Below are 114,718 nucleotides of genomic sequence, written 5' to 3' on the forward strand. Positions count from 1 at the left end.
TGAGTTTAGGGCTTGAGCTGTTTACTAAGCATCCCTTAAATTGTTGGCTTGAGAAATCTGTGGAGTCACACTTTTAAACTCAGGCACATTACCTCTGCACAGCTCCAAAACTGTTAGATCAGTTAGACTGTGAACCTGCCATGTCACTGCAGCAAATATAGAACACGAGCATCTGTTCACTCACATTAAGGTCTTGCTGATTATTAATTTTTTTTTGGAAGGCTGTGTGTTTCTCTGTGTGCCTGCAAATATCTTGCAGCAGTTTAAATAAGACTGAATCATCTGACAGTAAATGAAGGCAAGCCCATTAGATCCAAGGTGAATATCTGATCTATATTTGAAAGGTCATTTATAATGGATGATCAGCTCTAACAATAATTTTCATGAGTCCGCCACCCAGTTTGCATGCATTTCTCCTCTTGCATTGCTGCAACACTTACTTAATTTCAATGTAATCTCTTAATCTGGTCAGCTAATCCAGAGCAGGCACGCTGAACTTCTTTACCCCGCTCTGTTGCTCCTCCTCAGTAGGCGGCCGGTTCAAGGTTTATTCATTTCTCATTTTGTTCACCACATTCACATTACACTTTGTTTAGTTTGAATCACATCACAACAAATAAAAGTGTTCCGCTTCACTGGCTAATTGGACACTCTTGTTTCACTCACGCATGTGAAGATGACTTCTTCAACCAAAGATCTACATGACAGTTAAAATTGAATTCCCACTTGTCTGACACATCCTCAGCAGTAGATCTGAGTAAGGATCCCATGCAGAGATACTGTAGGATCCAGCTGGAGGGCTAAATACCTTGTGATAATGAAAAGGCCTCCTCTTATATAATAAAAATACGCACAAAGGAACATGGTTCACCACGACATAACAGTGCCTCCTGGTGGACAGACAGTGTTGCTCCCCCAGTGTCACAGAATGTTATTTCCTGTTATCTCCATTTATCCGCTTTTTATTCCTGTGATAATTTGGAAATGTCTTTGAAAAGCAATATATTTATTTCTTGTGTGGCTATATGAATATTTACAGGAAAGGTTGTAACGCAATCAGAGCGACGTGCATCAGAAACAGTAAGGAACAAAAGGGAAAGACTGCATATATGCCAGTGTGTGTTATTATGATGATGGAACCATTAAAAAAAAGAATTGTTTTGTTTATAAAAGAGTATTTTGTTGTAAAGATGAGAGAATGCATTAGCCTGGAATATATCATGTGATAGGACGTACTAGATAGATTTTCAGAATTGTATTCAAGGAAACTTGAATAGATATGGATTTGAGTTTGTTTTTTTTTCTTTGAATGTTTTTGTCATTTGAGTTTGTTTTACTGTTTTAAAAAAACCTATAATCAAAGCTTTCTGTCAGAGTTCTGACAACACTTTATCCACTGCAAAGGTTGAAGAAAGCCAACTGTTGGTTTTTAAGTAGAGATAACTACATGAATAAGTAACAAAAAATCTCATTGCCCCATAATGTTAAGCTGTATTATTGCTTAAGACTGGTATTATAAGCCAACAAGAAGGAAATTCAGTGAATTTGTTCAAATACTCTCTCCCTAACAGATGATAAATATTCTGGATCTTTATTTTCTGCTCTAACTGTATGTATATTTTTGCTCATGTTTACTGCAAACCAAGATAGAGAAATGAATAAATGTTATTTAAGGGAACTCAAACTTCCTTTCGTGCCTGCTTCTCAGTCATCTTTCTGCTACTCTTTGCCAGTTTCATGGGCGGAGGGATTGATGTATTACTCATGATCAGACATGTTCTAGAAACTAGGTGGAATAGCAGTGACCAGCGTGTAGTCAAATATAGCATCACTTTCACAGTTGACAATAAAAGAAGCCAGCTAGTGTTAAAAGTAGTTTTCGGTGAATGTAACTAATGAAACTAATATAATCTCATTCTCCATAATCCTCACAGGCAACCATATATTACTGTTTAAAACAGTAATATATGGTATATATAATATATGATGATTATATACAAAATAAACTTGATTTTCACAAAATGATTATGCCATCCATGTCACAGGTCACTTTGACTGTAGATAGGAAAAAAAATGTGGATGCTTTATAAGTTGTACTTTTCCCCCCCTGTGGCAGTTGCTTTAAATAGTCTGCCACCAAGTGGTTGACAGGATTAAAGGTGAAGTGTACTTCTGCTTCCTGACCTTTACCCAGCTCCTGTCTCCTCTGCACTCCGTGACTTTAACCCCATTTTCTCCACCGTCGCCCACGCAGAAAGAAAGCGTTTCATAAAAATGGAGACCGAGCCAGCGTTGGAGGTACTGCTGGGTTTAAAACAGTCTAATCAACACCAGCAGTGCAGATGAGTCATACACATGCTATTCTCTCTGTTACACGTGTACTCTGTAATATAATACTGAATATTCTTTGATATTCTTCACTTGAAGGCTTTTCTAAACAGTAATACCAAACGTATTCTGACAGGAAAAGCCTTTGCATTTGGATTCAGACAAAAAGTGCAGAGTGTGTATAGGTAAGAGTGCCACATAGACCAGATTATATTCACTGTGATGTGACTTCAAGCAGGGCACTGGAACCTCTGCTGGTTGGTTGGTGCACAACATAAAGAAGATTTTATTGCCATTTAAATGTTTTTCCATTGCTGGATCACACGATGAGTAGAAATAATCAAATGGATTGTCTTCTTTTTTTTAATTAATCATTAACATGATACAAAAAAAATGACATAGATGTAAAAATAACAAATTCATGCTCTACACACAGCATCACTGTGAAGCAGTAACTTTCTAATCCATTTGGTCGTGTGGAGATTTCAGACCAACACGATAGTTACGAGGTAATTTACCAGAGGAATAACACTGTAAAAGAGCAGTTCTTTTTAATATAGCAATTACCAATTTTCAATTTTAGTTACACATGCGCTATTTAAAAAAAATCAATTCTATTTTTGTAAATAATGCACAGTCTAAACCATAATCATCAGCAACAAAGTTTGAGATAGTACCCCATAAAATCTGATGAGAAACATCAAAGTAAAGCTGAATGTCACATGTTGATTGTTGACTCAGCACTTTGGTCCGTAGAAGAAAAAAAAGCTGAGGTCTGGATGAAAAACAAGTCAATTCTTCAAAAAAAGTTTGCATCTTATTTGTATCTAAATCCAATATATGACGCCAAGGATACAGAGCAGAAGCACAACCCAAAGAAGGGTAAAACAGCAGCAGTGCCCCTGTGTCCAGTCTGATTATCTCATTTTTTTATGGCAAGTCCAGCATGCCATGTTCCTCCAGAGCTTTCTGTGTCCGGTCATAAACCTCTCCGATGGCCCGAGACACCCTGTGTAGCACTTTGCTCAGCTCCTCCTGGTTCTGCACGCACACCAGCCTGAAAAAGAAGCCCCGCTCTGGCAGGGCAATGAAGGCCAGCTCAGCGGCCTTGCGGACGTACCATGCATGGTGTTGAGCAAGGGTGCTCTTGTAGGCCTCACGACACAGGTCAGAAGGACTCCTGAGCCGTCCCTCCACTGGTGTCTCAGCCAGCTTCTCCAGGAAGAGCTTCAGCCAAAGCAGAGCGCGATGCAGGCGCAGTAGAGTCCGGCTTCCAGAGTCTGTCTGGTGGTGGAAACTCACCAGGCCTTGATTCAGCTCCATCGAGATCATAGCGCGCACAGAGTGATAAGCACTGGTGTGCACCGACGCCTTATTCTTTGTCCCACCACCCTGTGAGTTTACAGAGTTTATGGAATGTAGATCGGGGTCTACCTCTGCTTCAGGGTTCCCGTCTGCCGTCAGGGCCAGCTGGCGAATTATAGAAGTCTTACTTTCTATCTCTTTAGATATCAGTCCCACCATTGGCCCCAGAGAGTCCATGAACCTAGAAGAGTAACACAGAACAGGATAAAGCAGCTTTCAGATAATCAACAAACAACAAATAACTTTTCTTCCTGATGGCTGTAAACAAATCTTTATCTGAAAATCCTACTTGACAAGCTCGTCCCAGCTGGACAGATATGGCTGCAGCAGCACGTCAGAGTTGTGAGTTGGGGCATCCAGCAGGTGGGAGAGCAGAAGTGACACCTGGAAGGTCTGACCGGGGCACAGCTCAAGCTGGCTCTCAGCTCCATCGACCACACTGCTGTTGGACAGCTGGTGAAGCTAATGGTGGGGGGGATGGGCAGCGCATGAATGTGGGGGCAATCGGCAGGGGGCAAAGGAAGAAAGAAAGCACAACATTTATTTAAAAAAAACAAAGAAATCCACTTCATAGTCTGCAAGCTATTTAATACGGGGTGGCTGTAGCTCAGGTGGCAGAGCAGGTCAGCCACTAATCAGAAGGTCGGTGGTTCGATCCCACGCTGCCTCCTGGCTGCATGCCAAATATCCTTGGGCAAGATACTAACCCCATGTTTGCCTACTGTTGGTGGTCAGAGGGCCCGGTGGCGCCTGTGTCCGGCAGCCTCGCCTCTGTCAGTGCGCCCCAGGGCAGCTGTGGCTACAATGTAGCTTACCATCGCCAGTGTGTGAATGGGTGAATGACTGAATGTAGTGTAAAGTGCTTTGGGGTCCTTAAGGACTAGAAAAGCGCTATACAAATGCAGGCCATTTATATCAGATTCAGGATGTACTCTTACCTTATTTAACTGATTATAACCTTTTACACAAGAATCCCAGTGGTAATCCAACCCCCCGTCTGAAGTGGACCATTGAAAAGAGAAAAAAGACCAAGGGTTACAGTTAGTTTTGGTTCACAGAGCAATATTGATATTGTTATCATTTAATTTTTCAGATAGTCACACAGCTTTAGCTTGGTTTATCTTTGCATGTCGACAAACCCGTGAACTAAATAACTGTCTCTTCGTGGCTCATGCTATTTTCAGCTAGTGTTTGTCTGCAGTTTCATGGTGAGCTACTACAATATGGTCGAGCTTTCAGTGCTTTCTTTTAAAAAAAGAAGAAGAAGAAGAATCAAAGTTGTGAGAGTGAACTAAAAGGATAAACCAATGAGCTGAAACCCACTTCGCAACTGTAAGAGGAGCTGCTGGTGCAGGCAGTGATATTATGTAGGTTCATTAAACAATCCTTCTCACGCTGTCACTGTTTAAAATATTTTCTATTGTTATTGATATTTTGATTATAGCTGGCTGAAATGTAACATTCATGAAGCACTGTTATCTAACAGTTATGTTATCTCATGGAAATGATTGTAAGGTGTCCTTGTATGCTGTACACGTCATATTACGTCATATTGTATATCTCTGTATGTAAAGACCAACTTATCTACCTGCCTATCATCTTAACTGATGTGCAAGTTGCTAATGAAAGTTTGGCACTGTTCAGTTTATTTACAACAAGACCCTTACAGACACATTGTTGCCAGTGACAGTGGCAACAGCTGTGTTGAGCATGCTGAGTGCTGCTGAGTGTTTGGTGTTTTTTAAGGGAGCTGTGAGGTTACTGCAAATCACAGAATCAGCAGCAGAAACATTCACCGGTTCATCCTCCAAACTGACCCATAAACATTCAGGTTATCGAGCTTCTGGTCAAAATACTGAAAACTAGCAAACAAGCAAATTCCATGAGTTCAGATTAAACACAGCACAGATTTACCTGCAACAGCGGAAATAACTCGACTATGAATTATTGTAAATGGTCTCCATCCTGACTATAACAACGCAGAAGTGACATTTCATGCTTTCAACTAAAAACCGGGGCCAATATTCTGAATTATAAATACAAACTAGACAAAGACAGATCACATGGACTGAGTTTGAACATTTTTTAGAAAGATCAGTAAGTGGCTCCTTAGCCCTTTAAAAGGTCACAGTGGAGCCACTTACTGATTTCCTTTGACAATGAATCACTTTTACTTCTTTTTAATGAGGCAAAACGCAGTGACATTTTTAAGGCTTACAGATTATTCTTGGAGGGTTACTTACATAACCCTCCAAGAATCTTTACCAGTAAAAGATTATTTGTGAAGTAGCTTATTTGAAAAATAAGGGTAATATTTCATTACCATAAATAAATGTGTAATATTAAATGTATTTTGTACATCAAGGCTGCTTGGTATCATGTGACATTGTTGATCCGGAGCAAACAACACACTGATTGTTTAGACTAAGTAGTACAGCATGAGAATCAAAGACACACACAGAGAGAAACTCACGTAGCCACAGCGAGCCAAGGAACAGCAGCAGGATAAGGATAGCTGCAGCAGCCTTGCTCTTTACACCCATACTGAAGTCCAGTGTGGGGCCGTCCAGTCTGCCTCTTGTCCCTTTTTCTTTCCTTTATCTTTTAATTCCTCTTTTCACATGAGTTCTAGTCCCCTGGCACTGGCTGTCACTGAAATTACTTTCTTCTGGACCACTGCCTCTGACCCCCCCCACCCTCCTCTCCAATCCTTCATACTCCTCCCCAAAACCTCAAACAAAACCTCCTGTCCACCACTATGGCCCCTATCAATCTTTAACTCTATTCTTGCTCTATTTTGAAACTGCCCTTTTCCCTCGTCACCTCCTCAAGCCCGAGGTTGCAATTTCTATCCAGCTTTTTCTGTGACTTTGTTTAAAATCTGTGTGGCTTCCCGTCCTGCCTTCGTGATTTCAGAGCTGCCTGTCTCTCGCGTTGCTCAACCCCAGGGTCCAGAGATCAGCTGAGTGTGGCCAGTAGCTGATAAAGCAGAGCCAACACAGGGTGTCCTCCTGTAACCTCCCGCTATATGTGCACTATATTCCTGGTCAGCTTGAGGAAACACTTGCTCCCTTGCCTCTCCTCCAATGACCACCACTTTCCCTCCTCCCTCTTCTCTCCTCTCGCTCTCTCTATAACTAATTCATACACTCCATGACAGTATATCAATCATTAGGCAGTGTGTTAAAGTCACCTATCTTATGTATTTAATTTTGGTGGCTAACAGACATGTTAATAAATAATAATCCAAACTTGCACTGGTCGAGATGCCAAAAGGAACAAAGATTTCCACACATGAAACTCTATTTGTAGAAAGATGTGACTCAAAAGGGAAGTGAATCTTTTGTTTTTATTAAAGAAGCTATTTCCTCTTTCCTGTCATCATATTTTGCACAAAACCTAAATCATACAAATATTATTTTGGTCTACTACATGCAAATGATTAAACTTTTTGTTTAAATTAGTGATGTCTGAGCCATATTAGTAAAACATTGCGGACTGATGTGACTCATAAAAGGTGTTCTCATCCTTATTGCCTCTGATAATGATAATTGTTGGAAGCTCAGAGGTTGGTCCTGCTATCACACAAGGAGGTACAGACATTGAACGCCACACTCAAGCCTGGCCGGCTGTGCTCCTAAAGAGGGACTCAACAATGGTATTTCTTCTGCGGATGAGCGGGAAAAAAGTGAAAGCAGGGGCATTCATTCCTAGTTTGGGGCGGGGGCTGGTCACAGAGCTTTTATTCTCCGCAACCAATGGCTGATCTTGTCCAAGATAGGCAGCAACTGAGAAGGGGAGGCTAAATCCCTGGGAAACCTTGGGACACATTCAGAAACCATTTGATACCACACAGAACAGAAAACAGAGAATACCTTTATTGTCACTGTAGCATATTAGGTGTACAATAAAATTAAGTGCAGTCTCAACAGTGCGAAGATCACTCACAGCAGTCATAAAAAAGTATGCAAAAACCATAAACTATACAAAACTATATAACAGATTGTTTTAAAAACAGACAAAAGCAACCTTTCTTCACTCTCCCAGATTGCGAAACACTTTATCACACAGAGCACATTCATGTGGAAATTGCTACATTATGCAGCTCTGGGATAAAAAGTCTTTTCAGTCTATTTGCTCCTTTTTTAAATTATTTTTTTTGTAATCTCTGCTATGGCGCGGTGGTGTCCAGGTGTGAGATGGATCTAATATGATATTATATGGTATTAAATGAAAGAAAAAAAACAGCTTGTATTTCCTATTAAACACTGAGATGCAATAACAGACATTACAAAAGCATATAGCCAGCTGGTGATGTGAACATGAAGCGATTCAGATTCAAACTGTGTTTCTCACACTGTTTTTTATACTCCAAGGTTACAGGAAAGGCAAAGATAAAACCACACTGGATTTTCCAGTAAAGTTGCTGCACAGCACTACTGCACTACTGAAAACCCCATCTGGATAATCCAAACATTTAACCACAGTGCTGGGATTACTCATGCTATCAAGTTTGGTGTTTGTTGAAATCGTTCCAAAGTTCCCAAACAAATTTCCCATTTCAACAGAGCAAAAAGATCCCGAGCTGGGTGAGAAAATATAATAACAGCAGTGTAGTCATTTAAAAGCATAAAAAGTTGTATTTATTGATTATTGGAGGATTGACCCCTAATGACTTGTAGGCTGAAGTTTCAGACTTCTCTGTTGTCTTCTCTGCAACAAGGTTTCAGAGTTTTATTTGAATTCCAAAACAAAAGTTCCAATTCTGGAAGTGATTGAATATCTATGATTTGTTTCAGGCACTGCCTGTGTCATTTCATTTTCAGATTAACCCAACAATATTTTGATCCCCCAGGTCCCTTGTGGTAGTTATATTTGAAACTCTAGTTGTAGTTGTTGGCTGTAGCTATAAAAACAGTTACACACACGTGTCTCACATGTCGCACTAACTGGCCTCCATGTGAGTTATTTTCTGATGCTAATCGGGTGGGCTTGAGAGTATAATGCTGTACTTTAGCAGTAGAGAAGAGGGTAACAAATATAAACACAGCACATTGCTCAGAGTGGTTGTAATGTGGAAACATTAACCTAAACAGAACATAGCTAAAAAGATAAAGCAGACCATCTACTAATGTGAAGATTACTGGTTTGATTCCTGCCTACTCCAGTCTGCATGACAAAGTATCCTTGATCAAGGTACTGATCCCAAAGTTGCTCATGTCAGTGTGAATGTGTTTATATGTTAGATAGAAAGCACTTAGAAAGAAAGGTGCTTGTGTGAATGGGTGAATGAGGCATGTAGAGTATAAAAGCAGAAGGTTTATTACAATGAGGGAAAATAACAGCGTTTTGTTATTAATGTATAATGCATATATATAGACAGGTGGAAAAAATGCAGGAAACCCACCATAAGTAATCTTAGTTAGGACACCTTAAGTGTTCTATGGCATAGATTTTACATAGTACGGGGCTCATAGCATATAATTCATCATCATCAAGTCACTCACTGAGCCCTGATGTCCTCTGGACAGGCCTCCCCTCGAACAGAAAGCTCCCATCAGGACAGAAAGATCACTCTGAACTTTGTATTGATTTGCTGTGACCCTTCCCTTTGACAGGACGAGTTGACTCCCACACAGTATAACAGAACCGCTAGTAGGGTTCAAAGGTTTAATGTTTTTTTCCTTTAATTTGACACCTGTTTGGATATAAAACAACTCTGCTCTCCGGAATTTGAAGGCCCACAGCTCGAGCCTTTCTGCCTCTGAGCTCTGAGTGCGAGACACACAATCTGCCTTCTGGAGGCTCCAGTTACCTTAAAGAAGCTCAACTCTGTTTCCCCAATTGTATATTTAGAAGTACATCACATACTGTGCAACTCACATGGCACATTCCAAAAATCAGTCTGTTGCCCTTGCCACTGCAAAGAGACACTCCTTAGATTAATCACAGCCTTTATTATGACAACAAATCTAGTCTCTGCATTTTAAATGAATAGCTAAAACAACCTGACAGATCAGACTCTTGGGCTCCCTGGTTTCATGAGGTTTATGTGAAGCCCTCTAACCCCATTATTCTGCAGACACTATCTCACCGCTGAGGTCCTGCAAGGTTTACTGTAAGAATCAATACTCTGGGCACGCATAGGAGGTGTGCACCACCAGTCACCTGTTCACCCTGCTGTAACCTGTGGGATTTCGCCATTTCCTGCAGAGATCTTTAACACTGACACCACAATGTTAAAGTTCTATGCGGGTCTAGTGGATACAAAGGTGAGTGACAGATCAAAGAGGAAACACCAACCACTAATCCTGTCAGTGACACTGGCCCAGTGCTGTGCACTGACCATACATCGATCTGACAACTGAAATTTTCTATCCTGATGACGCGAGTACTCCTGCTGTATAAGGTCTCGCTTACAGGTCTCATTGCTACCTTCAGAAATATCTGGAATATCCTGGACACTCCTAGTTTTTCTCTAATGTTGTAGTTGCTATCTAATGATGATGATGATTATTATTGTGGGTGCCTGGAGAGTGACTGGAAGTCCTGGTTTAGTGCTTTCAGCTGGTGTGTAATCTGAACCCCGGATAGTGACAGCCGTGGTGGGTGACAGTCAGGACGTTTGGTAGGGGGATTTAGAGCTCTTCATCTGCCTTCAGTCTCGCTGTCTTTCTGTATCTCACTTTATATTTCAATATAGTGCAGCACAGCACAGTACAGTGCAGAGCAGCAGATACGATGGCAGTGCATAGTCTTTGGATAGCTTTCGGAGTTGTAACTATTCTTGGGACTTTAGCGGGACTGGGTAAGTGACGCACTTGCAAACTTTTGGCACATCCTCGCTGACTGGCAGGAAAGTAATGTCTGTATTGACTGCGGCATGTCATGTGCACAGAGATAACCAGCTCTTCTTGTGGTGACTGGCAAGGTACAGAAAACCTGCTGTACTTTAGACCTCATGAAAACATGTAAAAAGTTGTAGAGGCAAACTAACACAGCTGTAAACTTGCATATATTGTTTTAAACTGGAAGCAGTAATTTTTCTTCTGTTGATATCATATCTGCAACTTCTCTAACAAGGATTTTGTAGACTGTCTAATTTGGCTTTTTTTTGGTGCACACTAGTGAATTAGAATATTTGCTTCCTTTATACTGTTGCACTGTGTTTTTGTGCATGGTATAAAACAGTGGTCCCCAACCCCCGGGCCACGGTCCGTGAGTCGTTTGGTACCGGGCCGCAAGAGTTGAGGCTCGGGTGTGAAATGTATGGTTTTCGGGGTTTTTATCGATTTTCAACGTTATGTTTACTCGGTTTTTCTGGGTCGTTTCACGTGTGTTATGAATAAATCTTCTTTTTTCGGTACCATTACTAGTTTTATTTTCAGCGAAAATATTGTCGGGCATAAACCGGTCCGTGGTGCAAAAAAGGTTGGGGGCCGCTGGAGGTTAACAACATACAAAGTATGACCGTCTATTCCATAACCATCAAGTATAATTGATACAATTAAATAAAAACATAGTCAGTTAACAAATCAGAAGGAAAGCGTAACTTCCTCTATTATTTTTTCATGACAGCAACAGTATGAGAGTGTGTAAGCTGTTCTTAATGGTCCAGATCATTCTTATCCCACAGCACAACTTTACCCCAGGGTTTTTACACTGTTTTTTTTTTTTAACTAGTTGGTTGATTTTCATTTTATCATGTTGCTGTATGTTTTGCAGTTAGGTTTTTGTAGGCCTGTGATGTAAATGTATTAACCTGGAAAGCACTTTAGGCCAACTACTGTTGTTTATTGCTATATAAATAAAATGACATGACAATATGAGGTAAGAGGATGTCATAAAGCTGCAATGAAAGCCAGGAGATGATGGGAAATTGAAAAACAAATACTTGTGATTGCTTATGTCATTATTGAAATCCATTTGTAAATTCAGGATCTAAAGTTATGGTGGTTTGTTCTTGTATTTGAGGGGGGAAAGGTTTCTTGAATCCAGCTATTTGGTGGATATCACATTCATTACCAAATTCCTCTCAGACCAAGTACAGGTATGTGTAAGTGTCAAGCTGAAATATGGACTCTCAGTTTTTGTATTGATACATTAAAGGAATAGAAATCAAAGATTAAAATGCTGGAAATATGACTTGTGACTGTGGAACATCACAGAATAATGATAGAATCTCTTCATGCCTTGCACTTCAATAGAGGACTGTAGGAATTTTGAGATTAAATTGACACTGTTGTTACGATTCGATAGCAGATAACCAGATGAATTTATGATCTTGGTATGAGGTCAAATGTAATCCAAGTGTGATATCAGGAATCTCTGCTCCACCTCGGGTGTTAGTGTTTGTCTTCAGAACACGATGCGCTGGAATCCTCTTAGGAAGGTACCGGACACTTCTTCTTGTTTCTCTTCTTTTCTAAATCACATTAAAAGATAACGCACACATGCACATGAGGAATTACTGTCAAAATGTCATTTTTTGTGTCTAAAAAAATAAATTACATTTTGACAGTAAACAGAATTTTGAATGTTGCTCATAGGACAGGAAGACACTATCAAGAGACATTAAGAACAGTATAGTGACTAAAATTCCTTGTACTGTTTTACTGTATGAATAATGAAGGAGCTTTCTCACCCTAAATTTCAGAAAACCATGTGGGCCTTTTTATATAGATGGTAAATGGTAAATGGTCTGTATTTATATAGCGCTTTACTAGTCCCTAAGGACCCCAAAGCGCTTTACATATCCAGTCATCCACCCATTCACACACACATTCACACACTGGTGATGGCAAGCTACATTGTAGCCACAGCCACCCTGGGGCGCACTGACAGAGGCGATATAGCCACAGGATTAATGAGCCATTGTCTGTCCTCGGCCACAAAATAAAATCTGAATCTCAGACGATGTTTTCCTTGGCCAGGCAGCACAGGAACTATAACCTGGTATGGCTAATGAAGCCTGGCTGCTATCAACACATCCCCACACGCTTCCTGAATGAAAATCGGCAGGTTTTCTCATGTGTAGGGATTTTCCATAATAAACCTTCCTACGCCACACTGAGAAAATATCCAAAGAAGGGGAAATATGTAGGCCAAAAAAGCGTGTGAGGCAGTCACTGAATGAGGCAGAAACCAAAGCTGCCTGATTGAAACAAACATTCCCAGAGATAAAAAAAGATACCATGACTGCCCCTGCATAGTTTCTTTTATACTCCCCTTAGAGCTCAGGCAGCATGTTAATGTGTATTAACTCATCAATTGCTACACAATGTCTGTCTTCCCTGCATTCATTCCTTGTATTGTATTTGTGTGTTGCACAAATCAGATCAGACAGAAATTGTCACTGAAGTCTTCTTTATCGCCCTCTCCGTATTTTATTTTGTTCTGCATGCTTGATAATAATAATAATGGATTGGATTTATATAGTGCTTTTCAAGGCACCCAAAGCGCTTTACAATGCCATTATTCATTCACTCGTGGAGGCAAGCTACAGTTGTAGCCACAGCTGCCCTGGGGCAGACTGACATAAGCGAGGCTGCCACATCGGCCCCTCTGGCCAACACCAGTAGGGTAGTGTCTTGCCCAAGGACACAATGACAGAGAGCCCGGGGATTGAACCGGTGACCTTCCGGTTACAGATGCGCTTCCCAACTCCCTGAGCCACGGTCGCTCATCATATTGTCATCAGCTCTCAGATTTCTATCAGGATATTCCAGGTTAGGATGCATTGCTCAGGAGTTCTTGCAGAAAAAAATGATCTCATTTTTAGGGACGTGGTGATTCTTACTGGTTTCACTATAATTTGATGGCTTTTTGTTTACATGTGAGAACTCTGGTGAGCTTAGAGTTTGGATCATTATGGCCCTGAAGTATTGTTTGAAACTGTTTGCTGGCTCTTGCATATACTATGGCTTTGTTATATCACTCAGCAAATAATTACTTGTAAAATCCATCTGCCAGTTCAAAAAGCACTTAGTGGTTTGACTCTCATCAACATCTCTGACTTGCTCAGTGTCTGTAACCCAACTAGACCTCCCAGGTCATCAGCTGCAGATCTTTTCCCAGAATAAGATAGAATAAGATCCAAGTATGCTGACGGTGTTTTTACTTACTGTGGTCCTGTTCTTTGGAACAAAACTACCTGCACCAACTATGTCTACATTTAAAAATGAACATTAAAACCGTTTTATTCTCACATACTTACAGTGTTTGAGTGTTAATTTGTATTCTATATCTTGTAAAGTTTTGGTTTTATTACCTCAAAACATAGTAGATCTACATACATTTTTAGCTTTTTTTTTTATCAGTAAGCACATTGTGTTTATGTGGAATGAAATGTGCTATATAAAATGAAAATAATAATAAAATAATAAAACTGACACAGTTTGGAAAAAGTAGTGTGTTAGCATTCAGCAAAATCTTTAACAGGGATATTGTAATGTTTACTTAGCTTCTTACTGACCTTCTCTGCCATCATCATAAATCATGAAGTAATAAAATATATATATATATAAATATACATATTGACCACTTTGATCAAATATCCCTTCAATGGTTGCCTGCAGGCTCTGCCTCTAATTTCCAAACATCACTCTCCCGTCCCTCTGTCTGAGCTAACCTATTGTAGTGTCAACAGGAAATGATGAGGTCAAAAACTTGACACCATATATTTAACTCACCCTTTGACTGACTGATATTTAGAAATATACTGCATGCTGTGCAGCTCACGAGGCACACTTAAAAGTCCGACAACGTATAACTTCTGAAGCCATCCATTTACTCAGTACAGACACACTATGTTCTGCTTACTGTACCCAGAATGAGTTCTTGTACCTAAAACTAAGCAAGATCATCATAGTGTCTTTGCAGCTATCCATCATTAACAAAGCTTGTGATTAATAACCTGGCATAATATACAGCATAAGGAATATCAAAATACCAGTTTTTGTTTTAATCAATGATGAAATTAGAGGGAAAATTGCTTAGAAAGTCAAATGTTCAAACACAAATTGCTGTATATCACATCTCATATTTCACTGTTACTTTTATTCATTCATCCTTCTTATATCCAGAGTCATCTATTAACCAAGCTCAATAAGAAGAAATTGACCAAGCCTTAAGAAAACAAAATCATATGGGTAAATTACTGTTCAAACTAAGTGACATATTTGTGCCTGACTGGGGCACCTTGACCCAGGATCTCATGGGAAATGACATATTTTCTGCTTTGTATTACTGTCACCATTTTTGCCAAAGGATAACACTGATGATTATTGTAGATGACCCGAGTTTGACTTAAAGTCCCACTTGAGAGTTTTTGATAGGCCACTATGTAATGTGAGCTATGGATAGTGACAGCTGGGACAGAAGAAGCAAGAGGTCGGAAATAACCTCCATTTAGTCTCTCCTAGTCTCTCTTGACCTTTGTTTGGGTATATGGTCAGGAGCAGTAGTAGTACTCAAGGAGTACAATGTAAAGGCAATGACGGCGATTTTTAGCATAATCTTTGAACTCTGGAATCATAGATTGGCTAATCTCTAGAGTTTGTAGCCCAGCTGACATAAGCTGAGAGATTGCCATTCTATCGTAGAGCTATAAACATAATATCTTCAGTTACAATAAAATAATATTTGTCCTTGTTAATATTATTGGAGAGTACTGATATGCAGATATCCAAACTTATGGAACTGTATTGCATGGACATCGCAATGTAACAACAATACAAACAGAAATATTATAAAGTACGAAACCTTTTGCACAACAGTATCTTGTGTAATAATAACCAGATATATTCTTATGTAATTTTGATACTTTTCTTCATGCAGTGCAATGTAATCAGGAGACAGAGCTGATCGGGGACTTGTTCAAAAACTACAACAAGAATATACGTCCAGTATTACATCCTGAAGACAAAGTGGGGGTTCAGATCAAGCTGACCCTCACTAATCTTATTTCCCTGGTAAAAAGCTTCATTTTGCTACTTTAGCAATAATTCTTTTCCACATATTAAGAATGTATGAGCATTACTTAAGGGTGGAAACATATTCAAAAGCACTACGGTTAAAAAATGCGATTAATAATAATCTCTCTGGTGTGCATTTATCACAGCCACTATCACATGAGCTACACAGCTCAATCGATCTCTTCTCTCATTCCTACAGAATGAAAAGGAGGAGACTCTTACAACCAATGTGTGGATTGAGATTGTGAGTTGTATCTCTCTTCTTGGTTGTCATTTTCCTTTCTTTGTTGAGAGTTTTGGTAGAAGGTATTTCTCCCTCGTCTTTGTCCAGCTTTAAATATCACTGCTGATCTTTTTCTCAAACCACAGCAATGGAAGGATTACCCGCCTTGCCTGGAATGCATCTCAGTATTATGGCATTAAAGGTTATTCGTGGTCCCGTGCAAAACTGTCTGGCTTCCCGATATAGTTCTTGAAAACAAGTAAGGCAGTAACAAAAAGGAGCGCAATTCTGTCTCTTTTGTTTTTTGCGTTCTGGACAGTTTGTTTGATAACCGGTTCTGGTCTTTGTCCACAGCATTGATGGCAAATTTGATGTGGCCTACTATGCCAATGTGTTGATCAACAGTGTTGGTGAGATTTACTGGCTGCCTCCTGCTATCTATCGCAGCACATGTGCCATTGAGATCACCTACTTTCCGTTTGATTATCAAAACTGCACACTTGCATTCAGGTGGGATTTATTTATCATTTGAAATCTACGTTTATACTATATGTAAGTCTTTCTTTATGCATTTGCTTCTATTAAACTTTGGCTTGATTGCCACAACCGTAGATCCCAGACTTACAGTGCCAATGAAGTGGATCTTACCTTGGCTGTTGGAGAAACGGGGGAGATTATTGAATGGGTGGACATTGACCCTGAGGCTTTCACAGGTACTGTAAATACACCATCCATCCATCCATCCATCCATCCATACCTCAGTCCACATTAACAATCATAATATTCAAGTTTTGAAAGCTTACAATTCCACTTCAGGTTTCTGCATTTACACCCTTTAGAGAATGGTGAATGGGCCATTGTCCATCGTCCAGCCAGGAAGATGATCAACAGTCGGTATTCCCCAGATGACCTGGAGTATCAGGAGATCTTGTTCAATCTGGTCATCCAAAGGAAGCCGCTGTTCTACATCATCAATGTTATCCTGCCCTGTTCCCTTATCTCGTCTCTGGTCGTACTGGCCTACTTCCTACCTGCACAAGGTCAGTAAAGTCAATGCTTTTGCTGTTTCACTACTAAAGTTTGAAACATGCCAGATGAACACATTTGTCTCATAATTTTCTGTATCCAGATGTAAAACAAAACAATAATGAACTTGATTTGCTCTCCATAATAATTTTAAAACGATTTGGACTTAGCCTTTTTATTGTGTTTGTCACTAATTAATAAAAACTAATCACTAACTGCTAATTCAAAAGTAACTGAACCACAGAACCTAAAGGTTTGACGTGGAAAGCATTCAGCTAAAGCTCTAAGACTGATGTTACTGTAATACAGCTGACTTTTAAGTCTTAAATCATGAAATATTACAAAGCATTACTTGATGCCTGAAGTAGATGAAAGAGAAGAATGTCCTTTTTTTTTTTTTTTTGTCCAACCGGTCTAACTCTCTGCTGCTCCCTCACAGCTGGAGGACAGAAGCTGACCGTGTCCATCTCTGTTTTGCTGGCTCAGACTGTCTTCCTCTTTCTTATCGCTCAAAAGATCCCCGAGACCTCTCTGTCTGTCCCTCTAATTGGAAAGTGAGTCAGCATGTCCTCTCTGCTGACCCCTGCTGGTTTGTTTTGCTTCAATCCAAACAGTTTGAGCCTGCCCTCCAACAAAGATCTCTCTAATGTCTTCCCCAGGTACCTGATCTTCGTGATGTGTGTCACTACTCTCATTGCTACGAATCAAATTGTAGTGCTGAACTTCTCACTGCGCAGTCCCAGCACTCACAGTATGTCCCAAACCCTCAAACATGTAAGTGCCCTCCACGGAGATGAGTAAACTTGTTTTTTAAAGTGACTGTTGTTAACTTCTATTGCCTGCTGCAGCTATTCTTGAAATTGGTTCCTCGCTTCTTGGGCATGTCTCCGCTGGTGGATGATAGTGAGGTGACAACAGAGGTAAATGGGGTGAGGGAGCGGCGGCGCAGCTCCTTTGGCCTCATGCAGAGAGCAGAGGAATATGTGCTCAAGCAGCCTCGCAGTGAAATGATGTTTGACAAGCAAAGAGAGAGGCATGGTCTGACGCGATCCATTGGTAAGACCGTTGATTACAAAGCAACACTCAGCACAGTCTTTAGCTCACATTTCAGCTCAAATACTTAAATATTTGAAAATCAAAGTAGAAAATGTATCTGGTTTAATTAGTGCTGATCACTGCAAATTGTCATCTAACTCAGTGTCTTCCTCCCTCTAGTGGACAGTATAGATGTCAGCAGCACAGCTAACCTATATAAGAGTTTGGCCCAAGCTGCACCTGAGATTAAGCAATGTGTGGATGCCTGCAACTTCATTGCTGACAGTACAAGGCAACAAAATACCATTGGCTCTGTGAGTGTTTGTTTTTTTAACTCAACTTCAGTGACGTTTTAGATGAGTAATATTTTGCAGTCAATTTTCATTTTATCCTCACTTGAACTTAAGCTTTTGTTCACCTTCTTTCCAACTCAAGGAAATTGAAAGCTGGGTCTTGATCGGGAAAATGGTCGACAAGGTGTGTTTCTGGGCTGCTATTTCTCTATTCATCATCGGCACAGTGTGGATCTTCCTAACAGGACACTTCAACCGTGCCCCAGAATTACCATTTCCAGGAGAGAGTAAAAAATATGTCCCAACTTAAAAAAGGAGAGAAAAGAAATTTGTTTCTGTTTAATGTTTTCAAGGTATATTTTGCCTCGTGCTGTTTATGATGATGAACGCAATGTTGTTCACTGATCCCATGGTTAAGATTCAGGGCTGAGTTAAGTCTGTGTTTAATAACAACAAAACCTTCTGTTTCCATGCTTGTCAAGCACCTGAGCATCAACATTCAACGTTTCTTAACTTCTAAACTAAGTTGTCAGCATTTCTATATTAAATCATCATTATTAAATCACAATTATTTTGTTAGTTTTGGGGTTGAGAATGTATGCAAGCCAGACTTACAGCTTATGGATGCATTTGAAGAAAAAATGTTAAGGGCACTGCACCACTGTGCAAAGGGATTTAATTCTATTGCAGAAAAGGACTTTTATGACTTTGTTTTGCATAACATGAAGCTACAGGCACTGTATGCTTTAACTAAAGAACCCATTTTACTTGCATGACCGTCTACAAAACACTCAGAAAACATATCCCTGCACACATGTTATGTCTTATGGTCATTATCTTTATATGTAACATGAGCCAACCAACTCTAAATCAAAGCCTTATTCTTCTTACTATGACTTATTATTTGGAATGTATTGCTTACAGTAGATGGCTCAGTGGGACACTGTTTGGCGTTAACTGTACCAGGACTTCTTTTTTAAAACAAACAAATTCTTTAGTTTATTACAAAGTGTGTGTTTTAATCTTGAACTGAATGTCTAAGTAGGTGTTTTATATGTTTATACGTCAGACAGTGTGAATCTGCAAAGTGTGGCTAAAACCTAAAACTGTGATCATATTTTTTACAGTTATTTTGAGTGGTGTTACTCAGCTGATTCAATAAATGTGACAGAAATGGGCTAGCAAACAAAAACAAGTCTAAACACGGTTGAGATTTCACACACTGAAGACTTGAATGGTCTATGGTTGTTTTTCTGTTCGTGTCCAGCTGTGTTCAAAGTTACACGGTTGGGTATTTAGGGGAGATATTCTATAATATAGTGTGTTTATGGCAAAAACAAAGGAAAGCTCACATCGAATAAGTTTGGATCTGCTATCAGGTTGTATTCATTTTATAATGTGTCTTGCTTTGCCCCAGTACTCAGAAGCTGTTCAAAGTCAGAGAGAGTCAATATGACTTAAGGGGAACAGATTTCTTTAAAAAAAAAACAAGATAAGGACAAATATAAAGCAGAGATGTGTTTCTGTTAGAGGAGTTAACCTGTAGAATAGTTATGACAGTGATTTAAAAAGGTGTAGTTCATTTTCCTTGTTTAAAAATATGTTTAAAAATAGAGTATTAGAAAAATAATATATCAAGAATGAAAAGAGCAAAAAAAAAACAAAAAACAAAAAACAGAAAAACCTCTTGATTCTTTTGCTTTGATGTAGTTACTTACTAAGGTGGTGGTGTTTTTTCTTGTTTGTTTGTTTGTTTGTTTGTTTTGTTTTTGCTTTGTTTGCCTTCTCTCACCCCAACCGGTCGCAGCAGATGGCCGCCCCTCCCTGAGCCGGGTTCTGCCGGAGGTTTCTTCCTGTTAAAAGGGAGTTTTTCCTTCCCACTGTCGCCAAGTGCTTGCTCATAGGGGGTCATATGATTGTTGGGCTTTTCTCTCTGTATCTATGAAGCGCCTTGAGGCGACATTTGTTGTGATTTGGCGCTATATAAATGAAATTGAATTGAATTGAATTTTATTATTTGCTTCGAGCCCTGTGTACAGGAGCTGCATGCTAAAAGATCTTTTGTTAAAAGGGTTGGCGTAATAAGCAAATGCTTCAGCCAATACCTTTGATTAGCCTTGTCTCATGCTTTCTTGCTTTGTGGTAAATCTTTGTTCTGTCTTCACTGAGATATTTGAATGCTAATCAATAAACATATCAATTCAAAAAAAAAAATAAATAATAATATTTAATAAAGTGGAATAAAATGTGAGATTAAACCACATAGAAAGGTTTGACTGTTGTGTCACTGATAGACTGCTGTTTAAAAATCCAGTCAGACTTGTGGTTGAACGCCTCCATGTGGTGGAAAGTTGCACTAGGGATACTTAGTTAATAGCGCCACCTAACACCAATTTTTGGAGTTGTCTTTGATTTTTCCGAAAACATCAACCTGTCACATCACTGTTTAAACCAAGATTTTAAAAAAAGAAAAGAAAAAATCTAACTCAGAAGGTATTTACCAAACCTTTCACGCCTGTGTTTTTTAATATCAAGTCCTAGAAGTATGTTTGCTTTAGATACAGCAAGTCTAAAGTTCAGCTGTTACATTGTTACTGTTTTCTCTCAGCGTGTGCAACTTCAGGTACAGGCTAGGCATGTGTGCTGTCATCTAAAACATGTACCTGTTTCGAAAACCAGTCCGGAAAGCCTTTTTAGTCATTTCAATTATTTCTCCAACCTGTCAGGCGGGGCTGTGGCTGAGGAAGCTGGTTTATGGTTATCATGCAAACAACTCTCCAGATTTCGCTCACTTTGGGCGTGAGTCATCAACTCCTTTTTTAGGTACTAGCAATATGAAAATGCCATGCCTCTGTTCGTTTAATCTAATATGGTCTAATGCACGGTTTATCTTCGAAAATAGGAATGCAGATCAAACTAGAATGAAAGTTAAATCTGGTTGATTTTAGTTGATGCTCACGTAACATGTACTTCCGGTGTCCCACTTCAACGTTAAAGTTTGTACAGTTTTATATAGAATAAAAAACTGTACAAACTCATTGTTGGTTTGTCCTAAAAACGCGTTTTAGATGTAAATTTTGGTATCTCATCGGATAAAATAAAATATATATATAATCGGAAGTCTCCTGATACCTTACGTGATTCTCATGAAAATGGCATACGTGCCGCCTACTCCTTTCTCGTGTATCTGCATTCCTGCATATATGTTTCCTGACAAGTATGAAATCGGGACTTGTTGTGTTCGTGCTTGATAATTGTGGCAGTGCACACGTCAGTAACGTGAACTAAGTCCATGTATGCGCCTGCTATGTACACAGCCGCAGATACCGGAGGGGGAGGAAGTCATTGTTTGTTTTGTGTCATAATTCCGAACAGCACCGGGCTCTATTCCATATAAGAATAAAAAGGCACATAGTAGGATTTACCTAATAACAGTGGCAAAGCAGCAGAAACTATTTCCACGTTATCTTTTCCCTCACGCTGTCCCATCGGACAGCCAGTAATAATGTGGGTGGGACTAAAGCGTGCATCACCCACGGTTAAAACTGATGAACTCTTCTCTGATACTCCGGCTGGGCTACAATGAAACATTTTTGTTACTTTGAATGACTCTTTTAGCTCTTCGCCCTGTGTGTGAAGCCGCCGTGAGCCGATCCGTGGCTTGAACTTAGCTGACAGTAAGTATTTTTCAGGCCTATGTCGGACTTCTATTTCCATCCGCTGTGTTGGAAATAGACTGACGAGTGCGGATTGTCCAGCTGCAAACTCGCAGGTATCGATAAGGATTACGGCGATCCTATTAGTGCTGCGCTTAAATCTATGTTTTGTTCCCAACAGATGTCTTTATATGGGAAGTTTTTTTTAAACTACACCGAGTCTCTTTGTGGATTGTGGCTGTAGTAGGGAAACAGGGAAAGGGTGGAGACGCCAAAACTTAGCCTTCAGCTTTTCCAGCCTGGAGTCTTAAATAGACTTTGCTGCTTATAGATGCTTTGTCTTTGGCGAAAAAAATAAAAAGTGATTTTCGTTAGTGTAGATTAGGGTGTGTGCTTAAGAAAACTCCATCAGATGCAGTTATGTTTGTTTTATTTCTCTCTTTGTCTTTCTTTAAGACGTTTTTTTAAACACTGACTTTTTGCCCTAACGCTTTAAAAACGTGATCAGACGGACTATTCTTAGCCACAGCACAGTTTTGGGGGAAAATCTTGATGGTAAGCAAGTGTTGACTCAGCGCTGTTGTTTCAGTCATCAAGTTGATGACTAACAATTGTCTTCTGTCTCTTGGTGGCACGTTTTAGAGTCGGTCCGTAGATTTCCCATACAAATTCATTTTAAAGATCACGTATGCAAAACACAACTTCCCCTTAATCAAGGGAAGACCATTTTTTTAAATGGGTCAGCTGATGTTCAGGCTGAAGAGCTGATGAATGATGTTTACAAGAAAAAGAAAATATGATGGGTATGCAAACGGCTTAAAAAAAAGGTCAGGTCGCAGGTGAAGGATTGTCAGAGGTACACTGCTGCACCTGTACTCACACCCAGCTGTGATGTCAGATTGTACATCATCATTGCAGGGTGTGCCATCCTTATCTAGTTGAGGCCATAAGTGAAAACTGCATGGAATCAAGCTGCTATGTGAAGTGTGATTGTTTTGCTGATCGTCTCCTAACATTTCCCTTGTATCAGCCAGGTGTCATTGTTTGAGATAACCACTGGGAGTCAGCAAAGTCAGGAATCTCCTTATTTATCCCTTAATCCATAGATTTTCTTCCACTTATCCATTCAATTTCTGGAAGCTGGAGCCTATTTCAGCTGTCACAGGGCAAAGGCAGGGTGCAGGTAGACAGTCTGTCACAGGGCCAGCACAGAGAGACAGACAGCCATTCGTAAACAAATTCACACATAACCGCTGTAACTGCATGCCTTTGGGCTGCGGGATGCAGCTGGAGTACCCATGGAGAACATACAAACTACACACAGAAAGGCTCCAACTAGATGGTGGATTTGAACTCACCTTTCTCCCTTTTAATTATCCAAACAAACACGTAATATGTTTTGAATTCAACACAGCACTGCTATCAGTGTGTTTGATAGCATTTGTAATTGCTCCAGAGTCGGTACTGCTGAGATATTAAAAGTCATCCATTGCACCCCACACATACACACAAACAAAGCCACATTGTTCTTGACACATAGCGTGTGTGTTTAAAGGATTGCGATCATTGGACTCTTGCTAATAGCTTACCTCTCAGCCAGTCACAGCATTCCAATTTGATTAGTCTCATGTTTTTTAAAACACAGTGTGGGTATAGTGTAGTATTTACCATGAAAGTAACCTGAGCAAACAGTGTAGGCAAAGTTTAAATCAGACTTGCAAAATGCAGGGAAATCACGTTAAGTCAACACTTAACACTTCCGTGCTTCAAAATGTAAACAGATAACAGCAGCTAGTTGGGTTTGGTACTTAATGAGAAATATCTGTTTTGGTTTAGTTTTTATCATGTTTACCTCTGTACTGTGCGTCTTGCTTGCTTAGGGGCAAGTGTGAGCAAGTCTTTCTTACGAAAGTATAACACCTAAAAGTGTGTGGAAAAACTGCTGTCTGTGTTGGAATACACCAAAGATCTCACACGTGAGTGTCTTAAAAAGATCCAGCTCCATAAGTGGAAATAACCAAAAAAAGTGGCCTTAGCGTGGAGATTTTTTTTCCACAGCAATTAAAATGTCACTTGTGCTTTCTTGGGAAGCAAAGGTGGGGAAGATCCGTCCTAATGGGAATTAAATTCTAAACCAGATTGTTGTCAAGACAAAAAAGCTTATACGAATACAACATATACACAGTGGTGATCTATATTTAAAAAAAACATGGCTGTACAGATGACACATTTGGGACACTGTGCAAATGTGCAGATCTCTTCAACATCAGTGCTTTAGATTCATTACATCAGCAAAAAGTGGAAAGAAATCTTGGCCACAAAGTGCTGATTATTAAGTTCATCTGTCACATTTCCTTTTGTTTTCCCTCTTAGTCTCCTTATTAGTAGATGCTAGTTCACGCCCGACACAGTACTTGTGACGGGATCTTCAAGTATTATTCTTCCTGAACCTGTTTTTGCAACACATGATCCTGTGTAGCTTGTAGTGGAAGTGGAAAGTCACGTTTCTGCTAAAAAGAATTTTAGAATGCAGACGCAGATCATGCTTCTTTCTTTCTTACCCTTGTTTCAAACTCTCTCTCCTTAACAGAGACAGGCTCCCTCCCTCCTTTTTCTTAAGCCTCGTTTTCCAGGAAACATTCAGCTATTCTACATTTACCAACATGCAACACAAAGAGTTTCACACACCCTTTTTATTTACACCAGTAACCTTGTCCTAAACTTCTCATATGTTTTGACATAAATGACTTGCCTAGCAGGTCGCTGCTGACAAACAAGCAAGTGATATCTAAAACAGTCTGTTTTTACAGACGTGATAATGGGGGTTGTCCTTGAATTCCCCCTGTTGAGCAATCAAGATATGTCATCATTATTGAGCATTAGATTCACTTCAAGGTCATGATCACACTGACGGATTTTGCTAAGCATCAAACACTTAAACTGCATCTCTCTGTCTGTTTTAAAGCTGACATGTTTGTGGTTACAGGACTGTATTATTGCCTTTATTACTACTTTTCCTACAGAAAATACGAAGTCAGATACTCTTGCTTTAAAATCCGATTTTGCTATGATCTATATCACGAGAAAGGCCACAGTTTCACATGTCTTCGATCTCTGGACTGTTTTCTTTTGTCTTCTCACCAGGGCATTTGATCATTTGTACAACAGAGCTATGGCCAGTCCAGAGGACGTGATCGAGCCGTTGGCAGAGAGCGCAGCTGCCCAAAGCCTTAATAGACGACGCTTCTCACACGACTGCCACGATTTGACTAAAGACGAGCTAGATGGCCTCATGTCGCGCAGTGGTGAGAAACGACGAAAATGAATTTCGTTTAAGATAGAAGCTCCCCATTGAGAAACCGTTTTTCTTGATTGCTTCAATTTCTCAAATTGCAGAAGGACGTCCTTTCATCGTGGTGCATCATCTTTCCGAAATAGAAGATAAGGGTATACCTTATTTCATCCCTGATGTTCCTGTTAAATGCAGACTGGACAACACAGAGAAGCACACTACACGCTCAAGGGTACCTCCATAAACTTACGAAATACCCTTTACATTTTTTTCTTTTTGGGATACTAATGAATCTTTATAGAAAGCTCTTGATGGGCCCAAAGTGAAAAACACACACACTTATGCTTAATAAGTAACTCTTTACAACTGTGTAACAACAAACAATCCCAGTTTCGATTTTGACTCAGGACATGCTAGGGTTAAATTTGACTACTTTGCCATGATGATGTTAAGTCATAGTGAAGCGAAAGGAGCGATAAAATTACAAAAGAAACTTTATTGCTACTGAGCAGGCTGTTTCAGGTTTTACAGTGTGCTGTCACTTTGCCATAAAGGGATCAACATGGCCAGCAGCAGCGCTCAGTGGTGCTTAAATTATGCTCACTTGGTAGTACGGGCTAAAAGTGTGACAAGAAAATACCCCCCACACCATTACACACTACCACCAGCAGCCTGAACCATGGATACAAGGCACCAGAGACAACAACCATGCCACGTTCAATAGTCATTTAATCAATTTGTGGTGAATTTTATTATGACTGTTGTTGAATGAGTCCTAAAGATAATATTTTAGCGATCTGAAACCAACCATATGACCATGAAACAGTATTCACATTCATTTCTACATAGTCATTTATATTAAAAAGCAGAAGTTCATGGGTATCTTAACAAGTACTGATCTGTAGATGCACTTCATGTCCCTTTATTTGTTAGTTAACTCCTGAGGTTTATTTGGCTGGCTCAGTCAGTTTGCATATACTTTCCATATTCTGGTATCCACATTCTCTGATTTTCTTTCTCCCACAGTCCAGAATGGTGAATGTAAGTAGAATTAGAAACTTGTTTCTACGTGTTTTAATCCAATCCACATGCTAAATGTCTTGCCTGATATCCTCCGGAAACCCAAACTTTTTTTAAAATGCATTTTTAATCTTAGCTATTTGGATTAGCTGATTATAAAAACTGTCTGCATGTGGAAACAGTGGGTTTATTTTACAGCACAGTAAAGTATTTTCATTGGGAGAAATGTTTTGTTACTCATCTAAGTGACTTCTTCACTGTCCAGATGAACAGAATCAACTTTTTGGGGTCATTCTTTTTTATTTTTTACAAAGTGTAAAACACTTTATTGAGTAGAATGAAGTAAAATGTGTGTAAAAGCCTAAATGTAATTTCTCCCATATGAGGACATAGGGTCTTAGGAGGATATGAAACAAAAAAAACCCTTTACGCTACTTCCTGGTTCATCTTTGATCTGCAGCACTTACAAAATGGCAATTAAAAAGGACTTTGGGTGTCTTTAACTCTTATCTTCCAAGTAAGTGATTTAGAGATAAATTCATCTGTCTATTCAAATTGTGGTTTTCTTTCTTACTGGGAACTACGTTAAAGCTGTGGCTGGCAAAAACACAGTCCAGTTGCTATGAAAACAAGAGCTAATAAGAAAAATTCTATTTCATTCAAATCACTCAAATTTTTGCATTTGGTGGTTCCCCTTTTTCACCACCACACTTATGTTTTTGTATGATATCAATGATGTCCCGTCCAGGTTAGTGTTGGGACCCTGTATACACTGCATCTAACACATGGCCAGTTCCACTGGACTATAAAGAGGAAGTACAAGAACTTTCAGGAGGTGCATCGCGACCTTTACAAGCACAAGATGATGCTTCATTTACTGCCTATTGGAAGGTTGGTGTGCTGATCGATTTAACTGTGCAACTTGTCCTCTCTCTCTCTTAATGCAGTTTAAATCTGAGTGATTGTTTGTTTTTGAGCTTTTTTTTATGGCAGTTCTCTCAGCGCGGAATGTTTTTGAATATTCAAATTTTCCTCAAAGATTTGCAAAGGAGAGGCAGCAGCTGAGAAATATGTCGGAGGAAATGCCCAGCCTACATGGGACTGAGCGGGCCAGAAGAACCTCCAGCAAAGTGGTATATAAATCAGTCTTCCACACACTGAACATATTTTGAAGCATCACATAATTTTAAGTATTATGTGATGTATAATAATAAGTAGCAGCTGGTAAATAAATTGTAAATATGTGCTCTTCTAATGCAGAAATACCTTGAGGAGTACCTGAATTGTCTACTGGAGAACACATTCTGTAAAAATGATAGCAGCATGGTAAGCATGGGTGAATAATATATACACTACATTGCAAAAAAAAAGGCTGATTTTTCATACATTTTCAGTCCTTGTACCTGACAATTTTTAGAGAAATGTCTTTTTGTTTGTTAAGACACTTAACGCATACCTATTCATCATTCAAGTACAAAAGATGCACCTAACCCAAGGAATGAACCAGTGTTGTCTACACTTAACAGACAACTTAACAAAGAATCGGTTTTAAATTGTGTCAGGCAGCCTGTCATAAAAACACATAATTTAATCCACTTTCATAAAATGAATCTACCAAAAATGCAAAAGATAACATAGTCTTACAAGAATGAAATTATGTTTTTGCAACAACAAAATGATTCCCAAAAAGCTATTAGTCTAAAACTTGGCACGAACACAGAAAAATTCTTTCACATTTTGATTGACCATACAATACCCATCTAGAAAGCCTCTAATTGGCAACAGGTTTATGCCAATGCAGCAAAGGATACGTGGATAGAAAAACCCACAGTGGAACCCTCTCAGTCATGAGTTGGACAAAATATGACCAAATATTGACTTTGAAGCTTGTTAGAATTGTACATTATCTGATTTTCTTGATTTTTATACTGTACTCCCATGTATGTTTAGACATTTTTAAATAAATTGTTGCACCTATTTCTAATGTTTCTAGCAAAATACAAAGAAAAGGGAAGTGGCTCAAGACCTTTCATTGTACCGTCTTGACATACAAAGTAAATCTCAAGTAAAATGACTGCATTTTGAGTTCTATTTTGTTTTGCAGCTGGAGTTCCTCTCCATCAGTCCCCTCTCCTTTGTCTCTGATCTTGGACCCAAGGGCTTGTAAGCAAAACACTGAGCTCATGTATTTTAGTGGGTTGGGAGTGAATGGCAGGTGTTCATTGCATAATATGTCTGATCTTGACTCAGGGAGGGATATATCTTGAAGAGGTCAGGGGGTCACCGAATCCTAGGCCTGAACTGTATAGGCCATCATCAGATCTGCTTCCGCTGGTCACGCCGCTGGCTGGTGGTGAAAGACTCTTTCCTGTTGTACATGAAACGAGATAGTGGCAGCATCGACTTTGTGCTGCTGTTTGATCCAGAGTTCAAAACGAAAGTGGGTCGTGCTGACACAGGCACCAAATATGGAGTGTGCTTTGAGAACTTTAATCGGTAGGTCAGCTTTATCTTTGTGTACTGTATGTACTGAGTTTTGCGTGTTTTTGCTGTGTTTGTGATGCACACATTGCCTTTGTGCTTTTAATCCTTTTAATCAGGAATTTGATTATCAAGTGCAATGGCTATAGGCAAAGTCAATGGTGGAATTCTGAAATCAAGCGTCTGGCAGAAACATGTGACTTTCTCAAAACGCACCGCTTCGAAGGATTCGCTCCACCGCGAGAGAACACGCTCACTAAATGGTCAGTTATGTAGTCTGGCTCATATTTGTAATAATTCCAATAATCTTTTAGGATTTGTCCTCAATTTACCTTTCATTATTTGAAGGTATGTGAATGGAAGTGGTTACTTCGCCGACCTGGCTGATGCTCTCGAACAAGCCAAGGAGGAGATTTTCATCACAGATTGGTGGTAGGTGTCAAAAATGTCTGGATTTGCTGATCGAAATCTTTATGTTACTATAATTTTTCAATATTTTAGTTAAACCTGGAAACGTATTCCCTGTGTGTGTGTGTGTGTGTGTTTTGTTTTTGTTTGTTTTTTTGCTTTTTTCACAGGCTCAGTCCTGAAGTCTTCCTAAAGAGACCAGCAACTAACAACTACTGGCGGCTCGATGAGATCCTCAAACGCAAAGCAGTAGGGAGTCTCTCTGTCTTGTTTTTGTTGCCATCTTGTTTTTTTTCTTCTTTTTCAAAATGTATATAATTTGTTGTTTGTTTGTTTTTAATAACATTACTTTAAATGAACCTGTTTCTGCAGGAAATGGGAGTCAAAGTGTGTGTACTGCTGTACAAAGAGGTGGAGATGGCACTTGGCATCAATAGTGAGCACAGCAAGAGGACTCTAATGAATATGCACCCAAACATCAAGGTCTTTCACTTCTCTGCACAATGTCTTGTAGAGTTGTAGGAGAGGAGGGACACAAATAACTGTCAAAAGAGCCCTGAATGTACATTTTAACACCAGTTTTACCCACTGATCCGTCAGGTGATGCGGCATCCTGACCACATGTCTTCTGTGGTGTTTCTGTGGGCTCACCATGAGAAGATGGTGGCCATTGACCAAACAGTAGCCTTTGTAGGGGGGCTTGACCTGGCTTTTGGGAGATGGGATGACAGCCAGCATCACCTAACTGACCTTGGTTGGACAGAGACGACCGACGGGGTAACTGAAGGCGAAATGAGGAACGATGTAGATGTAAGAATGTACTGTGAACCGTACAGACTGTAATGGATGACTCTGTTATCCAGGGCAATGGTATGGCTGGTGGCTCTGAAACATCTGAGCCAGATAAGCAAGGAGAGCAGGACCCACGTGATTTGACTGGTAACAGTAAAACTGTGGCTTGGCAAAGATTACAATAACTTTATCAAGAGAGACTGGGTCCAGCTGGATAGACCATTTGAAGGTACTCTATCTAAATTTCTTTCAGCAGCTCATGCACACACATACACTGACAATGCCTGAACAGAGAGAATAAAGACTTGTTTTGGGTTTTTTTTTTTTTTGCTTCCTTTCCCCCCTCTTTTATCTTGTCAGATAACATTGATCGTACTACAGTTCCTCGCAATGCCGTGGCGTGACCTGTCTGCAGCTTTTCATGGCAAAGCTGCCAGAGATGTAGCCCGCCACTTCATCCAGCGCTGGAATTTTACCTAAGGTCAGACACAAAGAAAGCTGTGTTAAACAGCAATAGTTTTAACATTGATCTTTTATATATCTATATGTTTATTGTAAACATCACTTTTTGTCTTACAAATGAGTCTATAGGTGTACAAGCTACAGGTTGGTGTTTAACATTATACTATATAAAATATCCAAGTTGTGAAACTGAAACATTGGATTGAAAATAGGCGATCTTTACTAAAACAGAGCTTAAAATAATACAGACTCCTGTATTATGATATGAACCTTGTATCCTTTTGGTGTTTATGTTATCCTGTGTGGTAATATGACTCATACAGTAAGTGCTAAAAAAACCCATCCCCAACCCTCATGTTTCCATTAGAAGTATTGCTTAAAAACCTTTAAGCAATGCTTTGGAAACATGAGTAACAGGAAAGTGACAAATCTGAAATTGATTCATTCTTTCTGTCCCTCTTCAGATCTTCAAATCAAGTACAAAGACGACTTCTACCCTTACCTTCTTCCCAAGTCTCATTCCACTGCTGACTCTCTGCCATTCACTGTGCCTGGGTCCAAGAAAGCCAAAGTGCAGGTGTGTATATTCACACACAGACTCAAGATGACGTCAACATCTGTGTAAATATACAATTTTTAAAGTTCTAGTCTTTTTGCTCTCAGAGCAAAAAGACTAGCACATAGGCCCACAGTAGCACATAGGCCCACATATGTGCTACTGTGGTCAGGGTATATTTTAGGTGCTTTAAGATTAAACAGTTCCGGGAATTCCCTGTGGGTAACTACCCACTTCCATGGCCCTCTGAGACCTATATTTTTTTCCAATTTGCTTAAATCACCAGTAGTAAACGCTAATGTGATGCGTTTAGCCAGGCTGGTAGTTTGCAGAGCTACAACAACAGCAACATGCTGGGGGACTCTGTATCTGGAGCTGTTTGCTTGTTGTGTGTTCCAGGTTGCTGACAACAGCACAGATGTGCAAATTCATATTATGCAAATTAAATGGTGAATTTTGTGGGCTTTAAAGTAAAACAACATATCACTGCAACTGACCATTTTCTTTATATGCTGTCAATTATACAAGGAGCAAGTAATCTTAAACAGGTTAGTGGCTCTAACTCTTTCACTGTGCCTCCCACAGCTGCTGATTATAGTCTCCAAAAGCATGAATAAATCAATCAATCATTAGTGCCCCTCATATTCTCATCTATTGCCAAGGATAGCACGCAGGAAAACATACTGGAACCACTTTGGTTGTTGTGGTCCTTTAACTTTGTTCTAATCCAAATTTAATTGATTATAATCACTTAATAAAGCCTAGACTTTTCAATTTGAGAGGAATGTGTTGTTTACACGGGCAGTGTTAAAATCCTTCTTTAATGACTCTGCTTATGTTTACATAGGTTTTTCAGATCTTCCTGCAGTCCAAAGAGCACCTTTTAGCCTTTTCATACATTGACGTCAAAACACTGACAGGTTAAGATGTGAGCCTTTGTGCATATGATGTGACATTAGCATGCTAGATACATTATATAATAATTTAATATTATATTATTATATAATAGTTTTATTCACCACTGCTTACATATTTGCTGCAGAACTGTAGCTGGTTGTAAAACTATCCACAGTTCTGTTTCAGCAATTCAGTCATGTGCAAAAGAAAGTGTAACCCCTTTCATTTCTAATGTTTTATGTAACAAGAGAAACCTCATCATTGCACAGTTATTAAATGCAATCTCAGATGAACTTCAAAACATGACTTATTACCCTGTCGTTATTTAGTGAACAAAAATGAAGCCAAAATGAAAAGCAGTGTGTGAAAAACTAAGTACAATCTTACTGCTTCCACAGGAATTACGAGGGTAAGTAGCAGCCAGGTGCTGCTAATCAAATGCACTTCATTAACTAATCATCAGTAAGTGTGAGCATCTCCAGTAGAGAAGCAAGTTGTTGCTGCCCATCAATCTGGGAAGGTTTTTAAGGTCATTTCCTTACAATCTGAAGTCCATGTTTGTACAGTGACAAAGATTATTTACAAGTGGAAAATATTAAAGATAACCACCAATCCTCCCAGGAGTGGATGTCCCAGCAAATTCCCTCCAGTGTCCGAGTGTGCAGACTCTACAGGCCTCTGTTAGCATGTTAAATGTTCAAGTTCTTCACAGTACAAGAAAAAAGACTGAACAAATAAAGCTTGTTTCTCTAAAAAGGCAGGTACATGGCAGCACAACTTAGATTTGCAAAGTTTCACTGTCAATTGGACAGACAAAACCAAAGTGAAGGTGTCTGGCTGCAATCCACAGCAACACATTTAGCATAAATTCTGTCTGATATGTAAAACCTTAGAACTAAAAGAGTCTGTACTTTCATTTGCACAGGACTGTAGGCTTCACGCTAGAGCTTGATAGAAACTGGGTTCTCCTGCACAGAAGGTCAACCTTGGATACGGGAAAACACAAAGACTTTGCCTCTAGCTGCCAGTGCTCATATGAAAGACTTTCTGTGTCACACAGCTCCAAGCTATAATGACATGGTGTAAAGAGAACTTTCAACATCACTGTTAAGACGGAGAAGAATTGAAAACATGTAGAGTGCACATTAATGAAACGTTGCTGTTGGTCATATGTATACTGTATTCTTATTGAATAATTATTTAAGACCTTAATTGCTGTAAACAAGCCAAGAATGAAAGACCTCTACTGACTTTTACATGAATTTATTCTTTTGTGCTGCCAGGTGAGATCTTACAGGAAATCAGATGGGTATTTCTGTGCTACAACAAAGAGACACTGTTCTAGTGTTGGAAATGCAGCTATTCAGTATTTGCTGGGGTTTTTTTTGTTTTTTTTTGTGCTATGGCAGATGGTGGAACAAAAGTAAAGCCTGTAGAACAAAACTACTTCCAACATATTTATCCTGTTTAGTAAAGCCAGAGAAAACAAATGCAATGCCAAGGACAGAGTGGGATTACAAGTGGCAGCATCTCACTTGCAACAGGCTTCATAGGATCTATGGTCCAGAGAGACACCAGCATAAGCAGCACAACTAGCAGATATCCCCTTAACAGAATAATAGAATAATAATATATTGCTAAAGATGGTGCGTTAGCAACTTTGTGAAGATGCTGGTTTTGTTAGAATAATTCAAAAACAAGATGACAATATGTTAGAACTGTATTTAATCAGTATTTTTAGCCAGTGTTACATGCTGCAGTTAAAACCGCTCATTCAGTGAGTGTCCAGTAACAGATACTTCTATTGTGGATGGTGGCCTGTAACCATAACCCTTGCTCCCCATTATGTTGTAGCTTTTCTATCAGGTTCTGTAGCTGCTTTATTCAGGTTTCAGGGTCATTGCCTCAGATTACACAATCTGTCTTCAAACTTTAAGAGGTGCGCTCCCTTTTTGTGCATCTGCTCCATTTCTTCAGTTAAGTATCCTATTAAAATTCATAGAAATGGGCGAATTTACATGCGCAAGGTAATATGATATGTAAGTGTGATTGCAATGGTAATATCCACAGTAATAGTAAAATGACACCACTGAAAAGAGATAAAAATATATGCATGATTTATAAGTATATCCAGTGCTAAGTTGAATTTTTGGGGTTTTCTCAGGTGCTGCGCTCTGCTGATCGTTGGTCAACTGGAACCTGTGAGAGCTCAATCCATAACGCCTACATCGACACCATCAACAAGAGTGAACACTACATCTACATCGAGGTAATTAAGATTAACATTGTAGCACTTTACAGATAAATGTACATCTTTAAGCGGGCAGTGTGTCATCCTGTCTAAACCATATTAAGGCTCGCTGTGCCTTAATATGGTTTAGACAGCAGTGATACAGTCAGGGCTCCCATTAGGACAAAATTGTCACCGTAATCGCAAATATGTTGCCCAAGAATAGGCTCTGATTTGGAAAAAACAAATCTGTTTACCAGCATGCCTACTGTAATGACTTTTCCTGAATCTGAGTATATCCAAAGCCCACTTCCTTCATTGCCAGCTACCTGCTAGCTTTGGCCCTCACCTCATACTGAGCCACCATCTGCCTTGCCTCTGCCCTTAGAACCAGTTCTTCATCAGCTGTTCCGACCAGAAGACTGTCCATAATGGCATTGGTGATGCAATCGTGAATCGAATTCTGCGTGCCTACAGGTATGATTTGAGTGTGTTAGTTTTCTAATATTTGTCTATTGTCTTTTGGAGGGGCTGTGTACAAAATGCATTCATTAAATATGTTTTGTACCAGATTTAGCTACTAGCTAATTTCCATCTTCAGTCCCTGGGCAGTTTAAGAAGCAGAAGTAGCTGAATTCTGTCAGCTCAGACACACATACAACAGGTTACAAGTGTTTTCTTACTTGTTGGCCAGCAGCATCCCATGAAGAGCAGTGGCCATCTTCAGCTAAAATGCTCATTTTTAACTTGTAACATGTGTGACAGCGGCTGTCAATCATTAGTGTACGCCCTGCCCATGCCCCCGCCCCCTTTACGCACGCCCACAACACAAAATCAGGGTCAAAAAATTTGACAAATGAAAGAAATTGGGGAAAAAAAGGCCCGAAACTGAAAAAAATTAATTTGACACAGAAATAAAATTTGAAGCTGAAAAAAAATTAAACTGTAAAAAAAAAAGTCATTTCCATGAAAAAAAATAATTTATTGTAATTATTTTTATATCAAAAGAATTTCAATTTCAAATCACCTTTTTGAAATGAGTAAAACTTGACCATGTATTTAGCTCCATACTTTGTAATTCAGCAGAAACTCCGCCTCAGGTCCTTCCATGCCATCAGATTTATCTTGTGGTTTTTTTCCATATTGCATTGAAATGTTTAGAAAATCTGTGGCTTTAAAGCAGCAGTTTGTGAAAGAAGTTAAGACAAGACATGTAAGAACAAATGCAAATATCACTGAGCTGGTAAACTGGGGGTAGACATTTGAAACAAAATGTTTAGTTCAAAGAAATAACAAAACCAAATCGAAGTATATATTAGACCTCATCTTTTATGTGCAGAGTACAATGTACAGTGTTGATGTTGTGTTTTTTTCAGAGAAAATAAGAAGTACAGGGTGTATGTGGTGGTGCCTCTGCTTCCTGGATTTGAAGGAGACATCAGTACAGGAGGTGGAAATGCCATTCAAGCTATTCTGCACTTCACTTACAGGTGAGAGCCTTTTCCGCCCATTAGCACTCTGCACTCAGCCCACACATCAGCAAGCACTACAACTTATGAAAGCCACAGTAAAAACAAGACTTCTCAGTTTCGTCTGGTTTAAAGACATATTTCTGATCGAGCAGAAATGTCACTGATAGAAAATGCATAAGACATGTCAATAAAACTGGTAATGGAAAGTTGGGGTAGCTACCATGCATGTAAGGTTTCTATCAATCAACTGGTCCAACTGGAATAGAGCATATCGAGTCATATTACATATTACATTGAGTGATGTTGCTTAATCAGCTTTGTCAGCATGTTGTTATTGCCAGAATGCAGCATGGCCATGTTATGGTTTCACTATCATCCATCACATTTCCAAATCTGCCTTTGATGTTATGCCCAGAAGTGTACTCTCTGTATATGCTCTAGATATTTTTGGTTTATTTTGTGAGATTCCTAAATTATTTCCCCTTATGCTGGCTGGCTTTCTTAATGTAAGGTTTTATTCTGTCATCCTAGGACCATGTGCCGAGGGGAGTTCTCCATCCTGTCGAGACTAAGCGAATGTAAGTTTTTTTGTCACTTATTTGCTTTGTTAGACCTCGGAAATCAGCCTGACATCAGCCTTTGCTGCCTCGCTAACATGCATCTTTCCTTCCCCTTGAGTTGTTCCTTTAAATTGACTCTACTGGTCTTCATTTCACATCATCTCATGTAAATAATGTGATTCTGCTCTGGCCTGCAGTGAAGGATCAGTGGACAGAGTACATCACACTGTGCGGATTGAGGACGCATGCCCAGCTCTCCGAGTCACCTGTCACAGAACTCATCTATGTTCACAGCAAGACCCTCATTGCTGATGACCGCTGCTATATCATTGGTGAGTCACCGCTGGGCATTCAAAGATGGATTATAACTCTGACCTTGAGTCATCACAGAGGTTCATGACAAAATGATGATGACAGAATGCTGCCTGCACCTGATATGATTTTTTAATGTGTTTTTGGCTTTCAGTGTAACAATAAAACTGAATCAATACATTTTATATGTAGTTTAGTAGCACCTATAACTGTAGAATACGGATATCAACGAATACAGTCATTTATATATAAAAAGATTTTTTTAAAAAATAGGGCGACTTAAAAAATGGATGAGACCATTGTATGGTGCAATGACTTTTGAATTCTTTTTTTCTTTCTTTCTTTCATTGTTTAGCCTTACACTCTTTAAGATTTTAGGCTTACTCCATATGAATATGCAGATTCACATGCAAGTCTTTGTGGGAAGAACAGAGGGATTGCATTTGCTTAAACGTGCTCTGGAACCCACTAGCTATTGATGACAGTTAGCTTTGGATTACCTTTTAAAAAGATTTATCTGAATTCTTAAAGGTACAGTGAAGTTGTTTTTTTGAGTTTGTTGAACAGAAAAACAGAATATTGTACTCAACAACATACTTATAAATATTGATTAGTGTGTAAGTACGTTTTCCAACAAACTGATGCGTTCTCATAAACGTAATCCATTAAAAATACATAGAAGCGGGCACTAATCTATGGAAGTTAACCATGTTACCCCACCCTCTTGAATACAGTGGCTCAGATGAACATCGCCATCCCGTGTAATCATGTTTTATGTATGTGGGTAGAGACAGCTACATACACAGTACGCCAAAGGTGGAGGAGAAGTGAACTCATAGGTGTGGAGACAAATGTAATTTATGTCTGCACCTTTAGACTCAAGAAGGTATGAAGGGTCATACGTTTGTTTTATCTCCTGAACTGAAGTCGGTGCTCTAACAAAAAAACATGCTTAAACAATCGTATTTAATGTCGATACTGCTGCAGTTACTTACTGTCAGCAGATCAGACATGTGATCCTGCAATATCTGGAGAGCTGACAATAAGCCAACTAAATGGCAACAACAGCTGGTTATGCTAACATTGTGCTAGCTAATGTTAGGCTCGGATGTCCTAAAGATCACTCTGATAAAGAGTCTGAATACATTTTCACACTGTATGAAAATATCAGAGGTCAAAAATGTTAGAACCACTTCAAAGAAAGTTTCACTAACAGAGGCTAACAGAGGCTAACCGCGGAAAAAAAAAATTCAGGATGTTGTCAACTAATCACCTCCGAATCTCTGTCATTAGACAGATTTGAGCTTTGGAGACTCATGCTGACATATTGAACTCCATTTCACAAAATTTTACAGCCTCCTCCAGAGTAAATAGATGTGAATGCATTGGAGATTAATCTGCTAAACATTCACAAATACAGCCAGCACTAAAATTTTTAAATATAGAACGTTTAAAGCATACATTTTTATTTGATATTTCTCACTATATTCTGCACACCTTAGAGGTTGTCGGCTATAGGTCCTATGTATTTTTTTTTTTTTTTGCACTTAATACACGAAGAAAGATAAGCAAAATGTTCTAAACAGTCCATGCACGTATTACATAAAACAGAACTAGAGAAAAAAAAGCAGCACTCATTTTAAATATAGCTAAAACCTTTGCTATATATATATATATATATATATATATATATATATATATATATATATATATATATATATATATATTTTTTTTTTTTTATTTTTTTATTTATTTATTTATTTTTTTACATGAATCATTCTTCTGAATGGACACACTGTAAATGCTTGTACTGTCTGTTTTTGCTCCAGGATCAGCCAACATTAATGATCGTAGCATGATGGGCTCCCGAGACAGTGAGTTGGCAGTATTTGTGGAAGATGAAGAGAGGGTCCCATCCATCATGGGAGGGGAGGAATACCAGGCAGGACCACTGACACTCGCTCTACGCAAAGAGTGCTTCAGGTCAGGGCAAAAGCCTCTTGATGACTTATTAGCAACAATACAAATGTGAGAGTGAGACCTCTAAGTATATGGGCTTCTTTTTACACACAGACAAGCAAAATATTTGATCCTGCATGGGAAACCTGTGCAGTTTTGTCATTACTTAACCATATTTTTTCTGTTATTTGAATATTTTTGCCCTTTTCTTTGCTGTACCAGGGTTCTTGTTGGAGCTGCTTCAGACCCCAGTATAAATATTGACGATCCAATCAGTGATGAGTTCTTCTTCTTGGTTTGGAATGACACTGCTAAAATGAATGTTAACATTTATGACAAGGTGTGAATTGACCCAAAACCTTTTTATATATATATATCTAATTGTATCAATATGTATTTTCACTTCTCTCACCGCTCTTTGTTCTTCTGGGCTCTGTGGCCCTACTGTATCACAGGTGTTCAAGTGCCAGCCCTGCAACAGTGTCCATAGCATGCAAGCCCTGAGGGACTATTTAAATGTGGCTCGTCTCTGTGACACAGACCCCGAGCAGGCCAAAGAGGAACTAAAGGCCATCCGAGGAGTGCTGGTCCATTTCCCCTTAAAGTTCCTGTGTGAGGAAAACTTGCTGCCTCCACGGAACACTAAAGAAGGCATGGCTCCTGTAGGGCTGTGGACATAAGCAGCAGCTCAGCCATGTTCAGACCACTACACGACAATGCAACAGCTGCTGTACTGCAACCATCTTTCCTGTAGTCAGCACAGTAAACAAAAGGAGTTACAGCACCAGCACTTGAATGGTGAGAGGCGGAGAGAGGTGTTACCCTTACCAAATTTATTAATGATCCACTTATGATTACTTTGTCTTTTTGATTGACAATGGGCTAATGTGACTGATGTTAGCTACTGACATGCAAATTTTACGATGTCCTGTCTATATTAGGTTGTGCTGACCAATTTGTTTGTGATGTCTGCTTTATAATAGCTTCAGTGTGATCTGATCTGCATGTCTGGCGGCGGTGCAGAGCACAGATATATGAATGTATGAGTCAGGAGAGGATTGCAAGGTTGTATTAGAAATCAAGCATCTCACATGATCTGGGAACATAGTGTACATTTATTGGTGCACGATTTTTGGGTGGGTGGGTGACTCTCTCTCTCTCTGTCTCTTTTCTCTCACTCTCTCCCTCTGAGGCTTCACCTCTCACTGCAGTGCCAGAAAATCTGTCAGAACATTTGTGGTTGTTATGGTGACGGATATAAAGAGATGACTGGATTGTAGCTGAAATAAAGACTGGATAGGGCAGAATAGGGAGAGTGCTGATAAGAGGTACAACTTACTAAATCAGGATGGTGCACTGGGAAAAAGGAAGCTAATATTCTGCTAGGGCTGCTGACCATTTCTGGATATATGATCAGGTGGGGAAACTGTGAGAGCGGAAAGAAAATCAGAACAAGATAATTAAAGGGTGTTAGGTTGATTTCCTGCTAATTGTTGCATTTTTTTAAGTCTCCATGACACCCTAGTGATTTTTTTTTTCCCACCATACTGTCGACAGTCCAGAACAGAACATTCCACTGCCCACTTGAGACCACTGAATATCTCAGCTATTTTTATGTTGGGTCCAGCATCTTTCATGTGTACCGTATGTTACATTTGCTCACAGACATAGCCGTTTGTTTAGGTCCACTATTTTTAGCCATAACGCTGACTTGAGTTATGACGTGATGTCATTTTCACGTTCTCAGTGATTGCCATTTTGGGGCATCACGGGGCTGTTTTTTTGAAATGTCATTCCCTTGAGCTGTGACCAAGCCGTGACTGCTGTTGGAAAGTCTTTAAATGTCTTCTACTGGATACATTTGTAGCATTGCTGGTGAAAATAGACAGGAAACCTTCCCTCTTTTGTGTCATTGCATTGACTGAGATATCATGTAATAATACAGCGGGTAAGGTACAGTATGTGCCTTAGAAAAACAAGAATTGGATTCTAAGGGTTGATGGAAAACCAAAGCAAGGGGAATGTACATTTTTCTGCAACTTTAGATTGTGCATTTGGCAAAACTGTAACTCATTTTTTCAATATCTGAAGCACTGGGCCAAGTTTTATTACATGCACTTTCATCACAAGTTTTTTTACAGCAACAAACAGCAGAAGGGGAGATAAAGGCCAGTCTGTAAAACTTGTGAATGAGACTCTGTTTTATATTCCTAGCCTTGTGCTTGTGTTATGACTACTGTGCATGCGTGTGTGTGTTCTGGAGGGGGGTTGAGCCCTTGCACATGTTTCTTTTAAAGAGACCAGATAAAAGATGACCTAGAACAATGCAATGACAACAAATCATAGTTAAGTGAATAAACCAGACTGTTGTATAAGCTTCTGACACACACTACTGAGGGTGAAAAACATTACCTTGGCAGTTCATTGCAAAGCTGTCTGCGAATGGGACAGGTGCCCCATGCGACCAAGTCTACATGAAGTGTCTCTCAGGATTGTTGTTCAGTTAAAGCATCTGTGTTTAGAAATATGGATGCTTATCTATGTAAGATATTAAAAGACACTATAAGCCCTTCCATATATATATTTTCTACCCTCTTTCTTGCAGCCCAAAGTGGTTGTCTTAACTGGTGTTCCTTTTAAGTTCTGCAGAAATTTCTGCGAAAAGTGACCTTATACGGTTTCTCTCATGAATTTTATTTTTAATAGACCAATAATCAGCATTCCCAAACCACTTTTATGAATTTATTACTCATTGAAATGTGTTTGTATTCACTGAGAGTCACTGTGTGAAACCTTGTCTCTGTAGATCAATGTCATTACCTTATAATTACCGATGTATAGGGTTACTAACACTCAGGGGTAGAGAGCAATGACCAATATTCTTAGTCTTGTTAGTGCAATTATGAGCAACTTGTATTTCATTCTTTTTTTTTTAACATGAACTTGTTTTTTATATCCGAATATCTACTCTGTTTGAAAAATTTACTTTTTTCAGCCTTCTCTTGTATTACTTTTGTAAACGTTAGTGCTTTTTTTTTTTTAAAAGAAAAGACTGCATTCAAACTGGATTTAATATATTAAAAAAAATAAAATTTTCAAATGTGTATCAGCATGCATTTCTATACTGTATGAAATCTTAACGCAACTAAAATGACTGTCTAGACGTGGTCTAATCACATGGCAAGAGAAACAGAAAAGGGGAAATGTTAATTGTTTATATCTAAACTACTTTTGTCACCATGGAAGCAATATCCTTTGTTAGCTGGATATCCTTTAAGCCAAACGTTACTCTAAGAGAGAGCATGTGCTTTACACAGGAAACTGGTATTCGTGGCATGAAAGCTTAATGTTCACTAAATGACTAATGCATTGTTCAGGTTATTGCCATACAGTCTTTTTTTTTTCTTTTAATAACAGTCAGGTGCTTATCTGGAAAAGCTTTGGAACTGATTCATGCAGCATTGACAAGCACTATAAAGGTGAGCTTGCTCTAATGGAAAACTGACTATAACAATCTCCAATCTGCTGGATGACGCACACATAAAACCAAGACGAGGAGAATATTTGTTAGATGTGGCACTTATTACCAAAATCTGCATTGTTTATTCAGCAGTATTTTAGCCTTAAACGTGTATCCAGTGACCCAGAAGGCCAGAGCAGGACAGGTATGCCTAGGGATGATCTTAGCTGTGCAGCTCAAACAAGACAGAGGCAGCTGCGTAGGCTGAAGTCCACTGTAATTTCGGGTAATTTGTCCCTGATGAAGCACCGTAGCCAGTCGAGAAGAGAAAACACTTCAGGAGTGTTGCGTGCAGCCAATCGTCAGTACAAACCCAACAAGACTACATCTAGGCTGCGAGTGGGAGGGAGGAGTGGACTTGGGAAGCAAAACATGGCGAAATAACAAGTTTGGCGGCTATACCGCAGTTAGAAACTGCACCGATTCTAGCAGTGGCGGACTATGACTGCAAGTTCATAAAATCTGGACGCCGGAGATCGACGGCAGAGCTCAACTTTGAAGCGTCGAGTGCTCAGGCTTACAAGTATTACGGTGGCTGCCGATAACACAGTGCCTGCTCGTCTGCCCGTGTTTTCCCCCGGAAGGTTGGCAGTGCTAGGCGCGACTGTCAACACAGAACATGGATGAAGAAGGAAAGGGAAAGTTTATTCTGGAAAACACAATTTAGCTCGCTAGCCTAGCTGCGTTAGCCAGCCGGCCAGTTAAACGTTAGATTAACCGCACACACCTGACTCGGTATTCGGATTATTTGTGCGCTCTGGACGAAACCCGGGGGGCGAATTTAACTCGCGTTAACAAGTTTGACAACTGCAGCCGCAGGGAATCGCATTTGAAACGAGGCCCTTTTTTTCCTCCCCACGCTCCTAATCTGTGACAAAATCCCGGGAGGTTTAAGGCCAGCAGTGAGAGCCTGACGGTCGGTTCTGGTGCGGTGCGGACGGACCCGGGGACGCCATCACATCAGACGTTGCGTTCTTAGTAAAACAATCACTGCGCTGCTAAACCGTAAATAATAATAATAAAAAAAATAGCATACTTTATCAGTGTAAGTAGGAATGTTTCAGTGGCACACAACACCTGTCTGGTAGTTGTTTTTCTTCTCCCCCCTCGGTGACACGCATCGGTGTATCATATGTGAGATTAGCTGGGATGTTGGAGAGCAGAGGAGAAGCGGCGTCTTGTCAAAATGAACGCAGCAAGGTGTTCAACAACAGCGGAGGTGCTCTGCATTTGAAACCTGCCAGTTGTTAGATCGATATCAAATGGGCGGCTAACAGCAACGTTGACAGCCTGTCTAAAAAAATCCTACTTTTTAAGTTGCATGCGATTTGATTAGCTGCCGCAGGCGGCATTTCTGTAAAACAAGTGCGAATAACATTTACAGCTTTTGGTCAGAGTTGACGTGAGCTAGCCAGCTGGGTGCGTCTGTCCGCTCTATCTGCGATGCATTTGCTAATCTAAGTGCTACAGCTCCTGCGTGTTGGACCGCCACTTTGCTGTATTTCCCCTGGGTTTAGGCCGTTATAAGCTCGCGTGATCGGCCGCTTAAATCCCCCTTAAGCACTTCTTGTCAAATTAGTGGCTAACTTATTAGCCAGCGTGATAAGTTTCGCCAGCTATGTCTGAAAACGCCCCCACAAGAAGCCTGGATGACATAGACCTCGCAGCTCTGAGGGTGAGTATTGTTATTACCAGATAAGTGAATTGTAAAATGATGGCAGACGGACTCATTAGATGTTATGTTATATGCCAGTTCGCCTCAGACACAAGCACGACCATTGAACACCCACGCGAAAAAGTTAAGGTGGGATAAACATCAATCGGCCTGCGTTATAGGCAGTACAGTCTGTACACAAATCCTCCAAGTATATGTTGGGATTTCTCCCTTAAAGAACCACCTTAACCTGCCCTGACAATGTTAATTTGTTGGTTTTGGGGGAAAATAAGCACCAGTATCTATAAAACACTGGGCCATTGTGTGATTACATCATGTAATGGGAAGGCTGGTTTATTTAAAGTACATTTTGTCTTCTGGTGGTATTTTTTTATGGAGGTGTATGACTCCATAAGAAAAAGGCACATCTGTGTCGTTTCAATAACTGATACCATTCTAATATTGTAATATTGTTGATATAATGTAACATCAGACTGTTCGTGAAGAAATTAGACCTGGTGTTTGTTCCTTTTGTGGTGTCCCATTAAAGTCCCCAGTTTGAAAATCCTAACTTCTGCAACATTAGAAACTCTTCAAGAGTCAAGAAATCTGTCACATCCCTTTTAACATTTCTCCCCATCACTATGGAAGCTGTCAAGAACGTGCAGAATTTGATGTGGCAGTAAATCCACTTAAGACTATATATATATATATATATATATATATATATATACACACACACAGTGGGGCAAAAAAGTATTTAGTCAGCCACCGATTGTGCAAGTTCCCCCACTTAAAATGATGACAGAGGTCAGTAATTTGCACCAGAGGTACACTTCAACTGTGAGAGACAGAATGTGAAAAAAAAATCCATGAATCCACATGGTAGGATTTGTAAAGAATTTATTCGTAAATCAGGGTGGAAAATAAGTATTTGGTCACCTCAAACAAGAAAAATCCCTGGCTCTCACAGACCTGTAACGTCTTCTGTAAGAAGCTTTTCTGTCCCCCACTCGTTACCTGTATGAATGGCACCTGTTTGACCTCATCATCTGTATAAAAGACACCTGTCCACAGCCTCAACCAGTCAGACTCCAAACCCCGCCATGGCCAAGACCAAAGAGCTTTCGAAGGACACCAGGAAAAGAATTGTAGACCTGCACCAGACTGGGAAGAGTGAATCTACAATAGGCAAGCAGCTTGGTGTGAAAAAATCAACTGTGGGAGCAATCATCAGAAAATGGAAGACATACAAGACCACTGATAATCTCCCTCGATCTGGGGCTCCACGCAAGATCTCATCCCGTGGGGTCAAAATGATCATGAGAACGGTGAGCAAAGATCCCAGAACCACACGGGGGGACCTGGTGAATGACCTGCAGAGAGCTGGGACCAAAGTAACAAAGGTCACCATCAGTAACACACTACAACGGCAGGGAATCAAATCCCGCAGTGCCAGATGTGTTCCGCTGCTGAAGCCAGTGCATGTCCAGGCCCGTCTGAAGTTTGCCAGAGAGCACATGGATGATACAGCAGAGGATTGGGAGAATGTCATGTGGTCAGATGAAACCAAAGTAGAACTTTTTGGTATAAACTCAACTCGTCGTGTTTGGAGGAAGAAGAATACTGAGTTGCATCCCAAGAACACCATACCTACTGTGAAGCATGGGGGTGGAAACGTCATGCTATGGGGCTGTTTTTCTGCCAAGTGGACAGGACGACTGATCCGTGTTAAGGACAGAATGAATGGGGCCAAGTATCGTGAGATTTTGAGCCAAAACCTCCTTCCATCAGTGAGAACTTTGAAGATGAAACGAGGCTGGGTCTTCCAACATGACAATGATCCAAAACACACCGCCCGGGCAACAAAGGAGTGGCTCCGTAAGAAGCATTTGAAAGTCCTGGAGTGGCCTAGCCAGTCTCCAGACCTCAACCCCATAGAAAATCTGTGGCGGGAGTTGAAAGTCCGTGTTGCTCGGCGACAGCCCCAAAACATCACTGCTCTTGAGAAGATCTGCATGGAGGAATGGGCCAAAATACCAGCTACTGTGTGTGCAAACCTGGTAAAGACCTATAGTAAACGTTTGACCTCTGTTATTGCCAACAAAGGTTATGTTACAAAGTATTGAGTTGTATTTTTGTTATAGACCAAATACTTATTTTCCACCCTGATTTACGAATAAATTCTTTACAAATCCTACCATGTGAATTCATGGATTTTTTTTTTTTTTCACATTCTGTCTCTCACAGTTGAAGTGTACCTCTGGTGCAAATTACTGACCTCTGTCATCATTTTAAGTGGGGGAACTTGCACAATCGGTGGCTGACTAAATACTTTTTTGCCCCACTGTAAGTGTTATAATGCATTCACTCAGTGTTTGTTTGAGAAGAATCGGTAATGTTTGACTGACTTTTGAATCCCCTTCTACAGTTAAAGTGATCAAAAGGCTACCCAATAACTCCAATTCAAACTATGTTTAAAATAATACCATCATTTTCTTGGCAAAGTAAGAGGGTTTCATAGGATTCCCTCTGAAAAAGATGAGGAATTTCTAGTATTTCAGCGTAGCTCTCACATGGTAATGTGGCTAAACAGATCAGGATATTTTACCCAAATACTGATTGTTTGGGCAGGTTTGTCCTGTTTCCCTGACCTTCTTCTGAGGTTTCACCTGGAAATTTCACCTAAGCCTTCACTAACAACACAGGCAGATGTGACCTAGTTTCTAAAAATTGTAGTAATGATTTAATCTTGCTCTTCATTTAGTAATAATTTATTGTGTATTTAAATGGTGGATCTAGTAATTTAAGTAGCAGTTTGCTTATAAGAACAGTTGGGTAGGTGCAAAAATGACCCAGGGTTTGTTGCCCACCACAGCTGAGATGTGGAAATGAATAGTCGTTTGTTTGTGATTCTATCTATGCCTGGGTATTCCACTGAAGAAAACTGACCGTGTGATGGCTGTGGCTCAGGTGATAGAGCAGGTTGTCCATTAAATGCAGGGTTGGTTGTTTGATCCCGTGCTACATTTCCTTGGGCAATACACTGACCCCAAATTGTTGCATGACAGCTCTGCTACTATTGATTAATGAGTGAAACATAACCAGTAAAGATGCATCTTAGAGAATTTATACTTAATGCTGCACTAGGGAATAGTGATTAAGCACGTCAATGACTAGACATTTATTTTGCTAAGGTTAAGTTACTGGTGTGTTTAAACAGGGTAAATAATATTAATTTACCTAATTGTTTTTCACATCTTAGAAGTTTCACCACCAAAATCTACATGATAATCCACCAGAATAAATAAGTGTCGAATTGTTTTTGTAGTTTTCTCAAATGACAGTTTAAATTTTTATTGTAAACAGATATTTTGTTTGCTGTTACTGGAACTCACCATCACTCATATATTTAAATTTATCCAAAAGGGACATTGCACTATTGTAAACATGAGCATGAGAGCCATTTAATGTAAATATGCCAGAGTTAGCTGTATAAGCTAATTTTCCTCTGCAATCCCTGGCAGGTTGATAGCACTGATCAACATTAACAGAGCCATGTAACATACTGAACAGACATTAAGTACCACTTATTGTATAAAACTCACAACAAAAAACAAAAGTAGATACATTAGGGGTGGGGGAAAAAATCGATACTGTGTAGTATCGTGATATTTTGTTTGCTAATAATGTATCGATACATGGACAGCAGAAATCGATATTTTGTTACAAAAAAAGTTTTTGTGGACTGGAACATGCTCTGACTTCAGAGCATGTTGATCCTTTTTCTGAGCAAGAATCCTGACACTCCTTCACTGTCCAAATGTGTTTAACTTTTTTTTGGCAGCAATAAACATGACAGTTTACTTATTTTAATTTAAGACATGTTTTATTTTAATTAAGTTTAAAACTTTTTTATTTAATGTAAAATTATTTTGTTTTTTTTGTTTTTTTGTTTTCATTTACTTTCAAATTCTTCAGTTGCTGAAGGGGCTGCATAGTTTTCATAAATTGCATAGTTCAGAATAGCTACAATTGTACCAGATGGTTGCATTCAATTAAGTTGGACTAGACTGTAATACAAACCGTTCAAGTTTGTCAACAATAAAACTGACTGAAATGAGAGAAAGACTGAGTGTGAGACTTTGATATTAGATAAAATGAATATTGATAAAGTTTACCTTATGTACAGAATCTGAATATCGCAAAATATTTTAAAAATTGCAATAATATCGTATCGTGCGTTAAGTATTGTGATAATATTGTATCGTGGGATGTATGGTGATTCCCACCTCTAAGATACATGCAATCACAAAAACATAGACGTATGCGTCAGATTATGACAGCATGTTTATTTATCTTGAGCTTTAACAGTCGTGTTTTCCTCCCCAATAAAGGTTTTTCAGGGTGTGTTTAATTCAATATTTTTGCGTCAGTTTTTTGCTGGCTAGCATTCTCCTCGTTACCTGCCTCGCATTACAGCATACTTCTGGTGTTACCATCACTCCTTGAAAAACGTGATAACTATTGGCAGGACAGTGAACTGCGTCATCCACATCTGCGCATATTTGTGGGTTTTGTACTTGAGGCTGCGAAAAACAAACAAAAGCGGACCTCACTCTTAGATTTTAAAAAAAGCGTTTGAAATTATTAAATGGGCTTTAAAAAAAATCAGTGGCTCAATCACAGCATTTTTCCAGAAATTTGCTACACAGTACAGAAGAGGCCCAGCATTACATAACAACAGTTCACTGCAAACAGGCATCAACAAATTATTTATGCAGAAACACTTACATTGCCAATGGACTGGTTCTTATGTAGGGCTTTTCTACTCTGCCTGAGCACTCAAAGCAATTTATATCGCTTGCCAACATTCACACAAATTCATACAAACACTTATTCTATTTTCTTTAAGTGTTTTCTATCCAACACTCACACTCTGCTGGATGCATTGGAGCGGAACTTGGGGTTAGCATCTTGGCTAAGGCACGATTTGGCATGCGGACTGGAGCAGCCAAGAATCAAACCACCAACCTTCCTCTTAGTAGATGACCTGCTCAGCCTCCTGAGCAGCAGCCACTAGCCAATATGTAGAAATTGCAAATGAAATTGAGGTATTTTGTTACATTGCTACAGTCAAAAAGTCAATCATCTTAGCCACCAACAACAATGATAATAATAAAGTTTATTTGTATAGGACTTATCGAATCCAATGTTACAGTGTGCTTCCCGAAAATGAAGAAAAGACTTTAGAACGATAACAATACAACAATAGACTAAATTAAAATAAGCCGTGCAAGACTCAATTGTCAGTTAGGTGAAAATGTGAAGGAGTAAAATAGCTGTAATATTAATAAAAGCTCTGGAATGCTTGATTTGCACTTTCTGAAAAGGTTAAAACAAATCTATAGCCATTTCCTGTAATTTTTGTTATTTGTATTTTACACACATTTGATGTACATTCCAATTTAATAACAGTAAAATTGTTCCCTGATTCTAATCGCTGAAGGCACGCGATGAGTTTTGATTTTGATGATTGCTGCAGGTCTGTAACCACATCTTTTTCTTTTCTTAGAAAGACATCCCCTCTTAGCGGTGTTGACATTGCAGGAAATAGTTTTCCTTCCTCTTTAACCATCACCACTATATTTTATAGTGCATACTTTTAAACCTAGCTTACCATCTTGACTATTTGGCCCAATTATGTGCGTTAGTCACTGAGGTTCCTCTCCTTGTACATGGGTACAGCCACATGGTTACAACCTCCCCCTTCTAGCCTAGCTTTACTGACACCTTGCTTGTTTTGCGTTCACTGCAGACACTTGAAAAGACTTTTTGCTGGTGGTGCTACTCTTTGAACATCACTGTACCCTTCCCCTTCCATCATATCTTTTCTCTCATCCCACTCTGTGCTTAAGTGGGTGAAGATGCCGTCTCTGCCTTGCCACCCACTCAAACGTTACATTGTTGCCTCCCCTCCTGTTTTGCGTTACCATTTCCCCACTTTTCTGTCCTCTATACTTAACATGTTTATCTCATCATATAACCATGTGTATTGAATCTTTGGTCATTTCCCCGACATACTGCCAAGTTTTCCCAATCATGCTGTTCTTTATCGTAATTCCTTGTCCTAAAGGAAAATCTTCTCCTCCCTGTTGAAGGCGTAAAAACCCCATCATTGGAAATGGATGAAAGCAGGATAGGTCATGGTGTACAATCTAAACCCAAAGCAGCAGTCTCACCACCCACACATCTTCTTAAAGCCATATTGAAATTGCAATGAAAGTGGAAACTGCTTGTCATTTCCCTTGTCTCTTGGGGGGGGGGGAGGGGGTTGCATAATTGAGTCAAAGCAACCTACTCATTATTAGTGTCAGTGAAATATGTGTTCGTGGTACTGAAACACAGAATGAACAGATGAAGAAAAAAGGCAGAAGTTTTATGTCAGTATTGTCAGAATCTGTCTTTGCATATCTAATCTAGTATCAATATTTAGTGTCTCTGAGTGTCTGCTTCCTCTGTGTAAAGTTTTGTGGGTGGCAGAGAACACTGAGTTTAGATCATTTGTATGGAAATATGTAATTGTGATATTGTCTCCAGTGTACACAGTAGAAGCCACTGGGATTGCTGTTATTTGTTTTTGTCTGTGGTCCCATGTGCTTTACGTGGTTTTATGACACTGTTCTTAAGGGGTACAGATCTGTAGCTACGCTTACATCTAATGATAGTACACAACTTCTGAAATTGCAGTCATAAAAAAAAAAATTACACAGATCTTTCTTTGTCTTCAGCGGGGCCTCAGCATCAGTTTTGTTTTCAGTCTCGTGTTAATTTAGCCTTCGTGCTAATATAACCGCTGGATGATTGCAGCTGTTTCAAGAACAGGTGAGGTTTAGCAGGGTGCTAGTATTTAAGGGTTAGCCTTTACCCAAGAATTATGAGCGCAGCAGCATGAAATACAACCTGCACTTGGGGTCAGCATTGAAGTGTAAATGTGGAGGATTCAAAGAAGAACAAAAGCAAGCATCACCCACTTAAAAACAAAATAAATTGGGTGAGCTTTGAGTGCAGTCATTGTAATTTTGCCTTTTCCCAAATGTTGAAAAAGAAAAGTGAATTAGGTTTGTTTTTGTTGAAATGCTTTGTCTGTCTTTAGTATGCCAAGCTGATGTGGATTAAATGATGTATCTTAATTGCTCTGCCTGTCTACTGTAAGTCATTTTAAACTGCTGCTGTCTCCACTAGGATCCAGCAGGAATCTTCGAGCTGGTCGAGGTCGTGGCAATGGCACATTATGGACAGGTGTACAAGGTGAGCCATGATGCCCTTGGACATATGGGTAATGCACGAATTCTAAGGAGAATAAAAAATTCAGTGCCTGAATTATCAATTGTGCATTGAGTGAGCATTTTGGATTGTTGCTGCACAGCCTCCTTCAGTGTCTGTTCTTTAAACGTTCTGTACATTAACTTCTTAGATTAAAGCAGATTTAGCCCACTGTCATGTCAGTGAAAATTTCAGCTATCAGCTGTTAAATTTCAGTGCAGTGACGGGAAGAATAAGGCCACTCTAGGAAAAGGAAATGTAAATTAAGAACAGGAAAATGATGTGAAGAAGCAATTAGCCACACTTAATGGACCAAATTCAAAGAGTTCCAGGAAGATAGAATCTAAGATTCCCTTTAAATATTACTGATTAGTGTTAGAAGGATTCAACTTGCTTTTTGTTCAGGGACGTCACGTGAAGACGGGCCAGCTGGCTGCCATCAAGGTGATGGATGTTACAGAGGAGGAAGAAGAGGAGATCAAAGCTGAAATAAACATGCTGAAAAAATACAGCCACCACCGCAACATAGCCACATACTACGGTGCCTTTGTCAAGAAGAGTCCGCCGGGACACGACGACCAGCTTTGGGTCTGTCTGCCACTGTGTCTGGGCTGATGGTTTAATGGATGCAAGCCTCATTAATTGTTCTAAGTGAGATGTGTTTGTTTCCTCATAGCTGGTGATGGAGTTTTGTGGGGCGGGGTCAGTGACCGACCTGGTGAAAAACACTAAGGGCAGCTCTCTAAAGGAGGACTGGATTGCTTACATCTGCAGAGAGATCCTAAGGGTGAGAAATCAAGAAGCCATGTTTAGCCACAATGCCAAAGGGTTGACAGACCACACTCCTCCACATACTAGTGAAGTTTTGTCACTTGCACAGTTGTCACTTTGTAGTGTCAAAGTCTGTCCAGAGACAGATGGACCAATAAACACTTGGGAAAGTACTTAAAATCACCTATGCGCTGGTTCCCACAGAAGTACATTCCTCCCTGACCAGATTTTTTTTGTCAAGATAAGGCACACACGTAGGCAAAGTCAAGGTGAAAACAAAGCCAGCTGTGGTAGCAGGGCAGGTGAATGCTACTAATTACAGCTTTTATACAGTACGCAGGGTTGTACTACACCATTTTACAACCTCAAATCCAACTGTTAAGCCTCATGTGTTACTGTAATTTTGCACATTTGTGATGCTATCACGTTTTTAAGAGCAGCCCAAAGATGTGTGGATAACGCAGAAAGCCGATTAAACTGCTCAACGCTGCTATTGTGTTAGTGCTTGTCAGAGCAGGTATCTACAAGGCCACATTTTGCCAGGCTGACACACACACACACACACACACACACACACACACACACACACTTGCTGTTTTTGCCACTAACGTTTTGCAGCAGAGCTTGTTACATACTGATCTTTTTTTTTTTTGTTGTTGTCTTGTTTTTATATGAACAGGGTCTGTCTCACCTCCATGCCCATAAAGTTATCCACAGAGACATCAAGGGCCAGAACGTCCTGCTAACAGAGAATGCAGAGGTCAAACTGGGTATGTTAGTTTTGATAGTGTGCATTACTAAAGCAGACCAAGTCTCGGACCCTTTTCTGTCTCTTATTTCTCGTTTCTTTATTTCACTTTCAGTCGATTTTGGGGTCAGCGCCCAGTTGGACAGGACAGTTGGGCGAAGAAATACCTTTATTGGCACACCGTACTGGATGGCACCTGAGGTCATTGCCTGCGATGAGAATCCTGACTCCACCTATGACTACAGGGTAACACCAGCCACAGTATTGTTTATGTGCAGTATGTTGTATGAACAAAGCGCAAGGCTGACCCTGGGCCCCTGTGTATTTTGCAGAGTGATATTTGGTCCTTGGGGATCACAGCTATTGAGATGGCCGAAGGAGCTCCTCGTAAGTGTCTTTGTAACCTTTGCACACTTTTTTTTTGAACCAGTTTTTGCTAAATAGTGCATATTAACATAGCAACAGACAACTCATAATTTCAAAGCCCTTTCTGCAAGACGTCATGAATGAGCCTGTCTTGCATATGCAGCCCTGTTGTCTGTATCTTCAGATGGACGGCTGACTCACTGTAATCAAGGTAGTGAAATGGTGAGCTGCCAGTTGGCTTGTGGAGGCTGCTTGTACAGATCTCTCCGGTCTGCTTAGCAGGGAGCTTTGTCTGCATGGAAATTTGGTGTTAAATGCAAAGAAGCAAAGAAAAAATCTCACTGAAGAGTAGCAGCTAAAAAGTTTGGTAAAGAAGGTGTCGAACAGTAGCTCAACACGAGTAGCTTGTAGTGCCTAGTGCGCTCCTACATTTGATAAGTGGGTGGTTGTTTTTAAACTGATATATGTGCAGAGTTTGAGAGTAGAAGACTCGAGTCATTCACTGGCTGGTGTGGTTTTGTGACACCATTCAGTATGAAGCCTACAGAAAACTGGTGTGTAAACTTGAACCCTTTAGTGAAACGTTGACATCACAACGAGTGCAGTAGTTCCTTCTTTGAGATGAACAAAATTTCTATTTTCAGAGTAGAGCCACTGCTGTCCCTTTAGACCATTCTGAAAGTTCAGAAAGCTCCTGCAGATCATGATGTTGCTGCTGTGAATGACACGCGGCACACAGACCAACTGTCAAGCTAGTGTTGTACCGTGATAAATTATGCAGCGTGTACTGACTGTATCAGGCTGATAACTGAAGTTTGGTTGCCACTAATAAAGCAATCAGCTAGCCTCTATTTTTAAAAATGGTTGCTTTTGATAGTAATGCTGAAACCATTTGTCAGTTGATTTTTATTTTATATGTATAGTTAGTGTATATTGTCAAAATACTAGAATTTCAAACTCAGTACTGATACCCAGAAAAATGCATACAGATACTTGATGCAAATTTCAAAACCACAAGTCCAAAAAAGAAGCATTTCTTTTAATGGATGTTAAAACAATGCAAATGATAAGATCAATAACACAGTGATTAAGTTGTCTGCTATAGTGTAAAAAAAATACAGGAACAACATAACTGTATATCAAATAGAGATTAAGTAGGTTAACAATTATAACTGTTTAAAACTTCAGTGTTGTTGAAACGGGACCTTTCCCGACCGCTCGATATTCCTCCTGAAATGTTGTTTGGTGCTGTGAGCGTCAGCTGCTTTAGCTGTTAGTGAGAGGAGGGGCTGTGTGCCTGCTTGTCTGCAGCAGTGCTGTGTGAAGTTTTGTATCGACTGGAGGAGGCAACGATGGCACTATTTATAGCAATACAAATGAGTATGTAATAGTAATTTTGAGTATTGATTAGTATAATTGGTGTCAATTTAATATATAAATATAATATTGCCAATCCTAAATGCGAGACAGGTTTTATGAATCTGTTAACACCTGCTTAAAAGTGTAATAAAAGCATAATAACTATGCTAAAGCCCACACTGGCCTTGGCTCTCTTTGTTATATTCTATAACAACATGATGGGCATTATAGTCAGTTATTAGTTCTGAATGTTGAATTTGCTCTTTATTACCGTAATCAATATTCTTCCAAGTAAACATTATTCTTAATTAGGTTAAATAGTCACAGTAGTAGTTAAATATCTGCACTTGGTATTTTTATTTCTGTACTGATCACATGACCTAAATTTACTGGGAATTCATCCATCATCAGCAGGGTTGGCGAGGATTCTGTATGATATTTGTCACAGTTTCACTGGGATAGCTTTATTGTGCCGGTTCTAGTAATGTGCTCACGATCCTTGCAGGGTGAATCAAAGCATTGGTTGCACAGTATGCTCACTCCTTGCTCATCTTTAGCTTTTTTTTTTTTTTTTTACCTCCTAAAGGTAATTGTTTGAGTGTTGAGCTTTTGGACTGTCTGTAGTAAAACACCGAAAGGGACAGCGGCAGGTAACCGTTTGCACAAAATAATTTCTACTCCTGGGATTTTTAGAAAATTGCCAACATCGTGTCAGTGGGTGAGCCATTTCTTTAGTGCATGTTATATGGAGCATCTTCTCACTGTGATTCCTGTGGTTTGTGCATACTTTATGCTGAAATGAAAATTTCCTCTTTCCTGCCTCAGTCACGTTGGATATGTCCTAAAGACTGTGTTACAAAAGCCTATTTACTGTGAAAGTCTAAAGCTAACCAGTCAGGTTTAGCTACCTACCTACGCTGGGAACACAATGACTCACAGTCCTTGTTCTTACATTCAGTGTAACAATAAGCCTGAGGCACTGGGAACGATTGGATAACAGCAGCTGTAACCATGTTTGAGGATGCAGAAAACATGTATAATGGTGGCATGTGTTATTCACAAACTGCCACATGTGGAAATGGATGATACTCTAACATTACCCTCATTCTGATGTGCTCTTTGTTTTGTAAATCGACTCACAGCATGGACGGAAAGATTTAACCCCAGTAATCTCCTTTATTTCTTTAGCCTTGTGTGACATGCACCCAATGAGAGCCCTCTTCCTGATCCCCAGGAACCCCCCTCCAAAACTTAAATCGAAGAAGTGGTGAGTTATCAGCCTTACCAGTGCCTTATATCAAAGTGTTTGAAAAGCCTTTTTTTTTTCTTAGCGTGTGTTGAATTGTGCATTCAATAAACAATGTTCTAGCATATTTCCCTCTGTGTAATAAACTGGTAGCATACTGCCTCACTGCAGGCTTTGTAATTGTTATCACTTTGCATTAAATTGAAAAAATAATTCAATAATTTATGAACTACAGTCAACAAATAAGCGTAGTCTATTGTGATGGCAAAGAAGTGGGTCAGTGCAGGAGGGCATGGTTTACATGTGATGTAGTAGTGTAGTCACTTTGCGTATCAGGTTACTGCTGTATGTGAATGGAAACATGTGGATGGTACAAGAAATTGAAGGACGGTGTCTAGTTTCCAAAATCTTGTGCATCAAGATAAATTGGGTGCATTTGCAATAGCTGAATCTCCCTCACATTTCAAAGCATTAAAGGTCGCGCACTTGTTCTCCTTATGAGCCAGATTTGATTGCTTGCAAGCATTTAAACTAATTTGTCATGTTTTCTCCTACCCGCTACTTTTCCTGCTAGTCGTTAATGGACCCATTTAGTAGTGGATCTACTTATGCTCACACAGGATTAAAAATGCAATGTTCTTCCACAGTTTTTATAATTGTCATGGAAAAAAAGCTGCTGCCAATGTTCTACCAATACATGAGTGTTTAAAAAAAATAAGTAGGGGACGGAGCCAGGTGCATGATCAGTTGAATACAATGGACATTAATGACCTGATGCACATACCAGTAATTACACAGTTACTATACTGTGCTGCATTGCATTATTTAACAGTGATCATATGGTTTATGGTCCTATTTTAATGAAACAAACAATCGTTAATCACATTGTTTGTTTATGTCCTTTTTTTAAACTGGTTAATCACAGCGACTAGCCCCCCCATCAGTGAAAGTAATTTTTGAAAAGGCAATAGTCACACAATGGTGCTAGCATTAACCACAAAACTTAACAGCTTAGTTCACATTTGACTAACAGAGGAACATTTCTAAAAAGGTCTTTTATTTTTCAAATACTGATAAAGATTATTCCTACCCCGCTATATGTGAAAAGATCCTCTTGAATTTCTCACTGTTGTTGAATCTGTATTCTGTGCAGTACTTGTCCAACTATCAGCTTGCCTCCTGCTCAAGTTTTCTTATCTTCTAACCTTCCTCGTCCTGCCAGGTCCAAGAAATTTATTGACTTTATAGAGAGCTGCCTTGTAAAGACATATCCCAGCCGGCCATCTACGGAGCAGCTGCTCAAGCATTCCTTCATCAGGGATCAGCCCACGGAACGCCAGGTCCGAATTCAACTCAAAGACCATATTGACCGTACACGCAAAAAAAGGGGAGAGAAGGGTAAGCAAGTGTAACACCAGCTTTGTAGAGTGTTCACAGACAGTCAGCAAAAAAAATTCACATTAGAGTGACTTGAATTAATTTTTCCTTACAGAAGAAACAGAGTACGAGTACAGTGGTAGTGATGAAGAGGAGGACAATCGTGGAGATGACAGAGAGTCAAGGTAATTTTAGCATTTCTGTCACAGGACACTTTTTGACTTGTTTGAGTTCCTCTTTTCACTCATATCTTGATTTTTGGTCTTCAGTTCAATCCTCAATGTGCCTGGTGAGTCCACCTTGCGGCGGGACTTCCAGCGTCTGCAGCAGGAGAACAAAGAGCGCTCGGAGGCTCACAAGAGGCAGCAGGCCCAACTGGCAGCTCAGCGCCGGGACCCCGAGGAGCACAAGAGGCAACTGTTGCATGACCGACAGAAACGCATCGAAGAACAGAAGGAACAGCGTCGCAGACTTGAAGAGGTAAAATTCAACCTTTTTAAAGGAACACTCTAACATTAAGAGATATATGCTCATTCGTTTCGTTGGTGGGAATTGGAATGATACCCATCTCATCTCTGTGCTAATCTGGGTGTCAAAACAGGAAGGTTGGCATAACTTAGCATATGGACAGAAAGCCTGACCTCTCTAAAAAAAAAAAAAAGATCTGTACACAGTGAAACATTTGCTCTTGTACCTCCGTGTGACTGTAGAGGGTTAGTTACAGCTCAGACCTGTCCCTAAAATAAGCTGAGACTTTATCTGTTTCAGAAGTTGGGAAATTATTGTGTCATAGCTGCCAAATCATTAAAAATAATTAAATATAACCTATAACAAAACTTGAAGAAAAAAATACAAACATGATCAAATAAAATACCCCAATGAAGTCAAAGAAACTGCTTGGTGTCACTTCTACACTTTATGTTTTGTATAGATTAGACAAAGGAGATGCTACAGCACATTCAGAATCCCTGGTAGGTGTGTTTTTGAGCATTTGCCAGTCATTATGCTAATCTGGTTAATTAGTAGCTTAAGCTTCATGCTTATCCCACAAACATGAGTCTTACAGCAAAAGAGCAGGTGGGCATTTTCGCCCAGCTGTCACTGGGGGCTGCTGGATCTGGGTTCACTGTTTTGCCGTTTTTGTAAAACTAGTCGGAATAACAAGAATTCCTGCATAGCACAGCTTGATTAATGTTTATCTTTTCGTAGCTTATTTATTCGTGCACGCCACTCTTTTAGGAAGATGGCCTTCTAAAGTGAATAAAGCAGTCATTTTGAAACAGTCAGTTGAGACAAGAATCATTTCCTGTGATTGAGAATTGAACTTTGAAATGGATTCCACCTTAAATAAGAATGAGGAAACACTGATAAGGAGGCCCGTGTTTTTACAAGTGCTCGTTCTTTTCTGAGATATTAATATTGTGTTTACCCCACATTTGCACAACCGCTTTGCTGCTTATCATCAGATTTGAGTTGTTAGTTTTGATTAATTATGGTGATAATATTTATAAAATGCAAACACGTTTTGTTCGAGATGGAACAATAGCATGTTACTTTGAGTTGCCTCCACTCTTATTCTTAGATCATTAGAAATGTGCACGTTTTACTACCAGCTCATGATACAAAAACATTATGCAATATGACAGCACATCTTAATTCAAGCAGTGAAGCTATGTAGTTCATTGTCTGTCCGTACTTGTCCTTCTCTTTTAGCCACATAACTGTCTCTGGTTGCTCCTTTTCTTGCTCTGAGCTTGATTTCAGTATGTTTGTTTGCTTTCGGCAGTGGCAAAACATTTTAGATTTACTTCCTCACGCTGTCTGAGCTAACCTTTTTGTTCCGTGTAACTGGCATGACTTACAAAAGCACATGTAAGAGTAACAATGTTTAAATAGTTTAGATGTTGAAATTGGCCAGTGAGACAGACACATCAGTACACTCACCTGTCTGTCTCGATTTCACAACCTGCATGACTAAATAACTAGTTATAAGTACTGAACTAAGCTCAGGTCACCTTGTAGACTAGAACAAGGTATTCTGAAGTGATGGAGTTTACAAAGTGTATTGTCATTATGTTTTTTTCTTCTCAATTTGAGAATCGATGATTGCTCAATTACATTAGTGATAGTGACCCAAGATCGAGTGCTCTACACTAACCTTACCTCAGCACCGAGGGCCGCTTGTGTTATTTAATAATGTAAGAAAACCATTTATGTGCGATGAGTGGAAGAGGATGAATGAATGGATTTTTTGCAGTAGAGCAAAAAAATATTAATGACCACACATTTCCAGATCTGAATCACTGGAAATGAAATACTCTTATGCTTTTTCTTTTCTTTCAGTACCTTCATTCACAATGTTTCGGCCCTGACCAGTCTTTCACTTAACATTGTATATTTTTAGAAGTACGGCATTGTACTTCTAACAGTAGCTGACATAGTGTTGATATATCCACCCCTTCAAAGCTTACAGACAATAAATTGTATGAAAATGTTGTCTTTGTTGCACGGCATCTGAACTTCCTTTGAAGCTGACACACAGTCAGGATTTGACAGGATGTTATGTTAGACATTATTAACGAAAAGGCTGAGCATGTTGCTAAATACTTTGAAAGACATGCCTGCATAACCCAGTGAATTAGAGATGGGGTGGGGGGGACTGCGAACTGTGAAATCTCTGGGGAGTTCAGTAGGATTTGATGGAGGCACGTGTTAGCGCACCTACACTGCTGTCGTTGCTGTAATTGTTGTGCAACATTGGTAAAGGGTTATAACTACAGCGAGGGTGCGCTCTAATGAACCTTCACCTCCTTGTCTATCTTATTTACTTCTTTTGTCCACCGCTAAAGTGTCAGCGATGACTGAGCGTACGAGTGCGTTTTAGTGCCGCTGCCAAGTCGCGGGGGCTCTCGTTTCCCCGCAAAGAACAAATCTTTGTGTTTCAGTCTCTGTTTAGAAAAAGGCAGATAAAAAGCGCCCCCAGTCAAAAGTGAAAAACTGTCACTTCATGTTTGAATCAAAGCAGTACACTGAAAAGATGATTAGGATGCATTAGGTGTGTGTTTGTGAGAATGACTCACAGCTTCCTTTCTCTGCCCTGTACTTCTGCAGCTCTCACCCCCCCCCCTCATATCTTTGCAGGGGAGAATTTTCTTAACAGTAGGCTAATTTCTCTGTGCAGCCACATCCTCTGTGCTCATTACTCTTTTTCCTGTCACCCTTCTCTCCCAGCAACAGAGAAAACAGGGAGAGATGGTGAGGCAGCAAGAAAAGGGTCCCCATCGGAGACTTGACGATATGAGACGGGAGGAAGATAGGAGGCTGGCAGAGAGGGAGCAGGTAACCAACCACAGGAGGAGTGGGATCGCAGTCGGCCAATCGGTGCGAAGTGTAGGCGTGTCCAGCGGCAACACTGCGCAGGTTGCTCTGGTGGTGAAATTCCAGGAGTAGGTTGCCATAGCAGCAAGGGTCTAAATTAGTGTATTTACTCAGAGATGAGTTTTCTGTGGGTGAGCTCTCTGCGCCTCTTATGCTGTTTCCAGTCTACCCAGTAAAACAAGAGTCTGGCATCATGGCACAGTCACCTTTTAGTGCCAAATACCCCCTTTTTAAAATATCAGTCTGGTGCCTTAGATCAGTCACAGTGTCCTGATAAATATTTACATTCACTGACATTCATTTAAAATCTAGACACTTCTCACGGTCTCTGTTTAGTGCTGACAGTATGTTTTAATGGTCATTTGATTAGTCTCTGTTGCAGCTTCTTAACATGGGTAGTGACTGTTTTGAGACTAAAATTGTTGATTTTAATCCATGCAACACATGGTTTCTGTTACTGGATTGACATTACATAACTCTGCTTCTATGGTCTTTCCCCTCCCCCAATCATGCTCTCATTCCTCCTTCATCACCTCAATGTTTATCTTTCCTCCCTTGTTACCTTTCCTCAGGAGTTTATCAGGCATAAGTTAGAAGAGGAGCAGCGGCAGTTAGAAATCCTCCAACAGCAGTTGCTTCAGGAGCAAGCGCTGTTAATGGTAACTAGTCCTTATTACTCCTTAATCATTTCCTCTTCAAACTGCGGAGACTTGCACATTCATCTCCTGGTTATAATATATTGTCTGAAAAGGAGGGCAGCTGATCTTTTTTCCAAACCAAACACTGCAGTGCAAGCCTGCTTGCGTTTGAGTTTAGATGCTTTCTAAAAGGAATAAAAGTCAGAGATGAGATGTTTTGTTTTTTTTTCTTTCTCAATCAGAATATAAAAGCTCAGCTTGAGTTTGTAAGATTCTACATGTGGAGCACCTTGATGTAAATAAGCGGTTCATTTTCCAGAATATGGATGTAGCTCCCACAATATTCCGTGTTATTTAAAAGACATGCGGTGACCTAGATTTTAGGGGCAGTTTTCATTGTATAATGATATCTTGCGCACACTGAAGGGTAGAATTGCTGCACTCGTGGCGTCTTTGTTTCTGCGTGCACCTGTGGAGCGTAGGAGTTGCTGTCATCAAGACTGAAGCCTTTGTTTCTGTTTTGTAGAGTGGGAAAAATAATCCTATCCTATTTACTTTAGGCATCAGGGAATTTCAAATGCTTTCTCATGTCTTGCACAGAGCTCCTGTGGGTATGTAGGTCTTCACAGGGAACCAGAGCACAAGGCTGAAAACAAGTGCGCTATCCTTCCTCTGGGTTTGGCATAAAAGGGGCGTTTATGTGTGTGCAGCACGTAATTGCCCTACAGTGCAGTGAGACAAAATATTCAAGTGTATGGGCCTTGTAGGCCAAATTTCTGTGGATCACAGTATTCACTTCTAATACATCCAGTTTGTTCAGTAAATGTAAGCCTACCTCCAGCTCACAATTGGTGTACATCGGCAAGTAGTGAGCAGCATTCCTCTCTTGCTATTTTAAATTAAGTCTAGGTGGAACATTAACCCAGTAGGAATGTTTCTGTAGTGCCTTAAAAAAAGTTGTGAAAAACTGTCTATTAACCAAAACCATATGGGGTTATGACCAACCACAAGGTCATAACCCCAACTTCTTGAAATCTGTGACAGCTGCAGGATGTTTCCAGTCAGCCAAATTACATTGTAAGAAGGTATTCACATCGACAGCTACACGGATGTGAACAACACTGAATCCTTTTGAATTTAACATTTCAAAGTTGATTCAAAATGTGGTCTGATCGTTGATACATATTCTGACTAAAGTGATAATGCACAAACGGTCACAATTGTACAAGTTTTCATGAAAGCGCTGAGTGATCAGGAAGGAAGAAGTGAACTCAGCGAATTGCAGAGGCTCCTTTAGCGACAGCAGCCTCCATCAGATTGTTTGTGTTGCTGCTTTAGATTGAACCAGTCAAGAAAATGAACTTGGGACCAAACCTCCTACAAAGCAATTTTTGTTTCGTCAATATGTTTAAAAAAAGTTTATTCAACATGCCCCAAATACCTCCGCAGGGTTAAGATCAGGACTTTTAAGGAATTTTATTCTTTTCAAACATTCAAATGATGCCTCACAGGTGGGATGAGGTTTTGGTTTTGGCATTTTCTCATAAATACAGACTTTTTGTCAAAAAGTGGCTTTCAGAACAGCTAATAAATGAAAATGAAACAAAGCAAAGAAGAGATGAGAGAAACACCATTCAGCCTTGTTGTAACTGTTGATGTGCATAATTTGACCTCCAGAGGGCGCTTTGCAACTTCACTGCCAAAAACACAAAATTCTGTTCTTTCTCCGTTTTCCTATATTCATCTCCTAGATGAAGATCAGTACAGTTTGAGTAATCAATGTAGAGAAATATTACACTCCCAACTATACATAATCAGAGAAACCCCCTGCTGTCCACGTCATCCAAAACAAGCTGATTCTGAAAACGTTGTCAGTTTGCGAAGGTTTAATTCTTTTATTCTGATGTTTCGGTTCCTTATCTTGTTATGTGATAAACTCCTGGACAAATATTTCATATAGACAGTATTTTTTTCTTATAACAGGATTGTTATAATATAATACAATTCATTTCTCTGTGCAAACTTCTACATAAGACGTGTAAACAACAAGGTTGTTTGCATTACCTTTAGAAGGCTTTATTTTCTTAAACTGCTGCAAGAAAGCTGTAAATTCGTCCCTGTCTTAATTTTTTTAAAAGGCCTCTTGGCCTGTAGTGTACATGTATTCGCTTGACGAAAGAAAATTATGTTTAAACTGCTCAATGCAGCATCAGCTGGCCTGTAAATCTAGTGCTCCGTTGCCTGTAAGGACTCCGTTACTCACTCTCGGTTGAAAGAAAACTGTGAAGTTTAGCCTATGTTGTGGTGACTCATGGTAGAAAGTCTCATTTTAACCTCCAAAGCTTTGACTTCTCTGTTATTTCATGTTTTCTTCTGAATGCACTGGCCATCAAAAGGCTTAGAGACCCATGCCTACAACTCAATGAAAAACCAATAAGTCAGATGACTCATTTTTGCACTGTCTAACATACGGCACAAAAGCATTTAGCTATAGACATGATCAATATTATTTTCATGTGGGCTGGTAATTGACTGAAATAGGAGCACTTGGATATGTTAAAGCCCTAAACATGTGTTGTCTCTGGTTGAAATCAGGTCTGGTGTATTATCATTGCATCTGCTGTAATCTGCAGATTTGACTTGTGCTTTTGTGTCCAGTCTGAGGCAAGCAATGTCTTAAGTGCAGTGTTTCTCTCTGCTCAGGAATATAAACGCAAGCAGCTCGAGGAACAGCGTCAGTCCGAGCGGCTGCAGAGACAGCTGCAACAGGAACATGCCTACCTGGTGTCCCTGCAACAACAGCAGCAAGACAAGAAACCCCAGCTTTACCACTACAACAAAAACCTGGAGCCCAACAACAAACCGACTTGGGCCCGTGAGGTACCAGCATTGCGGCATTTTAATCATTAGACAGTAAAAGCAGCGAACACTACAGAGTAAATTCTCCTCTCGCACGCCTTATTTCAGGTGGAGGAGAGAAGTAAGCTCAACAGACAGGGCTCACCCAAAATCTGCACTACTGTCTCCGACACTGCCATCCAGTCACGCTCTGACTCAATCAGCCAGTCAGGAGCGGTCCAGTCTGCGCAGACCCCACCGATGCAAAGGCCTGTTGAACCCCAAGGAGGGCAGGGCAAGGTGGGTGTTTCTGAGAGTTTGAAATAATAATCTGCCCTTAATTGGAGCCGATACAATTGCTTTATACCTTCCTACTTCTTATTCCTCTGCTGCCTTCAACTTAATTTTTTTCTTATCTTATTTATGCCTTCTTTTTCTTCTTTTCCCTCTCAAATTCACCTTGAACTACAAATGCGACCATTCACCCTCCCTGTGCCTGCCTTCCTTTTTCGCTCTTCTTTCCACTGCTGCGCTTCCCTCCCGGTGTGCTGCTGCTGCTCCTGTCCCCTGCAGTTCCAGATGGCTCACTTGGTTCCTCTGAAGCCTTATGCTGCCCCTGTCCCTCGCTCTCAGTCACTCTGTGACCAGCCCACTAAGACCATGTCCGCCTTCCCTACCCAGGATCCTTCCCTGACCCCCACACCCCGCCCTATCCACTCCAGAGAGCTGGTGCGTCAGAATTCAGACCCCACTTCTGAAACCCAGGCACCACAGGCACACCAAATCAGAGAGGATCGTGGCCCATGGATCCGCCTGCCAGATGTAGAACTTCCACCCAAGGTAAGATTCAGCAGCTGCTTTGGACTCTGTAGTTGGCGTCCAACCTAAGTTTGAACTTTTTTGTTACCTCAACTGTTTACTGAGCTGCAGCTATTAATGAGACATTAAATGCGTACCTCATAGAGAAGCTGCTGGTAGTACGTTGAGCTCATTTGTTTACATCTAGGGAAGACTCGACCAACTAGGAATAAATTTGCATGATAAAAGCTATTGTGCGTCTTCGAGTGGTTGGTCTACAAGACACAGTCTTCATTAAAGTTGTTGCTGCCTGGAAAATGTAAGACTTTGCCATTGTTTTTCTTAGATTCCACAGAGGACGGCGTCTATCGCCACAGCTCTCAACACCAACCTAACCTCTGGTATAAGGCACCCAGTAAGAGCCAGGTACTGAAGACATGCTTTGATCTGAGATTTCTTTAATTTTGGTGCCTTTTTAATAGGATAAATATCTATGACAACTTGATTTAATTGATTTTTATCCTCACTGTAACCTCATGGCAGCAATCCAGATCTCAGTCGCAACGATCGCTGGGAGAGAGGAGACAGCATGAGCATCATATCCAATCTTCCCCAGACGGGCAGTTTAGAGAGGCATCGCATCCTCAGTGAGTTCCCATCTCCCCAGTGCCATTTCTCAGCAGACTGTCTTTGCAGTAAGCGTATTTTCAGAAGCATAACTACTCTCTGTGACGTTGTTATTTTCAGGTTCCTCCAAAATGGATTCGCCCATTCTCTCCCACGATCCTCGTCACAAGCCAGGAGAATCTCGAACCTCCTCCCGGCCTGGGCGTCCTGCTGTGAGTGGCTGTTTCCTCACTGTGCCTACTTGTAAAGCCAGCTTTAACAGAACTCAAAGGGGTGCTCGCCACAGACAAGCATCTGTAAAATAAAAAAACACACTAACACGCTGTGCTTACGCTTAGTTTTAAATTAAATGCACCTGTTCTGTAAATGAATTAATGGAAAACTAACTCGAAGTTTTCTCTTCACTTCAACTTTACTCCTGAGCCAGTACTGATATATCGCCTCATGCTGCTCCTTTTCTTTCTTTCTTTTTTTAAATCCCTATTTTTTAACTTTACCTTAAATGTGCAGAGTTACAAGAGAGCTATAGGGGAGGTTAGTATCAATGTCTCTTCTGTGCTTGTGATGCTCCTGCATGACTTGGTATTTGCATTTACTGTCAGTGTTTGTACAGAATTTAAGGCATGCCCTACACTGCCTGCTTTCATCACGTAAATCTCATTTTATTCTTGGAATAAAATGAACTTCCTTCTGTAAAATCCTTTCTCAGGACTTTGCATGTATTCGGTTGCAGTTTGAACACCTTTCACTAAACACCTGCATCCATTATGAGTCATTTGCATCGCTGCTGTTTTTCAGCTCATCATCCCGATGCCTGCCCTACCAGCTGTCTTTGGATTGTCTTGTTTATCAGTAGTACATGAAGTGTTTCCCATAGAATTAGATGTATGTGTGGCAGCAGCAGTTTTCGTTTTGGGAAGGTGTGCTTGTGTTGAGCACACAAAACGAAGCACACACGCGTTTCAAGATTTATTATTAAATATTATTGTTTATTAGGCTAGCGTTCCTCTGTAAGATCTGATTTCGATGGGCTCGGACCATCTCAGGCCGCAGCTTCGACAGCTCTGTAGGCTCGTCGAGTGACCCTCACTCACATGCTTCGCTCTTGAGATCCAGCTCACACTGGATCTCACCAGCTGCAGTCCAACATGGTGAAGTCCAAGTCTGACTGGGCAAACGCCACTGCGACAGCGACCTGGTCTGTGTGCCAGTAGGAAAAAATGATATACCAAATAAAGGCAGTATATGGGAAACACTTGCATACTGTGTAATGCTGTCGTGTTAGCTGCTATTTTCTTTGATAGCTGAGATTATGTGCAATCCTGTCTGGCAGGACCACGGCCTCTTTGCCAAAGAGCGTGCCGAGGAGCCGCCAAGACCTCCAGTCAAAGCCAACGATTACTCGTCCTCTTCGGAAAGCAGCGAGAGTAGCGAAGAAAGCGAAAGCGGCGAGGGAGCAGAGGAGGAAGAAAGCCCCACAGATCGGTAACACCAACTAATACTTACAATTCAGGGATCAGCCAATAGTTTCTGTTTGTGAGCTTTGCTTTTAAATGAAGAGTAACCTGCTTGTGTAAAATCAGCATCCTACATCCTTTTTGATTTCAGCCACAGAGATGCAGACACTGATTCAGTCAACACCATGGTGGTTCATGAAGATGAGGGTGAGGCAGGAGAAGGAGAGCAAGCTGGAGGCTACGGGGATCAGACCATGCTGGTACAGAGGGTGAGTCATCTGTATATGTAATGATGCTTAAAATGCATTGAGTTCACGGAGAAATCAACACAGTTTGTGTCACAGAATATTGTAAAGCAGGAAGACAAGAGCCTCTGGTCCACGTTAACGGTGTTATACTTTTTTACATATACAGTGTATACAAATGGCCAAATAAAGAAGACATTATGTAATGTGGAGTCATTGTACATGCACAAATAAATATGTTGGCAGCTTTCAGATTTCATCAATGCACTGAAAGCAAAGAAGATTCCACATTTTGCGCCAGTGCTTAACAAGCACTCGCAAGTGAATCAGAAACCGGAACACGTACAACACTGTCGCGTATCAGTGGACTGCGAGGTTGTGAAACCACAGCTTCTGTATTGCACAGCTGTTGTTAGTAACTTTAATTATTCTTTTCTTTTAACTGCTTTTATTTTAGTGTCTATGTTGCCTGAAGACAGCCTTTAGCCAGCCCGAGTTAGATTGTCAAATGTCTTTTGCATGTCTTCCAGCCGGCTCATAATGAGTTGTCACTTTTAATGAAGTGCAGTAGTTTTGTGCATATGTGTGTAAATTTGAAAGTGCACAAAATGTATATTTGTGACAGGCCACAGTTATATAAAAGGAGGACATTTTTACCATGATGCCATTGATTGGTTTCTAATGTTGTGTTTTGAAGCCTCGAGAATAGTGTTTCTATAGTCTCCATTTTGGTTGGAAAAAAATGTGATGAGGAGGAAGGGAGGGATGACTTGAGTGAAATGAGTCTATCCAAGATAATTCTCCTTTTTGAGACATAGTGGGACAAAGATTTACAAACTAGACTAAATTTTTTATTCAGTATGACCCAAAACAGCTCATCGGTAACTCATGAGGAAGGTTTACAGAGGTCCAGATAATGCTGATTTCACATATGCTTCTGTAGGACAGAATGTCTTTTTGCAACCACAATTATCACCATCTGGTAGCCTTCAGAATGAATGCAGGGTTAGGAAACTTCTGCATTGGCTTCATTTTTCTGACCTGGAAGCTGCGTCCATGTTTTATACCATCTGAGAGATACTAATGATCACCAGGGTCTGCCATTAGTGCTAAAATGACATACACAACACACTGAGCACACAGAGGAAGAATGTTGATTGCTTTTATTTTGAATGCTTTCCATTTTTAATGCAAATCCTAAAACCATTTCCAGTGACAGCACCACATCCCTCTGCGACACATTAGAACAGTGACAGTCCTCCAGCCTGGCGGGGCACGTCAAATATTATCTTGACAGGATCACATTTTATAGCAGCGTGCAGATGAGATTCTTCATTCATTCATTCCCGAGTATGTGTAAGATACCGTTTTGAGGACATGTAGGGTTTAATTTATGATAAATTTGTATTTAATGAATAGCTTTTATGGCTGTGCATGTAGGTTCCTGTCAGTTTAGACTTTTGTTGTCTTTGTTACTCATTTTTCTTTAATGTGGCATTAAAACAGCTTGTGCATGTTCAGTTTTTCTGAAAGAAATTCGACTGGGAAAGCATCCAGTGGTTGTGCATGACAGAACCTTTACAACTCAGATAATGATTTTGGGGTCGTTCACATTATGGAGACAGAAAACTGCATAATGTCCATTACTGATTGTTACAGTATTAAACATTTAAAGTAACTTTTCAAAGTCAGTCACTGTTTATGTGCTAAATGTTTCTGAGTAACTGGTGCAGCAGATTATCCTAATCTGAGTCTGTCATATCATTATGTAATACTTAATAATTCTGTTTGTTTGTTTTGTGTTTATTTCATCTGAAAGACCCCAGAGAAGCGCAGCCATAACGGATACACTAACTTGCCAGATGTGGTGCAGCCCTCTCACTCCCCCACTGACTCAGCCACTCACTCCTCTCCTGGGAAGGACTCTGTTTACGATGTAAGTGTTACTGATGCTAAGTATATCAGCCCTAAATTCCTCCTCCCCCCTCCCTCCCGACGTGTTCCACATTTACCATCAGATCAGTCACGAAGTTCACCCATAACTGAATGCATTTACAAATATCAGTAGTGCAGCTCTTAAAGCTGTTTTGATGCCACGTAAGCACTTAAAACACTTGGAGATGGAAGAAAAATACATTTTCAGAAGAAATGTAGGCCTAAACAAGAATATACAACTAACACACACATCCTGTTCTCCCAGTATCAGTCCAGAGGTTTGGTTAAGGCATCTGGCAAATCCTCTTTCACTACCTTTGTGGATCTGGGGATGTACCAGTCACCAGGAGGTACAGGCGATAACATATCTGTCAGTGGTGAGCGAAATATTCACTACCTTAACCTTGTTTTTGCATCACAATACTTTTCCTTTATTTACAAAAACAAGTCTGATTACTTGATAATGGATGTAATGTTGATTTAAAATAGGATTATTGAAACATTCGTATATATGTATTTTGTACTGATTTGTGTTTTCCCTCTTCAAATAAGCCATTCCCATTGCTGCTTCTGTGTGTAGGCTCCAGGTTTGATCAGCTGAAGATGGAAGTGAGGAAAGGATCCATGGTGAATGTCAATCCCACCAACACACGCCCTCCTAATGACACACCAGAGATCCGCAAGTATAAGAAGAGGTTTAACTCTGAGATCCTGTGTGCTGCACTTTGGGGTAAGAACCGGTTCAGGATTTATTAATGAAAAAATATCAATGCAAAATGCAAACACTCTTACCGAAGTGTGTGTGTGTGTGTGTGTCTTTAGGTGTGAACCTTTTGGTAGGCACGGAGAATGGTTTGAAGCTACTGGATCGTAGTGGTCAGGGCAAGGTGTACCCCCTCATCAACTCGCGCAGGTTCCAGCAGATGGACGTCCTGGAGGGCCTCAACCTGCTCATCACCATATCAGGTCACAACTGCTGCCCACTGCTGTTGCTGCAGCTGGTTAAGTTTGTCTGTCCTTTGGTCATAAGATGATAAACAAGCTTCTTTTTTTCTACATTTGAAAATACTAACAAAAGTTGGCTGTTATCCCCTACAAAGCTGTCTCTCACTGCTTTTTTTATTCACTCACTGTACTGACAGCTGTGTCGTATGTTGTGAGTCTCCTCTGCTATGTCAAAAACAATGACCCTTCAACTTTAATTTCCTTTCTGTGAGGCCAAAGTCAAAAAAGGCAAGTAGACTGAGAGAAGACTGTGTTGCTGTGGCTGAAAAACATGCATTTATAATTGGGCCATTAGTGGCACAATTATAAATCATAGCTTCCCTTCCATCATCCCTTCTAGAGGGATTAGTATGTACAGCAGGAAAGGATTTAAGTTGGACAGTAATATCATGGGGAAAAAAATAATATTTTCATATGAAATCCATTTTGCCATTTCCCGACCTTTAATTGCAGGATAAAAAAAATAATGTAACCACATTATATAAATGCACTTAAATAATTACTATAATGTCGTCAGATTTATAATTGATCTTTCTCTCTGTGCATCTATTAAGGCAAGAAAAACAAAGTGCGTGTCTACTACCTGGCATGGCTGAGGAATAAGATCCTCCACAATGATCCTGAGGTAGAAAAGAAGCAGGGTTGGACCACAGTGGGAGAGATGGAGGGCTGTGTACACTACAAAGTGGGTGAGTGACAGATGATGGCTTTTTATCCGTGGTCTTTATTAAACTCCTGAGAAATTGGTGATGAGTGCATTTGGCACAGTAAATTATTAATTACAAGTGTCTGATGTCAGATGGCCTTGTGCTTGTTCTGTCTAGTGAAATACGAGAGGATAAAGTTCCTGGTGATTGCTTTGAAGAATGCGGTGGAAGTTTATGCTTGGGCGCCCAAACCTTATCACAAATTCATGGCCTTCAAGGTAAGTCTCCCCTTTCGTATGAGCTGGATTAGTTATGCAAGGGCAGTCAACCAGAAGCAGGTTCAAGTTGATTATCTTCTCATTCTCCCTTTCTGCATCCTATCACCCTCCACCCCTTTAAACCAGTCTTTTTCAGATTTGCCACACAGGCCTGTCTTGGTCGACTTGACAGTGGAGGAAGGCCAGAGGTTGAAGGTCATCTATGGATCTTGCGCTGGCTTCCACGCCATTGATGTGGACTCCGGAAACAACTATGATATTTATATTCCCGTTCACGTAAGTTTTATGGCAACGATTTGTAAAATATAAAGCAGACAGTAGCTCATCCCTCCGGGTTTCTATCTCAAACAGATCCAGAGCCAAGTGACACCACACGCAATCGTGTTCCTGCCCAGCTCAGACGGCATGGAGATGCTGCTGTGCTATGAGGACGAGGGCGTCTACGTCAACACGTATGGGCGCATAATAAAGGACGTTGTCCTGCAGTGGGGCGAGATGCCTACATCTGTTGGTACGGGTCACACCAAGCAGCATTGAATTGTAAAGACTGTAACTGGTTAATCCGGTCCTAACCTTACACTGTGCTCTGCAGCTCATATCTGCTCAAACCAGATCATGGGTTGGGGAGAAAAGGCCATTGAGATCCGCTCTGTGGAGACTGGCCACTTGGACGGTGTTTTTATGCACAAAAGAGCTCAGCGGCTGAAGTTCCTTTGCGAGAGAAATGATAAGGTAAACATAGAAACACTTGTAGAAGGCCAACTCTGCTTTTAGTATGAACACAGAGCCTGCAGCTGATTAGCTTAGCATAGCCACTGATTGCAGAGGTGTGCAGCTACCCTGAAAGAAAGTAATCTCATCACCAGAACCCCGAAGCTCATGAGATACACAAAGAGTTATTTATATGTGAATTGGTGATTACCTCGAGTGCCTTTCCAGTACACCGTCCCAGCCATTAACACCTTTTAACAGCGTTGATCAGCTCCCGGATGCAGCTTGTTGGTAACAAAGGAATAACATGCATCTCGATTGTGTCTATCCTCAGGTGTTTTTCGCATCAGTGCGGTCCGGAGGCAGCAGCCAGGTTTACTTCATGACGTTGAACAGAAACTGCATCATGAACTGGTGAAAGGACCCCAGCAGGGATCGAAGAAAGAAGTGCATCCGAAATTTGCGCTAACGCATGCACCACACGTGAACATCACTCTCTCTTTTCTCTCCAGCAAGCTCACACTCAAGCACTCATAGTCCAAAGAGACACGCACACACACTCATAGCACACACAACACACACACACACCACACACACAGATACATCCAAAAACAATCTTAAAATCCATTCCAACTTACACTCCTTAAGACGCAGTTTCAACCGTGACCCCCTGAAAACATTCTCCCTCGAGGAAACCGTGAAAAACAGCCGATGAGCTTCATATGTTGATACCATCTATTTCATTTGTACTGTATATATTCTTGTCTTGATTTCCTTTTCTTTGTGGACCCGTGTTCAGTCGTAAATATTTAGTTCCTAATTGTGAAGTATGTTAACATTCCTTGATGGTTCTCCAGTACTTTTGAGGAAGGCATTATTTACTAATGGTATATATCAAAATGAAGCTGTAAATAGATAGCACCTTAGACTTGGATCCGAATCATTTGCAGGCCTCTTGCATAGCCGACGTGAGACGATAAACACCTGCAACGGCTCGTGGCCCCTGGTTATTTTGAGGCTTCTACAGATTCAGGGAGGCTCAAAGAATTATTACAAACATATTACAAAGGGACAAAGTCCGGCGAAGTAGCTTGTTTAAATTTTTCTTCTTCTTTTTTTTTTTTAAATCTACAGTAGACGGTTAAGGGAACTCTTACTTTGTTTCTCTGACCAAACCAAATTATGGTTCAGTTCTTAATCACTGGCAAATAAGCCTAAAATCCTTCAATAACAGAATAAATTCACTTTGAACGATCAATCAGAAGTCTCCATACTATACGGTACTCAGAATGAGTACGGTGAAAACTTCCTGCTTTGCCTTTTTGTAGTTTAGGCGAAACGATCAGTTGTATGTCTCATCAGGCTTGTATCTAAACTTTTTTGTTTCCATAGATTTTCAAAACTACACAAATTTGATATTTATATGTAGTGATTCTGTATTGGTATTAGCCTACTGGTATTTTTAATTTTACTGTAATTACGTTGCCATTATATTGCAATATATACTGTTCTCGTGGAGTGTTTTGAGCAGGGGAGTTCATATATTTGGCTAGCAGTGTTGGAGTATGACGGCAACTCTGAAGGGGAGAGAGGGGACGGGAGATTTGTCAGGAGGAGGAGGATGTTAGTGAGACACGGGAGGAGGGTTTGCCACCTTCCTACCACTCTGATCTACTCTACTGTATTATATTTTAGTTCTTAGACTATTTTGTTAGTGTGGATTTTTTTTCGTGAGACGTGTTTGTCCAGGCAATTGCGGTAGAACAGCCCTCTGTGTGTGATAGAAGTCATATTTGTCCTGGGCCAGTAGAAAGATTCGATTAATGGGGACTCTGCTGTACCGCAGAGGGCTCCATCTCATCAGGCACTTTGGAGAGCACAGCTGAAACTCACGAGACTTAATATATTTTATATCTGTACATTCTGCCAAAGTTCACCGTGTAAATTTTGCAGCAGAGGTTTGAAGCAAGGCCAAAGGGAAAGAGGAGCTTATGGATGCTGACCAAGAAACTATTCCTACAGATCACTAACCAATATTTTGCTTTCAATATACCAATCCAAAATGTGAGTTAGTGGTGTTATGGTATGATTCTGTGTTTCCTTTGCATAGATTCGATTTTGTTAATTTTTTTAAGGGGAATTAGACTTCGGGAAGCTGCATAAGCGAGAGGTTGGTTGTTCCTCTACACCAAACACTACGGTACAAGCATGAGGCAGCCTTATCAGAAAGAGGCTTGATGAATGGAGCTTTTTGTTCAGTGAGTCACTTGGTTCACTGCACCGCCAGAGGTGGATGTTTAGCGTGGTTGATGGGAAAATGTGCTGTTTGTTCACCAACTTGTGCATCAGAGCTATTATGTAAATATTATAAGAATTATAAACTGAATCTTAGCCAGTGATCTGTAGGAAGGTTTGTTAAAACCTGCTCTTTAAGCTAAGGAGATATATTTTATTCATGAAAAAACGAAGAAAGCTATCAAGACTGCAGTATACATTCAGGACAGAGCGTTTAATCGAAAGTTCTATAAATAGGTGGTTAATTTTCTGAGAGTATGCGATAAATGGGCATGGAAAGCACCTTGAGCAAACATACATTTACAAGTATATCTCACACAGATACTTTGGTGTGCATGTAAGCCATTGAAATAGATTATATAGTACTGTATCAAAGTTGTTTTCCCCTTAAGCGAATGTGTTTTTATTCCTAAGTATCTTTTATGTGCCATGACCTACTTTTCAAACGTCTACAACTACAATCGTCCCGGAGCTCTGGCACTCGTGCTTTTTATGATCAAATCCTTATTTTTTATCAATCTGCCATGTTTACAGTTAAAGCAGTGCCTTGGACTCGGGAAGGTGAGATGCTTTTTTTTTTGGAAGGGTTGTGAGCCCACTCCCCACCCCTATATGCCCGCCCCCTCGCTCCCACCCCCAAAAATCTCTTTACTGAAATCACACGAAGAAGAGGCACAATTATATTTGCTCCCTCGTCAAGATTAATGTCCTGTGCCAGTTAAGTGCACTTAAGTAAAATCCATATTATCTCTTAAATGGACTTGAAATGCTTTTTCTTTGTTCTTTCTTTCTGTTTTATTTTTTTGGGCAACATATATTCTAACGTCAAATAATCAGCAGACAAGAATCTATTGAGAGAATTGCAATAACAGATAAGTTAATATATGTCCAGTTAATCCAGTGTAACGTGTTGAGGATGTACTCGCAGCAGGAGCCAGCATAGAGTAAAGCCATGAATATGTAGAGGAAAAAACAAAAGTTAATGTGCACACATCAAGTTAAACTGTGTGTGTATGTGTGTGTATGTGTGTGAGTGATGTCTGCTCCTAAAAATGTAGGTTCATTCTGCACAAGTGATCTAAGCGCTTCTTTAACATGTTGATTGTGTAATGTTGTAGTGGGGAGAGTAGCGTGACTTATCCTGAGAAGCCTATTTTATAAAATATGTAAATGAGTCTATATTGAGAAATAAAAAGTGAATGTACATCTATAAGACAGATTTGTATTTATATGAAAGTGTGTACCGCTCTATTAATCTAAGCACAATGTATTTTAAGGCCGAGAGATCAAAGCTATACCCGAGTCTAACGGAGAGATGGGCTATTTTATTTGCCCCCGTCCCCCAAATATTCCCCTCTTTCATTCTGTCATTCATTAAACTAGTCCGGGTGTGATTAGGAGTTGTTATAGCTAAGCAGGAGACAACTGTGTGTGTATGTGGACAGTCTTAAAAATCTATCCAGACAGAAACATACATGTCTGTTGTTAGTGGAGGAGTCAGATGTGGCTGGGATTCAGACACTTGAGGTGACTCGCAGTCTGTTGTTGGATCTGCCCTTCTGGTGTAAATGGCCTACAGGGGGGTGACAGGCTGATAATATTCTCAGGAGATGATCGCAATGGTCACGAAGACAGAACTACACTGATGTTAGAAGCCCAATAGTGTGTGGTGTGGGGTCATCGGCTCTTCACACACTACAAACGAGCCAATAATCTTTAGTTTTCATAAAGTATAAAAAGTAATTCCACTGATTTTACACGTCAGTCTGTTTTTGGTGTCAGTAGGTGCTTCGTGTGATGTCGGGTCGCGCTGCTCGGGGCTGAAGGCCAACAAAAATTTCTTGCATGAGACTACATTTTTGCACACCTGAATCTTTAACTGAAATTGCAGTATGTGATTGTGGGAGCTTCAGTGTACAGGATAGTGGACGCATGCCTGGAAATAAAAAGATCTCTATTAATTCTGAAGTGTTAAACATGAATCTGGCTACTTCACACGTATAGCATGACGGACGGCTTATGAAAAAAATGAAAATCATCCAAATTGTAGGAGAGCTCAAGCTTGAGTGTGTGCAAAGCTTTGATGTGTAAAATCAGTGCGTTTTCCCCTCTTTTAAACACATAACTTCCATAATGTACTCCATTGGCAGTTATGTGAAATATCCTGCATACACAAAAAAATAATCACTTCCATGTAAACAAAAGCAAAAAGCCATAGCATCACTTAACTCTTGTTATTTTAACTGCATGGTTTGTGCTGGCAGGTTTTCTGGAGAGCACTGCAGCTAAATTATTAACGTTAACCATGAAAGCCTTTTGACAAACGTTTGTCGCCAACCCGACCGAGAGCGTCACTCCCAAACACTCAGCTTGTTGCCTCATTTCGTGCAGCAGAAATTCTTCTAATGGTGTTGCGGTCTGGAAGACGGACGAGTGGTTATGGTTGGTGATTTCCCTAAATGCACCTTAAGATGCGAAAGTGCTATTTCATTTTGTGCCAACGACCATTAAAAGACCTGAACCTCACAGCTCGTTAGTTTCCTGGGAAGATTTGCGTCAGTCTGGCCGTAAGCTTGGACAGACTCGACCGCCGAATTTGTGTGATTTGACTCTTGAGTTGTAGGTGTGGAGGATTGTTCTTCTTTCTTTCTTCCTTTTTTTTAATTTAAAGCAATACAAGCGTTTGAAGAGTTTCAAAATTGTCCATGCGAGTGTGACTTGCAGGTCGTGATTCTCCAGTGGCCTTCGGCAGACTTAACATAGGCTGGTTTGTGTGTTACAAAAATCATTCTGTGCTTTCGCTTTTGTTTGTAATCACACATACACACACACACAAAAAAAATTAATGTCGGTTTAACACAATCACATGCTGGGACGCTTGATGTAATCCAAAAACTGCCTTTATGAACTCTTAAGTATCGATAAATGGCTGATAGATAATCATCTCTTGAGGCACTCTTCTCTTCTAACTTATATTTCTAATCAATCCCGTGTGACAGGATTAGCAGCTGTAGTCGGGGAGTGAGGCAGATCAAAACATGGGGAGCTCTACATCGACGTGGCTCTTTGGACAGAAACACAATATCTCCTGTTCTTTTTCAATAACTTTTTGGTTTGTTTTTTAGAAAGACATCTTTGCAATGTTTTAGTGTGCGCGCGCGCGTCTGTGTTCCTTGTGAGAGATTAACTCCAGATTGTATTTCATAGACTAAACTTTAAACTTTCAAGATTGTGTTGAATGAATTCATGTCTTAATACAGATTGTTTGAAAAATAAAATACCTTGATCGCATTTGAGTTTGAATTGTTTTTCTTTGCACTACAACATCGCAGCGAGGGCTGCAGTTGACATCGGTTTCGTATCACACAACAGCAGTGAACGGAGTGAGATGTACTTCAGTGTTCAGCCACATCATGGTGCTAAAAGTCTGCCTGGACTTCATGTTCCTGTCACTCCTCCTTTGTTACTACAAAGCAACTGTGTAGGGTCCACTTAACAAAAGGCACTACTCAGTCTTCATAGCCTAACTTGTAAATAGATTTAACAAATTTTCTTCAAGATTTGTTTTTGGTTCACAGTCCTCATTTTCTGAGTCAGAGATGCAGAATGAGCTGCAGCACCCCCGGTGTCTAAAGACAAAAACATCCGCCAGACATTTCCATGTACCTAAAGTCTGCTAACAATGAGTTAGTGGAAAAGATATGACGTGCATCGGCATTCAACATAAAATTTCTTTGGAGACTGAAGGTTCAGGTTGCTGCCACATATGTCTAATTAAGCAGATAACCAAGTTTGCTGTGTGCCAGCTTTAAGTTTTAACACTACATTTACTGGCCACACCTCACTATTAGGGGTCTTGACCCCTTTTTGCCTTCAAAGCTGCTTTACTTCTTGGCAGATTCCACAAGATGAAGGAATCAGAGACTTTGGTTCATATTGACATGTAGCAGCCTGAAAGGATGTATCCATGGTTTCGTTATTTGACAGGACTAAATTCTGACCTGACTATCTGAATGTCGCAGCAGAAATCAAGACTCCTCACGCCAGGGGACTTTTTTCAAATCTTGACCATGCCTAAATGAGTTCCTGCCATGTGATTGGCTGATTATTAGATATATTAGGTAAAACAAATATCTAAAGAGGGAGGGGACTGTATATTCCAATAACCCATGTATGTCTATATCAGTGCTACTTTCAAATCTCAGGTTTAAGTAAAAACCTGAGGTTGTATAATGAGAATACCTGACAATATGCACTTAATACTCAGTTAAACGTGTCACAGTTTTGGAAACAATTTAAAAGGAAAACACAAAAGGCAGGAGAGGCAGTTATTTATTAATAATATGTACAATTATAGTAATGTCCAGATAATACAGTGACAAAGTCAAAGTTTGATTATTGGCTCCTACTCAATAAGACGTGCTTTTACTTCTCAACTTCTCTTAATCTCAGGTTGTTTTGGATTCATTTAACTGTCTCAGTATCCTCTGTTAATAAGTGTATTTGAGGCACACAGGAAGAACAGGAATAAAATAAGTGTGTAAAATTGGGGAAAAAAAACTGGGTGAAGACAGTGACTGCGTGACGTTCTGAAACAGATGAAAATCAGTTGATATCTTCATTGAGCTCAATCATCTGTTCATCGGTGAATGTTTTTCCTTCTTTCTTACTTTCTTTATGTAAATGGACTCAGGTGGTTCCGTCTTCACGTCACCACTGCTGAGATGCGTGTGGTAAAGAGACCGAAACAACAAAGAAAAATGAGTCTGAAGTGTATTTCGAGCAAAGTCATAAGACAAAAATATTGGGTAACATTCGCTCCACTGCTTAACACGAGAAGCAGTATGTCTCATGATAAGCATGTGTGAGAATGAGTGCGTCAGATAGTGTTGATGGGATTTGTGTTTTCGGCTGAACAGCTGAATATTCGGCTGTATTTGGTCATATTTTGACCTGTTATGTGCATGTGTGTGTTGCACTGTGGCCTTGCTGCTGTGCACTTTCATCGGCGGTAGGTAGTGTGGGCATGTGTTTAGGTCTTGTTATCTTATCCTGCATACAATACATATGTGTGTGTGTGTGTGTGTGTGTGTGTGTGTAAGCTCATATCTAAGTCATATATATTATGTACAGTATAATGTTGCGGTTCGTCTGTGGAATCTTACATACAGTGAGAGTACAGGGTGCAAACTGTGTCCCAAGATAAGAGCGGTGTCTGTTGGACGTGTGTGGTTCGCTGTTTATGTGCATGGCTCAGTTCCAGATCTTGAGGAAGCTGTCCCAGGACCCGGTGCACACCGCCATGCCGTCATCCGTCACGCCCAGACAGCTCACGCGATTGTCATGGCCTGCCAGGACTCCTGCGGGAGGGCCGAAAAAAAAAAACAAAAAGCCAACTTGTCATTGTGCAATGCACTTCTTCAAAAATCAAACAGCGAGCATACTGTTAACTTAAGATCGATGCTACGGTTTGTATCCCCGTTTCTTAAGTGTGCAGACATAAAGATTTTGTTTTTCAAAAGGAATCTTTAAAATCTAAATGTGACCTCATTTTTATCTATTTATTTTTGATGCAATCAGCGGCCAAACAGACTCACGATGTTCTTTCTACAATGGAAACTAATCATTGTTTGGAAAGTTTGTCCCAACACTTGTCCTAAAATTCCCGCTACTGTAATGACTGTGCTGAAGGCAGACTGTGCTGCTCTTCCATCACTGAAGTTACTGTCAATTCTTTTTATGCTTTCATATCTTTTTTTTGACTGTGGTAGGATGAACTTCTGATCCACCAGCATGTGTGCGCCATACGGATGATCTGATATCAGATCGTGTGCAGTATACACTCTAGATCTGCTTCCTGCAATATATATCGCCACTTCCTGAAGTAAATAATTATACTTCCTGTGGTACAGTACTGTCCTAATAATGCCTTGACCTTGTAGTAATACAGATAAAAGGGCCTCTGAAGGACTTGTTTCTATTAATTTTCAAAGCTGAACTTAAGTTTAGCCATTTCTGAATCTGTGAAAAAGGCATAATTTTTACTTATTTAAACGATTTAAGGTTATTCTCTGCTTTTGATCTTCTTAAATGTGTTTTGATTAGCAGTACAAAGTAGTACACATGACGCATCTTGTATAAAATACTTTAGTTGCTGACCTGGCAACAGAGAAAAATGAGAAGTAAAATAGTGATTGTTTCCATAGACGCATGCAAAAATAAAAAGTCGTGACCAGAGTTATTACAGTTTAGCATTTTAGAATTAGTTTTTATTGTTATTTCATTTTGAGTTTTTGTTTTTTATTCAGTTTAGTTTGTTAGTTTCATTTGTGTTTGGTTTTATTGTTTGAAAATGTTTCGTTTTAGTTTAGTTCTTTTTGTTTTAGGGTCCTAAACAGTGTTAACTTTTAGACTTTTTAGACGCACTATTTTTTATTCAGATTGTGTTTTCTATGTTTTTAATTAAACTCTTACAGCTGAAGCTCAGATAGGAGTTTGGTGGAAAGAGGCTCTAACCAGAAAAAATAAAAATTACAACCAATTTGTTATTTCTGTCCTTTAAATCATTGTTATCAGCAGTACTTGAACACCAGGCTCCCCTCTCATTTAAACTGAACATTGTATAAACCTATTTGTTGTTTCAGGCATCAGAAAACTGCACACCTACATACAATCATCCCTCTGCAGTGCAAAAATGAATCACTAAACTAAGCTTTTATTTTAGCGGCGAAAAATCAAAAGAAAGAATACTACAAAAACACGTGTGGTGTAATTGATAGATAATCACTTCATCTTCACCTTAGCTTGAAGATGAACCTTCCCTTTTCTCTGTTCTCTCGCTTGCTCCACCCACCTGCTCTGTCTCCTTTCATGGCATCCCATATGTTGCAGTTGAAGTCGTCATAACCAGCCAGCAGCAAGCGCCCGGAGCGGGAGAAAGCCACAGAGGTGATGCCACAGATGATGTTGTCATGGCAGTAGAGGCCTAGCTCCTGGTCTGCGCGGAGGTCAAACAGCCTGCAGGTGGCATCGTCAGAGCCTGTGGCAAAGGCGCTGCCATTGGGAAAGAACTGGGGAGGAGAAAGGGAGGATGACTCTTTTATTTATTATTTATTTATATTTTTAATTATAAATAAATATAGTTACAACATAAGCTGCTATAGAGAGTTCCTGCCTTTCTCAAATCCCTTAATAAGACAGAAAACTGAATGCGATCAGTGCTTTAACACCGAATCTGTCCACCTGCCACACTGTCAGATGGCCTGTGCTATCAACCCAGACTCCCAACCGGAGATCGTCTCCTGAGATGATCAGGATGTTCAGATATGGTGTTAATTGATAATCTTGTTAATCCTGCAGCGCGTTTCCCATTTAAATCCCTCCCAAAGCTGGTGGCTGGAGACAGTGTGTGACGTCACCAAGACAAATCCTGGAGCTGATGCTGCTGATGACGTGTTAGACAGTACGCAGGAGCGCCAGAGTGCCACTTAAGGCCACAGATTAGCTTATAACAGTGCCAGGAATTCAGAAACTCATGATGTGTCTAAGAATAAACGTCTAAAATGGTGTCTCAAGCATACCAACTCCATCCAGTTTCTTTAATCTATGATGTGGGTCAAGCTAAAAAAAACAACAACTACATGTTATGCTCCTGCTGACCTTGTGTGTGTTGTGGGGGTTTCTCATCCTCACATCTTAAACCCTGATTTTGAATGTAGTAAATTGGAATAAAAGTCCTGTTGTCTTTTAAAACTCTAAACTGCATTTTAAGATGCTGCTTTTGAGCGACCTTCCAATACTACATTTCCCACAATGCAACTCGAAAGCATCTTTCATCTTTCATTAGGTCTCCTCTGCCTGTCACATCAGTGATGCAGCTTCATAAAACTCCACGGCCAGAGCACTCCTCCGAAACAAGAGCTCTAAACTGCACTTGTAAAATATATAATCCGCGATTTTAAGAAGAATAAAAGCAGTTGGGCCTACAAGGGCATCCGGTCCCTGAGGACACTCACACAGACAGCGTTGATGTCCGATTCGTGGCCCGTGAAGGTCTGCCGGCACATGCTGTCCCTGATGTCCCACAGTTTGATTGAAGCGTCGCAGGCTCCCGACACGAAGGTGTGCTGGTCGGGCGAAAGGGACAGACTCATGACATCACCGGTGTGGCCCGAGAAAACTGTGGTCTGTTGACTCGTCTCGATATCCCACAGTGCACTGGGCAAAAAAAGCAACGACAAGAAAAGAAAAAAAAAAAAAAGCACAGGGTTAGTGATTGGAAAGCAGGAAAACGATGCTTAGGCTCCACATGTGTGTGTTGATCTGTGTGACTCACCATGTGGTGTCTCCTGAGCTCGTGATGATTTGATTGTCATCAATGAAACGGCAACATGACAGGTAACCTGAGAGAACAGAACGCACAAACACGCGGATGATGTCAGTGACACTTGATGACGCATTTTACATTACATTACTACTGTATAGGAGAAGAATGTAAAAAGTAAATATGACCATAAATGTATTGTGAGTGTACATATAGAGCTACATGTTGTCTCTGCTCCACTAAAACTACTCATTTGTTTAGATATTTTATGATATATTTTGTTGACATATTTTACATGATTACTACTTTAAAGCCTTCTTTTTCAAGCGTCTTTTTGGGATCATTTTTTTAATTTCTTTGAAGCTGCAATGATAGATGGATTGACACATCAGCAAAGTTTGCAGATGACCAGGATTTTGGAGCCATTGGAGACCTTTGACCTTACTTATAGTATAGGTATTAAATTATTATTTTTAAAATATTGGAGTATTGGCCTTCCCAAAACCTCGATCTAAACCTTTGTGGACTATGTTTTTTTTTTTTTAATTAGTCCTTTATTTATCCAGGTAAAAATCTCATTGAGATTAAAAAAAAATCGAATTTTCAAGAGAGACCTGTATCACATAAGTACAAAACATTCAAAACAAATACAATATCCTGCACAAACATTTGAAAAATATACAATAACAGATCATTTAAGAGCGAAGGAAAAACCTCCAGTTTAAATGAACTTTACCAATTCTGCCAAGGAGAGTGCTAAAATATCTGGGCAGAATTATGCCAGAAGCTTGTTGGTGGCTACAAAAAGCGTCTGGCCGAGTTGTAACTTGCTAAAAGACATTTAACCAAATATTAGCAAGTGGTGTTGTGTATACTGGATTATAGAAACCCCAAAATAAAATCAAAGTTTTGCACTCAATTCTTATTTTTAAGTCATTAAAAATGTCTGCTGTAAAAAAATTAATTAAAAAAGATTCCAACCTGGTAAAAGAACAGTTCAATGAACTCATGAAACTCTCAAAACTTCATGTCCATGAGTGCAAGAAACCGTAAGTTTAAAGCTGTGTATGTAATGTAGTTCTAAGATGCCTTTTATTAATGTGTGAGTAAGCCGGGTGTGCTCATGAAACGCACGTCAGAGTGTACTCTTTCCATGAGCAAACACGTGGGCATGTGGCATGTTTGCATCCTGCATCTGTGGTCATAATAATCTATCCACGACTGCAATAAAAAGAAGCTTTTCCATAGGTTCAAGAGGAAAGATCTGTTTACATGTGGTGCCTGTATGTCTGGGTGTCTGTGCCAGTCCTGCTGTTGTATTCTTTTTATTACTTCTGATTTCCCACACTGTCAAACTCTTCTCATCATTATTTCCATCATTATCAGGCTGATTCTTTTAACCTTCTTACCTGCCTTCTTTAAGCCAATCAGACTCTGTTATCTATTCTTTAAATGTGACTTATTATGCTTTTCACTGTTCCTTTGTTATATACATATAATTACATAACATAAACATAGAATTATATCATTTCATATTAAAGATGAACAGACTTTCAAAAAAATAAAAAACTCAATGCCCTGTTTCAGACACTTTTTTCTATTCTTGTCTTCTGTATGATGTCAGTGAAGAGAGGAAAAAGTTCTGGCTTTAAGCACAGCAGCCCCACCCACCTGCTGTTCAAACTGAAGAGGCAGCCAATCAGAAGACAGCTGGCTTTAAAGCAGGAAGAAGGCTGCTAAAATTCTCGGCTTCAGACAGTGGATGAGCTGAGAAGTGCCAGGATAAATGAGGCTTATTTTGAACTGTAAATTGTGCAAAGCTGCTCTAGAAGGAGTAAAAATATGGAGGGTTTTTTGGAGATTGGTTGCTTTTTTACTCATTTTCAGTCCTGTACCTGACCACTTTCAGAGGAATGTTTTTATTTGCCCTGTAACACTGGCCTATGAATCATTCAAAGAAGAAAAAGGCATCTAACTCAAGGGATGAACCAGTGTTGTGTCAACACATAACATTAATCCCTCTACTGTTCACTGAAGCCTTGTCTGAATGGTCTCACTGGAAGGGTGGCTGCCAAGAAGAGGTATCCCAAACAGGTCTTTACACAAGAAGTGGACTGAAAAGCAGTGGCAACACATCTTATGAAGTGATGGGTCCAAATTTTAAATATTTTGGTTCAATACATTCCAAGGAGTTCAAGAGAGAGGTACATCAGTGAGTATCTACGACCATCTGTAAAGCATGGTGGAGGCTGTGATGGTTTGGGATGACATTTCAGCCAGTGGAAAAAGTACCACCAGATTTTGATCCACCATGCAATACCTTCTGGCAAGCATATGATTATCCAATTAGCAAATGCTTCCTTTTTCAGCATGACAGTGGCCCTAAACACATTGTCAGTGCAGTAAAGGCATTGACAATGTGTAGAACTGGGTAGAACAGACACATCTTTAGATCGCTGTCAGTCACGGATCGGCCTCCCCAGAGCCTGGACCTCAACATTATTGAAGCAGTGAAGGATCATTGTGACAGAAAATGGAACAAAAGGCAGAAACATTCAAAGAAGAGCATTGGAAAGTTCTTCAAGAAGCTACTATTCCTGACGACTCCTTGAAGAAAATACAATCAAACTGCCTAAGAGAGTTCAGAATATGCTAAAGAATAAAGGCAGTCATACCAAATTTGGACTTTCAAGCTCGTTACAATTGTGCAAACCTAGTTTTTGCTAACATACTGTATTTACATGTATGTTTGCACCTTTCAATAAATCATCTACTTCACGTTTTTCTTGAAAATATAAAATCAAAAATAAAATGTATAAATCAACTGTATGTTTTGATTTTGTTTAACAGAAATCGAAAACTCTACAAGTACTAAATGTGTGTTCTGCTACTACTCATCGTGGCACTAGCCATCTAAAACAAAGTACAGATTGTGTAGACGTAATAACATACAGAAGTTATGGTGTCACAAATCAGAGTCACACAGACAGGAGTTAATATCTCAGCTCATTAAGACGGCAACTAATTAACCATGTAAATGAAGTCTTCATTGTTTAGAGGTTTGGGAGTGGAGCTTTCCCACGGGGGCGTACGCTCGTCTGAAACATCTCATCAGTTTTACTCATGAGAGGATTTTAACATAGTTAGCTTAGGGCGCCATGTTCTCTCACCTGTATGGCCAGGTAGTTCCCTGCTGACCCTGACATTGCCCTCGCGTGTCTTCAAGCAGTAGATTGAGCAAATGTTGTCGAGGCCTCCGCAGGCCACGTAGTTCCCCGAGGGAGCGTACGCACAGGTCATTACCCAGGAGGAGCGCAGGGGGATGGCATGTATCTAAGAAAAGAGAGGTAGTTTAAAGAGCGTAAAATGGGCAGATATTAACACTGTGAAACCACACACGACGATGCCACTGTGACTCTTACAATCAGTCACAGTAACACTGAGAAAGAAGCCATTATGGAAAGTCAGCAGCACTTCTACAAGAGGAAGACGTCAGTCCACTTTCATTTCAAGTTCAGACAAGTCTTCCAGCTGGAGACGTGCCGTGTTTTTTGTTTGTCTTTTTAGTGATTTTACCTTGTTAGTTGTGTAGCTGTCCCAGACAATCAGTTTTCCATCTTGTGAGGCACTAACCAGAAGCCTGCAGACACAAAAGGGGAAAAAAAACAAAACAGAAAATTTATGAATAATACAGGATCTCTTTAATTTTGGCATTTGAGTCCTGTTATCACTGTGCTCCAAACCTGTTGAAACATGCTTTTCCTGTCAAAACACTGCAGCCTGAGATGATTCTGTGAGTTCAAGGTGAAGAATCAGTTGTTTTAATGTTTGCCTCAGCCAGAAATGTTCATGGTTAATGCCTGAAGTCAGCAAATAATTTCACAGAACTAAAATTAAAATGCTTGTCATGCTTGTGCTTTTGTATCGTGCCGCTTTGAGCTAAATGCTAACGCGAGCCTGCTAACAAGCCCACTATGACTGTTTGGCTTGTTCATTCAGCATTTACTAATTAGCGCTGGCAATTTGCATGTGTGAGTGGAAAATCAAGCATTACATCTTCACCAAACGTGCTACAGTTCATCCCGAGCAGGTATGTCCCATGTGTCATTACAATCCACTAAATAGCTGTCGAAGCATTTGTTGAATCGCGAAAGACAAAGAGTGCAGCATATTTTCACAGCATTACAGACAGGAATTATTCATTATAGGACTTATATCTTTTTCTCCTTTGGAAAACTGGGTAATGCAGTAGTCTAAAAGCTCCATCACACAGCCAATGAACTGAAATGAATTCCCAGGATGGACACAGGTGGCCTAAAGCCTATTTACACCACATGCAAATTTTCTGTGGGTCAGATGTGATCCATATGAGGTGGATCTGTGGCTCAACTGAGGTGAGGAGACTCACATTGAGTCAGCTCCATCAGTAAAGGCTAAATACACAGAAAAATGCAGGCCAAATTTAGGTCAAATTTTTGTATTTGTATCCGCCTTTTTCTATTCTAGCTAATATAGATAGGAAGTGGCTACCTCAAGTGGCTTTGATGGCCGATTACACTCAACCATTTTAGGTGGAACTTTAATCTATAGTATACAAAGAAAAATTAAACCAAGAAGCAGTCAAAAGCATTAGAAATAGTATGGACTCACCTAGAGTCTGTACCCCAGTGCATGGCATAGATCTTGGCCAGGTGGCCACGGAGGGTGCGTCTTGTCCGCATCTGGATCCGCCCCACAGGATCCAGACCAGCAGTTATCTAAGTAAAGTTAGCAAGTTAGCACTCTTTTGATCATTCACTGGGTGTGTGATAAAAGGTGTGGCAGAGTTTTGCTAAAGAGTAACAGTACAGTGGCTATCAGACACTGAAGGCAAGACCGGGACAGAAATAACTAATATCACATGTCAAATATGACAATATGAATAATGCATCTGTAAAAATAAATTCAGAAATTATTGATAATTTATACTACTGCTGGTTCAACAATTGGCCGTCATCTATTATTTCTAAGTTGTGCTACAAAAAGAAAAGGTCACTCCTCTGTGCAGGTGAAACCTGGAGACATGTTGAGAGTAGCAGGGATGGATTTTTTGTCCTATAGAGTAACATTTGATCAAAAACAATTAAAAAAATAGCTTTCCTGCTTTCTCCACTGTGCCCAATATCATGTTATTAAGTATATAGGTCCATATTGACGCCAGGTTAACCCATCCCCGTGTGGCTGACATACATCTTACACATTCAGTTGCTCTCACCTGTGTCAGGGTTGAATCTCCACATGCTTTCCTGGCGTCCTAATGGTTATGAAGTCACAGGGAAGGAAAAAAAAAGAGGACACCGCTAGTAAATAACAAATTTCCAGTATTTTATTCAATGGTAAAACTGTTCACAGCAGACACGCATCACTCACTCGTATCTGGTTCCGAAGCTGCTCGGCCTCCTGACGAAGCTGTTCCAGCTCACTCATTTTGAAACTGTCCGAGGTGTCACCTGCTGGATGGGGCACGACTTTAAATATTACACTCTATTATCAAATAAATCTAAATAAAATGAATATCAGTGCATATTAAGTTCTTTTGGGATTATCATATTTTTATACTTCCTAACCTACTAATCCAGAGGTCTACTTTCATCAATAATTGAATGCTACTTGCATTTGGGGAAATAAAATAATCAAATAAAATCCCAATTTTAATCTCTGAGGTTTACTGAACCCACAGTGAGGGGAAAAAAATACAACTTGTAATCTGTTTATGGCTGTACAACCACCCATCCTGGTTTAACTGAGGAGAATAATCTGCAATGACTAAGCTGCTATCAAAAAGCCGGCATTGCTACCAGGCACCAGATAGTGAGTGAATGCTCACTATCTGGTGCCTGGTAGCAATGCTCATACAAGACCAACTTTGCACTAATGCAGGACGGAGCAATCCTTCATTTGAGCCGCTGACTGTGTTTAAACAAACACTTCACGCTGAAGAACACGGGAGTCCCTAATTTCTTAAATTACACAGGTACAAACTGTTCATCTCCATGTTGTGCTTTCCAGCGGCGTGCACTACAGTATTTCCTGTTCCTCATGGGAAAACAGTTGCACATTGAAATATTCTCCCAAACAGGTGGCCTATAGATTTGCATATGTGAAGCTATTCAAATTCAAGATAAAAAAAACCCCACAGATAGCATGCATACAGTAGCCTACACTGTGCAAGGAAGAGCAATTAGCTACAGTAGACCACTGTTCCCTGGAGGGACCTGCGACCAGATGGATCACACAGCACTAATGGAAGCCAAAAGGGGTGCATCGTGGGTCTCAGTCTCCTGGCACAGCTGCTCATTTAGCCAATCAGGAGAATAGATGCTGCAGGAGAGGAGGAGGGAGGTAGAGAAGGGGGTGTGGGGAGGGGGATCATATATCAGGCCATGGGTCCTGCCAGATGCTCAGATGCATGTTTTTGCTGCTTCTGAGCATCAACTGGCGGACACGCAGATTTGTGCTGAAGTCAGTGGGTAAAGAGTAGCAGAGAGTGAGGACACACATATCACACTGCCGCACTGATGATGCATGGCCTAGCAGCGACACGACCCTTGCTGCTAGGCCATGCTCTTTATAAAAGGTTAATATGGCAGGTCCTCGGTGTCCCCAGCACTTCTGGCACTCCACCAACCTCCGAGAGCATGTGGTAGAACAAAAACGCAAAGATGCCAGGAGTGCCTGGCCCCACCCCTTTGATTGCACATCTGATGTGGAGGTGCTCTAACATGGCATGGCTAAAATCTGCCTCCAACCACTGCATGCCGGGCAGAGTGGATGTTTGATGGCAGAGGATGTGAACGCATGGCCTAAGAGCCTCCACAATGAAATACAGTCAGCACTGAGGAGAAAGAGGGTACAGGCCAGTCTCAAAGGATGCACTCGAGAGAGATTTTTATTTCACTGTCTAGATTTAGAGATTTACATAATTCAAAAAAGGCCCTACCCTAGCTACATCACCTCACATATTGATCAGCACAGTCATAAAGGCCTTCGTCACATCTCATTTTAGACACCGAGCTCCTAAAATTGCGGATGTAGCTAATCGTATTTGGTCAAAATGATGCCATACGCACACCATCACCCAGCCACACACACAGGCTGACCTATCTGCTGTCACAGCGTTTGGATAATGGGTGGCTACCTGTTAATTCTCCCGATGATTTTCCTGCCCTTTTTTCCTCGCCCTGCTGCAAAGGAAAATAAAAAAAGAAAGAAAGAAAAACTGAAAGCAACGTCCCCCCCTCAAAAACAAAAAAGGAAAAAAGGACAAATCCCGCGGAGGATTTAACTACAAGTCTTTTTCAGTCATTAAAAATCAAGTTCACGGGAGATCCACTTTAAAAGTTCCGTGTGTCACGATCAGCCTGTTTCCAAACCCTTCAGTAAACAGGCAACCGGAGGAGGGCTGCACACATTTCCATTTCTCTGCTTTAGCGGAGCCCCTGAGGAAAAAAACACACACACAAGATGATATCTGCTGCTGCCGAGCTGCTGTTTCCTCTCCGGATCGTTTCCACTTTTCACACACGGCAACCTAACAAAAACATCTTCGTCCAATACGGCGTAAACAGACGGAATTGGCCCCAGCTCTTTCCCCGGCCCGCATCAGGGATCGTCCATTAAACACTATTCTCAGTCCGTTTTACTCCGAGTCTTCGTGACGTTATCCTCGTTTCCTTCCTCTCTTTGGTTTCCTCCTCCCTCTGCCGATACTTCATCAGGATAGACGCCTCCAAGTCGGCAGTGAATTACAGAGTAAAATCCGGAAAGTGGATCAAATATAAATTGTCAATAAATTGATTACTTTAAATTTATAAAAGGACGAAGAAGCGTTTAGAATTCCAGCCTTCACGCTAGATTTTGTGTTTTCCTCTTGCAGACAGTAACCAGAGGCGGCCCTCACCGCTTGGGCAGTATCCACACGGTTCCTGTTTTTTTCTTTTTTTCTCTTCTTTGCTGAATATAATCATTCAGTAACAGGGTGCCGGATCACGCGGTGAGCGCTTGCAGGATCCTCAAATCCGGGCATGAAGAAGTCAACCACACCCATCTTTTAAATACACGTAAATCCAATGCCCCCCGCCTCCTCCTTCCTGTGCAGACCACTACTCGGGGGATCCTGTGCTCACATGGACAGTTATTGTCTCACCAGACACAGGTTGATTACATTTATAAAAATCTACAGCATATGATTGATGGATTTTCAGGCGTTTTACAGAAAATATGAAAAGTCTAATTTCACGTGACATTGAGACGATTTCAGTGAGATGAAGATATTGCAATGCATTTTTGAAAAAAAAAAAAAAAAGAAGATTTAGCAGATTTAAACAATCACTGAATCACGTGGGAGCTGGACTAGTACTCGGATCTATCCCATAAATCTATGAGTGCACCAAACTGAGGATGTGTCCGTAAAGCCCCTCTCCTCTGATAAACATGTCCTGTTTATCGTGCTGTTTCCTGACGAGCATTTCGGCTTCAGCTGGATGTTTGACCTTCACCGTGCAGGATGATGTGTGTGCAGAGCTTTTCCACCTTTGTCCCCTGATGAATGCACAAACATGAATCTATGATATTACAACTTAGTGGGATCAAGAATGACTGTAATCGGTCAACCCTCACAAGGGAACTTTTTGTGGAGAAAACTCCTTGAGAGTATTTTTTTTTGCAGAGAAATGATAAAATGAATGAAATGCAGGTTGCAGAGAAGTAACAAAAAGCTTTTAGCGCTGAAGTGTGGATTTTCTTAGTTAAAGTAATCGCATTACTTCGAATTTACTTCTGAAATATTTAAGATCTTAAGCAAATGTCGAAAGTATTACACTTAAAATAACACAATATAGGGTCATTACCTTAAATATAAAGTCCCCTGAGGCAACTGTTGGTTTGAATTTGTGCCATATAAATAAAAACGAATTGAAATTAAACTAAATTATTAGATAAAACAACACAACAGCAACCTGTCCTCCAGCAACAGTTCCATTTCAGCTGTTTCCAAAGCTGTATGTCATCCGCTCTGATTTAAAGACAGCCCCAGCTGATGCATTTCTGTTTATGTATGGACACAAAATTTATCACATATGCAGCTGCAAGACCATTTAAGACTTTAAATACAAACAGCGCTACTTTTTAATTCTTCAGTGAGCCAGTGCAAGACTGTCAACCCTGCAGTAATATGGGGTAGTTTATAGATGAGCAAGAGACTAACTCTAATATAGAGTGCATTAAAGCTGAAAATCATGCTCATACCTTCCAGACTTGACAGTTTTAAAAGAGATTTGAGTATTTATTTAGATTGTTCTGATAGGGCAACGCGTTAGCATTGTTCTCTCCAGGTAGTCCTCCTACAGTGCAAAGTCAGTGGGGTTAGGTTAAGTGGTGACTGCTTCTAAATTGCCCATAGGTGTGAATGTGAGTGTGAATGGTTTTTACCCTGCGCTTTAGTAGTAGTAGTAGTTACTTTGTAAATCAGAGTTCATATTCCCATCAATTTCGACAAGATTCCCAACACTGCTGGCTGAAATGCAGATTAGGATTCATCACTCCATGAAAACTGTTGCCACTGATTTTTCAGTCCAGCTCTTGAATAATTTGGCATACCTGAGCTTTTCTCTGTTTTCCTTCCTTAAGAACGGCTTCTTGACACTTGCCACTGTCACTCACCCTTCTGATGATCTTTTAGATACTTTTCACCTGATGAGGCTGTCTTAGGTCTGTCTTTTGTCTTCTACCTGTTCAGTTTTCTCAGATTTTAGTGAGAACACATTGTACCCCATGCCAAGATATACAAAGCCTTTGACTAATAGTTTTTTGAGAATCACATTGGTTGGTGCAAATACTATTTTATGCCTATCAAACTCCATTATCTTTGGCATAAAATAATAGATTCAGCTGAAGAAGCTTGAATAAACTGTGTGCTTTTGCACAAGGCTGATAGTAACAAAGTCCCAAAAGATATTCAAAATAGGTTCTTTGCTAAGTGTTCTGTTTTGAGTAAACACAACACTGGCTCATCCCTTGAGCTTGAATGATTCAAAGGTCAATGTTAAGTGGCTTAATAAACAACTGAAAATAAGGGGAAAAGCAGCCAGTGTCCAAAAAGAAAATAATCTTTAAAAGGCCTTCAAAAAACCTGGAGAACCAATCAATACCTTTAAAAAAAATAAATAAATTACAAGACAGACTCCTTGGAAGCAAAAACGAAAGAAATGAGGGACCACTCGAGACTTTTGCACAGCACTGCATGCACTAGAGCCTTCTGCAAACATCTGATCAGCTGTTGATACTGCAGTAGTGCTTCCGAGGGCACATGCTGCATGACATTTCAGTCTGCAGGCTATGCACCCACCGACATTATGCAACTCCCGTACAAACGTTCTCGATTACATCGAGAAGTGGTTTGATTTCCTGGAGTTGAATGGATGGAGATGAATAGATTGATTCTCTTTGGGTTTTATTTTTGTTTTTAATCAAGAAAAACGCCATTATTTGACAGGTTTAGTCGGTGCCCATGTCTGACCAGTAAGTCCTCTTTGATATTTGGTGACCCCTGGAGGGAAGAAATGGCATTGCACTCCAGGATACAGATCGACCTATACTGTGTGCTAAATGAGCCGGTGCTCATACTCAGTACTCAGTACAGGCTGCTCAGAACAGACTGCGATCCAGAGTCATCACCTGCACTGTTCCACACTTATTTAAAGGGACTTATAAAGCCCTGGCGAGGCCACCAGTTGGGGGCGTGGTTTTCTCTGACAAGCAGTACCTTTCCTCATATTTGTAATGTTTTGCCCTCCCCTGTAGGCAGTCACATGAGCAGTGTCAGCTCTCCCGTGACACTTTTTAACAAATAACAGGGGGAACGAGGCGTGCCGCGGTTGTTGTATTATTATTGGGCAGCACATCTTTCGCAGCATCCAACTCTAGGGGAAGCTGATCTCGGTCAGCCAGCCCATTGCTTCCACATTTGTGAGTCTACTGCGCATCTGACCCGAGAGACTTCTCCACACAACTGACACAGGCTCAACCAAACACCCAGCTTCCAAACCAACAAAAGGAGTTCACAAGCAGGAAGTGGTTGAAAGTGTGCCGAGAGGTAAGGTTGACTCTGCTCGGTGTTTTAGCTGGGGTGGGGGAAAGGCACATCACATCACGGGGCGCGTCTCGTGGCAAACATGTTTGATTTTGCCGATTGAACGACAGTTCAGGATCATTTAGATCAGCTGTGTTGTTTACATTATGACGGGATCAGCCGGCCCGAACTTCCTGACCGTCGGGCTTGGGGAGAAATTTACCCAAAATGCACCAGCACACGCATAGTTAAGCTTTTGCCCCGATTTACCCTTCTCTGGAGATGTAAAGTTTTTATGCTCCAGTTGCTCCACCCTCATCCAACGTACATGTGACGTAGGCGGTGATTTATTTTACCTACCTACATGTTTATAAAAATAGGGTCCGGGGACCCAGGGGGGCCTATAATTCCCGATAGACTGAATCGTGGTTTTCGTCATCATCATCATTTATCATCGTAAACATCAGCACAGTGCGTCACTAACAGCATCTTGCAGAGCATGAGCCATAATGCCCGTTTCAGCATCAACTAGAATACAGGAACTCACAAACTGATGCATGTGGCTATCTCTGAATGCTTAACTTCCCTTTTATAACCACCAAGAAGTCGTTTGTCATGATGGGGGTGAGCCTATGTAATTACGAAAGACTTGCAACTAACACAAAACAAATAGCAGCTGAGAAGCTCTGTGAATTCAAGTGCCTTTCTGACGCTTTCTTTAGTTCATGTCTCAAATGAGACAAAGAAAAACATCAGATGACCTCATGTGAGCAGGTGACACCAATAAGTGTTTGCCCTTTTTTGTTGTTATCCTTGAGAAATAGATCTAAATTAACTGTCTAATAACTAATCCAATATTTAACAGATAGTATCATTGACATCAATCAGTTGCTAGCTGGAACCCTCTATAATAATTTGGAGAAAATGTACCTGGCATGTTCAGTCAAGCTCTGTTGTGTATGACTTAGGTGGCAGTCTGGGTTTCCTATCATGTGATTTCTGTAGCTGAGCTAATAGCTTTCAGAAAGCTGCTCTGCTGGTTCAGTGATGAAAAATGTCTCCTTGAGGAACAATTACAAAGCGAATGCTGAGAGGAACAAAACATGCAAGGCCACCTGGTTGCTGCTCAGCTGAGGTGGCTGCTGTTTTTTTTCTCTCTCCTGCATGTCAAAACAGACAAGCAGCTGTGAATCAGGTGACTACAAATACCGACCTGAAGTGTGAGCAGGAACTTCATAATGAAGTTTGCTATAAACTTGGCCTGCAGATTCTTTCTGCAGCGTGTGAGCGTTTGATCGTGATGATAAAGAAAAAAACTAAAGTACTTACTTTTAAACCAGCTAATTCTCAGCTGGTGAAGAGTAACTACTTGATCAGGGCCTGTAAGTATTTATAAGACGTTCTAGGGCATTTGCTGTTGTTTCACATGATGATCACTTGTTTTTAGGAGGCACTGAAAGGGGCGAGGAGGCAAATTCTCAGCGTGATTTCAAAACTGTGTGAAAATGAAGTTCCTGTTGACCGTGCCACGCCCTTTAGCCTGCAGGCTTTCATATGTCCAAGTCAACAAAAGGAGAATGGGAGATAAGTGAGAGATAAATTGGGCTTAACAAATGACAGCAATCTGTGTTGTGCACAAGGTAGAAGTGACTCAGGCCATCAACTCCAAGTTCAGCTGCTGCCTACCTGAATCAGATTAAACTCTGTAGAACTGCTTCAAAATGGTTTTAAAACGGTCTCTATTGGTTTCTTTTCTTCCACAGGAGCAGGCTAAGCAGAACCTCTTCTCTGCAGCCATGTCAAACGAACGCACGCCCCTGATCACCTCAGGGGTGTGCGGTCTGAATGTGACTGCAGCGGTATGTGGCACGGATACGGACCCCACCCAAGAATCCAGCTCCGGGACGCCAAATCAGAATCCTCGAAAATTGAACACGTTTTTCGGTGTTATGGTGCCAACCGTCCTCTCAATGTTCAGCATTGTGCTATTTCTGAGAACAGGTGAGAGGCGCATGTTTGAACAGATTAAAAAAAAAAAGCCACACTTGGCATGTTTTTAATGGCTCACGTCATTGTGCTGTAGTGACTCACATGGTGTGTTCTCCTTGTTTGCAGGGTTTGTGGTTGGTCATGCGGGCCTGTTGCAGGCTCTTTTGATGGTGGTTGTAGCCTACACCATCATATCTCTTACGATACTGTCCATCTGTGCTATTTCCACCAATGGTGCGATACAGGGCGGTGGAGCGTATTGTATCCTTACAGACCAAACTGTTTCAAACTTCTTTTTTTAATGTATTCTTTGCCACAGTTTCAGGTGAACCATAAGCCTTAACAAAAACACGATCAGACATGATAAGCCGGTCTCTGGGACCCGAGTTTGGAGGAAGTATTGGTTTAATGTTCTTTCTAGCAAAAATCTTTGCATGTGGAGGCTATGTTCTAGGTCTCGTAGAAGCCATACTTGATGTATTTGGTGCAGATCCCGGTAAGGTCCTACTCGTATTTTGTTTCACTATATATATATTTTTTCCATTAAATGATCTAGTTCATTTACTTCATCCCGTCCTGCATAAGTTTTCTGCCTGATTTTTTTCTTTTTAGACTCTGTGTCCACGGGCGTGCGGGTGCTTTCCCAGGGTTACTGGTACACAGTGTTGTATTCTTCAGTAATCCTTCTGCTGTGTCTGCTTGTGTGTCTGGTGGGCGCCCACATCTACTCCCGCACCGCCTTCGTCATCCTGTTGGTGGTCACTGTATCGCTGCTGTCCGTCTTCATCAGTTCTGTAGCAGTCAAACCTCAAGAATTCAACATTACCCACCACGGACCTAGCAACCAGACCCTCCATTACAACGCCAGCTACACGGGTTTTAGCGCCACCACACTGAAGAACAACCTGGGCCGTAAGTATAGATGGGCCACAAGTGTTAATGCTTGTAAGGACAGGGAAGCATCTATTTAAGGTCTGAGGTTGCTGAGGTTCCTCTTTTTTTTCCCCTTTCTCTCTAGCTGGTTACTCGTTGGACTACAGCACCAACTCTGTCATGTCTTTTGCCACCGTGTTTGCTGTCATGTTCACCAGCTGCACAGGAATCATGGCTGGAGCCAACATGTCAGGTGAAAATTTGTTGGGGGTGACGGTGCTACTAGCGATATTTTTAAATACTTTCCTTTTTCTTGAACATTTACGTCTTTTTGATTATTTGAACGACATTTCAGAGGCAGATATTGCAGTTTCTACCAAAATCTAGTGGTAGATTTAAAAGCAGAACTTTCACTTCCTGTTATCGTTTCTTATATTATCTTGCGTTACCGCAATACCCAAAAGATCTTTGTGACTGTTTTCTCAAGGTCTGCTCATGGTGCATTATGCACTGCGCAGAGGTCTTGAGTCATCCCTCATTTCTTTATATTTTGTAAGGAAAAATTTTAAATGCATGGAATAATTTATTGAAAAGTGCAAAGATACATGAAAATATGAGAGGAAAAGACAAAAACAGAGTCTAACAAGCTTGAAAGTCAATATTTGGTGTGTTCAACTTTATTCTTTAATGCACCCTGTCATGTCTTTAAGTAGTCTTCACTAATAGTTCTCCAGGCTTCTTGAAACACATTCAAAGCTCTTCTTTGGATGTTGGCTGCTTTTTGTTCCATTTTCTGTCAAGATGCTTCGATTGATCATGACTGATCGTGCTCCACTGTGTGGTTTTTCTGTCCAGGTAGTTTTTTTTTCTGCATTGGTAGTGTGTTTGCAAACTGATGACATTCATAATTTCATCAATTTTAGCAAGGTCTCTGACACCACTGACTGAAATGGAGTGCAGAACCTTGACAGAGCCTCCACTGTGTTTCACAGATGGCTGTAAATATCCCTGACCTCCTCTGTACATATTTCCTTTTCTCTTAAGAATTCCTTGATAGCCATCCTTTCACAGAGATTGTTTCTGATGAAGCTTCAGTGAACAGTTTATGGATCAACTGGTGGACGAGATTTATTTCTCAGTTCTCTGTCAGGCCTTAGCTCGACCTTTTCCCGTTTCTTAAGGGCATGACTTTCAGATAATATTGTGGATATTTTTTTAAGACCTGGAAACAAGTGGACAAGTAGACGTTTGTTCTTCACTTGTCCAGGTTCCAAATAGTTTTTAAGGACACGCTGCACACTAAGCTGACATGTGTCAAGTTTTCAGCTGATAGCTCTTTGGGAATTATGTAAATATTTAAAAAATACTTTTTTGTATTTATCAAACTTTGTTATCTTTTCTTAAGAAATGGCAACAAATGATGTCTGTGAAGGTTCTCAGTCATCCAGGTCATCGTAGTCTAAGGAGCTTGGAAAGAAAAGCGTCTAGACTTCTTTAAGTTGCTTGAAGACGTTTCACCTCTCATCCGAGAAGCTTCTTCAGTTCTAAGGTCAAATGATGGAGAGTCACAGATTTAAACCCAGTGGGAGTTTCCCCCCAAAGAGGGACAAAGGACCCCCTGATGATCACATGAGCCGAGGTGTGAAAACGGTTGTGGGTCACAATCAGCCAGGGTTTCTGGTGAGCTCATTGTAAAACCTGGCCCCACCCTATCATGTGATTTCCTGAGGTCAGATGGCCCAGGATGTGAGTGGGCGTTAAGGCGTCTGGGAAGGGTTCTCAAAACTGGATTATAGATGGCAGACAGTTGGTGTCGTAAACCACTGGGACTCTCCACCATTTGACCCTTAGAACTGAAGACGCTTCTCGGATGAGAGGTGAAACGTCTTCAAGCAACTTAAAGAAGTCCAGACGCTTTTCTTTCCAAGCTCCTTAGACAGCAACAAATGATGTGTTTTTGCAACACGCTGCTGGTAACAAAGTGCCTAAAGGTACAATTTAAAATTGGTTCTTTGCTAAGTTGTCTGTTTTGTGTAAACGCAACACTGGTTCATCCCTTGAGTTAGGTGTCTTTTAGGTGTCAGTGTGAAGTGGCTTATGAAAGACATTCTTCTGGAGATTGTCAGGTGCAATTACTGGAGTGTAAATGAGTGAAGAAGCGGCCAATTCAAAACTTCAAAAGCTCTTTCGAAAGCCTGGAGAACTATTCCTTAAGACATAATAGTCTGGCTCCTTATCAGAGAAGTATAAAGAATCGGTGGTGGCTCAAGAACTTTGCACAATACTGTATGAACATGCAAAAATTGGTCTCATGTACATAAACATGCACTTCATGACAGCAGCTCTTACTCCACTCATCTCTGCAGGGGAGCTAAAGAATCCGAGTGTTGCAATCCCTAAAGGCACCATCATAGCTGTCAGTTACACTTTCATCGTCTACGTCCTGCTCTTCCTCATGATCAGCGCTACCTGCGACAGGTCGGAAATGGCTTATCAAATATAAATGACATACAAATAAGTTTGAGTTATGATAACAATTATATTTCTTTAGGACCCTGTTGATTCAAGATTATGGCTTCTTGCAACGGATCAACTTATGGCCACCATTTGTCACTATTGGGATATACTGCGCCTCACTGTCAGCAGCGATGTGTGCCATGATCGGAGCGTCCCGTATCCTGCATGCTCTTGCTCTAGATCACCTCTTTGGTAAGGCTCATCCTTTTTTTTTTTTTTTTTTTTTTTTTTATACTTCTTATGGAATTAATTATGAAACTTTAATGGTTTTCCCCAAAGGCTTGCCATTAGCCCCAGCTGCCATCACATCAGCTTCAGGAAATCCTTGGGTGGCGGTGCTGTTCACCTGGGGCCTGACACAGGTGAGTTCCTGCAGCCCGCAGGTCCCTGTTTTTGAAATTGGAACTGGTTGACTAACCTGTAGTTTGTGGCTTGTTGCAGTGCGTGGTGTTTGCAGGGGAGCTCAATGCGATAGCAGGTTTGGTGACTGTTTTCTACTTACTTGCCTACGCTGCAGTTGACTTGGCCTGTTTGGCGCTTGAGTGGGCATCAGCTCCAAATTTCAGGTAATGAGCACAGACTGTATATTAAAGATGGCTGTAGCCTCTGGGTTAAAAAAAAAATGGAGCCAATGGACGAATGCTTTAAACTAGGATTTTTTAAAGGTTAACTCGTATGGACCCAAAACCTGACTTTATGTGCAAGTTAGCATAGTGTTCATGTTATAAAATGTAGCCCTGTTTAGTGTAAAACAGCTGATAAAGCACTATATGTGTAAAAAGTTGCTACCACACTATCATGCTGTGCCCAGTGCTTTTTGATTCAGAGCCACACCTTGCTTGTGATGTCTAGTTTCAAAATATGCACATGTTAATGACTAAAATGCTTAACTCATGCTTAAGGTTTTAAATTCTGCAAAATATCTTAAGTAGAGTCGTAATAAATACTGATCAATCAGTAGTGAAAGAACAATAAAAACTTGTGTGGTGTCTGCTGACCTCTGTCAGTGGCAACTCATTCTTGACATTGTGGAACCTACAATGTCGTCACATTAACAGACAACAGCAAGCTTCCTCATATTAGCATGAATTCAGCGGGAGGATAAGTTGCAGTGAAGCTGCAGCAATAATGTGTCACCGCATTAGCGGATTTTGGTTATAATCTGAATGGTTTCCAGCAAAAGTGAAAAACATTTTAGGGTCTCAAATGTGAGAATTTGTTGCTTTTCTGTATTATCGTGAGGTTATTGTTTAATTGTTTGGAGTCTGTGTTGACAAGAAAGATGTGATGGTAATTTTTCAAAAACGTCTGACATTTTCATAGAACAAATGGCTAATTATTTGATTGTGACCGCAAAGCAGTTGAAAGCACTTAGTAACAGGACTGTAAATATCACAGCCCGAGAGCATTTTAGTCTTTCTGTGCCTACATTTAACATTGTGCTGTGGTACCATGAAAGTGTAATCAATTAATCAATTCTGGAAGGACATAAGAAAACACTTGTTCTGTGACACTACAAAAGCTAAACATATATTGCCATAAAAGTGATATCCATCCACTCCTGCTGTTCATGTCTTGTCTGTGTGTGTGTTTAACAGACCAACCTTCCAGCTCTTTTCCTGGCACACCTGCCTGCTGGGGATTGTAAGCTGTTTGGCCATGATGTTCGTCATCAATCCCGTGTACTCCTCGGGCAGCATCGTGCTCCTCCTACTGCTGCTGCTTTTCCTCCACTACAGATCGCCCACTAGCAGCTGGGGCTACATCAGCCAGGCTCTCATTTTCCACCAGGTTATCTGGACACAGTCACTCGCACTCATACACACAAAGTCCAGCATGCACTACAGTTTCTCAATAGTCTCGCTTCTCTTTGTCTGCTCTGGTTTTTAGGTGCGCAAGTATCTGCTGATGCTGGATGTGAGGAAAGACCACGTGAAGTTCTGGAGGCCGCAGGTGTTGTTGATGGTGGCCAACCCCCGCTCTTCCAGCCAGCTCATCTTGTTTGTAAATCAGCTGAAGAAGGGAGGACTGTATGTGCTGGGTCATGTGCAGCTGGGAGATCTGGGTAATGTTCATTAGGTGGCGTGTTATGGCCGTCTGCAGCTAACAGTATTAAATTACTCTTATCTTTGTGGTTTTGCTTATGACTTAACTGAAGTTGCTGCTGCTGTTGTTTGAAGGCCTCAGATACTCACATTCAGTATCAGTTTTGCACTGTTTGGGTTCTGTGACTAATTCATACCAAAGCATTTTGTTACCTGTAGTGCTGAAACATTGTGTATTTATAGCTAAAACCTACCTTTAGGGCTGCCACAAATGATTATTTTGATAGTTGACTAGTCACAGATTATTTTTGCGATTAGTCGACTAATCAGATCATGCATCCATTGGACGTACAGCATACAGCTTATTGCACCAGCATGCATCTGCTCTTCTATAACTATCATTAGCTTACAGCTTTAAGTGTTTAAGGTATGTACTAACTAAAAATAAAGACAAGATGATAGTTTTTTAAAATTTTATGAAATCTGCAGATTGTTTTGGTGAAGTTTAATAAACTCCTTGCTATCTAAAATATAACAGGACACCGGAGTATATTCTCGAGCATCTCACACTTCTGATAATCAGTTGTCTGCTTGACTTTATTCAGCTGTGTAAAAACTATAACTTTAATCTCAGCCAAACCGATTTACTCCGGAACAAATAAAATACTAAAAAAAAGCCAAGCCATTTTTATCTAAGTGATTTATATATATTTAACCTGAGTAGCGAAAGACGGCGGTGGGTTTGAAAACGATTTGCTGGGAGTCCGGTGTTCTCACGGTTTCTAGTGAGCCTTGCCCCCGGCTAGCTATCGAGCTGGTGGGTAACAGACGTCTCCGAAAACGTCGGAGCACTTTTGAAAATATGTGGCATCTTGATAAACTGAGCAGATATTTGAGGTTTACACAGTTACATTCTCGCCTGAACATATGTTAAATGTTTATTTTGTGACCCAGAAAGAATAATAAGAGTAATATTAAAACTAACTAGCTGCCGCCATTGTTGGAAACTGAGCTGGGCTGCGCTATGAATTCTGGGACAGAGCTACTTCTTCTTCTTCTTCGGGGTTTAACGGCAGCTGGCATCCTTGTACATGCAGTGCTGCCATCTTCTGTTTCAGTCCGTTATTACACTCTTAAATCCTACTACTTATTCCTGCGTCTTTTGTGATCTTACAAAGCTTCAAATGACGTGTCGACTATTAAATCAGTCGTCGACGATTTTGATAGTCGACGTAATCGTGACTAGTCGACTAATCGTGGCAGCCCTACTTGATGTCCTGTGCCTGGAAAGCCTGACGCTATGAATCAACTTGCAGTCATATGAGCTCTGACAGGCCTACCTGATCACACATAACATCATGAAAAGTTTCCTCGTGGGGTCTTAATGTGCAGGAGCTTTTGCACTTGACTTTTTTCCTGTGGCACAGTAGCTTCAAACTGAGGGTTCAGATAGATAATTAGCTCCTTATTGATTTGGCCTTGCGGAACTACATTTCTTTTTATTCAATCCTTAATCCATACTGCCACAATCCACTATCCTGCTGGGGCCTTTCTGCGTGGAGTCTGCATGTTCTCATGTTTGTGTGGGTTAGGTTAACTAAAATGATTATTCTAAATTGCCCATAGGTGCAAATGTGAGTGTGAATGGTTGTCTGTCTCTATGTGCTAGCCCTGCGATAGCCTGGGGACCTGACCAGGGTTTGACTCATCCTGTGGCATCTTGGAGAGGATCCAGCTGAGTTGCTCCAGATGTTTATTTGAGTGTGGATGTGTGTGAATATCAGATAGAAAGCACTTAGACATAGAAAAACATGCTTTTATGAATGGGTGAATGAAACATGTTGCATAAAGCACTTTAAGTGCTTGAGCAGGACAGTGCTGTATAAGAACCAGTCCATTTACCACTCACCATTTCCTTGATGAAATTACATCTATTAAATGAAGCTCTCAGCTTAGTTTTGGTGAATGTATTTTTCTGTCTACTCTGTGTTTTAGACACCTTGCCTTCAGATCCAGTCCAGCAGCAGTACAACTTTTGGATGAGCCTAGTTGATAAACTTGGGGTGAAGGCCTTTGTTGACTTGACACTCTCTCCTACTGTCAGACAGGGAACTCAGCATCTGCTTCGCATCACAGGCCTAGGTAAGCTCATTTTTGTCTCCTCGCTTTTCTGGTGATTACATTCAGTCCAGAGTGTGACATTACTTTTTGTGCTGAATCCTACATTCCTCTAAAAGGTGGCATGAAGCCCAACATGCTGATTTTGGGGTTCTATGACAGCTGCACTCCTGAGGACTTCCTCCTGCAGGACTCTGCCTTCTGCGACACAGCAGTGGAACGAGGAGGCGAGGATGAATTTAATTTTGGGGTTGACCTGCCTTCACTGCAGGCTCATTTCCCCCCCGTCCGGGATGCAGAGAGCCCGCGGTGGCTCGCACCAGAGGAATACGTTGGGATAATTTCTGACGCCATTAAAATGAACAAGAGCGTGTGCCTGGGTCGGTATTTCTTCCAGTTAGAGGGAGAAGATAAAGACAGCAAGGTCGACGGCTCAGAGCGGATTATAGATGTGTGGCCGCTCAACCTGCTCCAGCCGGGCAGCCGTGATTACGAGGACGTGTGCAGCCTCTTTCTGCTGCAGATGGCCTGCGTACTCAACATGTCCAACAAATGGCGGCACGCAAAAATGAGAATTTTCCTCAACGTGGGAACCGCTTCCAGCGACCAGGGATGGATGGTCAACGAAGAGACCTTTCGAGAGCTGCTGAGGAAGCTAAGGATCAGGGCGTCGATAAAGATCGTGCCGTGGGACTCTGTGGTGCAGCACCAGACTCCCACCACAGAGCCAGCACAAGCTCCGTCCGAGAGCTTCTTGTCAGCAGTGAACCACATGTTGATGGAGCACAGCTCGCAAGCTACCGTTCGCTTCCTGTATTTACCTCAACCTCCTTCACACCGCAGCCAGTCACAGGTGTTTCTAGCTCAGCTGGAAGCAGTGACCAATGAATTAGGTCCAACGCTTCTAATTCATGGCGTCACCCCAGTCACGTACACTGACCTCTGAGCATGTGCGGTGATGACTTTTGTTATCGCAGTACGATTTGTCATTGAAATAGTGTCTTATCTCATTGTTCACTTAAATGCGGGTAGCAACTATGGTCAAGTAGCACTTGAGGTCTTTCATTTAAATATGATATTTCCTTATTTTTATATACTTGAACTATTGAACTGGCTTCAACTGAACCAGGAATCGGGAGAATACTTTGCTTTTGTTGATACAACCTTCTTCTTGCATTATCTTCAGGCCTGTCTAAACAAAAACAGGCCAAAGGCTCTTCGTAACAAACGCGCGTGTTGCCCAGGGCATTACATATAGAATATATCTGCCTATCATTTCAGTGATGAAATGCTGAGCTTTGGATTAACAAAAACAAGTGCAGAATAAATTCCTCTAGTTCAGTTTCTAAATGGCATTGTGTTCTTTTCATTTGTACTTTTTTTTGCTGCCTACTTTCGTTCCTTCGCTCTCATGTTTCTGCTGGTTGCTGGACCAAGAGATCCAAAGACGTCTTTTGTTTGGGACTCTGTATCATTCAGATTTGTATTTATTTGTTTTTTTGTTTTTGTTTTTTCATGTCCTCATGCCAATTTATGAATTTTTTTTCCCAGTGATATAAAGGGAATTGTTATAGACTTGACATTAGAATGATACATTTGTTGCTATTATTTGTGTTTATTTAAAAAAAGAAAAAAGTTGATTGGACTTGGTGCTAGCAGAACAGACTCTAAAAGTACTTCAGAAAGGGTTATTTGGTTACGTTGGAGGTGATAAACAATGATAACAATAACGCTGAACAAATATATTTCATATAATCATATTTCAGTCTTTCATAGTGAGGATGATATTTCAGACCAGTAAAGACAAACAAGTTTTCATCACATTTTTACAAAATATTTAAGTAACCATATTTACAACATGAGATGTCACAACACACTGAGTTTGTTGTCACTGCTGAAAAAGCATCAGCGTGTTCTTGTTTGTGCTTGATGAGAACACTTTTGGACTCTTGTGCACTAATATTACTGAAATTACTGCCACGGGCACTGTCTGTTGTCATCTCTGGAGCTGTTACGTAAATTAATATTTTTGTTGTAACCACTTATGTGTTCAAACCACAGAATGTAATAAAAACAGATCAAATCTACATTTCTCACTACTCTTACTGCAGAATAATTCACTCCACCCACGTTAACTTTTCTCATTGTTTTTATACAGTGCTGTAGTTCTTCCACATACTTCACAGCTAAAGATAGAAGTTGTTGTGTTGATGCACTTTTCATCTTAATCTCATTAAAACACAGTTTGCACTCTTGATTGCTCACTTTCCTGATTACTGCATTAGTGTTTTTACTGTAATCCAGGGGTAGGCAACCTTTCTGATGACAAGTGCCATTTAAAATTTCCTCAGAAGTCAGTGTGCCATATGATTGCATTAGCAATAAATTTAATAATGCTCTATATTAACGGTTACACACTATATAGAACCACTTTATAGAATTATATTTGTTTGCAGATGTTGGCAGCTATCAGCGAATAGTTATCAGAAACAAAAAAAGACACTTTTTATCCATAACAGCAAATGAACTGTACAATAGAAAATGCAAATGCTATTTATGGTCTCCTCACAACAATGATAATGTTGTGAGGAGATGCCCTACCTGGCCCCCTGGCAAAACTTTGCTAGACCCGCCCCTGCACAGTTACCAGCTGTCAGCTACATAAAAAAAAAGGATCCTGGTGTTATTTGTCTCTCAGAAACAGTTCATAACTTCCCTTCAACTCATTCATGTCACCTAAAAGGTAAACCTGTTTCTCCATCACCTGCTCAGCTCTGATGATTCAGTAAGGACATCTCCTGGTTTCATCTTCATGTTTCCCTCTCACCAGATATACAAACCGATATCATGACCAGCAGCTTTTACAGCTGTGGCTCCAGCAAACATCAGCTGATACTAGAAATTAATATTAAATACATTCTAACAACAGCTGATCAAGCTTAAACGTGCTGCTGCTGTTTAGCACGACATTCGGCGGTTTCCTCTTTCTGGCGCAAAGTGGGCGATAAACAAACGAGAAAAAAGCCGATCAGCTGGTTTCATGATTGAAGTAGCAACAGGCAAGAGAGGGGGAGAGAATGAGAGAAGAAGAGGCAGCTGTGCAGCGTAACGACAGAATAACTCCAGCTTTGTGTCTTTTTTCATTCTAGCTGAAGTCCGGGACAAACTGTTCCTTTTCACCTCAACACCAAACGAGTAATATTTTCTCTCAATACTGGATGAATAAGTCTTTTTACAGGACGGTTGGCAATTCTACTAACTAACCTTATGAATAAAATAAAGTTCCCTATCAGTAACATCAAAGCACCCACCCAGCTGTATAGAAACTCCGTCATGCTAGCTAGTACGCAGTACGAGTTATTGTAACTGACTGTAAAAGGTTAGCACAACAAAAATAAACTACACCTAAACTTGGTTTATATCTGACCCAGATAGACTGCAGGTCATAACTTCTTACCTGAAGTTCAGTTCACCTGACACTCTGACCGGCGGCCACCTGGGTCTCTCCTCCTGCCTCCCCTTTCTCTCATCCACCTGCTGGCCTCCACCACTTGCTAATGTTACTGAATCTGAGGAAGCACTGCCACAGCCACCACCAAACAACTGAGTTATTTTTACACACCGACCAGCATCTGGCCAATCTACCACCTTTCATTGTTTATACTAGGGATGCACCGATACCGATACTGGTATCGGGTATCGGCCGATACTGTAAAATGTGAGTGTACTCATACTCGTAAAAGTTAACCAATACCATGAACCGATACTAACTTATTTCATTAATCAGAGGGTGGCTTGTCATTTCTGTTGTAGTTTTTTAGATTGGCCACTAGGGGGACATCCCGCGCTAAACAGGCACAGGGTTAGGCGAGTGAAACTGGTGGCTCCAGATAAAAAAGAGAAACTGGAGGCTGCTGTAGCTAGGCTAAACAAAATGTCAGCAGTGTGGACTGGAACAGCCAACTTTAACTCAGGTTTTGGAAAAGCGATGAAAAATGTCAAGAGAAAATCCACGGGCAGTTAAAATAACAGAGGCTCTGACTCATTTTATCGCTCTGGATGACCAGCCAATGCCGGTCGTGGAAAATCAGGGAGATAATGGTGCCAAAACTTTCTGAAGAGGTAAAGACAAGCAGTGTGTGCACATGTCAGTCCTTGGTTTAACGGCACAGTGGACTGATGATCCACGGGCAGATGAGGAGTTTGTTCGTCAATGCCGAATACTTGTGTTATTTTGTTTGTTTGTTTACATTATGGACACTCTGCAATAATTTAAAAGTTTATCTTATTCTCAAACCTAATTTGTATTTATTTTATTCCAAACAGTGTGTTTATTTATTATTCCGAAAGCTCGAGACAGTGCCAATAGTTCAGTGATATTTTGTTAAATTACAATGTGGAGACTCTGCAATAATTTAACAGAAGTGCTTATTTTTCACTTGAAATTTTTTTGTGGTCATTTTTATTAAGATTTTTTTTTTTTTTATCGGCAGAGAATAAAATAAAACCTGTCTTCCAATTCATTGCATGTGTGTGTGTGGTAGAAGTATCGGTTTTTGTACTCAGTATCGGCAAGTACTCAGATCCAAATATCGGTATCATATCGGTTTGAAAAAATTGGTATCGTTGCATCCCTAGTTTATACCATTACAAAGGAAAAAAAAGTCACCGGGCCACCGAGCAAATGCCCGGTATGCCCGACGGCCAGTCCAGCTATGGGCGTGGCATCAGTTAACCCTTTGCTGCCAACTGTGGCACGCATGCCTAGGGTTGCCGACCCCTGCTGTAATCAGTTTACTACTTTTTCATATTTGTATGAAAGAGCAATCAAACTCTCTCAGGCAATGAAATAACCCTTTGATTCAAAGCAAACCAAGCCACATACAAAGTCACACAGATCACTTTTCATCCCTATTCTGAACTTCATCAGGTCGTCTTGACCGTGTCTGCATGCCTAAGGTAAAACGGTGAAACCAGTTTGGTGTCTAAGTGTTAAAACAGTCGTGAATGGGTTTTAATCATCACAGAGTTGAAGTAATTAAGTAATATTTGAGTGATAATTTTCTCCTGCAGAAAAAAAAACAACCTCAATATCAGTGCAGATGGAGTCACATGACTACCCCTCCGTTTTCACCGGTCCAATCGTTTTTCTTGCATGAGCTTCGTAGTTTCCTAATGAGGAATGTCGACATCCGAAGACGGTCCGGCAAGAGTATTGTGAGAAGCGCATTCTGTAGGTTGTTGGAAAAGTGACATGTTAACGTATTGGAGGGGATCATTTCTAAGCGATAACAGTTTCGCACTTTATAACTGACCTGGACTGCGTGTGATAGACAGCCAGTGGTGCAGCTGGAGTGACCCACGGTGTTCAAAGCCTCACGAGCAAACGCTGTAGCGCTCTTCATGAAGCTGTTCACTTTCACATTTTTTGTCATGTTGGTGGACACCAGGAAGGGAGCCACACACTGAGGAGAGATTAAGGGAGTTTGGCTAATGTCTAAAAAGTGCATGACAACCCCCCCTAGTAATAAGCCTCAAAGTAAATGAGGTAAAATCAAAACCTAAATCTAAAATTAGCTTGGTTAGCCAGAGTTATTTGGCTTTTAACTGAAAAAAGAAAGAAAGAAAAGCTGAGCACATGAAATTTTGAAATTTGGCCAGAGTAGCACACTTTACCTGGACAGTAATTCCCTTTGACTTGTACTCTGCATGGAGACACTGAGAGAAGTATGTTACGAAAGTCTGGAATAAAGAAGAAAACAGACAAACCAACAAGTGAGCATCATCAAACCGCGTGCCAGTGAGAAAACATTACAGTGTGACGGGGTCAGCGTGTATCTGAAACAATGAGTGCAAGTACGTCATACTGAAACAGCACCTTGGAGGCAGAGTAAAGCGTCAACAAAGGCTGTGGATGGACACCTGTCATAGACGAGATGTTGATGATCAGCCCCTTTCCTCTGGGTCAAAGATGGAAGGCAGACATCCATTACATCATCCCATACCGTTACTACCTAATAATCACTTTAAATTTGAATGTTTCTGTCTTTACCTTTTAACCATGTCTGGGAGAACCAGTCTGGTCATCTGAATTGAGACAACATAAACTCATTTAGATATCCATCAGTGGTTGTTTATTGGAGAAAGCTGTGAAAATTACTCAGAAATACCCACAAAGACCTCTCACCTGAGGGACTGACAGTATGTTACAGTTGATCACCTGAGTGATTTTCTGGTCAGAAAAACACAGAAAATGAAAAAAGAATTTTTATCAGAAGAAATATATTAAACAGTTCATTAACTTTAGATAATAACATTAAAACACGACAACGCTTACCTGTTCAGCATCTGGTATTTCCAGGAAATAGGCAAAACAGTCAGTACTGGTCATTCCCACATTGTTAACTATGTGGCATAAGGACATGCAAAATTAACAGCTTCAGTAAGTAAGTATGTAAGAAAAAGGCAAGTTGGAAAGTAGGTGGGTATGTATTACCCAGAATTCCAATCTGCAGGCCTTGTAGTTCCTTGGCTATGGCAGGGTAGATACTGTAGCCATGTGTGAAGTCCACTGGGATGGTCTGAGTCTTTCTTCCATACACACCCTCTGATGAAAACAAACAATGTATTTTGGATTATTTTGTCTCAATAGCCGCAGAAAGTAGTATTTTCCTTGAACTCACCGATTTCTTTGGCAACAGTTTGAAGCTTGTTATCACATCTGCTTATTAAAACAATATCCAGGCCTCTTCGTGCCAGCTGGAAGAGAAAAAGAGAGAGTTTGTGGCTGTCACACAACAAGGAGACAAAGTCTATCAAATTGTTTTATAATTCTGAACTTAAAAAACACATTTCTTGGTCTTGGAGTTTACTATCAACAATTTTATTAACTGTGAAAACTCATTTATAAGCTAGCTGTAAAATTTATATTTTTTCACATTGCGTGAACAAAAATATATTTGCAAGAATGATTATCACATCAGCAGCACATCATGAGGCAATATTAATTGCTGCATGACTACACACTACCTAAAACTCCATCGTAATAACGCAACTACATTATAAGATACTGAAATTCACAACTTTCTGTTTTCCGTGAAAAGAAGTGACAAAAGTAACAAAAGAAAGTCTCGGCTACAAAATAGTTGCGTGTGTGTGTGTGTGGGAGAGAAAGCGATTGTTAAGGGGAGCTGATGACTCACCTCAGTGGCATAAGCTTTACCAATACCAGATGTGGCACCGGTGACAACTGCACAGAGGAGAAAGCAGAAAAACGTCAGATCAGTTTTATTTCTTTCAACACTCCTGTCAAACCTAGCAGGAGTTTTAAACATGGATTTGTTGCGGACAAAGATAACGTGTTTTGCTTTCCTTATACAAAAATATATTTTTAAATGTGGATTCAAAGCAGAAACTTCCATTATTTCTGATCAGCAGTATGGCACAACCAGCATTACTGTGAATGTAGTGATAACCAACTAGTAAGATTGCTAGTTGACAGAGGATATCAAAAAGCAGAATAAAAAAAAAAATCAGTATCATGTGATCGGTTTACTGGAATAACAGCAGTCAAAACATGGGCAAAATTGTATCTATTAATAAAAAAGATCCAGTTACAGATTCTCATGTAGAATTAGACTATTTTGTATTTAGTGCAGATAAACATATACCTCAAATGCAACTTTATTTGCATGCCTCATCTCAACGAGTCATTCCAAAGTAACAATATAATTTTAGAAGCATTTAGGAGGAAATGAAACCAACCCAAGAGTAAAAGTTGCAAGTGGAATGTAAGAATGTGATTTCAGAGTATTCAGCCTTGATTCAAATGAACGGAGTGCTGCAGCAGGCCTCTAGTTCTCTGAGAGTTTGCTTCAAATACGTGGAGCATTAAAATTAAAGCTTCTTCTCCTTGTTTAGTTTGTGCTCTGGGGATAGATTGACCTGTCCCAGATAAGCTTAGAGATTTGTGTGGCGGCAAACATAGCAGCAGATAAGACATGTATTTTGACTGCAAACCAGTTAGTTCTATGTAGGGATGCAACGATACCAATTTTTTCAAACCGATACGATACCGATACTTGGAGCTGAGTACTTGCCGATACTGAGTACAAAAACTGATACTTCTACCACACACACACACACACTGCCCATGGATTTTCTCTTGACATTTTTCATCGCTTTTCCAAAACCTGAGTTAAAGTTGGCTGTTCCGGTCCACACTGCTGACATTTTGTTTAGCCTAGCTACAGCAGCCTCCAGTTTCTCTTTTTTTATCTGGAGCCGCCAGTCTCACTTGCCTAACCCTGTGCCTGTTTAGCGCGGGATGTCCCCCTAGTGACCAATCTATAAATATAGTTAAATAAGTTAGTATCGGTTCATGGTATCGGTTAACTTTTACGAGTATGAGTACACACACATTTTACAGTATGGGCCCCGATACCAGTATCGGTATCGGTGCATCCCTAGTTCTATGTAAACCAAAGACACTGTGATGATCTGAGAGTTGGCATGATAAAAATGTTAAGAAAAGAGGTACCATGTCCAGGGCTTTTCAGTCCTGACCCTAAAACCTCCACAGCTGGCACTGTTACATTTGAAGAGTACGCTGTAATTCCTCTTCTTTAACCTTACCTGCCCATTGTCCGTATGTTCTCAAGTCCACTTGCCATTTCGATGATAAAACAAACTCTCTAAATCCACACCAACATCTCCAAGTGATTTTCAGAAGGTAGAAAGTCACAGTCGTTCCTCCAATGATGGCCAGTAGGTCAGCAAACAACATCTTGTTGCAGAGCTCCTTTGCTTCTAGCTCAGAGTACAAAATGCCAAAGAAGTGGCTCAACTGCCAAACTTTGGGCAGTGAAAACTGTTTATCTGTAACGCCTCTCCTCCTCCTCCACATTACTCCACCCCTGATTGAATGCTGCTGCTGTGAAAGGTGACCCTGCTGGACACATATGGCACTAAACCTCCATTACAGACCACTTTTTGGAAGCACACCTAAGCTTTTGAGTCTTTACAGAGTTGCACACTATAATTTCACAATGATATTATTAAGAGTTTGTTCACTTAACATAAAAACATCAAGTTGCAGTTGATCGTAAGCAATCTAAACGACAAGGGAAAGCTCTTAGTTGTAACTGTCATGTCCGATGGCACAAAATGCAAAGTTTTTTGTTAAGACATCTTTCAAACATGTTCCAGTTGTAGTGTTTCTGTTTTTTTTATTTTTGTCTTCAAGCCCAAGCTTACTTTCTCCAATATACAGCTCTTTCTGTAACCCGAGTCCTGTATGGTACGTATAAATGTCAGGATTTCCCTTTAACACGCTGCAGGATGCAGCAGGTTCTAACAGCTATCACATCTGAATCTAATCGTCAAAAGCCTGGTGCCTGGTGTCAGTGCAGATAAAAGCAATAACGTAGTTGTGACAGCTACTGACAGCTGATAAATCTCAGCTGCAGTTACAATCTGTCACCTTTTATTGTCAGTGGAGGCAGTCCTATCCATTCATGCAACAACCAACGTCTGTACACTGATAAACTCAAAATGCTCTCGATAATTGTCTGAGCAACAATACATGTGATAGCCCATAAATGCTACACAAGCATATTTAGAGCTGTGATCAAGCTAAGCTGCTATCATTAAAATGATAAAAATTTGCAGTGTTGCTTCAGTTTGTTTAGGTTTGTGGGGATTCATTTATGGGTAGCTCTCTTAAGGTCCCGCTGCAGCATTTCAGTTAGGTTGGGATTTGCGAAACAAGCCAAAATCATCACCCCTCCACCACCATGTCTGACAGTCGGTGTGACGTATTTTGACTGATATGCTGTGTTTGGTTTTCTCCAAATGTGGTGTCATGCACTGTGGCCAAACATCTCCACACTGGTATGGAGGACATTGTTCCATTGTTTTGTTTTGTTTTTCTCCTTGCAACACAAACAAGCCCTACTTGTTCAATGTTTTTCTAACTGTACTGTCATGAACTTTAACATTTAACATGCTATCTGAGATGTAGCTCTTGTGTTTTTGAATTTACCTGAGCATTTCACAATCTGATCTTGGGGTGAATTCTCAAAACTTCAGTTTTTATAGAGGTCACATTTATAGAGGTAAATGTGAGATACTTGTTAATAGCTCTAACAGCAATCTGGAAGTATAGTAGCAAAACTGAGGGATGGTTAAAGTTCATATGTACTATAATACCCAAAGGGTATTTTAGATTGACCAAAAGTTATGTCGGACAATGCTAAGGATTTTCTATGAGTCTGTTGTGGCCAGTGCTATCCTCTATGCTGTTGCATGCTGGGGCAGAAGGTTGAGGTTTGCTGATGCCAACACACGAAATATACTGATCCGCAAGGCCAGTAATGTTGTGGGGATGGAGCTGGACTCCCTTAAGGTGGTGTCTGAGAGGCAGATGTTGTCCCAGATGAGGACAATGGTGGATAATACCTCCCACGGCATGACGTGCCGGCTAGTCACAGGAGCACGTTCAGCGAGAGACTGAGATTACCAAAAAGCACCACTGAACAACACAGGAATCATTCCTGCCCGTGGCCATCTCCCTGTACAACTCCTCCATCTAATACACTGTAAACACGTCAATAGTTACACCCTTTTGCACATGCTCTACAGTAAAATAGCAAATGACAAAGTTCACAGTTTAGAGTCAAATGTCAGTCATATATTTTCTCACCTCTGTAATATTCTTGTCAATCTTCTTGATATTTATAATTGAGCAATTTGTTATATTAGTCCTGTTTTTAAAATTTCAAATTCTGTAACATATTGTATTACATAATTAGTTTAGTCTGTTACTGTCTTGGAGCAACTGTAACCCACATAATTTCCTTAAGTATTAGTAAATTATTCTGATTCTGAAGTAACATAAAATAAAATCACATGTCTCACCAACAAGAACTGCAAATTAATCATAATTATACATCTGTACTGTATTTAAAAAAGCAACATGTAGTATTTTATTTCTCTGCTAAACAAATATTTTAAGGCTCTTAAAATTAATTTTATTAAAGTGGACCATGAAAGGGTAAACATGTTGTTTACCCAAACACCACATTCCAAGCTGTGTAACACAAATTACACATCTGACTGTCACAGCAAAGATTGTTGTGAAAATGCAGACATTTCATTTCAAATCCGGTATTATTCAGGTATTTATGGCAAATGATTTCAACAAAATCACAACAGTCATATAACATATAAGTCATATAACAAGTTTAATGTTGGACTTGATAAGAACTACATCCCCCTAAAACAAGGATATTTCAGACATTTAGGTTTATCTAGATCAATGTACTTGTTTCAACCCATATAATAAACTGATAAGTGGACGGTAATAACAGAAAAGAAAGCAGTATTTGTCTTTCAAGCTTTCAAAGTATCAATATGCAGAGGTGGGTCGAGTATCCAAAAATTGTACTCAAGTAAGAGTAGCATTACTTTAAAATATTATTACTCATGTAAAAGTGAAAAGTAGTCGTCAAAAATGTTACTCAAGTAAGAGTAAAAAAGTACTTTGTGAAAAGACTACTCGAGTAGCAAGTAACTGTTTGAAATGTCTGATTAATATTTTTAAATAAATGCTATCGGACAAACAAAAATAAATATACAAATTTTAGTATTTTCAACAGGAATATATGTAAAAAGATTCAATTGTACAGCTGTATAGAGTGGCTCAGTGTATGAGCCACACTATACAGCTTTAAGCTGGGCAAACACTGCGATTTTTTTCAGTCGCGTTTTTCAGCTCCTGCTCAAACTGTACAATTGAATCGCAGGGGTTAGAAGTTCATAGGTCACGATGCAGGGTCTCACACTATACGGCCGGATGCTCTGATGCGACCTGAGTGCTCAAACTGTGCATCCATAAAAATGAAGGTTATAACAGAAAATCTGTCGCTCCCTCTCTGTCTTTCACTCACACAGACATGCACACCACCACCATCAACTTTGCTAAATTGCTAACGAAAAACACTGATCAGGCAGCTGTGATTGAGTAGCAATGTAAATCCAACTATTTTCACAGTTGTTGTGGTGGTGATGATTTTGTTTTAGCTCTCACTGAAGACATAGCTGTTCTTTTGTACTGCTTTTAAGCGAAACATTCTTTGTATATGAGGCCAAGGGTGTTCATCCTCTTCAGCTCTAGCTTAGACAAT

The 114,718-nt window shown here is 40.4% G+C and overlaps 7 protein-coding genes and 1 long non-coding RNA gene across 11 annotated transcripts; 5 read left to right on the plus strand and 3 right to left on the minus strand.

Annotated features, from left to right (window-relative positions):
* Nucleotides 1–1,290: 1,290 nt before the first annotated feature.
* On the minus strand, nucleotides 1,291–6,782 carry gltpd2b (glycolipid transfer protein domain containing 2b). Its single transcript, XM_085175637.1, has 4 exons — nucleotides 6,167–6,782; nucleotides 4,632–4,690; nucleotides 3,983–4,155; nucleotides 1,291–3,874 (listed from the first exon to the last, which is right to left on the minus strand). Exons 1-4 carry the CDS (start codon nucleotides 6,234–6,236, stop codon nucleotides 3,259–3,261), a joined length of 918 nt encoding a protein of 305 aa, XP_085031763.1. The 5' UTR covers nucleotides 6,237–6,782; the 3' UTR covers nucleotides 1,291–3,258.
* Nucleotides 6,783–10,008: 3,226 nt separating this feature from the next.
* On the plus strand, nucleotides 10,009–19,440 carry chrne (cholinergic receptor, nicotinic, epsilon). The gene is given in 14 exon segments (XM_085175632.1): nucleotides 10,009–10,501; nucleotides 15,532–15,665; nucleotides 15,868–15,912; nucleotides 16,038–16,052; nucleotides 16,054–16,092; nucleotides 16,095–16,150; nucleotides 16,246–16,401; nucleotides 16,504–16,604; nucleotides 16,731–16,931; nucleotides 17,357–17,471; nucleotides 17,577–17,691; nucleotides 17,766–17,973; nucleotides 18,133–18,266; nucleotides 18,388–19,440. Coding segments are annotated over 14 exon segments (1,554 nt in total). The 5' UTR covers nucleotides 10,009–10,434; the 3' UTR covers nucleotides 18,556–19,440.
* A 1,375-nt stretch (nucleotides 19,441–20,815) lies between these two features.
* On the plus strand, nucleotides 20,816–41,377 carry pld2 (phospholipase D2). The gene is given in 26 exon segments (XM_085175643.1): nucleotides 20,816–21,048; nucleotides 25,046–25,206; nucleotides 25,298–25,425; nucleotides 26,220–26,234; nucleotides 26,962–27,104; nucleotides 27,253–27,346; nucleotides 27,474–27,539; nucleotides 28,318–28,376; nucleotides 28,464–28,709; nucleotides 28,814–28,957; nucleotides 29,043–29,126; nucleotides 29,273–29,351; nucleotides 29,475–29,585; nucleotides 29,703–29,906; nucleotides 30,018–30,123; nucleotides 30,255–30,283; nucleotides 30,285–30,375; nucleotides 30,821–30,933; nucleotides 33,974–34,078; nucleotides 34,428–34,516; nucleotides 35,416–35,529; nucleotides 36,043–36,089; nucleotides 36,269–36,403; nucleotides 38,213–38,366; nucleotides 38,565–38,682; nucleotides 38,798–41,377. Coding segments are annotated over 26 exon segments (3,006 nt in total). The 5' UTR covers nucleotides 20,816–20,902; the 3' UTR covers nucleotides 39,023–41,377.
* A 706-nt stretch (nucleotides 41,378–42,083) lies between these two features.
* On the plus strand, nucleotides 42,084–76,388 carry mink1 (misshapen-like kinase 1). Of its 2 annotated transcripts, XM_085175624.1 has the most exons (32): nucleotides 42,084–43,537; nucleotides 50,762–50,827; nucleotides 51,248–51,430; nucleotides 51,519–51,629; nucleotides 52,293–52,383; nucleotides 52,477–52,607; nucleotides 52,694–52,748; nucleotides 55,275–55,353; nucleotides 56,555–56,730; nucleotides 56,825–56,894; nucleotides 56,979–57,189; nucleotides 59,941–60,048; nucleotides 60,660–60,746; nucleotides 63,429–63,605; nucleotides 63,693–63,863; nucleotides 64,137–64,403; nucleotides 64,708–64,787; nucleotides 64,905–65,008; nucleotides 65,109–65,200; nucleotides 65,499–65,522; nucleotides 66,322–66,473; nucleotides 66,597–66,714; nucleotides 68,510–68,626; nucleotides 68,891–69,002; nucleotides 69,206–69,355; nucleotides 69,448–69,591; nucleotides 70,185–70,319; nucleotides 70,455–70,555; nucleotides 70,682–70,831; nucleotides 70,907–71,066; nucleotides 71,148–71,287; nucleotides 71,601–76,388. In XM_085175624.1, exons 1-32 carry the CDS (start codon nucleotides 43,481–43,483, stop codon nucleotides 71,682–71,684), a joined length of 3,903 nt encoding a protein of 1,300 aa, XP_085031750.1. In that variant the 5' UTR covers nucleotides 42,084–43,480; the 3' UTR covers nucleotides 71,685–76,388. The 2 variants fall into 2 exon arrangements, with proteins under 2 accessions (XP_085031750.1, XP_085031751.1); XM_085175625.1 differs by lacking the exon at nucleotides 65,499–65,522 and having other exon boundaries at nucleotides 42,085–43,537.
* On the plus strand, nucleotides 43,544–49,196 carry LOC146509706 (uncharacterized). Its single transcript, XR_014876557.1, has 2 exons — nucleotides 43,544–44,192; nucleotides 45,904–49,196. It is a non-coding gene; the product is annotated as an uncharacterized LOC146509706 (long non-coding RNA).
* A 1,487-nt stretch (nucleotides 76,389–77,875) lies between the features above and the next one.
* gnb2 (guanine nucleotide binding protein (G protein), beta polypeptide 2) lies at nucleotides 77,876–89,951 on the minus strand. 2 transcript variants are annotated; one of them, XM_085175636.1, is made up of 10 exons: nucleotides 89,062–89,951; nucleotides 87,294–87,373; nucleotides 87,139–87,177; nucleotides 86,535–86,641; nucleotides 85,461–85,524; nucleotides 85,055–85,217; nucleotides 81,897–81,963; nucleotides 81,577–81,778; nucleotides 80,415–80,631; nucleotides 77,876–78,921 (listed from the first exon to the last, which is right to left on the minus strand). In XM_085175636.1, the coding sequence occupies exons 2-10, from the start codon at nucleotides 87,348–87,350 to the stop codon at nucleotides 78,815–78,817; spliced, it is 1,023 nt and encodes a 340-aa protein (XP_085031762.1). In that variant the 5' UTR covers nucleotides 87,351–87,373; nucleotides 89,062–89,951; the 3' UTR covers nucleotides 77,876–78,814. The 2 variants fall into 2 exon arrangements, with proteins under 2 accessions (XP_085031762.1, XP_085031761.1); XM_085175635.1 differs by having other exon boundaries at nucleotides 87,294–87,376.
* A 2,774-nt stretch (nucleotides 89,952–92,725) lies between these two features.
* On the plus strand, nucleotides 92,726–104,618 carry slc12a9 (solute carrier family 12 member 9). 2 transcript variants are annotated; one of them, XM_085175628.1, is made up of 14 exons: nucleotides 92,726–93,015; nucleotides 94,755–94,992; nucleotides 95,107–95,241; nucleotides 95,339–95,476; nucleotides 95,593–95,892; nucleotides 95,999–96,106; nucleotides 98,220–98,331; nucleotides 98,405–98,562; nucleotides 98,650–98,732; nucleotides 98,812–98,936; nucleotides 99,969–100,161; nucleotides 100,261–100,435; nucleotides 102,411–102,557; nucleotides 102,653–104,618. In XM_085175628.1, the coding sequence occupies exons 2-14, from the start codon at nucleotides 94,788–94,790 to the stop codon at nucleotides 103,477–103,479; spliced, it is 2,706 nt and encodes a 901-aa protein (XP_085031754.1). In that variant the 5' UTR covers nucleotides 92,726–93,015; nucleotides 94,755–94,787; the 3' UTR covers nucleotides 103,480–104,618. The 2 variants fall into 2 exon arrangements, with proteins under 2 accessions (XP_085031754.1, XP_085031753.1); XM_085175627.1 differs by lacking the exon at nucleotides 92,726–93,015 and adding an exon at nucleotides 93,023–93,615.
* Nucleotides 104,619–104,620: 2 nt separating this feature from the next.
* On the minus strand, nucleotides 104,621–111,553 carry hsd20b2 (hydroxysteroid (20-beta) dehydrogenase 2). Its single transcript, XM_085175634.1, has 11 exons — nucleotides 111,168–111,553; nucleotides 109,736–109,782; nucleotides 109,217–109,292; nucleotides 109,030–109,140; nucleotides 108,871–108,938; nucleotides 108,721–108,765; nucleotides 108,586–108,620; nucleotides 108,412–108,493; nucleotides 108,210–108,275; nucleotides 107,849–107,998; nucleotides 104,621–107,764 (listed from the first exon to the last, which is right to left on the minus strand). Exons 1-11 carry the CDS (start codon nucleotides 111,436–111,438, stop codon nucleotides 107,642–107,644), a joined length of 1,074 nt encoding a protein of 357 aa, XP_085031760.1. The 5' UTR covers nucleotides 111,439–111,553; the 3' UTR covers nucleotides 104,621–107,641.
* Nucleotides 111,554–114,718: the final 3,165 nt, after the last annotated feature.

This window comes from Neolamprologus multifasciatus, chromosome 10, assembly GCF_963576455.1.
Source record: "Neolamprologus multifasciatus chromosome 10, fNeoMul1.2, whole genome shotgun sequence".
Lineage (NCBI taxonomy): Eukaryota > Metazoa > Chordata > Actinopteri > Cichliformes > Cichlidae > Neolamprologus > Neolamprologus multifasciatus.

What these genes read in the sequence shown, in the direction of transcription:
- gltpd2b (XM_085175637.1), bottom strand. Translation starts at nt 6,236, where the DNA reads ATGGGTGTAAAGAGCAAGGCTGCTGCAGCTATCCTTATCCTGCTGCTG. An exon ending in CCTTGGCTCGCTGTGGCTAC is followed by an intron (nt 4,691 to 6,166) that starts GTGAGTTTCTCT and finishes GGTCCACTTCAG; the next exon opens with ACGGGGGGTTGGATTACCAC. An exon ending in AGCTGGGACGAGCTTGTCAA is followed by an intron (nt 3,875 to 3,982) that starts GTAGGATTTTCA and finishes TTACTCTTCTAG; the next exon opens with GTTCATGGACTCTCTGGGGC.
- mink1 (XM_085175624.1), top strand. Translation starts at nt 43,481, where the DNA reads ATGTCTGAAAACGCCCCCACAAGAAGCCTGGATGACATAGACCTCGCA. An exon ending in ACAAGAGAGCTATAGGGGAG is followed by an intron (nt 65,523 to 66,321) that starts GTTAGTATCAAT and finishes CCTGTCTGGCAG; the next exon opens with GACCACGGCCTCTTTGCCAA. An exon ending in CGATAACATATCTGTCAGTG is followed by an intron (nt 69,003 to 69,205) that starts GTGAGCGAAATA and finishes TTCTGTGTGTAG; the next exon opens with GCTCCAGGTTTGATCAGCTG.
- gnb2 (XM_085175636.1), bottom strand. Translation starts at nt 87,350, where the DNA reads ATGAGTGAGCTGGAACAGCTTCGTCAGGAGGCCGAGCAGCTTCGGAAC. An exon ending in CACTGGGGTACAGACTCTAG is followed by an intron (nt 85,525 to 86,534) that starts GTGAGTCCATAC and finishes TTGTGTCTGCAG; the next exon opens with GCTTCTGGTTAGTGCCTCAC. An exon ending in CGGACATCAACGCTGTCTGT is followed by an intron (nt 80,632 to 81,576) that starts GTGAGTGTCCTC and finishes TCTCCTCCCCAG; the next exon opens with TTCTTTCCCAATGGCAGCGC.
- slc12a9 (XM_085175627.1), top strand. Translation starts at nt 93,565, where the DNA reads ATGCTTAACTTCCCTTTTATAACCACCAAGAAGTCGTTTGTCATGATG. An exon ending in ACTGAAGAACAACCTGGGCC is followed by an intron (nt 95,893 to 95,998) that starts GTAAGTATAGAT and finishes CTTTCTCTCTAG; the next exon opens with CTGGTTACTCGTTGGACTAC. An exon ending in TCACCTGGGGCCTGACACAG is followed by an intron (nt 98,733 to 98,811) that starts GTGAGTTCCTGC and finishes GGCTTGTTGCAG; the next exon opens with TGCGTGGTGTTTGCAGGGGA.
- hsd20b2 (XM_085175634.1), bottom strand. Translation starts at nt 111,438, where the DNA reads ATGTGGAGGAGGAGGAGAGGCGTTACAGATAAACAGTTTTCACTGCCC. An exon ending in CCTGCAGATTGGAATTCTGG is followed by an intron (nt 108,939 to 109,029) that starts GTAATACATACC and finishes TATGCCACATAG; the next exon opens with TTAACAATGTGGGAATGACC. An exon ending in CGCTTTACTCTGCCTCCAAG is followed by an intron (nt 108,276 to 108,411) that starts GTGCTGTTTCAG and finishes TCTTTATTCCAG; the next exon opens with ACTTTCGTAACATACTTCTC.